This window comes from Mixophyes fleayi, chromosome 4 (assembly GCF_038048845.1).
Source record: "Mixophyes fleayi isolate aMixFle1 chromosome 4, aMixFle1.hap1, whole genome shotgun sequence".
NCBI lineage: Eukaryota > Metazoa > Chordata > Amphibia > Anura > Limnodynastidae > Mixophyes > Mixophyes fleayi.
Window position 1 is genome coordinate 81,188,383 of NC_134405.1, and position 122,279 is coordinate 81,310,661.

Here is a 122,279-nt window from a genome sequence, read left to right on the forward strand (position 1 = left end):
CTGTTCCTTTTCTTGAACCCTCTCCTTGAATCGAAGATCTATTCTGACACATAGCGAGATCAGATCATCCAAGGAAGATGGGAGGTCACGGGAAGCTAACACGTCTTTTATTTTATCAGATAGGCCTTGCCAGAACGCGGCCACCAGCGCTTCCTCATTCCAGCGCAACTCGGAGGCCATGGTCCTAAATATGATGGCATATTGCCCGACAGAATGAGAACCTTGGCGTAGACGAAGAATTCCTGAAGCTGCACTGGAAAGTCGACCAGGTTCATCAAAAATTTGTTTGAAAGTTGTCAGAAATTCTGTATAATTTTGTAGCAAGGGGTCATTCTTCTCCCATAGGGGTGAGGCCCAGGCCAGGGCTTGACCAGAAAGAAGGGACAGAATGTAGGCAATTTTAGCTCTATCCGTAGGGAAGTTCCTGGGTAATAATTCAAATTGAATTGCACATTGAGTCACGAATCCTCTACATGACTTGGGGTTCCCATCATACATTGGAGGATTAGGAATTTGTGGGTGTAAGGTAGTTGTGTTTGCAGAATCCGAAGAATACTCAGCAGAGGTCTCAGGTTTATGGGAGGATACCAGAGTGTTCTGAAAAGAATCCAGACGAGAGGATAAACCTTGTAAGAACTGCATGAAGCGATCTTGATTGGACTCTTGCTTTTCCACTCTCCCTACTACATATTGCAATAGGTCCTTGAGAGAGGGATCGCCCATGGTGTTCATTTCCTTTTTTGGTCAGTGCAAACTTACTGTAACAATCCAGTCCAGGTTTGTTACTTTTCCTGTCTGCTCTGTTCTCCTGTGGATCACATGACTCACTTCAGAGCGTGCCATTCAAACCTGCTCTATTTAAACTCAGCACTGACACCTGCTCACTGTCAGTGCAACTTGTTTGCTAGCCTGTCTCCATGGACTCCTGTGCATTCCTGAACTCTCCTGTTGGATTTCCTGTGGGTGAACCTGCTTTATCAACCAAGTTCTGGTAGCACCATCTTTGGGACTCTGTTTGCAAGTATCTCTATGCATCAATTTACAAGACTTTGTTTATTATGCCAAGTGTGCAGATGCTCATCATTGTGAGATTCTGAGCTGCCATCTCACCATCTCTACTGTGTACAGAACTTTGCTGCATTGTTTCCATGTGTTGATATATACTTATGCTAATATTCATTGAAGTCCTTATTAAGCAGACCCACCGTCTTGTGTTCTTATTTTCTAAACATTGTATGGTCCGGAATCAGCTAGTCACGTGCACAGGCCATCGTGGGAACCGCCCACTAGGCCTGATATTATTCCAGTCCATAACAAAAACAGCCTGCATAGACTGTACAATAAAATAGAAATGGCCAAAGGCAGTTTGATGTCTGTCTGTGTATGACACCCTCCACGTGTAGTTAAATAGAAAAAAAACAGCCTGCATAGATTGTACAATTAAATAAAAAATGGACAAAGGCAGTTTGGTGTCTCTGTATGACACCCTACACTTATAGTGAAAATGAGAAAACAGCAGCCTTTAAAGACTGTACGTTAAATAGAAATGCCCCAAGTCCCTTTTCTGTTTGGGGGTAGATTACACCCTACACTTATAGTGAAAGTTTTAAAAAGATGTCATCATCTTCAGCATCATCCTCACCCTCATCAGTGTGTACATCATCATCACAAACTATTAATTCATCTCCGCTGGAATCCACCATTAGAGAACTGTCAGTAATTGGATGTCTTTGGTGGTAAAGGCCTTCCTTGTGGAAGATGTAGTTCATTTTGATGAACATCATCTTTTCCACATTTTTCGGAAGTAACCTCCTACGTCGATCACTTACAAGGTTCCCGGCTGTGCTGAATACTCTTTCAGAGTACACACTGGAGGGTGGGCAGCCTAGGTATTGCAAAGCAAGTCTGTACATGGGTTTCCAAATGGCTTGTTTTTCTTCCCAGTATGGAAAGGGACTGTCTGACATTTCCATATCAACTGACTCTTGAAAATAATCCTCCACCATCCTTTGCATGTTAATAGTAGGATTGGATTGGATGGAGTTATGGGCAAGGTCACACATTTTTTGGTAAAATCTTTCAAACCAGCCCAGATGTCAAACTGTTGTGGTCTGCCCCCTGCGTCATCCCTGGTTCGCTTTGGAAAGTTTAATTTTTTCAGAGCAGCAGCTGCCTGAGAAACTGAAGGAGGAGATGTCGTTAAGCCAAGGCCTAGTTCAGCGGACAACCTGCTGACCAATAGCTCCTTGCAAAGGTTCACATCTCAGTCATTTTGAAGCAAAGAATCAATGTAGGTCTTAAACCTTGGATCAAGCACAGTCGCCAAAACGTAGTGATCCAAGTTCAAGATTTTAATTACTCTTGGATCATTGCGAAGCGAATTAAGTACTTGATCTACAAGGCCAACATACTTTGCGGAATTGCTTTCTTTCATCTCCTCCTTCAGTTTGTCAAGCTGCTTTTCCAATAGTCTAATTAAGGGAATGACTTGGCTCAAACTAGCAGAGTCTGAACTCACTTCACACGTCACAACTTCAAATGGTTTCAGCACCTTGCACAGCACAGAAAGGATTCCCCACTGTGCAAGAGTGAAATACATTCCCCCTCCTTTCCCAATGTCATGGCTTGTGCAATACGCTTGGATGGCTTTGCGCTGTTCCTTCATTCTCTGAAGCATGTACAGGGTGGAATTCCACCTTGTTAACACCTCTTGCTTAAGTTGGCGGCAGGGCAAGTTAAATTGTTCTTGGAGCTGCTGCAATTTCCTACATGCTGTGGCAGAATGCCTGAAATGTCCCGACATTTTACGTGCCACCGAAAGAATCCCCTGCACCTCAGTTATTTCTTAGGAAGCTCTGCACCGCCAAGTTTAATGTGTGAGCAAAACAGGGAATGTAATGGAATTCACCCAGCTGTAATGATCGCACAATATTGTTGGCGTTATCAGAAATGACATATACCACTTGGACTCTCCCCAGGATAAGCCATGTATCAATGACATCCCTTAGTTTTCATAACAAATTATCAGCTGTATGCCTATTAGTGAAGCCGGTGATACAAAGAGTAGCCTGTCTGTGACAAATGTTTTGTAGTGGTGTACATGCTGCTGCTGTTCCTGCTGGTGAAGGCGAATGACCAACCCAGTTGGCTGTCACAGTCATATAGTCTTTGGTTTGCCCACTTCCACTTGTCCACATATCTGTGGTTAAGTGGACAGTGGGCAGAATGGCATTTTTGAGCGCAATTACAAAATTTTTTGCAAAATGTTTGGTATAGTTGCGGAATAACTTTACGGGAAAAATGGTGTTGCGATGGAATTTTGTAACTGGGACACAAAACCTCAATTAACTGAAAAACCAACTGCGTTTATTGTGAATATTGGATCCAGATCTAACACTAGCATAGTAGCCATGGCGTCTATGATCCGCTTGGCGACTAGGTGACTGCTGTCATATTTGCCTCCTCTAGCAAAGGATTGTTTCACAGTTAATTGTTGTAAAGTAGTAGTGCTCTTTTTCTTGGCCTTATGGGAGGAAGATTCACCCCCAACAGCAGCAGCAGTAGGACTAACGCTTAAACATTCTTCAGAGGAATCTATTATAGTGCAGGAGTCATCGAGCCTTACTAAGTGGGATGCAGGGCTAACTCCGATCGCTACTGAGGATATTGATGAGGACGGTGTTGTGGGTGTAGATTGCAGCTGTCGGAATGTAGGTGACAGAAGGATGATGAAGTGCTTGTTGTTTTTTTTGCCATAACTTTCAGCTTTTCCCAAAACCTTGCCATGAACTCTCGTTAAATGGCGTAACATGGATGAGGTTCCAAGATGGTTAAGGTCCCTCCCTCGACTGACTGTGGCTTCACATACACTACAAATGGCTATACAACTGTTGTCAGGATTTGGGTAGAAATAATTCCACACATTAGAAGTGGCTTTTTTGGTTTTATGCCCAGGCATGAAAATGGCCTTCTTGTCACGTGCCAGAATTGCTGCCACTGGTGCAGGACTTACACAAACAACCTCATCCTCTTCTAATTCCAAAGTGGCATCCTCAATTGGTGTATCACCGGCTACACTCGGACTGTTCAGGCACACATCAGCAGAAATGCTGAAAGGACCCTTCTTTATGGGTACACTATCAGAATGGTCACGATTACACATACCACTGGTGGATGGACTCTCTACAGGGATTGATGTAATTTCTGATTCTGGGCATACATTTTCCTCGAATGCCTTACTGTCTTCTTGCAGCTCTGCTTTCACACGTAACAGTAGTTGTGCACCACCTTTGGAATCCAAATTACTTGGTCTTGCTTGGTCACGAGTGATCATACAAGAAGAAGGCTCAGTAACATTTTTCAATCTGACACTAATAGAGAAAGGCGAAGGCCTGATTCTTTCTTTGCCACTGCGTGTGTAGAATGCCATGTTGGCAATTTTTTTTTTCTCGGTAGTTAACTTTTCATCAGTTACAGCTCTTTTACTGTTCAACACGGTAAAAGGTTTTTTTTTGTGGTTTTTTTTTTCTGACTTAAAAAGATTATATACTTTTACATAGGCTTTACCAGATGACGTACAGGGAAGACTACCATCAGGACTGATGCCAGCAGCTGCTTGCTGATCCTGCTCATATGTGGACTGCTGTGAATCCATTTTAATGAGACCCAAAACACTTGTATTGCAAATTCAGAAATATATAGTGCTGGTATATAATAATTTCAACACCAGAAAATAGCCTTTTTAGAACAGGGGAATATGTCACACCCCAAGCACTTGTAGTGCAAATTCAGAAAGATATAGTGCTGGTATATAATAATTTCAGCACCAGAAAATAGTTTCTTTAGGAGGGAATATGACACCCCAAACAGTTTGTAATGTTTGTAAAAATGCCTCCTCTATACTCCTCTCTTCCTGCTGTAATAACTGCTCTCTTCCTGCTGTAATAAGTGCTGTAATAACTGTTCTCTCCCTGCTCTAATCCTGCGACCTAACCCTTCTCTCTCCCTCTGTCAAATGTCAATGGATTGCTGTGGAGGCGGATATTTATGCATTTGAAGCTTCGCGAGAACCGAGCTCCGAGATCCGACGACGTTACAATGACATTTTGCCTCATTTTCAATTCCGAATAGGCGGGAGAGTACTGAGCCTGCTGGACTCGGATACAGTTTGGGCGGGTTCGGTTCTCAGGAAACCGAGCCCGTCCATCTCTACATGCACCACAATGTTTTATCTTTTCTTTATCTATATAAAACAAGCTCCACTGGTTCACAGCATGTGGAGTCATGGGGGTAAATGTATCAAGCTGAGAGTTTTCCGGTGGGTTTGAAATAGCAATCAGATTCTAGCTATCATTTATTTAGAACATTCTACAAAATGACAGCTAGAATCTGATTGGTTGCTATAGGCAACATCTCCACTTTCCAAACCCGCCAGAAAACTCTCAGCTTGATACATTTACCCCATGGTGGTTCAAAATTTAGTCCCAACAGGTGAGCAATTTAATTTTTATACAATTTACACTATTATATCTTGTTTATGGTATTTAATCAGGGATTTTGACACAAGAAGAAACACCTTCTAAATATAATATCTCACCATCATCAGGTGAGAGTTTATACACCTAATTAGTGAGATATTTCACCTGTAAACAATACACACTATATATTTTTCCTCTCTCCTTGGGGTTCTGACTGTGCTGAAGGATTGGACATTTCTGGTGGGAAGGATTCTGGGTCCCCCCATTATTTCCCTTCTGCGTGCAAAAATATAAACCGTGGAACTTATTTTTCTGAAGATATATATATATATATATATATATATATATATATATATATATATATATTAGAGATGAGCGCACTCGGATTTTGTGAATCCGAGCCCACCCGAACCTTTCCGATCCGAGTCGGATCCGAGACAGATCCGGGTATTGGAGCCAAATGAAAACTTGAAACCGAGGCTGTGAGTCATAATCCCGCTGTCGGATCTCGCCATACTCGGATCCTATAAATTCCCCGCTAGTCGCCGCCATCTTCACTCGGGCATTGATCAGGGTAAAGGGAGGGTGTAAATAAAAGAAAAATGTTGTCCGGCGCTCAGAAACAAACAGAATTTAAAAATCACTGTGTTAGCATAAACATAAAGGAGAATTTTGTGCACAATATAGCTATATTGGGGTTAAGCTCACCTGCCGGACGTCAAGGCATCTCCTGTAGGTGAGTCCCTAAGCTAGTGATACAAATTTACATTCAGGGTGTTCCATTTAAAACCTTCCCCTGAACCTCCATCTTATAAAGCCTGCAGAGGGAGGGTGTGTTAGGTGGTCCTCTGTCCTGGTAGATCTCGTGCTGTGCTGTGCTGTGCTGTGCTGTGCTGTGCTGTGCTGTGCTGTGTTGTGCTGTATGCTGTGCTCTGTCAATTTTGAGTTCAGTGGTGCTGCTGGGTTCGGTGCTGTGTCCTGTTCAGTCCAGTGGTGCTGTGTCCTGTGCTCTGTGCTTCTAAGGGCATAGTTATTTCCCCATTATTCCCAAGTGTTTTAAAAAATAAAAAAAGTTATTAAAAAAAATACAAAAAAAAATAAAAATAAAAAATAATTACAACAAAATTTGCAAAACCAATCCTGCAGTATAAGTCCATTGGTACTGTCTGCAATATTACCAGGTTCACACATTCTGCAGTATCTTGTGCTACATATAATGGAGACCAAAAATTTGGAGGATAAAGTAGGGAAAGATCCAGACCCACTTCCTCCTAATGCTGAAGCTGCTGCCACTAGTCATGACATAGACGATGAAATGCCATCAACGTTGTCTTCCAAGCCCGATGCCCAATCTCTAGTACAGGGCATGTAAAATCCAAAAAGCCCAAGTTCTCAAAAAAAAGCAAAAAGAGAAACTTAAAATCATCTGAGGAGAAACGTAAAGTTGGCAATATGCCATTTACGACACGTAGTGGCAAGGAACGGCTTAGGCCCTGGCCCGTGTTCATGACTAGTGGTCCATCTTCACCCAAGGATCTTAGCCCTCCTCCTCCTCCCCCCCCCCTACAAAAAATTGAAGAGAGTTATGCTGTCGGCAACAAAACAGCAAACAACTTTGCCTTCTAAAGAGAAATTATCACAAATCCCCAAGGCGAGTCCAAGGGTGTTGGTGGTTGTCAAGCCTGACCTACCCATCACTGTACGGGAAGAAGTGGCTCGGGAGGAGGCTATTGATGATGTAGCTGGCGCTGTGGAGGAACTTGATGATGAGGATGGTGATGTGGTTATTGTAAATGAGGCACCAGGGGGGGAAACAGCTGATGTCCATGGGATGAAAAAGCCCATCGTCATGCCTGGTCAGAAGACCAAAAAATGCACCTCTTCGGTCTGGAGTTATTTTTATCCAAATCCGGACAACCAATGTATGGCCATATGTAGCTTATGTAAAGCTCAAATAAGCAGGGGTAAGGATCTTGCCCACATAGGGACAGCCTCCCTTATACGTCGCCTGAATAACCTTCATAGTTCAGTGGTTAGTTCAGGAACTGGGGCTAGGACCATCATCGGTACAGGGACACCTAAATCCCGTGGTCCAGTTGGATACACACCAGCAACACCCTCCTCGTCAACTTCCTCCACGATCTCCATCAGATTGAGTCCTGCAGCCCAAGTCAGCAGCCAGACTGAGTCCTCTCCAATACGGGATTCATCCGAGGAATCCTGCAGCGGTACGCCTACTACTGCCACTGCTGCTGTTAGTCGGTCATCTTCCCAGAGGGGAAGTCGTAAGACCGCTAAGTCTTTCACAAAACAATTGACCGTCCAACAGTCGTTTGCCATGACCACAAAATACGATAGAAGTCACCCTATTGCAAAGCGTATAACTGCGGCTGTAACTGCAATGTTGGTGTTAGACGTGCGCCCGGTGTCCGCCATCAGTGGAGTGGGATTTAGAGGGTTGATGGCGGTATTTTGTCCCCGGTACCAAATCCCGTCGAGATTCCACTTCACTAGGCAGGCGATACCAAAAATGTACAGAGAAGTACGATCAAGTGTCCTCAGTGCTCTGAAAAATGCAGTACCCACTGTCCACTTAACCACGGACAAGTGGTTCTGGGCAAACGAAGGACTATATGACTGTGACAGCCCACTGGGTAGATGCATCGCCTTCCGCAGCAACAGCAACAGCTGCATCAGTAGCAGCATCTACAAAATGGATGCTCGTGCAAAGGCAGGCAACATTGTGTATTACAGGCTTTAATAAGAGGCACAACGCTGACAACATATTAGAGAAACTGAGGGAAATTATCTCCCAGTGGCTTACCCCACTTAGACTCTCATGGGGATTTGTGGTGTCAGACAATGCCAGTAACATTGTGCGGGCATTAAATATGGGCAATTTCCAGCACGTCCCATGTTTTGCACACACCATTAATTTGGTGGTGCAGCATTACCTCAAGAGTGACAGGGGTGTGCAGGAGATGCTTGCGGTGGCGCGCAAAATTGCTGGACACTTTCGGCATTCAGCCAGTGCCTACCGCAGACTAGAGGCACATCAAAAAAGCATGAACCTGCCCTGCCATCACCTCAAACAAGAGGTTGTGACGCGCTGGAACTCCACCATCTATATGCTGCAGAGGATGGAGGAGCAGCAAAAGGCCATTCAGGCCTACACAGCCACCTACGACATAGGCAAAGGAGTGGGGATGCGCCTGAGTCAAGCGCAGTGGAGACTGATTTCCGTGTTGTGCAAGGTTCTCCAGCCGTTTGAACTTGCCACACGAGAAGTCAGTTCCGACACTGCCAGCTTGAGTCAGGTCATTCCCCTGATCAGGCTGTTGCAGAAGCAGCTGGAGAAAGTGAGGGAGGAGCTGGTACAGCATTGCGATCCAACAAAGCATGTAGCTCTTGTGGATGAAGCCCTTCGTACGCTTTGCCAGGATCCGAGGGTGGTCACTCTTTTAAAGTCAGAGGAATACATTCTGGCCACCGTGCTCGATCCTCGGTTTAAAGCGTATGTTGTGTCTCTGTTTCCGGTGGACACAAGTCTACAGTGGTGCAAAGACCTTCTGGTCAGGAGATTGTCCTCTGAAGAGGACCGTGACATGCCAACAGCTCCACCCTCATTTTCTTCCACATCTATGGCTGCGAGGAAAAAGCTCTAAAAGAGGCACTGGCGGGGATGCTGATAACATCTGGTCCAGACTGAAGGACCTGCCAACCATTGCAGACATGTCTACTGTCGCCGCATTGGATGCTGTCACAATTGAAAAAATGGTGGAGGATTATTTTGCTGACACCATCCAAATAGACATGTCAGACAGTCCATATTGTTACTGGCAGGAAAAAAAGGCAGTTTGGAAGCCCCTGTACAAACTGGCTCTATTTTACCTGAGTTGTCCCCCCACCAGTGTGTACTCAGAAAGAGTTTTTTAGTGCAGCGGGGAACCTGGTCAGTGAGCGGCGAAGGAGGTTGCTTCCTCACAACGTTGAAAAAATTATGTTTATAAAAATGAATAATCAATTCCTCAATGAAGTACAGCACTGCCCTCCAGATAGTACAGAGGGACCTGTGGTTGTGGAGTCCAGCGGGGACGAATTGATAATGTGTGAGGAGGAGGAAGTACACACTGTAGGGGGAGAGGAATCAGAGGTTGAGGATGAGGACGACATCTTTCCTCAGTAGAGCCTGTTTAGTTTGTACAGGGAGAGATGAATTGTTATTTTGGTGTGGGGGCCCAAACAAACCAATCATTTCAGCCACAGTTGTTTGGTAGGCCCTGTCGCTGAAATGATTGGTTTGTTAAAGTGTGCATGTCCTATTTCAACAACATAAGGGTGGGTGGGAGGGCCCAAGGACAATTCCATCTTGCAACTATTTTTTTGGCATTATGTGACCATTTATTATGTGACCATTATGTGACCAGTCGTTTGCCATGTTCAAAAAGTAAAAGAAAATGTCAACAAATTACAAAAATTCAATCAAAAGTTAAATGCCCTGTCATTATTTAAAACAAGAGGGTTTGACGTGCTAGAATTAGTGTAGTGTTAATATGTTATAAACACTACACTTGGAACTTGGAGGAGGTATTGTGGGCCAGGTATCAAATTTAGTACTGGGGCCACCCCACTACACAGTCCAGAATTTTTTTTGGGGAAATTCAGACCCGTGGAGGGTTTTTTATTAATTATATTGTGGTGACCACTCCTCTACGCAGTCCAGGTACATTATTCAGTGCGATTCCTACCAGTTGATGGTTTTCTTATTATATATATTGTGGTGACCCACTCCTCTACGCAGTCCAGGTACATTATTGGTGCGAATCATACAAGTTCAGGGTTTTTAATTTATATTGTGGTGACCCACTCCTCTACGCAGTCCAGGTACATTATTCGGTGCGATTCATACCAGTTGATGGTTTTCTTATTATATATATTGTGGTGACCCACTCCTCTACGCAGTCCGGGTACATTATTGGTGCGAATCATACAAGTTCAGGGTTTTTAATTTATATTGTGGTGACCACTCCTCTACGCAGTCCAGGTACATTTTTTGGTGCGATTAAGACCAGTTGATGGTTTTCTTATTATATTGTGGGGACCACTCCACTACGCAGTCCAGAAAGAGACCTCGTTGCAACATTTTGGACTAATAACTATATTGTGAGGTGTTCAGAATACACGGTAAATTAGTGGAAATGCTTGTTATTGAATGTTATTGAGGTTAATAATAGCGTAGGAGTGAAAATAAGCCCAAAAACTTGATTTTTGAACTTTTTATGCTTTTTTTCAAAAAAAATCCAAAACCTTAAATCCGAACCAAAACCTTTCGGCAGGTGTTTTGCGAAACCAATCCGAACCCAAAACATCGCGGAAATCCGAATCCAAAACACGAGACACCAAAAGTCGCCGGTGCACATCCCTAATATATATACATATATATTTTGTCGAAGTCGTATAATTGGATGAACGAAAGTACATTGGTTAATATTGTTTTACCATGCGATTGCGATCAGTATGCCACGTAACACGTGGCATGGCGCGATCATGCGGTAAAATACGCACGCACACACTCGCACTCTCACATTTAGTTATTTATATATTTTGAATGGTTCTAAACCACTCCCAACTGTCACCCCTGGCAACCACCAACCACTCCCAACTGTCACTTCTCCGTCAAGAAATATATATATATTTTTTTTTAAATCTTTATAAACACTTTTAACAATTAACAAATTAAATTAACAAATTAAAAACATCTTAGTATACCAAATTTCAGCCCTTTCTGAGTTTTTTTTTCCACACACACTAAGAATTTAGTAGGTCAGTGTATAACTCCGCCCAGCAGGTGGCACTGCAGCTTGTTTTTTTTTTTTCACACACACAGTCTAACACACGCCACTAGGCTTATATATATTAGATTATATATATATATATAATATATATATATATATATATATATATATATATATATATATATATATATATATATATATATTTATTAAGGTTATACGTACACTTTAGTGATACTTAAGGTTCGTGTGAACTGGCCTATGACCTGTTTACACTGGACCCTCCTGAAGTCTGGACCTATGGAAGCAAGCCACGTCATCTGTATTGTTTTCTCTGTAACACTGAGTGTATATATACAAGCTCCCTGGGACCAGCTAGGCCAGTCATTCTCTGTCCACAGTATTCTGGAGTGAAGTACTGTTCCAGCTGGATCCAGCAGAGTGCGCAGCGCTCGCGGCGGTATGTATGTATCTTTGGTATCGGCTGTACTGTATTATAATTATGTATTGAACTGCTAACTTTTGCATCTGCTAAATAAATTATTTTGTGCTTTGGAAACACAAGAAATCGCTTAGACAATTCTTATTGGAAAATGATAAAATTACTTTAATAATAATAATTTATATATATATATATATATATATATATATATATATATATATATATATACAGATATGTTAATACATACTTGCCTACTTATTGGTCCAGGGGCAAGTGCTGCTGGAGTAATGATGTGGTTTGCATAATCATAGTCCTGCCTCCGACAGCACAATGACACATTTGCGTCATTGCCTAGCAGGACCTGGGCCCAGATGATGCAAACATCTCAACGAGGCCTGCTGGCACAAAACATATCATCAAGGCCCTGTCCTCTTTACAAAAGAAGAAGCAAAATCTGGGACGGTGGTCTTCTCTTACGGGAGTCCAGGAGGATTCAATGAAAATCGGGAGTCTCCTGGATGTTCTCAGTGAGTGAGCAAGTATGTATTAGAACAGAGTACACAAGACAGAGTGTACAGAAAGAGTCTTAAATAGTGCTAAATACAAAACAGCTCTAATTTTATTACAACAAAGCAACATAAAAAACAGCAAGCACCTAAACAAAATTTAATAGCAACAGTTCATTATGTATTTACCATGTACATATGGAGCATGGCTCTCCTATTCCATTACAGGACATTCACATCAATTGGAAATTCTATTTTTCTCTAGAGAACATCTAAAAAATATAAATTTAAACACTATGGGCCTGATTTATAAAGAAAAGTAAAGCAAAAAAATGAGTAAGTTTGAACCTTGGCAAAACCATGTTGCAATACAAGAGGTATTATTTTGCACATAAGATAAATACTGGCTGTTTTTTCATGTATCACACAAATTCCTGATAGCTTTATTTTTACACTGACATTTAAAGTTGATCTAGGACATGCTCTACCCCAACTATAAATTTGTCCCCACATTTTAAATTTACCTCCCCCTCCAATGTAACATGGTTTTGTCAAGGTGCAAAGTTACTCCTTTTTTTGCTTTACTTTTCTTAATGAATCAGGCCCTATGTTCTATGCAAGTCCGAAAAAGAAAGAAGCATTCTAATGGCAGAAGAATGAAAAGTTTTTGCATGAGAACCTTCCTGTTTAGAACGCATAGTCATGCTGACACCCATTATTTCATGTTTAAAATATTTAACATATCCTAAGTGAAGATATTGCTACTTGTGAAGTACAGGGTGAACTATGAAGGTGGCTTGGGCATAACTAAAAGACCATTATCAAAATCTAGTCCTCCTCACTAGACAAGAGTTTATTTATGTTTGTAACTTTATTTATAGCCTTTTTAATATTTTTATATTTAGCCAGGGAAGATTTTGGCGTTAAAGGTCACATCTAGTGCCAGCACTAATAGTTTTAGAGAAAATTGAAACAAATAGTAACTGAAAAAGTCCCTACTATTAGATCTGGTTCACACATACTTGTCCAGTTTCCCGGAATATCCGGGAGACTCCAGAATTCCGGTTAGGTCTCCCGGACGAGCAGGCCACTCATCTGCATTCTGCCCACTTCCTAGTGAAGTTGGTAGGATAGGAGCCCTTATGACACAATTTGCGGTGAATCGTATCATTTTGGTCCCACCCCCCCATGACAAAATAATGCTGACGTTTATGCTTGATGTGAATCGCCATACCCTGCCCCCTCCATCCTCACATTTCCCCACCAGTAAAAAGTTGGCAAGTATGTGTTTACATGATCCAGCGACATCTGTGTGTGCATAGACTGGATCACTTACACACAGAAGACTTTTTGTAGAGTTGGATGCAATTTATGCGTACAACGTAAGATATAAATAAATGATGATGATATGCTTAAAGTGTATCTTACATTAGAAGCATAATTTTTGTTTTGTTTTAAATATGTACACCCCCCCTCAAACACAATCCAAACCAGCATTAGTGTATGGGTCCCCCAGAATTGCCAATACCAGCACTAGGCTATGCCAGCCATGGCTCGGGTCATTCTAGCAGGGAAACGTGTGATCCCCATGTCCTGTTGATAACCAGCCAAGGCTGGGGGCACTCTAGCAGGGAAATGTGTGATCCCCATGTCCTGCTGATAACCAGCCAAGGCTGGGGGCACTCTAGCAGGGAAATGTGTGATCCCCATGTCTTGTTGATAACCAGCCAAGGCTGGGGGCACTCTAGCAGGGAAATGTGTGATCCCCATGTCCTGCTGATAACCAGCCACGGCTGGGGGCACTCTAGCAGGGAAACGTGTGATCCCCATGTCCTGCTGATAACCAGCCAAGGCTGGGGGCACTCTAGCAGGGAAATGTGTGATCCCCATGTCCTGCTGATAACCAGCCAAGGCTGGGGGCACTCTAGCAGGGAAATGTGTGATCCCCATGTCCTGCTGATAACCAGCCAAGGCTGGGGGCACTCTAGCAGGGAAATGTGTGATCCCCATGTCCTGCTGATAACCAGCCAAGGCTGGGGGCACTCTAGCAGGGAAATGTGTGATCCCCATGTCCTGTTGATAACCAGCCAAGGCTGGGGGCACTCTAGCAGGGAAATGTGTGATCCCCATGTCCTGCTGATAACCAGCCACGGCTGGGGGCACTCTAGCAGGGAAACGTGTGATCCCCATGTCCTGCTAATAACCAGCCAAGGCTGGGGGCACTCTAGCAGGGAAATGTGTGATCCCCATGTCCTGCTGATAACCAGCCACGGCTGGGGGCACTCTAGCAGGGAAACGTGTGATCCCCATGTCCTGCTGATAACCAGCCAAGGCTGGGGGCACTCTAGCAGGGAAACGTGTGATCCCCATGTCCTGTTGATAACCAGCCCGAGACCGGTCAGCACAGGGCTGAATCGACTAGGGCTGCAAAAGAATACAAAAAGAGGGCTCTCCTCCATACAATTAATCAGCCCCATGCTGAAAAGTAGTAAGACTGTAACCACACCCCTGAAGCGGTTGGTGTGGGTTAATAAAGTAACAAATAGAATAAAGTAAGCATTTTGTCCTTTGTACACTAAAGGCCACCATTAAGTGGTAGGACATGCTGACACGTGTAGTACTACAAACAGCAGAATATCCATGACTGCCAGGTCATTGGTGAACCACAATTGCCAGCATGTCCTGGCACCCAGGGCTCGCTTGGACCTGTATGTGATGACATAGAATACCTAGTACTAAGAGCTTCCAATGTGAATGATCTCTTAGCGTTTAGACCATTATATTTATACCATGGGATTTGCCACCCCTCCTTGACTTCAGAGCATGGGAAATTCATTGAAATCTCTGGTGATACCGGCTGGCAGTGGTTCACACATGTGCAGTAGAACTGGTAGGCCTTGATCTTCCAGTTCCATTTCCGGTAAAAAAAAATATATATATTTTTTTAAACATTTTTAAAAAATGTATTAATATATAGTAAAAAAAAAGTAACAAAAAATGCTTTATTTTAAAAATAAAGCATTGTTTTTCCAGGTGCTGACCTGAGATGGAGATAGCGATAGGAAAACGGCGGCAGTACATATAACAACACTGTCTTTGGTAAATAGACTTCCCTTTGCATTGGTAAGCTTTGTTAACTACTGATGATGGGCATTTCCCTGTTTGTTAAATGGGACCCTTAATTCTCTACCACGCATTTATACACTAGGTCCATTTTTGTCATAAGCCAATTAACCTACTAGTATATTTTTGGACTGTGGGAGGAAACAGGTGCACCAAGAGGAAACCCACCCAAACACAGGAAGAATAAAAAACAAACCCCACACAGTTAGCGGCCTGACCAGAATCATACACATGGCACCTGCGCTGTGGGGCAGCGATGCCAACTATTGTGCCACCGTGCTACACTTTTATGCTTGGAAGATACCCATGGAGACATAGGTAGGCTGTGCTTAAAGGGGTTTACACATGAATTTATTATTTTAACCTACCCTTTCTGTGCTTCTGGGCAGGTTCTAGCTGCCTCTATAGGAACAGAATGTACATTAAGAAGATGAAAACCACCTGTGTGCACACAACCTAAGAAATAAAAAAAAAATATTCCCAATGCATCTGACAGGAAACTCGACCTGGGAATAAATTCCAATCATACTTGTCTTACAAGGACTCATGTACGGCAAGAGCTATGTATGTGCCATGATGCCGGGCTGGACATGCCACAAGATTTGACAGGTAAGATTGAGGAATTCTTCAAATAAGGCAATAGTGAATATATATTAACTATATTTTAATTGTAAATGATGCAAATTAGATGGACCTCACTTTGGTTTTGAAAACCTACATATTTCTGATTTTAACGATGAAATTATTTTAACATTGGCGTGACAGGAAAAAAATTGAAGAATAATGTGGCTTCTGTGTGGACTGGTGTACCACACACTTCACAGCACTTTATTAAGAAGGAGTTTATTTTACATTCCTCCACTAGATGTCCTTCCAGATGCAACAAAACGAGCTAGTAAAGGTTGCAGCGCCTGTGATACCGTGTAACCAACACATATCTGTCTTCTGGAACTTTCCAAAAATAAAATCAAACACGCAAAAAAATAAATCTATAGAAAAAAACAAATAAATACAAATAATATCAACCCTAAAAAAAAAATAATACACAAAATTACATAGAATCAATGCTATAATACATATTTAATACATTGCTGGAAATCGAATATATGCACAGTTCTCCATAAAACATACTTGCCTACTTTTGGCTGGCCCCCTCCGGGAGATCACTGAAGAGGGGCGTACGGGGAGGGCAGAAGGGGCGGGGCTTCACAAATAGCATCATTTCGGCCCCATCCCCAGTGACGTAATGCCTGTTTTGGGTCTTTTTACACTGGTAAAAAGGCCCAAAGCAGGCATTACATTAATGGGCGCAGGGCCAAAATGACGCTATTCATGAAGCCCCGCTCCCTCCGCCCATACACAACTTCATGCCTGCTCTGATGGGGGAGACCTGCCAGCTCTCCCAGAATTTGTGAGTCTCCCAGACATTCCAGAAGAGTTGGCATGTATGCCATAAAATAAATAAAAACATGTAGTTCACGTGAGGTGGACCTCATATATAAGTATATTTTCCCTCTAGAAAAAAGGAGACCGCATATATAGATGTTATTGTGCCACCTGACCGCTGATCCATTCAGTCTCATCAGATATGGAGGTTTAAATTGCACAGATTTGTTCAGATGTCGGACAAAATGCCACTCGTCTTTCTTCTTCTTGGTTAGTAGATGACCTCACACACATGCCTATCGGGATAATTGGTCCACCAGATATTCCAATGACAATCATATTTAATCAGACTGATGGGTCTATTTAACAAACATCAGTGATAGATTTTCTATCGTTGCATCTCACAGTGATAGAAACTCCTCTATTACGGCTATTTATCTTTAAAAGGTTAAAAGGCGTTCCTCAGCTCCCCCGCAACACTGGCTGGCAGCGTTAAGCCGCGTCTTACCTCTTCGCTTGTCGGTCGCGGTCCCTTCTGAGCATGTGTGGCCTGGCATTGCCAAGTCAAACATTGGAGATTTGGGCTTCCAGCTGCAGAATCACAGAAAGCAAAAATAAAAATGCTTTATTAAATAAAATATTTTTTCCTTAGACAGCGATTGCAATCAGTAAATTACAGCAATACAGATACCACTGTGGTGATTCTTAAATAGGCTTTCCCATGCTTTGCGGTAGGCGGCAGCAAAGGCAATCGCAGGTGGTACCCGGCGATAGCTTTTGCCAGCTTTGCGGCTTGGTAAATAGGGAGAAGCCCTATCTTGGGTGAAAACACCCATATTTAGGGCTCCCTAAGATAAAAAAGCCCCATAGTTTTGATTGTTCAGAATGTTAAGAAAGAAAACACTGGCTGTACATGAAGAGCCTGCTTAAAGACACAGTGGTGCTTTTCTTAGAGGAGTGAAGTAAAGGTCTTACCTTATAAATTATATTTATTGCACTTTTTACATGAGTATTTTTAATGCTCTCTGTTAAAGCAGGTACACTTTTCTGGTTGCCATGGAAACTAGTTTCCAGGGTATTTTTTGGAATTGAAAATGTATTGTCTCCCCATTTTGAGACCAGAGACTGAAAAACACACAGAAAAGAGTCTTTGACAGACGTCAGTGGTGAATGTAGAGGCAACAGAACCTGGGTTGACTTTACCCTGCTCCTGTTACACAGTTTTATATTTTGCTGTGGAAGGATTATAAACATAGTGATGTCATGCTACAAACTGGAAAGCCATCATTTCTTGATGTGTACAAATAGTTGGGTCAGACAAGACAATGAGGTCTCTGGTTACTAATGTACAGATTGTTTAAACTAATGTGTGAACGTGTTTTATTTGTAATGTATTTGTTGAAATTCATTTGATGGCATGCAGCCATTTGTAGCGATTTTCCCCAGCAGCTTTGTAATTTCTAAATGAATAGCTGTTGTTTGTAGGCTAACTACCCTATTACTGCTAGTATAATATTCCCAATAGTTGAACTAGCAATTCTTCTAATAGAACAACCATAACTGCCTTCTTTACACCTGAATAGGGATGGCCTGAGCCGTTCAGGTGGAGTAAGTTTAAAACTTTGTGCCATTAAGCATACCTCCCACCATTTCAGTCCCTGGCATTGGGACAGTGGGTGTGACCACGCCCCATGAGGGCTGTCTAGCACTGTAAAGCGCTAGGCTGCCCATTAGATATCTCCACTCTACCCAATGTTTCCACATGTCAGAGCCCAAAAATGGTGACTGTCCCGCTAAAATTGTGATTGTTGGTAGGTATACATTAAGTCACATGTGTGACTAACGGAGCACTGTCTCAGTGCCATGCAGAGTTATCTGACCTGCATGCCTGTAGGACAGAGCGAGCGCATCATCGGCTGCAGAAGACATTCGGTGGAGACTACAGCTGCCCAGGCTCCCTGGGCTCTTTCAAGCTTAGGCTGGATTGGCCCAGCACTGCCTCTTAAGGTACAAGTTACAAGCAGACTGATCAGCTTTTCTTATATTGTGATTACTGTGAAGAAATTAGAGCTGAAAACTGCACATTCCGTGACACTTATTCCATTTAAATACCACGTGCCATGTTTGCCTGGGCTTTCACAAGGTGCTTCGGTTTCCCCCCACATTCCAAAATCAAACATACAGGTTATGTGCTGTCTGACACAATGGATCCTAGTCTGTGTGTGTGCAATTCTGTATTTACTGAAATATCTGAAAGTGAGCGCAGGTGCACAACATCACACAAGGCTTGGATGACACAATTCCCATGGTAGGTTGAGAGGTATGTTGACATGCATGGAATGGCGAATAAGATGTAATTATGACAGCATAAATCTTAATATATTGCATGCATAGCTATACAAAGGACAATCTTTTGAATGGCCTGTCTACTGGCTGCACAGTTAAGAGTACCAATAACTTCCTGAGTGCAGCACCTGTGTTTTGATTTTACCAGTGACTGGAGTCCATCATGAGCTTCTTAGTCTCAAACCGTGTGGCACATGGTTCTAACATGTGATTTGCCAGGTCTGCCACAGGTACCCGTAATAGCCTCCGTTATCCATACGCTTCTTGCTGGTTGTCATGGGCTTCCATCAGGATGCTCTACAAGCCTGTAACTCCCCACCCCCCCCCCCCCCCACCAGTTTAAGTTACCAGATATAATCATCATCATCATTTATTTATATAGCGCCACTGATTCCGCAGCGCATATCAGTTATGATACAGCTGTAGATGGCGGGAGTGGGGGTATTAAGATATTAAGATCATATAACTCGTCAGCAATCAGCAAGAAATTGTAACCTGAAGACATACGTTTAGTAAAAGTATTAGATATATTATAGGGAATACTATATTGAAGGTTACATTCAAGTAGAATAAGTAATTAACTCATATTAACTATTTTCAGACATATAAGTGTCCTCATGCATCAGGATTTACATAATTAGTAAGGATAGAATCCCAACACTGTTTTACTGCATTTGGAAAAAGCGGCAACAGGATGTGACTTTTATAGACCAATCAAACTTCATGTTATACAGGTGTCTGTTTAAAAATATGCTTATTAAATATTAACTATATAATCCTCAATATCAATGTAAATCATCAGAAAATGTGCATTTTCCTAGTTGCCATAGAAATGGGTATATCTTTTTATAGTTTTGGAATCTCTCTCATCAATTTCTCTCTCTCTGCATTTCAGTTTTAAGAAGTTCCAGCGTTGTGGTTTTTTTTTTTATGAATATTACCATGTTACACATACTGTTATAATGTTACAAATAGTGAGCTGCCTTAGATACAGGACTTTCGATTTTTAATTTTTCAAAAAAAATTCACCCTTTTCCAATGTTATGTACCCATTGACCTCCACGGGACTGCCTGAGATTCTGTTTGGGAAACCGCAGGGGAGCCACTGTGAAATAACAGCTCATCTCCACTCCCCCTTCAACCCCCTAGCCCAGGACTCACCAATGTTTAAGAAGGAGAGAACCAGGGGTTTGCCCAGGAAGGGGAAAACTCTATGGAAATTTGACCATAAATATAAGGAGCTACTCCAGGGGGAGGTGTCTGATCAGCCACTGTCCACATATCCGATCCTATCAAAACACTGGCAGGAGGTTCTTCCGAATGCACAGGTGTCCGGCAGTAGTATCTGACATCACACTACTGCCGGACACCTGTGCATTCGGAAGAACCTCCTGCCAGTGTTTTGGTAGGATCGGATATGTGGACAGTCGCTGATCACGTAAGTCTGTGTATATTCTTATCGTTTTCTTCTGAAATCTGTTTACTTTTGTAGGTGTCCTCAGCGTCGGATTTATCAGCATCGGAAACGCGTACCCCACCCCCACCAGTTGGTGTAATTGAACATGCATCATCTGAATGATAGGCGCATGTGCTCTGCAGGTACAACAGTAAGGAGCCTTGGAGGGCTCCCTTTGGCTGACCCCCTACGATGCTGTCATCATGGGGTGGTGTGTTAAAAAAAAGTGGGATCCCTCCCTCACAATCTCCCTGAAACACGACATTAAAAGTTAAAATTTTACTTACTACCACAATACAAAGTGCGTGAGAGCTTGTGTGATGTGTGTGTATGAACAGGTGGTAATAAGGTAAATATCATTGTGTGGAATTAATTATGGGAATGCAATTCTTACAGACCAAAGTAACAGGTTAAGACAAGAGAAACAAGAGATAGACAGGGTTCTTTGCTGCATCGCCATGCGGAGATAAAAAAAAATAACCTTTTGACTTTTAATGTCTGACACCAGTAAAAATCTCTACACAATGAGGCAAAACCCTTCCTAGTATCCTAAATTATCCCTCAACACTTGAATTTTAAGTCTTGGGGGTGAATGAAATATCCTCCGTATTCTGCAAGTGGGCGGAAATTGTCGATTTCCGGTGACTTGCAGAATATGGAGAATGATACATTTACCCCTTAGAGTTATTTAGCCAGTCTCTGTTTAGTGTCTTCTTTGCTTTGGCCTGATAATGTCATCCTTTTGCAAAGTATGATAGGGGTCTTGTGAGGTACAATCATCTTAGGCATTTGGTTCAGCTCTCCCATCATTTGTGATCCATTCCTCCCATTCTGTGTTGCTTCTGTTCATCTTAGGATTCATTCTGTCTTCCACCAGATATCATCTTCTACACATGGACATCTTTCTGCTATCAGCACCTAGTAGGGTGATTTTTTTTATTCTTTACATTCTCCTACCCATCTGTTGTCCTCTTGTAGAGTTCTGATATTCTGAAGTTGTCCATCTGATTTGGTTCTTAATATGGGAGGAGAAACAAGAAACTCTTCTGGAAAAATGTCTTTTCCAGGCGTGATTAATTGTTGCCTCTAAAGTTCACTGATAGTTTATGATTTTAAAAAAGCATATTTTATTAATATTTGCAAGTGTTATGGGCTGAACTTCACAGTATATCTTAATTCTAATGAAACATTGAGTTAACCATCTTTCCTATATTGACATGTGAAATAATATTTTGTCCCACCCACATCCAGATACCTTTGAATCTAATCAAGGAGCTGCAATACATACATATTGACACTATGCATTTTTTTTTATAATACTGTTACTAAACCTTCCCTCCAATTTACTATAAATTACCTGTATATAACTGTTTCATCATTAGTGTATATTCAACTAATTCCAATTACACACACCTGATTTCCTTATTTTGCTAACATCTGCGGTATTTTAAATGATGTAAATATTCATACTTACCTGCCCCTGCTACAGGCAGGGCCGGATTAAGGGAATGGAGGCCCCTGGACTAAGGGGGCCTCCATTCCCCTGTGAGGCCCCCAATGTGAGCCGCCCGCCTCCCCTGTGAGGCCCCCCAAGCGCTTATAGTCTCACTCTCGCGAGATCGCCCCAGTAAACAGATTACTAAGCACCGGGGATGGATGACTGCAGTGAAAGTGCTCAGCAGCATTGATCGAGCCAGGGGCGCCCCCGCCCGCGGACCGATCAATAATGCTGTTGAGGACTTTGAAGGGCCCCCTGGATGCATGAGGCCCCTGGACTGTAGCCCAGTTAGACCTCGGGTTAATCCGGCCCTGGCTACAGGACTCATCACTAACCTGTGATCTGGTAGTCTTTAATCACATCCTGCTTATCAATACAAACATGATTACAAGTCAACAATAAATATTTTATTATTTTAGCAGAATTACATATGTGGATTAAACATATCACTATTTGTGAGTTTCTTAAAATTCATATCTTCCTGTTGCGTTATGATTTTCCCTGATTGTGTTAATAACCTATATTTTATATAAACTATAATAATATTAATAATCCCTACTGCCTGTAGCATGGAAATTAAGTCTTTAATCCTATAAAGGAATAGTGAATTTGTCTTGCAGACCTGGTTTCACCCAGCCAATACCGCTAATAATTGCTTTCACCAGGCAGCCATTGCCCGTGATCTGCTTGTAATTCAAAAAAGTCAGCAAGCATTACTTTCCCGCTAGACTGGTGGTTCCCAAAATGTGCGTCACTGCGCCCAGGGGTGCCGCCGAGACCAGGAAATTTTGGGGGGGCCAGTATATTGGGTGTGTGTCTGTGAGAGGGGTCCAGTATATTAATATAATGTGTGAGGGAAGGGGGATCTTAATGTAATGGTGGAGTGCAGGTTGGGGCTAATTATGTGTGCTATTTTATTTGTGGGTGGCATGCTGATAAAGCCTAGATTTGCCTGTTGGCCCAGTCAAATCTAGTCCTGATTGGTTTACTCAGTACAGGCTGCTCACTCACCCTTATTGATCTTCCTGCTCAAACATCCACCATTATTGGTGTGGTATTTCATGCGCTTATTTGAATTTACAACAGGGGTAGAGAATGGCTTTTTGGTCTATATAAAGAGGACATGGGTGCTCTATTGCTCTCTTCTTTGTCTGGACAGTTCTGATTAGGGGTTATACTTCCTGGTAGGCTGTTCAGAGGATAGTGCATGCTGCTCTACTTGTTGGCGTTTCCATGGACCACGTTATCTTGTGTACCTGACAAAAGCAGGACGACATTGGGCTAGGCCCTTGTCCAGCTGTCAGCATGAAAGTGATTGGGACAGCGTTCCTATGGAAACTATGATTATAGCCCTTTACGGTAGGATTGGAGAGTAGGTTGGCTTAGCATAAACAGCGAAAAACCCTAATGTAATGGATAGGCTGGATCTTAGTGCTAATCTCGATTGACACTGGCTTACCAGAGGTGCGGAGTCTAATGAACTCCCCGGTGTTCACCAAGAACCGCTGGAAGCCCATGCTAAAGCTTGACCAAACAGAAGTGAAATCACATAGGCTACCTTAGCCTTTTCAGAAGGAAAATTTTACGGCAGAAGTTCAAACTGAATGGAACATTGATTCAAAAGCCCTCTAAAAAGTTTGGGATCCCCATCAAACTTAGGAAGATTAGGTATAGGCAACTGGGAGGTGGTTGCAGCAGCAATAGAAGGAGGGTCAGAAGTAGAGGCCACAGGTGCTGATGATCCGGAAGCTGCTAAAGAATTCTGGATAGCATCCATATGCATGGATAGACTTTGGAGCAATTTTAGAAGCTGCTCTTGATTTGCTTCTCCACTCTTATTACCAGATGCTCTAAGAAATCCCTAGGAGAGGGATTGTCAGCTGGATCCATGGTCAGAGCAAACTGGAACGGATAGCTTGGATCAGTGCTAATCTCGATTGACCCTGGCTTACCAGAGGTGCGGAGTCTAATGAACTCCCCGGTGTTCACTAAGAACCGACGCAAGCCTGGATGCGCTTAGCTGCCTGGAGTTCATAGGTCGCAGTCCTCTGGTCTGCCTCTGGATGTAGCACTAGTGGATGAGGTGAACAATTAGGCACACGTAGTCAGATAACTGGATCTGGTACACACACGGTCGGCACAGTACAGAATCAATAGGCAGACTCAGAGTGAGGAGATTACTTGGTTCTGTATACAATCGGGCAGCAGAGGTACAAAACAGCAGGCAGAGGCAACGTCAGACAAGCCGGGTCAGGAGCACAAGGTAACAGCAGTGAGTAGTCAGCAAGCCGGGTCAGTACATAAACGCAGAGGAAACAGAGAAGTGAAACAGGCAGAACTGGTACACAGGAATCAGATCAGGAACAGAATGGCACAAGGATCCACGAGGAATAGGAGCCAGGAAACATACAAGTTGCTCTGACACTCACCGAGTGTCAGAGTGAGATTTAAATAACCAGCAGTTCAAAATCCCCGCCCTGAGCTAGCGATCATGTGACCGCCAACACCCGGAAGCGCGGCTTCCGATCGCAGAGAGCGGACAGCGCTGGAGTGAGGACAGGTAAGTTTATGACAGCTAAACACAAATATTTGCCTAAAAAATCCATTAACTTTTTATTAGTTTGAAGAAAACATTTGTCTAAATAAGTAACTTATTTTCCTTTGAAAAAAAAATAATATTTTTTTTGCACTTTATAATTAAAAGTTACAATGGAAAAAGGACCCTTCTCTACTAAGACTATGCAATTCCAGATATCTTGCTTATCAGGACATGTAACGTGTAACAATATCATTGCATTTTATAAAGTCTTTCCTTATTTACTATTTTTATGGGAAATATATATTAAACACAGTAATAAAACATAAAATATGTTAAAAAATAAAAGAGAAAAAAAAGGGGAGGGAACCTTTCAATTTTGGTGTTGCCTTCAGCTGTTTCCATAATTTGCCTGTATGTTAGGTCTATGTATATGTATGTTAGGTATATGTATGTGAAATCCATACACTCTATACATATTGAAGGTCTAGCAGTTTATCTGTCAAGATACAGTACATAGAAATGTTTTAATTTGTCATTATATCACCTATTTTTGATATCCTAATTGGCAAAAGGATGTTCACCTTTTCCACATGAGGCAATGGCTCGTTGGGAGGGAATAATGGGGCTGATGCAGAATGGTTGCAAAATGAGAGTAAAGTACTCTTAAAATATGAGCACAGAAGACAAGAATATTTCCACCCACATGTAGAGCCATACGCATCTTGCAATGTGTCTGCCTTTGCATCATAGCATACATGTCTGGTTTACAATAAGTTAGAATCATTGTGTGCTTGTGCAAAACGCACATCTCCTAACAGTTCTAGAGTTTATGAAGGTCTGAATGAGCAGCATTTCTGCGAACACGCCTTCAGTGTACTTGGCCTGTGTTTGTATGCACCTTCCCTTCCCTATTCTGTCACTCCAAGCACAGGCAGACGGAAAAGCCACAATAGTCTGCCCAGGAGCATATGTATGTTCCCACTTTCTGGGCATGAGCAGATAGATTTCACGCAACATACGCTACACAAACGGGCATACATCACACTTTGCATTAGCCCTAATATGTGTGTCATAATCAAGCACTCATCTGAACCTGCGTGATGTGAATGTGACATAGAGGTATATTTACTAAACTGCGGGTGGAGATGTTGCCTATAGCAACCAATAGGATTCTAGCTGTCATTTTGTAGAATGTACTAAAATAAATGATAACTAGAATCTGATTGGTTGTTATATGCAACATCTCCACCTTTTCAAATTGACAGTTTATCAAAAACAACCACCTGGTTATTTTAAAAGGATTAAATCTTTCCCAGTATATCTCACACAAACTTTTGCCTTACCAATTATGTCACCACTAAGGTTTGGTTTAAAGAACTCACACACTTACTCAGGAAACTTTTGATTTTCCCTTAAGGTAAACTACTCTATCACAAGTTACTTTAATCACAGTTATAAAAAAACAAATGATCTCCCCTGACCCAGAGTTATCATAAACTAAATTAAAAGTTTTAGGGGCATATTCAATTGACGGCGGGATCGCCGAAAATCCCGCGCTCCAAAAATATTACCGTTAATACGGTAATCCTGCGCGTAAAAACCGTTAATACGGTAATTTACTTGCTGGATTTCAGCTCGCAGCCCAGGGAGCTGCGAGCTGAAATCCAGCGAGATATTACCGTATTAACTGTAATATTTTTGGAGCGCGGGATTTTCGGCGATCCCGCCGTCAATTGAATATGCCCCTTGGTGTTCTTTTACCAAAATAAGTCTGACCCGTGGATTTGTAAGAACACAGAGACATGAACTTATTAAGTGTGATTTAATATGTAAAATAAAACCACAATATTTAAGGTACAAAAAAAAAATAACAAAAATTGCATACAAAGATATTATACCAGCGGTCCCCAAACTGTGCGCCGCGGCACAGTGAGCAGGGTGGGCAAGGTGGGGGGCGCAAAGCGCTTCCCTCTGCCTGCCACCCTCCACCCGCTTGGACGTCATCAAAGCATTTTCAGTGAAGAGCAGTGCAGCGAGGAGCAACGCCGGAAGAAAACAGAACAGAAGACAGGAGAAAACAGAACAGAGAAGACAGAACAGAAGAAAGAAGGGCAAGTAAAAGGTAAGAAAATAAACGGAGGTTGAATGGGGCAGAGCAAACCAAGGAGAACTGATTCTCCTTGAGGCACAGAGGGCACATAAGTCCATATATAAAGGGGCACAGGTTACAGAGGACACAGAAGTCAATATATATAAAAGGGGCACAGAGGTCCATATATAAAGGGGCACAGAGGTCCATATATAAAGGAGCACAGAGGTCCATATATAAAGGGGCACATGGTGAAAGTTTAAAGGGGCACAGAGTGTGAGGATGAAGGGGCACAGAGTGTGAGGATGAAGGGGCAAGAATGTGTGGATGAAGAGGCCCATAATATGTGGATGAAGGGGCACAGAGTGTGAAAATGAAGGGGCACAGAGTATGTGGATGAAGGGGCACAGAGTGTGAGGGTGAAGGGGAACAGAGTAAGGATGAATGAAGGAGGCCACAGAGTGTGAGGATGAAGGGGCACAGAGTGTGATGGTGACGAGGCACAGAGTGTGAGGGTGAAGGGGCATAGAGTGTGAGGGTGAAGGGTCAGAGTGTGAGGATGAAGGGGCACAGAGTGTGAGGATGAAGGGGCACACAGTGTGAGGATGAAGGGGCACAGAGTGAGGGTGAAGGAGCACAGAGTGTGATGGTGAAGGGACACAGAGTGTGAGGATGAAGGGGCACAGAGTGTGAGGGTAAAGGGGCACAGAGTGTGAGGGTAAAGGGGCACAGAGTGTGAGGGTAAAGGGGCACAGTGTGAGGGTGAAGAGGCACAGAGTGTGATGGTGAAGAGGCACAGAGTGTGATGGTGAAGGGGCACAGATTGTGAGGGTGAAGGGGCACACAGTGTGAGGGTGAAGGGGCATACAGTATGAGGATGAAGGGGCACAGTGTGAGGATGAAGGGACATTGTGAACGTGAAGGGGCACAGTGTGATGATTTTTGTACATGCTGTTGTTTTATTTTGTTTGATCTTATTGCTTTTAATATTAACTGTAAATTATTCTTAGACAGAAATATAATTGAAAAAAAATACATAAAAATATTCTTTTCCCTTGGATTTATGTGTATTATTTTTGCAAACAACTTACTAAGTATTTCTGTTCTGACCTAAATAATTATTACGTTATTTTGAGCCAACTACTATAAAACAGGACTGCTCGGTAATTATTTTGGAGGGGTGCCTTGAAAAAATTATGGAGACTCTAAGGGTGCCGCGAACTGAAAAAGTTTGGGAACCACTGCATTGAGGAAAGGAAAGCAAAAAAAAAAGGAGTAACTTTGCATCTTGGCAAAATCATGTTGCATTGGAGGAGGAGGTAAATTTAAAATGTGACAGATTTATAGTTGGGGTAAGGCATGTCCTAGATCAACTTTCAATTTCAGTGTAAAAATAAAGCTATCAAGTATTTGTGTGCTACATAAAAAACAGATAGTATTTAACTTAAGAGCAACATAATAAACTAACTTGCATTGTAACATGGTTTGTCCATGAGGAAAAAGTACTCCTTTTTCCTTAATTAATCAGGTTATGTACATTGCTTGAGAAAATTCAAAATGGTTTGTTGTTATGTTATGATGACACAGTGTAGAGTCTATCTGGTAACCACTGTGTTAATTTTATTTTTGTTACAACACTTGCTCATAGTATCCATGGTAATGTTCAGAGTCGAACCTGTGACGTTTTGGGAAGTGGGCAGGAAGTGACTTATATCCGATGTAAGTCAAGTGCTATGTCGCAGTGTTCCTGGCTGTGTCCCCTCCTTATCATTACGACAGCAGACATGTGGTGACAGACAGATCTATAATGAACTGACATTTTGGCTGAACATTTACTGCAGTTTATATATTTTGGTCCCAGTGGTGCTTTGTTCAATTGATTGTACACCACTGGAAGTAATAATTAAATATAGCATGCCCAGTATCATTAGTGTATTTGACTATTGATTATTGCTATAGATACATCCACTATAGCTAAACTAAAATATCACCACAGTCATTATTAGAATAGTGACACAGTGGTTAAAAATGGTAACCAAGTGATAGTTGTCGGAAACAGGTCTGAAATATGGCCATGTATACTTGTCAAATTCAGAAAATGACAGGTATGCTGTTTTCATTATAAGAATATCTTGTTAGAAATACTTAATATCACCTGAATTAAGTAAATAAGATATTTATGTTGCCCACTGAACAGTGTTGCACGGCTTGTATGCTATATCAATAATATTTAGGATAGTTGATCTGACAAAGACAACACAAAACTATCTATTTATATAAAACTATCATTGTTTGAGGTAACTTTTTTTAAGTGTAGTTCTAATTTAGGCCTGATTTAGAGATGACCGCAAGACCATTTGCCATGTAAGCATGAGATTTATCACACAATATATGTCATACTTGCCATCTCTCCCGGTATGTCCAGGGGACTACCGAAATCCGAGTCAGTCTCCCGGGAGAGCAGGCAATTCTCCCTAGTCCCGGCCGGCTCTACAAATTAAACGAAGGGGCCCTTATATTTATTGGCCAAAAAAGTGATGACGGCTTTGAGGGCAGGGCTAACAACGCGACTCTTTGAACCTGCCTCCCGGAACACAAGTTGCCAACTATGATGTATGTGCACAACTTATGCCCATATTTTGAACTGAGCTTGGTGAGGTGAGTCAAGGTATTTCCCATGTAAGTTCATCACTGTAGGGACTTGGAGTCGCAAGTCAACCACACCCGTTGTAGATGCCTCTGGTTTTGACTTGCATGTACCTTTAAGATACTCCATTTAGGAGGTGTATATCTGTGAGTCACAAATTTCCAAGATGATGATGGTAGTCACATCAGATGTATTTATATGCTAGATTTAATGTTGCACATGTCTATTGGTCCGTGCAACTCAAAATATAGCTGAACAGACACATTTTTCTGTACACACAAAATTTGCATTTTTCCTTTTAAAAATTGGTGGTAATGCAATATTTCCAGTTAACAGACAGAACTATGATGCACACATTGGGATGATTTATTGAGAAATGGCAGGTTACATAATTTTCCTATGATTCTGTAGGAAGCTGGCAGATTACTACATACAGACAGCAAAAATGGAACCCATGCTCCAGGAGTGTGACATATAATGTGGACTGTGCAAAGTGAAATATAGTGTGGAAGTTATCAGAGGTGTCTGTGGTAAAAAATTGGGATCAATGCGCAGAATGACAGGATAAAACATACACTCAATCCTGTGCAATATGACCAAACACAATTGGAGTAAAATACAGAAGTAAGCTTCAATAACAATATACTGGGTGATAAGTTAGGCCCATCTCCAGCCACTTACAGTCTTTGGGCAACCAATAATAACTCTGTCGCTATGGCAATACTCCTCACTGGAGTCCCAAGTCAAAAAATAAATGATTTATTAGGGTAGGACAGCGGGTATTGCAAAAAAATTGCACAACACATTTACAGGTCTATTATGAAGTGGTGATATGCTTTTATTCTGTTGAAAATTACTGTTTTCAACAGAGATAGGCATATTTGTCGTTTCACACTGCTTTCTCAGGTACTATCCCTGATTTAACATATATTGCCATCCCCATAGAGCTCTATGTGAACGGCGAACATGGTGCGTTTATCAAGTGGTGAAAAAGTGAAGATTCTTTCTTTAGATTTAATTGTCAATCACTTCTGTCCATTATACTGGTGTTTGTGGTTCATCAATACTTCTAGTCATTAATCCATTTCTAGAAATGTATAACTAAGATAAGTGGTTACAGCTGCTCTATACACTTTGGTTTGTGGTAGTACCTCTACCACTTATAAGCTGTGATTGACAGATGACAAGTTCTACCTATTGGGATTCATAAAAAAAACTGCTTACCTATGATTCAGAATAGATCGGCCTGAACAAGACTGATTTCTAATGAGCATTGCTGCACAACCATAAATAGAATCATTAAATATTTATAATGTACCAGACATTTTTTGTAGTGCCATACAGAAAATTTACAGATAGTAAATGCATATATATATATATATATATATATATATATATATATATACTGATGGTACTAAAGTCCTGCTTGAGAGTTTATAACCTAGTGATTGATGTAAAATGTCTCTGCATTCCAGTAACTCAAAATAGGTTCTTAGATTTTATTAGGGGCCGTAATATCAAACAGTCTGCCTGCCTTTTCCTACTACTTTGCTAGACTGCTTAACCAGGTTATATTCTCTATGGTAATAGTGATTCCCTCAACATGAAATTCTTCAGCTGTTTGAACCTCTGTATCTTTCCTCTCAGCAGCCGGCTAAGAGTTTTAGCAGCTGTTGCCTTTTGTCTTCCAAGAAGAACATTCCTGAGACCTGGACAGGAAACAGCCCAGCGTGGACCAAGACCACTTGGCAAGAACAAGATCAGAAAGTGGCAGGTCTGTGTGCATAGGGAGACTTCCTCCACCTCCCAACTGTAATCTCAGCATGTTACAAAGACTTGATGCGTGTTCTGCAAGCCGCAGGGTTTCCCCATCACATTACTAGTCTGTCGGAGAACAGTGACACAGACATCTCATTCAGAGCTGGGTCACCAAGCGAGGCTGATCAGTGTAAGCAGGGCAACAGAGGACCCTCAAGGAATAACAGCTCCCATGGATAGGTGAAGTAATGCTAATCTATTACTATTACTCTATTTTTGTATAAAAATGCCTGTTTTCCATGCTAGTGCATTTGGTTTTTTTTTACAAACTATATTTGTCCTTCCTTTTTTTCTTGTTAAATCATCATATGAACTGCTTTCGTCATAAAATACATACCAATGCGCTGCCAAAAAAATCCTTCCTAAAAGCAAAAAAGTTAACAATTCTATTATGCATAGTTTAGTAATGCAAACCTTGTTGTAATGTGGTGGTTTGCTTGGGAAAAACTTTCTAAACTTCAAACTGGCTGATTGCATACTAAGTCATACATCACAAGTGTGCTTCTTTGGGATGGACACTCTCTCTGTGGATCCAAATCTCTTGACCCTCTTTCTTTCCAATTTGTACCTCTTTTTCGCCTGATACAAAGGATTTTTTAATTATTCTTGTTAATAAAAAACAAAAAACTGCACGTGTAGGCTCATAGAATGTAATGACATGACATATTTAGCTTATTAGTTAAAAGTCATATAACAGCATTGGTAGACTGGTACATAGGTTATTGAAAGACATAGTTTCATATATCATTATGTATTTGTGTTGCGTATTTAAGAACATAACTACTTCTGTGTATATGAATACAGTAATCGATTAACCTAATTAATAGAACAGAAACTAGAACAAGACATACGAGCTGACAGACATTTAAATGATAATTGAAAGATTCAAAAGCTTGTCCTCAAATTATAAAATGTTCATCTCCAGCTACATGTCTCTGATTATCCTGTTGCATTGCTATGTATAAATACACTTCCCTATTGGCTCCCAAAAGGTATGTGTGACTCCTAGGAGTAAATGTATGAATCGCAGTTAATTAAATCAGGTTTGCCGTCTTTTTTTTAAACTACACATTTATTCAAGACAAAACCCAATGACCTTTACCTTTAATAAAATTGCTGTCTAAAATAAAGACGGCAAACTGGTTTTAAATAACTACTGATTGATACATTGACCCTCTAATCTTATAAACTTAGTAGCCAACTGTTCCAGAATGTCCAAGAGACAATGGGTAAGACTTTCTTGATTCACGGGAGAGTGTAAAATCGTCACAAAAAGGTGCTTACTTGCTTGCGAGTTGTACTGGGTCAAGCCATGCCCCTGCTAGTCAATGCCGTGAATTTCGGCATTTTATAGTGGGGGTGGAGCTATAGTGACATCACAATGCCCCCATCTACTACAATCCGGGAGATTGCCCTCTGCAAAATTTGGGAGCCTCCCAGAGAATCCGGGTGAGTAGGCAATTACGGTTATAATTGTGTAATCAAGCACCTCAGCAAACACTAAATGGTCAAGTTTGTAATGACCAAAGTTGTGTCATCAAACACTGTGCTCCTCCCACTAAAAATGGCATCAAGTCAAGTGTAACTTTTCTCTTCGTACCTCTACTCCAGGTACATTGCCAGTCCTGGCCACGATACTTACCTTTTTTTCTGGCGCCTCCACATCACATGCTGTCAGGAAGTTCCAGGTCAAAACACTACAAGAGCTTCTCTAAACTGCTCCTCATGCTGAATGACCGAACCCCCAGACAGCACACACATGCAAGTGGAGGCTTTAGGAAGACAGGTTTGTTCTGCATAGACAGCTTACTTAAAATGTGCTGGAACACACAGGAAGAATGTTCCGGCATTTCTTTTGGCTCCATAGTCATTAATAATTAAAGATAATTTTCATTTCCACTCAGTATATGTCACAAGGTCACGAGTTCCACTTCTTTATATCACAGTTCCACTAGTTTTTTTTTATTATTTAACTGGTAGAACTTGTAGCACTGAATGAGCCCACTGTGACCAATCAGTGATCGTGAGGAAATGGTGAGTCTGTCATCTAGGTATATGCAGCGCTTGAAGTGAGCTGGTAATGTGCCAGGTAGGTGAGGGGCACAGGTTTACATCATTTAATATGTTTTATAGTATACTGAAATATAAAAACAGAAAATAAAATGTGCTTCTTACTATCATAATACCTAAAGTTTATGGGTACATGGGAGACCTCCGACCATTCACTTTCCATACCAGCACTTCTAAATTCTGTTATAAACATGTCTGCATGTATATAGCTCAATTAAAAACAGCTTTGTCCAAAGTGGCACTAGAACTCATAAGACGGAATGTTGACATACATGCATGCATAGGACATACATACATCATTCATACATGCATACATCATTCACACATGCATACATCCAGGGCCGCCATCAGGGGGGTACGGGGGTTACTGTTGTACCGGGCCCGAGCTGACCAGGGGGCCCGGTACAACAGCTCAGCACAGACTTACCTGGGGCCCACCGCTGGTCTCCGCTATTCTGTCTTCAGCATGGCTGTCACCGTGACAGCCAGCAACCAGGATCCGATCGCAGGGGTGGAGGAATCATTCCCCCTGCGATCATGTGATCTGTCACAGGCAAGGTGACAGCCAGGCTGAAGACAGAATAGCGGAGACCAGCGGCGGGCCCCAGGTAAGTATGTGTTGCTCATGGGGGGGTGGGGCCCCGCTCAAGGGCCCGATTTTTTCTGAAGGCGGCCCTGCATACATCATTCATACATACATACATCATTCATACATACATCATTCATACATGCATCATTCACACATACATCATTCATACATGCATACATACATACATCATCCACACATACATCATTCATACATACATACTTCACACATACATCATTCACACATGCATACATACATCATTCATACATACATCATTCATACATGCATACAAACACTTCCAATGTTGACATACTTCACACATACATAATTCATACATGCATACATCATTCATACATACATACATACATCATTCATACATATATACATGCATACACTTCCAATGTTGACATACATGCATGCATAGGACATACATACTGACATACATACATACATACATGCATAGGACATACATACATACATACATGCATATATACATACATACATACAGTTCCAGCAGCGGTGAGTGAGACGTCGTGCGGGAACTCGGGGCCACGTGTCTCACACACATCGTCACGTGACTCGGCGCGCTCTCCCCCCTCCCCGATACAAACACAAGATGGCGCGAGGCGGCGGGAGTGACTGAGAGAGCCGCGATCACCGGCAGAAGCCCGGGAGAGGTGAGACCCCCAGTGCATGCTGGTAGCAGAGAGAGGGGCGTGCCGGCTGTCCGGGGCAAGGGGGCGGGAGGGTAGGAAGCTGCATGAGAGGTGATAAAGATGGAGGATGAGAGATAACGGGATGTGTAGCAACCTGTCACTGCGTGCACACCCGCCGGGCTTCATCCTGCTGACTGCTCCCCCTCCTCACCCGCTCTGGGTGACACCCTCTCCGGGTACCCTCCTCCCTGGCGGGCGCAAACTGTCCGTTATGTCACTGTGTCATGTGTCGGGATATTATCATTGTCGCCTGTCAGACTGGAGGTGACAGCTGGTGTCTTCACTGATCGCGGGGGCAGGGTTATATATTAATATACAGTGTAACTTGTAGATGATGTATGTGGAGACCTGACTGCTACTGAGAGTGTCGGTGACAGAATAGATAACTGTCAGGGAGTAAAACACCCCTACATCATGGTCCGGGGATCCCCTCACACAAGCAGGTTGTCTTGTTGTCAGATTGAACCTGGTGTATTATAAGGAATACTGTACCACTTGTAACATAATAAGGATCTATGAAGCCACCTCGAACATTTCAATGACCGGTTTTATGTCATATATAGGAAACAGTGCGCAAGGTACCTTGTGATACGTTTTGATTCATTGATTATATGCATGGCTCTGACAAGTAAAAGTTGATTTAATGAATGTGTGATGTGCTTGCCCCCCCTAGTTTTAGGCACAGAGTTGTCAGCTTTGTGCACCAGCACGGATTTTGACATGATGGGAGTGGATCAAGCAGCCCATGGGTTTGTTTTTTTTGTTGTCTACTGAAATGGGAAACGTGTTGGTGGTCCTATGAGGTTGATTTAGAAATGAGTGCTCCTTGTCACAGCATGTCAGGTAGGATCAGTGTGTAGTAATGGTGCCTGTGTATGCCAACCATAGCACCTTGTCCTTGCAATTTATGCCCTTTATAGTTATGCACATATGTACGACAGAAGGTACAAATAGATGCACTTTTTTTGTGGTGTTAATGTGCTACAACAGAGATGGGTAAATATATCACTAACCTGGACTAATCTCTTGAGTGTCTTATAATTTTAGTTATTTGATTTGACTGTACTTTAGAGGTCTTTTTAACCACTTAAGGTCTTAAGATTACATTGCCAACCTTGCAATATTTTGTTAGCAAATAGTTTTTGGATTTTAAATATACACTGCTTTTAATTGTTGATGGCCTAAGGCACTGTTTTACCATAAACAACCGTGTCATGTGATAAGTATGTTTGTTTTGTTTTTTTATGTCCTTGCAGTAGTGAGACTTGCGGTTTTCTAAAAATTGGAACATTATTTTTAGATACCTTTTCATGGAGCTAACAAACATGCATTAACTCTTGTAATGCCAGAGGTCACTGCAGGTCTACTCAATTCAATCTGGCAAGGAAGCAATTTAATGTTTTCTCAGTAAATATTCCCTAGTCACTACAAGCTGCCAGTAAATATTATGTACTCCGAGCATGAATGATGAAAAATTATGAAATCTAACAGAAAAGTTAACTGGAAACCTTGTTGCCAGTCCATTCCTGTCAGTATCTTTCAGCAAAATGTTGCTAAGGTTGAATTTTAGTAGTTTCTTGCAGCAAGTATTGATAGTCTTTATTGTTATATTAATCATTTTTTTATCCTGTGTTCATATGTATCTACTTTACCTAAAATAAACATTGTAGTGCCAGTAAGCTCGCTCCCTCTTGCACCACACAATTCTGCTAAAGTCCAGAGAGGGTCTTTGCAGCCCTTGTAGTTTTAACATGCTGCTGCTGTTTGGGAGCCAGCATAGCTAGATCCAGTCTAAGGCTAGGTACACACTGGAGTGTTTTCGTCCAATAATCGGACAAATCAGCTGACATGACAGTTTGGTTGGAAGTCGGGTTAGTGTGTATAGTGACGCGATGGTTGAAAGTCGTTCCAAAGTGTCCATTGTTCGCTCATTTGGTTGTTCGTACTGTTTAATATTTTCCGACCACTCGCCTAATGATCATGTAGTGTGTATGCACTCATGCTCACGATCTCCATAGAGTTTACAGTCGTGCTCTTTTCAGCCGATGCTAGCAATGAATGTCCTGGTGAATAAATGTAGAAGGAATAATTAATTTGTTTGTTCTGAGACAGCTTCTGTGACTCTGAAACAAAACATTCTAAAGAAATTAGTTAGGATATGTAGATGGCTATAACAAAGCGGTTTTAATCAGTGTGAAAAGAATGAATGAATATTGTGCTGTCATTCTCTGAAGACCAGTGGACTAGATAAAGGACCAGACGAAGAGCACAGATCTGAAGGTAAATCGTGTCCGTGTGTAGGCATGAATCGCCAGACTGATCGGACCATTAGTCATTGGTACAATCGTTTGAAGAATTTTCCGACAGACATGTTATCTCAGTGTCTACCTAGTCTTCGTATGACTTGACCAAGCTGTATAACAGGCAGGGAGATAACACCGATCGAGTCGTGTACAGCCAGACAGGGCATCAAATTTTAGTTAACTTCCCGCTAGCTTTGTTGGCTTTTGCAGAGTGAGAAAGCTGCAGGGGATAGCAATGACCATATTGCACACTAGTTTCTAATTGGATCACTTTATGCTTGTATGTAATTTTATTTTCTTTCACTGAACTACAGTCCAAAAGGGTGACTATTTCTGTTTCGGAAAAGGTTTATCAGTAAGTGAATCATTTATTTTTGAAGTAGACTTAGGCTTGGTGCCACTAATGTTCAAAATCTAAAAATGGGTAAATAAAACTATATGCGCAAAAACATAATTTTGAGGTAAAATGATATTCTTAATCTGGTCTTGTATCTGTCAGTTTGCTTAAAGTGATCATTGTAGTTTGGTCAGATCCCATGACCACATGTCAAACAACGTGTGTTGAATGTTTTAGTTAAAGTAAAAACAGTGAAGGATTTCTTCAGGTTGCAGGCTTTAGTTTCATTACAGAACTCATCTAAACACGTTATAACAGGCTAGTTTGGCTGGCTTTATAAACTGGGAACGATATTTAAATCTAATGTTGCAGTTTAAGCACACTGTTTTATTGAGGTACAGAGAATGTTTCCTGGGCTTTAATAAGCAGCACTGTTTTAAAGCTGCACGAACACCCAGGAAACTATTTGCAGCAGTTTACCCAGGGCTCTGTCTGTTTTGTAATCCAGAAATCGCAAGCTAGGTTTGTTGATAATAAAAATGGTGGAGGACCAACCACAACCTCTTCATTGTGGCTTGTGGTCGGTCATCCCTCCACTTGTTTTTTTTTTTTTTTTTTGGTCTAGGGCTATGGGAGAATTGGAGGAACCCATCAAAAAATGGCTACATGACAACTGGCTAGAGACAGGAGGTGGGGGACACTTTAGAGAAACATTTTCCCAAGAGGTAGTGCAGCTTTACTAAAGTGGCATGTGCCCTAGACCTCCAATGGTCACCACTAGGCTTCCTGGAAATGAAACCAGAATTAGAGAGGCTCTATAGGAGCTTCCATCTCAGTTTCCAGTTGTCTAAGTAATACAAGAGACCCTTGTTTCAAGAAGGAGTCTCCTCTCTCTTGACCAAATCATTTTAAGGGGCATATTCAATTGTTTGAATATACCGCCGCATAAAATCTATTACCGTTATTACGGTAATAGTAAGCTGAATTTCAGCTCGCGGCTCAGGGAGCTGCGAGCTGAAATCCAGCGCGAAAACTACCGTAATAATGGTTTTTACACGCACTATTAAGTAAATAATTAAAAATAAATACAAGTTTAGATTTCCAGTAATCTGTTGGTACGTGTTACTTTATAAGAGAAGGGACGTAACTGAGTTCTTTTAGGAAAAAAACATTGATAAGATTTGGGGAAATCGTATATTTGTGTGTGAATCTATCTTGCAGAACTAATAAAAGAAAAATATTGAAGCCAGCAAATAACATTGTGTCAGTTCAAGTCTATTATTGTGATGTTAAACTATATTATTTGCATGAGGTTTTTATTTATTACCAACATTATTTCATTATTTTGTGAAAACGAAGAGGTTGTCCATCTTTGGACACCCACCATGTATGTGTCATAATACCATGACCCTTACTGGCACTTTTACCCCTACCAGCCTGGAAACAGTGCAATCAGACTTAACTGTTATCCTGCTTTCTGTGGGCAGACACCCATGTTTAGATCAGCTGTAGGCAGCTAGCAGAAGTCATCTCAAACTTTGAGGTTGATCCTGCCATTGATGTTCCTGGATAGTCCAGTTGGGAACCATAATCCCCAGCCAGTACTGTCAACCCAAGTGTCTGAATGCCTCTTGGGCACTGCTTTTTATATCCCCCTCTGATTCCATAGCTGAAGGTTTCAGGTTAGTAGAGGGGAGTCGGCCTCCTTGGCTGCCCTGATTTGAGGCTCTTAATTTCCTATAGTTTATTTAGGGTCAACTGGGTCTCTGGTGCTAAGGGACACATAGTGGGCACAAACCTTATCCAATAAAGAAATGAACTCCCTTCCCCTAGAGTTAAACCATTAATGTCTTTAAGAGTGTTTTGGAGCTCCTGGCCAAATGGCACTTCCTGTTTGGACTGACTGCTAATGTGCTAAGTCCTTCTGTCTGTGGTAGTAGCAATTGGTATCTGCTGTACTTGGTGTGAATGGCGTTGTGATATAAAGTCCCCAGGGTTCGTACAGCTCCTTCATAGAATATGTATACATTGCAATTCAATTTTCAATTGTACAGTAGTGCTACCTGGCAACAGTTAACACTGCAAGTGCCTCCTGCCATTCTTATCAGTGAGAGGGGGCCCAGACGAGCTTACACATTAACGGTGCTTGGTGCCCTACGTTCCTCACCGCATGTTCTACCCTCTGTAGAGTAAATATTAACCATTTAGACCACCCCTTGTTACATGCTGCTGGGGCTAACTTCAACTGTTTGCCTGTGTTTGGAACCTCCTGCCTCCTTTCCTCTGTACTGCAATGCAGCAAATGGATGTTGTTTGGAAGATGTTTTCCTGCTGGCAGGCATTAGACTTCACTGTACATGGAAATATAACTGTTGTATAGGAGGCTTCAGTTTGTCCAGTCTCATGAATAGATCTGAATTGAGCGCTTCGATTCATCTGTTGCATAAGCTTATGCAACAGATGTATTGAAGCGCTCAACTCTGCATTGAATCCTCCTGTGCATTGTCTGCCTTGGCATACACATTATCTGTCTCCCGTTGGGTGGAAAACTCTCCATTTGCTGCCTTTGATGCTGGAATATATTTTGGCCCTGACTTGATTCCAAGCCGTTAATAGTGTTTTCATTCAAAGAGTAATTGTGGAATTTATAATGTAGACCTCTAAATTTTAATTAAATCTGTGTACAAGCCCAGAATATAGGCTTCCAATACTCTTGTAGGTTTTGTTGAAGAGGACTTAAGCCACAGTCTACTGTATAGTATGTTTACAGTGGTAATAGGGGTAAAAGTTGGACAGGCCAGTCAAAAGAGCTGCAGAGTGTTCAGGCTAAATCTAGGAGAACTAGATATACATAGAAAGGACATCTTGTCTATACTGATAAAAAATGTTTTCTACCCAGACTGCGATCTTGGGGTACAGGTAATTTAATGTAAGACTTTCGTTTGTAAATTATTTTGCCCATAACGCTAAGTGACGACATATCTATCGGACGTAATACATAACTATCACCAGTAAGAGTACCATACCTAGATAACAGAGGGTCATCACACATTGAAGAAGACAATTACCAGTGCTGTAGCTTTAACATGTTGGACTATAATTGGAATAAACTCATCCTTTTTCTTAATGTGCCCCAGAGGATTTACTTTTCTAATGTATAACTTTTAAGGTGGCCTCTAGCATGGGTTTAGCATTTTTTAAATACATGTGATCAGTGTATAAATGTACCCTCTCTACCAGCCCCGCCAACAGACAGACCCCAGAACTAGTTTAAAAAAAAAAAATATCTAAGCATTTTTGCTTGAGTACAAAAGTGAACATGGATAATAAGCTCCTTTGGATTTCAGTATCATCTCTATGTGGATGATACACAAATGTATCAATCCTTTCCTGATCTCTCACCATCTGTGGTGTCTTGCATTACTAACTGTCTTTCTGCCATTTGATCTTGGATGTCCTCTTGCCACATCAAACTTTCAAAAACAGAATGAATGTTCCCACCCAGCAATAGAAGCTTACTGCCTGATATTTCTGTTGACATGACCATAACTCCCACCCCGCAAGCTCGCTGCCTAAGTATAATCCTTGACTTGCAACTATCCTTTGTTCCCCACATCAATTTTATATTTACTTCATGTTGCATACATTCATATCTCACACAAGGCACTGCAAAATCTTTAATTCATGCACTCCTCTCCCGCATTGAAAATTGCAGTTCCCTCATTACTGCTCTTCCCAAAATCAGACTCAAGCCCCTACAATCTATTTTGCACGCAGTGGCTAGATTCATTTTCCTTGCGAATCGTTTTTCGTCTGCTAAGTCACTCTCAGTCTCTACATTGGTTGCCTGTTTTTCAACGAATCCAATATAAAATTCTTCTACTTCCAAACAAGGCCATCAACAAAATTGCACCGACATACATCTCCTCACTTGTCTCAAAATATTTCCCAACTCGACACCTCCGTTCTGCGCCTCTCTTCCACTCTCATCACTTCCTCCCGTTCTCGGTTACAGGAATGTTTTCTGGCTGCACCCACTCTATGGAATTCACTTCCATGCACCACAAGACTTGCCTCTAGTCTTCAAGCATTCTCTGAAAACTTACCTCTTCAGACAAGCTTATAATATTCCTCTGTGGAAGTAAAATAATTGGATGAAGTAAACTAAATTGATATTGTTTTACTTTGCGATTAGTACGTCACGTGTAATGATGCAATTGCATGTATTAACACTCACTTACATTCGCACTTACACTTGTAAATAGTACACATTTATTAAGGTTCCAATCCACTATATTAAAGGTATTTGTGGTGCAGGTCCTCTGAAAGGTAAAGAGTTTGATCTCATATTAAAGCTTAGTTCACCAGCATTATCCCGGTTTCAACAGGGAAGACACGTTGGCAACATTTGGAGTAAGTTGCACCCCTCCCTTGGAAAAGAGCAAATAAACTGACCTATGACCAGCAGACAACTAGAACATGGTTAACCCTGGACCAATGAAGACCTCTCTTGGTGTTGTGTGTATTCATGACATCATCACTGTTTTTGTTAACTGAAACTGCATATAAGCTCCCTGGGCCAGTGTTTTTTGTTTTTTTTCTCTCTCTTCTCTTCCTGACAACAGGCATAACTGTATCTGCACCTGGGCCCAGGATGCGCTTTGTGAAAATGTAATGTATTTGGGTTTATACTTTCCTGTATATTATCTTTTATGCTTCAGCATGGCTTCCTGTAAATCCTGCTATATTTTTTTTGCTATTAAATCTCTTTGTACGTTGGAACTACAATAATTGCATTGGACAATGTTTATTGTAGCGATAAAACGAACATTACGCCTCTACCACCCTCTTAATCTCCCTAAATTACCCTATTACCAATTTCTACACAGCTAATATAAGATGACAACCCTCTGACCAACATAGTTGTGTGACAGAGCATACAGCCCACTAAATATTTTGTAACCTTTGCATTATAGCTGGGCAAATATTCAATATGATGTAGCTCCTACTCTTGTGTATCAAACCATTGTCCCATAGATTGTATGTATTACCCTTTATTATTTTAGTACAGTTTGTTTCCAATTGTAAAGCACTATGGAATCTGCTGGCGCTATATAAATGATGTCCAAATAACGAGAGCTCCCCCTGCTACTTGGCCCTCTGAAGACTTAAGCACGAGAAGCACTTGAGTTCATATGACTTTAAGCAGTTGGCAGTATGTTTAAAAGTTGTATCCATCTAATAACACTGTAAAGGAACCTGGCCCACACAATTTTCTGCATTGAATGGTGCAATTAACTGGCAGCCAACATTGACATGATTAATTGATAAGTTGGTAATATTCGTTTCGGTAGATTTATGTGGAACAATTGTGGTATGAATTCGAAACACAAATAATTGACGCTGACTTTCACACATTGTGCATTCATAAATTCCACATATCACATAAGGCTGCAACAATTGTAAGTCATAGATATGACATCATATCTAGATTGGAATTATTGCGGTCTTATGTGAGACGTGGATTTGGATTTTATGACCGTTTCGTGTGAGGATCCGTGCCAGTTGTTTGTGTTTTTAATTCATATCACAATTTTATATCTGTGGGCTCTATTGGTGAAACCCCAAAAACAAATATAGGCTGCAGACTATAAAGGGGCACGGTAGACCTCTAAAACTTCTTATATACTGTATGTGGAGCAATGCTTGGCTTATTTTGATAAGAAGCACACATCTGAGGACCCTTGTCAGCCCCATTGGATAGAACAGTAAGTGCCCCACAGATAAATAGCTGGGTAGGGTACTAGTTTGTCATATTGAACATAGAGAAGAGCTTATATACCAACAGTGTAGCATACAATTTGTAAAATTCATTCTGCTTTCCATCCAACCTTGCAGTAAAGTATGTCAAAGATTTATTTTCCTGAAATATCAGTCAAGCACTGAGAAATCAACTAATTGCACATGTTACATGATATGGATTGTGAGCATGGTCATCTAGACCTATAGAATGACTTGAAATGTTCAGTAAATTGAATGTTCATGGTTTGCACCATTGCTGAAAACCCAATCTCTGTTATAGACATATACAATACTTATACTAGAAGTGTCTTCCCTGGTAAACCAGACAAGAAGCTTACTATTGTCGTCGTCGAGCCCCCCCCCCCCCCCCCCCCGTCCCCCCCCTATTTTAAAAATAATACCCTGTGTCATCTCGGAGGGAGTACTTTAACAGACTAGACTTATGTATGGATGGATGACCTCATATTTTCTGCTGGAAACTGCTATTCAGAATTCATACTTTTTGGTTTCAGTGGCTTGAATATAAAAAAAATTCAAATGACTGATTTATATGTAACATTATATTTAACTCAAAAGTTCAATTATTTACATTATAATGTGTTGGGAATATTATATTTATGTTTTGGGTTTTTTTTTGGGAAGTTTGAAATGTCTCCTAATAAAGAGATAACAAAAAATTACTAGATTTTTGCATAAGCTCACGTCTCATTAATGACAGGTCTCAGGGGATGTGTTGCTAAGCCTCATAATTACTCTGTTGGTCTTGCCACAAAGTCGTCTTCCTTTTTTTTGCATCTGAGTCTGTCTTCTTTAGATAAGATATCAATTGCTTTCTAAATGATTTAGCAGACTATGTATAAAGAATATGGTAAACCTTACTAGCACAAAATGGGGTGCAGCTCAATTAAACCTCAAGTGCCCAACCTCACTCACACAAATTATTAAATAAAATACAGAAGTTTAAAAATAGAGCGCTTCCTCTGGAAAAACACAGCAACACTAGAAACACAAAGCGACATAAAAGGTGGCTTAAAATGAACTGATTCATTGCCTTCAAAATGAAATGGGGAGTCCACTTGTATTGTCTACAAATGAGATAAATGTCTCTTATTTCTAATCCATGCTAGCACCTGTTCATAAACCAGTAGGATGAATGTGTTCTTTTACATCATAAGTAATAAAAGTATTATTCCAATTCTAATCCACTGCAATTATTAATTCCAAAGGAGCAAAATCTGAGATTTTCCTCCCTAAATATTGTGTTTAATAGGCTGCTGTTCTGTCATTGGTCCTATTGATCTCTACTTAAAGGGGCCATCATCTATAACTGTGGAGATTAGATTGATTAAAATGTCACTATTGCAATGAACTGAGCAGGGGTTAACTACCATATTCATTATATCTGAACCAAGGCTAGCAGTATAAAGAAAGTAAAGGCCAACAATAGAATACAGTACATTTTTAATGCTGGTGTGAAAAATATCCTTGTGGATCAGAGTTTATATGGTGTTAGAAGAAAGTTTTCCTTTCCTCACCAGGATGCTAGCTCCCCTAGAGTAGCTCTATTGTGTCATGTGATAAATGAACCCACCCAATTCTATTTGAAGCCCACCAGATGCATCTTTTGTAAAATGAGCATGCAGAGATTGTGCTCTTTCAGTAAATTAAACATTAGCGACAAGGGTTAAAATGAAATATTCCAAGAGCTCAATTGAATGGAACCCATAACCTCAGAACATCAAGGGACATAACACCTAATCATAGGTGAAAGATTAAATGTAAAAATGCTTACATTCAGTGAGGGCATGAGCTGCCTGCATATACAGATTGTCATCTCATGCAAAGCCAAGTGGAAAAATGGGAGCAGCAAGTAAACCCTGAAATGCAGGAGCCAGTGGGGATTGCAAAAGAGCGAGACGCATTAGACAATCAGGAAAAGTCATACTAGCCAGCTAAAGATGTCTTCAGGCAATGAAAAGAAATGAATTTGTGCACCATGTTGGACTCGTGAGCAAGCAGGAAACACCACGGCATATTATAAAATGCTCATTGATACTCACTAAGCATACATGTCCAGAAAATGGCTCATTTAAAAACACTATATGTAACACATTTTAAATGCTGTCTGTACAAATATCCATTTAATGTGAAGTTGTGTGTGGGTTATTTAAACAATCTCCACTCAATACTATATTTTAAGGTTTTGGTGGCGTATACCAAGTTGAGCTAAATTCTAGGACATAAATTATGTGGGATGGCAGAATCCATAAAGGGTACTGCACTACTCTTCTGTATATTATGGCTGCTCGCCTATTTAAAACACCATGTTTGAACACTGTACTGTGGAGGGCTTCAGATACCCAGCTTTTCGGGTGAACGACACATAAGGTTAGGGTGTAGTTTCCCTTTAAAGTTCTAGTATTTATTTAATGAAAAGTCACTTCCATTCCTATCAGTTTTAATTTTTTTTTCTGGTGACTTAAAAGTGGCAATGGTAAAGCCATTTTTTTTATCATCAAATTGTAAAGTGACCTATGACTATTGTAAGCATATGAAACTGTTTTCATGCTATAGATGGCAATATACTTTGGCTGCAGCAACTATGCAGTCATATCTCACCTTCACTACACACCTGATTGAATGATATAGTTGGGGCAGATGGCAATATTACGGTAAAAATGGAGGTTAGAGAAGGGACTCAGACTGGTACTCAGAGGTGGGTGTCTGAAAATGGGTATTAACTTTTCATTCAACTTTTCATGTGACCTTTTTTGTAGTTCCATAACTGCTCTAGATCCACAGGTTTCCTACTTCTGCCCTAGGTCATACTGGTCTACTCTCCCAGAATTTCCGTGAGGCTCCCGAACTTCGGGGTGTCCTCCTGGAAGAGTAGGCTCCATGCCGGTTGGAGGCGGGGCTTAATAACGTGATTTGCGTCATCAGGCCCTCTCCCCCCGGTATGCGATGTTCTGAATCTTGGAATTACACAGCAGAGGGCAGGCCCAAAGTGATGCAATGGCATCATTGCACAGCCTACTGCACTTGCTACCTGACCTCCCCGGCTGGATCTCTTTAAACTATTATCTAGTATGCCATAGATTATAGTTTAAAGTTATGATTTCTCTTTAATTTTAAATCTGATAGCTGCGGAGTGATGTGCCTGGAAGCTTTGCAAAAATAATTGTTAACAAAGCTGCACTTTTAGATGGATTTACAAAGTGACAACATACATGTCATCTTGTGTAGTCTTTGTTAATCATAGTAACTTCAATATTGCACTTTGTGCCTATGCCTCGTCTTGTTTTTATTGCAGTTAATGTTTCATGTGTGAAAGTGGGTTGTATAATTCAGTGCATTGTGATGCTTGGGATCCTTACTATGCTTTACTGGTCATAAACAGAAAGTTTAGGGGACAGTGAGTTGTGCTCTTGTTCATGTTTTGGAACCATGTTTATTCAGGGTGTCTGTTTTTGTTAAATGGTGCGTGAGATAGCGGATAAACTCAGTCGGCCCTCATTTCACCACTGTGAAGGGGCAACATACAGCAAGTTCTGTTTCAGAACATTGGGGATTTGACTGAAAGATTGCTTATAGTGAGTGACTGTGCATTACCAGTAAGGAATGTATAACATGTCTAATCCTTTCACATTGTTAATGCTGGCTATAGCCCATGAACCTGTTCAGTGTCAGGTGACTGTTTCCACCAATCACTTCATCTATTTTAATATACTGCTTTCCACTACAATGGATTTCTTTCAAGCCCCATTTAAATCCTGAATACGAATCACAATACTGATAAATATTGGTCTAATAATAATCTGCAGCTTGATATTTATGGCCAAAAAAACAGATACCCATATTTCAAGGGTTAATTTATCTCCTGTTTGCCTGTTAAGGAATAATCTGAAATAAATTAAAATTGTAACTTGCCACTTTTGTGCCAATGTGATATCACATCGGTATAAATAGGTTATAGATAGTGTTGCATTTTGTCAAAGTGATGTAAAATACATTGATTGCTTTTCTTTTTAGCAAATTTAGATTACTTTTTCAATAACCGAAGGTGGTACTAATTCTTGTTTTGTCCTATATACTTGTCTCCATGCTTTGCTGAGAAGGAAGGCCTTTAGTACATGCCAATAGTAAGAGTTTGTATTTATCATGAGTCTAAAGGTACACATGGGCATATTTTTCCTCTATTCATACTGCTGAGAGCACACTTAAAGCCAGTATATGATCAATTCCTCCTTTACAGTTGTCCATTGTTTGAAGCATGTTCATTTTTTCCCCCCATTGAAGTCGTGGGGGCATGGGTGGCATTCTGTGGGATGTAAACTTGTTGCATATTAAAGTGCTCTCATACACTCAAATATGGTACTCAGAGATCATATTTTGTTGTTTTATACTCTTTGCTCTAACACATATTTTGATACTCCGATAAATACAACATTTGTTGTCTACTTTGTTGTAGTCCTGTTTGTACTTTTTTTTACTTGTACTTAGAATGTGCTCATTCACAATCTAATAGTAGATAGTAATGTTTGTATAAATGCTTTACTGTGTATGGCGTCCAAGCTTGTTTTGGAAAGTTCATATCCCTCTCACTTACTGAACTTCACCCTTTTTTCTGTGTACTTGATTTCACATTTGTTCCTTTTTGAGAGGTGGATTTTCAGTCATTCTGTTTTCATTGTTCAGGTATGTTGTATTATAGGGTCACGATCATCTATCATCAACATTTTTTGTATTCTGTTTAAAAAGGTGTCCTGTTTTTGCATTAAATTAATTTTAGAAAGTTTTTACATTTTTACTGTTTATTGGTTTGGATATCTATACAGAGTATAGCTTATTTGTTGTCACTTTAAATGTTTCCATTGCTTTGTCACTATTCATTGCGCTGCATTATTATCTAGCAAATAGTGTTGCATACTACAAAGGTAGCCTAGGAAAGACTGAGCAACTGGAGCAAGAGATATTACCAAGTGAGCCTTGATACCTGTTAAAGACTCTTATATCAACCCATAGGGGCATATTCAATTGTTGGCGTTACTGCCTAAAGTAACGCGGTGCGTGCACTATTACCGTCATTGCGGTAATAGTGCGCGTAAATACCGTTATTACGGTGCTTTTCACACTGGATTTCAACTCGCAGCTCAGGGAGCTGCAAGCTGAAAACCGGCCTAGTATTACCGTAATAACGGTAATACTTTTAATGCCGCGGAGAAACTAAACAATTGAATATGCCCCATTGGGTCTGCACATTAACTGATACAAAATCAGTAAAACAGAAACAAAGTATAGGAAGCTGTTTTGGCTTGTTTTTCCCAACATATTGTTGCCCAAGGGTGCATGACAACCACTGTTCTACATAAATCAGAGTCTGAAACCACTGCATATTCTAACTCTAACAATGGGATGATACTTCAGCAGATGAAGTTTTTGGTTTGTTAAAATATGGTCTTATACTGAAGTGAGTGAAAGCACGTCTGAAAGTGTGTGTGTGTGTGTGTGTATGTGTGGTTTGAGATAACCAACATTGTCCAATAACATGATGGCTCATTCACACCTATCCACGTCTTCTTTTCACACGACAAATACGTCAGAAGCACAATACACATCATTCTGTTCTAACATTTTAACACCAGACACACAATAGCTTCTCTGTAGTTCTGATAAAGGTCCTGGTTGGACACTCTCATAGAGTGACCACTTTCATGCCACTTTAAAAAGGTATTGCAAATTCAGGACAAGATGGCCTGATACAGGACTCCTTTCCCTTCCATTTTTACAGAAACTTCTTCGGGAAGGTGCGCTGCTAACAATCCTAAGGGGGTTTTATATTATGGTGTGTAAAATGTATGCAGAGAAAGAACACTGATGAGAACATTGTGGTCACCATAGAGCTGTATTTGAAAGAGCAGCGTTCATTACAATTATACTCCTCCAGCATTAGAATAAAGAGCAAATTTGGGATACTTTTCTAATGTGCTGGTTTTTGGGCAAGAATGCAGTCATTCTATAAGTTGGTAGGAAGTGAAGAATCGTGGTCTACAGTACAACCCAGGGGCATCATAGAAGGAGTTCAGTTATGATGATGATACATCTCCAACCCAGGATTCAAGGAAGATCCCTTTACATCAGGATATTTGCTCAGTTATTATCAAGTACCCTCTCATGGTTTGATTGTTTTTTGCCTTAAATTCACCAGAGGGTGTCTCCTGTTTGTTTCTGCTTATCACACTGAATGTAACCCAAATAGCAACGGGATTTTTGAATGGCTTTCCCCCTTTATCTTAACTGGGAGTGACACTTATGGACTTCTTAGATGATTGTCTTGTTTCCCCGACCATGTCAAGTGGCATATAAATAATTGTTTACTCTCAAGACGTAAGCTGGGTACACACTGATGCAATTATCATGCAAATCACGCGATAAATGACTCTTTGGCAGATATTGTAATAGTGTGTACTTTCCCACGATTATGTTTTATGGCATCAAAACACATCTTATCGTTTTGTTTTTATAAACTTCCTAAAATTCACGATCAGCGATGGAGGCAAATCTTTACTGAGTGTGCAGTCATGATTTTTTCAGCAGATGATTGTGAGAGATGAAGATCACAGATCTGACGGTAAATCGGATGTGTGTGTATACACAAATCTACATGATCATGATGACTGAAAAATCGTTAAAGAAATCATGTCTACAGTAATTTTCTGTAGTGTGTACCCAGCTATATTTCTTTGCCTCTATTATCTCTCTCGCTCCCTCTTTTTCAAAGATTATCTTATTGTTGAACTGTAAATACATAAAACTTGATCCTTTTTTATTATGTGCCTTGTTCTAATTCCTATCTGTTCAATGGCAGGCTGCTTCCTCTCTGCTTGTTTTCAACGTCTTGAGTCGGATAAAAGAACTTTTAGAATGTAAGGAATTGTAGACATTTAAAACCTCAAACTGCATGTTTTCTAAAATAATGATACAAACAAAACATGAATGTGATCTTTGTTACATGCTTGAACACTAGACTAACTATAGTGTATTCATAGCCTTGAAAGCAAGGGATTTCTACAAATTCAATGTACATTACCAGGTCTGCAGTTTATTATGACTTATTTTTTATCCCAGTGCTGGCCAAGTATTTACATGAAGAGTAAGATGTGTATAGGTTATAATTATGTGCCTGCGGGCCGAATAGTATTAAAAAAAATAACAGTAATAAAGTTACACAGTTGAGACTATAGAGGTTGTCAGGTATGGTTGGTGCAGCTCTATTTTATACCATATAGGAAATAAATATTAGCCGTCTGGCACTTGATATGAGTGTGGTTATAGATCACCTATTGCTAGAGGTCTACAAGCCTCTTAGTTGAACATGAAACAAGAATTTATGCAATAATGTATATATCACTACAAAAAGAACAAAGGTGTGCTAGGGATCAATATTATTTATTCACTTTTATAAAGCTACACACATAATCCGTATAAAATGGTTAAGAATATAAACAATATAGATATCTTTAAAACCTCATAGGTATTGAAATATATCAAAATGCATAAAAAAAACACCCAATAGTGGAGATCAAGATAATCAAGTAGAACACAAAAATATTGTCCATATATAATTTTTAGCTGATCCAGTTGATTTGATTATTAATGTGAGGATATAGTGTCAAATCCACATGCTCAGTCACATAAAACCCTAGAGGGGTAAGTAAATCCAATATGGTCTAATTGTAGATCGTGGCACCAATATAACGTTCACCAATTTCAACGTGTAGTGGTATTGAAGGTACCAAATTAAACATCAATCAATGGCAATAAAGATATATCAATTGTTGGTGTCTTACCCAATACCTAGTGTAGAGTGATATGAAAGTCCTGTGTGGAACTATAGAGCCGTGCTGACCGCCTTTCTAATAAAAGATGATGCTGCGCTCGATATGCTTCTCCCCGCATAAGATCTAATGCGCTGGTCTGATATACTTGGTCCGTTTTTTGGTTTATGCGGCTGCTACTATCACCTAGGTGTATAACTGAGATTAGAAACCTTTCTCACTGGTATTCGCACGGAGGGAGTCTTTTGAGAGCTGCACCACCTGTTACAAGCAAAGCGGAGAATGGTGCGGCTTCTTGTCCTCACGAAGGACTCCAATATGGCGTATTACCCAGGCATTAGATCTTATGCGAGAAGCATATCAAGCGCAGCATCATCTGTTCTTGGAAAGGCGGTATTCGCGTCTCTATAGTTCCACTGAGGACTTTCATATGGCTCAACACTAGGGGCTAGATTTACTAAGCTGCGGGTTTAAAAAAGTGGGGATGTTGCCTATAGCAACCAATCAGATTCTAGCTGTCATTTTGTAGAAGGTACTAAATAAATGAAAGCTAGAATCTGATTGGTTGCTATAGGTAACATCCCCACTTTTTTAAACCCGCAGCTTAGTAAATCTAGCCCTAGGTATCTTTATAGCCATTGATAGGTGTTTAATTTGGTACCTTCAATACCACTACACATTTGGAATTGGTGAACGTTGGTGCCACGATCTACAATTATACCATATTGGATTTACTCACTTCTCGGGGGGGTTTATGTGACTGAAAGTGTGGATTTGACACTATATCCTCATATTAATAATCCAATCAACTGGATCAGCTGCAAATTATATATGGACAATATTTTTGTGTTCCACTAGCATGCATAACAAATATCCGGCACATTGATTATCTTGATCTCCACTATTGGGTGTTTTTTTAGATGTATTTTGATATATTTCAATAGCTATGAGATTTTAAAGATATCTATATTGTTTATATTCTTAACCATTCTATACTAATTATGTGTGTAGCTTTTTAAAAGTGAATTAATATTTTTAGTATTGTTCCGTAGCACACCTTTGTTCTTTTTTGTGGTGATAGATTCATTATTGCATATAGCCTTGTTTAATTTTTATACCATACAGCGGCTGTAAAGATACAAAGCAAACATTACTGGAACATGCATTGACAGTAGAGCTTACAATCTATCGTAGGTGTAGCAATTTATAAAACAAGTAAATGAAGATTTTGTATAAAGTGGTATAGCCATGCATTTACCCAAAGGTGTGAAAAGTTCACACGATCTGAAACTCAGTTGGTTTCTGCCTAAACAGGGAACTGTACATGATTTTTCATGTAGTTTTCTTATAAAAAAACAAAAAAAAACTGTTTAATTAAAATCAAAACATTTATGAGATACCTTTATTGCACCCTATTGGTAAGCTGGAAAAGCTTGATCGCTTTGTTATTGCTTATGAGAGGTAAATGCTGACAATTAGGGTGCCCATACATAATTGTTTGGATAGGTTTGTGTGATGGCACTGTAACATTATTCATGTATAATTTTTCTTTTGTAACTCAGCATTACGTAGTTGTGATCTATTTTTCTGTCTACAATAAGTATTTGAGATCTTTCCTAACATAACTATAACATTAAACAGAACAATATAACCTAGAACCAAGTGGCGGATTACAGTTTGGGAGCGGTAGCTTTGTCCCTGGACTGTCCCTTACCTTCTCTCATTTACATTCGGTGAAACAAGTATGACCTAGACTTGAAATATAGTGAGCTTGGGCTCAGTGGTTTTCTGTATATTTAAAATATATTTTGTAGATTTTCTTGTTGTATAATATTGACTTGAGTTCCGTGCCCTGAATATTCTATGGCCACAGAACTCCTGTGCAAACAAAGAAAGTAAAAGCTTTATGTTGTAATGACACTGTTATAAATTATATACTTATTTTGGTATTTTTCTTTTCTTTTTTTGTTTCATTTTGTTAGTTTTTCATTTCTCAAATTAAAATAAAAAAAATCCGTTCTGTTATTAACAGTTATTGAATACAATCCTGGGACAGATACTTAACAGAGACATCTGTTTTCCTGTCTACGTCTTGCAATTAAGGACCGTAAGCTTATCATTTCCAGCGTTATTCAGTATGCAATATTTATTTGTAGCCTCCGCATGGGTTGAGTCCTGTTTTTCCTATAGGCCTTTAAAACCAGTTGGAGAATTGCATGGTATTCTCTTGTAATGTCAGTTTGTCCATCTTATTCTACAATACCATCTTACTTAAGATCTCTAATTAGAGGTTAGTGATATGATGTTTGAATTTCAGAATTCATTGGATTGGGAAGGCTTTTGGGAAGTTTGCCACTAACTGAGACTGCTCACAGTTACTACTACCACTACTCTGGTGTATTCTTACTATTAGCCTACCCACTTCAGTGAGTGATCCCAATAGTGAAAACAAATGGTCAAGGGAGAGGCAGAAGACCACCAAAGTTTTGAGGTTTGGGTAGGAATGTGGCTGGTTGATCGGTTGTCATTTTGTCCACTACAATAGTTGCAAACTAGCAGTAAACTTATTGGCATTCGGTGAACTTTAAGTAATATTCGCAGTGGTTAAATACAGACAGCTGTTGCACTTTAAAAACAAGGCAGTAAGATAAGGGGTTTACAGTATTTACAGAACACTTTTAGTGTATTGCCTCCTAATAAATGGAAATCAACTTTAAAGATTCAAGGGATTTAATTAACTATTGGTCCGATACTAATTGGGAGACTAAAATGGGAAAGTCCATTCCTCTGTAATGTCCACTTGCTTTACATCTCATATTTTATCACTAGTATTAAAAAAATATGCAAAGTGTTTTCTAGCATTTGGGAGCACAGTGCAACATACCCTAGATCATTTACCTGTGGTAAAAAAACAAAAATAGAACACAATGTGTCCTGGAATTAGAAGCCACATATTGGACACAACAGCAATACTAGTAATTGCGGCAGTGGATATGACGCTAAAAATCCTAGTAAAATGTATGTAATAAACAGCAGTTGTTATGAGCCCAAATGCTTAGTATTTATCTATGCTAAACATATATCCTTTCACAATGCTTTTCCTATTTTCTTACCAGTGAAACATTCATTGCCAAAATGTTGTTCTTGTCGTGCTAGAAAATCGTCTAAATAAGCATTCTATAAATGTATTTGTATGACCATGTATTGAATATTCTTTTTTGACCTAGATCATGGTTTTCCAAGTATTTTCTTATTACACCTTTTATGTAAAGGTAACTAGCATGCTAGAATAAATGTTTAAAGCAGTGGTTCCCAAACTTTTGCAGTTCGCGGCACCCTTAGAGTCTCCATAATTTTTTCAAGGCACCCCCCAAAATAATTACTGAGCAGTCCTATTTTAGAAGTAGTTGTGTCAAAAAATTGTAATAAGTATTTAGGTCAGGACAGAAATACTTATTTAGTTGTATGCAAAAATGCCCCCTCTGCATCCAGACTCTCTGCCCCCTCTGCATCCAGACACTCTGCCCCCTCTGCATCCAGACACTCTGCCCCCTCTGCATCCAGACACTCTGCCCCCTCTGCATCCAGACACTCTTTCCCCTCTGCATCCAGACACTCTTTCCCCTCTGCATCCAGACACTCTTTCCCCTCTGCATCCAGACACTCTTTCCCCTCTGCATCCAGACACTCTTTCCCCTCTGCATCCAGACACTCTTTCCCCTCTGCATCCAGACACTCTGCCCCCTCTTCCCCCAGACACTCTGCCCCCTCTTCCCCCAGACACTCTGCCCCCTCTTCCCCCAGACACTCTGCCCCCTCTTCCCCCAGACACTCTGCCCCCTCTGCATCCAGTCCCTCTGCCCCCTCTCACACTGCCCCCTCTCACGCTGGTCCCCCCTCCTCTGCCCTCTGTCACGCGGGTCCCCCCTCCTCTGTCATCTGTCACGCGGGTCCCCCCTCCTCTGTCATCTGTCACGCGGGTCCCCCCTCCTCTGTCACGCTGGTCCCCCCTCCTCTGTCTCCTCTGTCACGCTGGTCCCCCCTCCTCTGTCTCCTCTGTCACGCTGGTCCCGTCTCCCCTGTCTCCTCTGTCACGCTGGTCCCCCCTCCTCTGTCTCCTCTGTCACGCTGGTCCCCCCTCCTCTGTCTCCTCTGTCACGCTGGTCCCCCCTCCTCTGTCTCCTCTGTCACGCTGGTCCCCCCTCCTCTGTCTCCTCTGTCTCCTCTGTCACGCTGGTCCCCCCTCCTCTGTCTCCTCTGTCACGCTGGTCCCCCCTCCTCTGTCTCCTCTGTCACGCTGGTCCCCCCTCCTCTGTCTCCTCTGTCACGCTGGTCCCCCCTCCTCTGTCTCCTCTGTCACGCTGGTCCCCCCTCCTCTGTCTCCTCTGTCACGCTGGTCCCCCCCTCCTCTGTCTCCTCTGTCACGCTGGTCCCCCCCTCCTCTGTCTCCTCTGTCACGCTGGTCCCCCCCTCCTCTGTCTCCTCTGTCACGCTGGTCCCCCCTCATCTGTCTCCTCTGTCACGCTGGTCCCCCCTCATCTGTCTCCTCTGCCACGCTGGTCCCCCCTCCTCTGTCCCCTCTGCCGCGCGCCAGCCATATAAATAACAAACAACACTAAAACTTACCAGTCCGCGCGGCGCCGAGACCCAGCATCCACCTCTCTGACACGCTGCGTGAGAGAGGTGGATATTGGGTCCCGGGGCCGCGCGGATTGGTAAGTTTTAGTGTTGTTTGTTATTTATATGGCTGGCCCGCGGCACCCCTGTGACAGGCGCACACTTTGGGAACCTCCGGTTTAAAGGGTTTCTGCACCTAAAATTTACTTACCCTATCATGACCTTATTAGAGAGTATCTTATTTTAGGTAGGGGTGTCAGGGGAAGTTGGCTGGTCTTGTACATTAAAAAAGTACTCTCTTATGGACTATATTGTAAAACATTTAGGTGGACAACCCCTGTATTAAGTACCCTTAGTGAATATATTTTTTTATTCAGCAAGGACCTGGGGATCTGTGATTCCTTTTGCCAGGTATTCCTGTTTCTCACTGTTGTAAAGATGCAGACTAAAATGCTAGTAGCATATTTTATTGTGGGCCAATGCAGAAAACTGTTATGTGAAATAAATAAATCGAGCTGCGCTCCCCTGTATCTACCAGGGGTTGATGTGTCACAGGTTAAGAAACAGAGGCAGGAATGCTCCACCTATAGCTAACTTGAGCCTCCCATGCTGCCCAGCCGTCCTATGATATTGATTTGGTCTGTGAAATATCATTAGTGTATCAATGTATGCATGCATATAGCTTCCACACAGAGAAAATAAACTAAAATAATATTATAGTTCTATAGGGAAATTTGGTAAACTGCGATTCCTCCACACCAACGCATTCCAGAGGAAGTCCATGATTTTTCCAAGGGCGAAATGCCTTGGGTTTTTAACCACTAACAACACACTTAGCTATAAACTTGTGGCTGCCATTCATACACCAGATCTGCTACAAGCAAAAGAGTAATCTTAAAACAGCCACCATATACAATTAAATATACTAACATATACTAAACACAATGAAACAGCACGCCAATTTACATGCACCCATAGAAAAACATATGTATCTAGGTCTACATGTTTTGCATGCAGCCACTTTTAATATAGCAAGGCTGTAAAATATAGCAAACAATACATACATTCTGCCCTATATCACTATATAAGTTCTTCCAAAACCCAATATTATTATTTTCTTTTCTTTTTTGTTCCTTTTGAATTGATTTCAGACTCTGAGCATTGCTACCCAGAATATGCATTCTTTTTTTTCTTATCAGACTTTGAATTCCTACAGTCTGCCAGAGCAGTTTTGCAGATGCTCTTAATCCAGTCATCTAGATACTGCTGGGATGCGTGGACCAGATGCTTAGAAATCCAGTTCACATTCTGAGTAACCTCAGTAGCACCTACTTAATTAAAAGCTTACTCAGTCATTTAAATGAGCTAATCCAGAATCCTCTTATATTCATTGATGGGTGGTGTGTTACGTAGCCCAGACAATTTTTGTATTTGTTGTGAAATTTGCTGATAATACATCTTGTGGTCGTTGTTGTCATAACAAACAGTCAAAGCCTCCATTCATTACTGGCTATTATTTATTGTTCCATATTTATTTGGTTGTTTGTATCCTGTTTAAACTTTGTAAAGTCCATATCAGTGGTGGTCAACCTGTGACTCTAGAACCACATGTGACTCTTTGAGCTTTGAAATGTGGCTTTAAGGGGCAAGTAAGTGGCATGTGAGATGTGAAGGTATTTGGGGAGATCTGATGGAATGTGTGTAGGTCTGTAGGCATGTGGGGAAGTTTGATTGGTATGTATTTAGTATGTGGGGAGGTCTGATGGCATACGGGTAGGTTGATGGGTATGTTAGGGACATGTGTGGGGGACTGATGGCATTTAAGGGGCATGTAGTGAGATCTGGTGGCATGTGGGGAGACTGATGGTCAAATAAGGGGCATGTAGGGAGGTCTGAAGGCATGTATGAGACATGTGGGGAGCTGATGGGCATGTATGGGACATGTGGGGAAGTCTGATGGGCATGTGGGAATATTTACGGCCATTTCTGGGACATGTGGGTAGATTTCATGACATGTGCAGAGGTCTGATGACATGGGGGGAGGCTGATGTGCATGTAAGGGGCATGTGTGGAGATCCAATGGGCATGTAAAGAGGTCAGCGGTGCACGATAAGAGGTCTGACGTATTGCAGTAGCAGTGTGGATGCAGTAGCTGTGTGAGCTACTGTGTTGAGACCAGGGGCGGGCTGGGCAGGGGGCATCAGTCCCCCGGGCCGCTCATTCTCGCCGCTATTAGGGCCAGGAGGGCGGCCGGCCGGCCGCCCTCCGGAGGCAATTTCGTCAGTTTTTCTCCCGGCAGCCGCATACCATGACATCGCGTGTCATGTGATGCGGCCGCCTGGGCGCCCCCCGGGCTGCAATTCGCCAGCCCGCGGTTGGTCGAGACTATAAGTAGTCCTTTTTCCGCTGGACACAGCAGTGACGTAAATGCTGTGCAGTGCAGAGCCGTGCTGATTTTATGATTATTCTGAACATTATAGCAATGTTAGGTGTTTTCTTTTTTTGCTTGGCAAGATATTGTAAGTGATACATTTTCAATGTATGTGTGTACGGTATGTATGCACATGTTTATACTGGTTATATGTATATGCACACATAAAAAAGGTAAAGTTGACTCTTTGCAGTACCTATTGATATTATTTGGATTTTGGACCCTGACTGGTTGGCCACCCCTAATCTATATAATCTCTCAATGTAATGATACTTTTTAGCCTATAAATAGAAGTTCATGTACTGCAAATATTTCTGTGAAATGTTTGATTTAACCACCTCTGTACCTATAACCACAGTATAGGATTTAGCCACGTGGGATCTGTAGAACAAAATTAGGTACTGAGCAGGGAACAGCTTTTGCCTTTCCTGAACTCTGCTCTTTAGTTACAGAAGGTACATTGGAAGCAGATGAAGGCAAGACACATAAAAGTCCCATTTAAGTCACTATTGACGTGGCTTGTCTGAAATGCTCCAGCTGTAATGACAGTGTGCTGTTACGTTACACTCTGACCAGTGTGTGACCAGCAGCTAGTTTCTAAGACGGAGGTTGTCACTGTACTTGCCTATCTCCATGCTTTTCATTTATAGACTGTAAACCTCAGATCAGTCTTACATGAAAAGCAAGAGGCAGACAATGTTCAGTGCTCATTAGAAACCGGAGTCTTGGCAGGATGGTAGGATTCTTGAAAGCAGTGTCACCTTGTTGTTTTATTTATTTGTCACTGCCTTTTAATGCTGGCAGTACTTTGATGTTCCAATGAAGGGAATTTTAAAGCACTTCATGCTCCATTCTGAGGATATATTTCCTTCTTTCTAGATGGGTGGATACAGTTTTCTTTTGAAACACGGAAACAAATCTTGTGCATTATTCTATTACAATCTTTTTGCAGGCAGTTCCCATACAAGTTTTTTGTTACAGCAGACACATTTTTTATTAATTTAACTACATTTGCATGGAATGGATTATAGGGAAAATGTGTTTTAGTACCTTTGCATACCATGAGGAGTCATATACTGTGCTCTTTTGCAAGTGGAACTAAATAGTGTACTCTCGCCCAAGGTGTTTTCCATTTATTTACATTAGCCCAATTTTACAGTGGCCGTGCACCTCCCAAAATGTATTGCTGTGCTATAGAGTAGTCTGGTTTATCAGATAAATGAATCCAAAGTTGCTGGCATATGTCTGTGAAAGTCCATCCCATATACTTAGTTACTAACATTTTAGGCAATGAGCAGACATCCCGGTTAGCAGAAATGTATTTTGCAATTTGTTTTTTTTTTTTAGCTCAAATTGCTCCCACTTACAAAAGATTTGGCCACTTCCCCCTTTTTACCGTTGTATGACAATTATAGTACAATGTAACATTTTTATAGGAGTGCCACTATACGGCTGTGCAGATATACAGAAAGAAAGGTACTGAGAATTACACCTTTATTGTGCAACACCGCATACCTCTCTACTCTCTCGGAATGTCCTGTCATGTCTTCCCAGACTCCTGGGAGAGTAGGCCACCATCCCGCATCCTACTTCTCCTTGTAAGGAGTACGGAGCCTGATGGCATGATTTGTACTATCATGGCCCCACTCTGCTCAACGACATAATTGCATCATTGCGGGTTAGGGTTGTGTAATGCGAATTGCGTGGTCACGCTCCCCACCCCTCTTGCATTACCAGTATTTCATTTTCTTTGCTCTTAGTCTATATGTAACCACACCATCCAGAGGCGGGGCAAGCCGTTTTGGCCCTGAAGATGAAATTGGCAAAATGCCTCTAGTGAGGAAGCCCCGTTTACCATAAGCATCTCTACTATTTACATGTTACCGAATGGTGTTCACATACTAAACCAAGCAGTGACCATCATAATTATACCAGATCAGTAATCAATCTCACACAATATGCTGACAGTAGTAGATCCCCAGATCCCAGCTTGTAATAAATGTACAGTACAGACCGTTTTCCCTGATGAGCCATAGTCTGATGCCGGGTGTACGGGCATAGAGACCATGGCATTGTGACTGGTGTGCTATACAGAGTCCAATACTTGTTGGCTAGTGTACATTACAGAGTCCATATACTGGTGCTCCAGTGAACAATACAGAGCCTATTGCCCATCAGGAACACTCCAGTGGCAGACGGCAGCTCTGTTTCTCTTCCTCTACTGAACCCCAGCAGTCTGTTGGAAATTAGTGCAGGACAGTAAACTCAATGCTTCCGGCAATAATAGAACAGGATAATGGCTTTCAGATTTCTGTTCTGAACTGAGCTCTGCTGCTGAGGTTCAATGTAGGTGAGAAAACTGAGCTACTATCCATCCATATCCTTTTATATCAGACACTCATTCATCCCGTTCACACATATAACTAGATACCTCATATAGTGAGTTTTAAAATAAATGTTTGCTGTTTTTCAATTACGCTACACATTAGTCTTGTTTTATTGACTGTGATTCTTGCACCTAGATATAGCTGTATTGTGAGCGCTTGTGAAACAGGGAAACATTGACAGCTCCTGGGAGTGAGAATAGTAGAGAATTGAGGTCTGCAGCGCCATACATAGGGAAAACAACAAGACAGTACATGGTATAACAGTACAATAAGTAAACAAATTATACTACAACTCTCAACACAGCTACTGGGGTGCAAGGGGTATATTCAGCTTAAACCTGTGTCCATTAGTGTGGGCGCAACGAATAGGGTGAGAGCCACTGAAAGAGGTGCAAAGGGAATGCAGGACAACTTGAGCTGAGCCCCTGCATTTGCACAAAGGAAATGCTATATATAATAATATATTATGCTCTCTTCCATGTGGAACTTGGACTGTGCAAATATCTAAAATTTAACATTTTCCCTTTAAAATAACTACATTAAAATTAAATCAAAGAATACTGTCTTGGCATTCTGGGATAGATGTTACAGGCCTTTTGTGTGCTAATGTTGCTGTTAGCTAGACCTCCTTTCAAAAGTAAATGATCAGCATTTTCATGGTAATATCCAGTCTGGCTCTGTTATTCTGCTACTCCAACTGTACCGAAGTACTTTTAGAAATGGTTAAATGGCACTATGGTAGTTTCTATGTAAAATCTGCAATTAAATGTGCAATTCTGTGTTTCTAGTTTTGCCCCCACACGGAAGATGATGGAAGACAAAGGACCCCGTGTTGCTGACTACTTTGTGGTTGCTGGACTGACTGATTCATCAAAGCCACTTGAGGAGGAGATTCACTTTAATGATGCTTGCCATAAGATAGCTAAACCAAAGGAACCAATCACAGATATTGCAGTGATCATTAAATCCTTGGGAGAAGAGGTACCTCAGGGATATGTATGTATGGACACTACCCCGACTGGACTATTGGCCGACCTCAATAATGGGAGTATCCGAGGACCTCAGATATATTTGTGCTACAGGAGAGGAAGAGACAAGCCACCTCTAACAGATCTGGGGTGAGTCCATCTACCTGGAAAATAAGTATTTCTCTCGCATCTTGAAGTTTTGTTTATGTTGCATGAGGGTTCAATTAACAGTGTATTGTAAAAAAATCAAACTGGGTGGGCGAAATCTATATGGAATGGAAACCTAAAAAGCCCGTGTGTATCCTGATCCAGCTCCTCTGTTTAAACTTGTACTCTTTGGGATCATAAGCTTATCTAAATTGCTGGGCCTTCCAGTCTTGAAGTGTTAATGCTAAGCCTCTGTTTTTGAATGAAGACATACCATGGCTGATACCTGAGCCAAATCACTGACTGATTCTTTGTGAAAGCTCTGGGAGAATTGTGCATTGGGTTGAACATCTGTTCTTTCTTAATGGCTCCACTTCGTCGTCTTTGGCACACAGTCTGTGTCGGTCTTCAGGAATGCAGCCAATCTCTTGATATGCAATAGTATAATTTCTGTTTACAGTGGTTGTGCTATTTCTGCCATATCGGTAATCAACACTTTGCTTCCAACCAGCTCATAAAGTAAATATGTAAAGCGCTACGGAATTTGCTGGTGCTGTATAAATAATTGATGATGATGATGAATATAAATTACCAGCTTGCATGTGAATCGTACCATAAACTCTTCAATTTATTTTTAAGATTACCATTAAGGCCACATATACACAAGTACTTAAATTTGAAGAATTTTAGTGCATGTTTTTAAAACCTATTTGAAGCTGATAGTTCAAATATTGGTCTAAGTGAATAGACCTGTACACACAATTTCTGGGGAGAGTTTGCTTTGCAACAGTTTCTATGCGGCCTGTAGTGTACAGTGGAGTTCTGTGGGAATGCTCATAAATTAATGTTTCTAATGCTTTATTAAGGTGATGACAAAGTAAAAGATTGTATCTACTCTTTTAACTACTGTTTTTCAACGCCTATATTTACAAGCCCTCACTATGCTTCATCACTAGCCACTATCTATATTATAATTGGGACAAAGTTTTTGTAATAGAACAGGTGGACAGGAAATATAACATGGGTAGGAACCTAGATATTGTTGCATTTTCTGTCCATCTTTTGTAAATGAAATAGTATATTCGTATACTGTTCAATACTAGTAAAATAGTGTATGAGGTTGATTATACACAATGCTTTGGACTTGGTGTTTTCAGGATAAAGGGGGTCGCTATCATTTAGATAAATCTGCTTACCCTCTGCTCTCAGGAGACTCCTCAAAGCTAAAGTGCTTCTGTAGGGTGTGTAGAAGCTGAAATAATCCGAAGAGGCGCACCGTGCAAAATTGTATACGTCATGTTAAAGTCCATCCGCATTGCTTCTTTTAGTGTCATGTATGGCTTAAATTAATCATGAGTGAGCGCATTGGAACTGTTTTTTTTTGTTTTTTTTATTGTTTGTTTATTTTTTAATTACTTGTCACTTTTGATGAGGGAATGTTTTTATTACATTGCTCAGAGTGCTCTTAGAAATGCCATATTTGCCGAAGTGCAACTTGGAGGCACAAATTTAGGTCCTATCAAAAGTTTAGGAGGACACAGGAAGACTGACAGCTCTGACCTTGTGTGAAATTCAAGTCCTCTTGCAGATTGGAAAAGACAAAGTGCCCCAATGCAAGGAATGGCGTTAAAAATGTGACTCTCCCTTTATCTCATATCAATAATTCTGCTCTGCAAAAGTAAATTTTGTTTTTTGCACTGCTCTGCACCTGCTTTATACTTTGCAAGGAACACCCTCTCTCTAGTCAACTCTTCAACTTATCCTGTGCAAGGTTCTGCTCCTACCACACACATTTGCTCTTTGGTAGAAATGTAGGTGCAGTTTGGGGCACATGGTAGGACAAATCTGCTTTTTACAGTCATATTTGGACTTCATTGGCTTTATTTACATTTCACATCTTGCCTAAAAGTAATGCCAATGGGCAGCATTTCTAGACATATGGCAATCTAAATTCACATTTCATTTCATTTTTTTCTTCAGGGTACTGTATGAATGGAAAGAGAGGCTAAAACAAGGTTGCCAAATTATCCAAGCTACACCTTATGGACGTCCTGCTATTATAAGCAGTAGCACCTCCTCGCAAAAAGCATACATCACCTACCGAAGAGCCTCCGAGAACATGACCCAGAATACCTTGGCTGTAACTGATATTTGCATAATCATACCAAGTAAAGGAGAGAGCCCACCACATACTTTCTGCAAAGTGGAAAAGAATCTTAATAGTAGCATGGTAAGACCCTCATACAAGTCCTCACCACGGCTGCAGTTATTGTAAAAGATGTAAATCACTTTTTTTAATTTGGGGGGAAAAAAGGTACAGAAACATTGAAATGCTAAATAAGTAGAATTCAACAATAAAATTGTCTGCAAAATAGACCAGGGGGTAAATGTATCAAGCTGAGAGTTTTCCAGAAGGTTTGAAAAACCAACCAGATTCTAGCTATCATTTATTTAGTACAATCTACAAAATGACAGCTAGAATCTGATTGGTTGCTAAAGGCAACTTCTCCACTTTTCAAACCCGCCGAAAAACTCTCACCTTGATACATTTACCCCCCAGGTCTATTTTATATCTTTTAACTGGATGAACATTTATAATTAATAGTGTGAAAGTTTCTGTATACACAAATCCTCCATTCTAAGAATGTAATTTCTATTAATTTCTATTGAAAGTAAGAAATTAAACGTTAGGGTGTTTTTTAGTTCAACAATGGGGATGTAGAAGCTGCTTCATTGGTAAACCTACTAATCATGCCAGCTGTATGTAATAACTACCAGGGTAAGGGCTTCCTGCCGTCATTGATAGTAGAAGAGACTACATTGGATGTGGGTATTGTTTCTTTACAAAGTTAAGTATCTCTCTTTCGTTTCAGTGGGGATCAGCAGTGTACCTCTGTTACAAAAAGTCAGTTGTTAAAACCAATGCAGTATCCTACAAAGCTGGTGAGTGAAATATTTTAGTTGGTATTGTGTATACAATTTCATGTCTACAGACAAACATGAAATTGAAAACAATGCATATACTATGGATGAGCTGTATACATTGTTTGTCAAACCAGGAAAAAGCTGTAGAACAAGAGTCCATGTAGTACACACAGTAAAAGAGAAAGCACAATGAATTAAAGATGAAACTACAGTTAATCTTAAAACCACCTGCACCATAAATCGACAGTAAAAGACAGTGATGTAATATGGTTAAATATTAAATACATTTCAGTAGATAAGCACAGGTTCAAAGCTTTAAGCCAACTCATGTACGAATGTATCCTTTCAAACCTATCCATTCAAACCAGTCCATAGGCACCTAATATTACACTCAGTAACTTATAATGAGCAGGTAAATGTTTCCTGCTGATCAAATGTGTGTTTGCACAGACAATATCTCCAGCTACAGGTATGCATAGATAATCATGGTTTCTCAAAACTGACATCTGCTTGCAGAGGCGCAATCTCCACCATGTAGGGAAGCAAAACAGATAAATGTTCCGTCAGTAGATGTAACAATACAGCAGTAGTGTATACTGTAGCCTCACTTTCTCATGTGTATCAGCAGCGGGTCAGAGAACACTTTACTACTGGTGTTATCTGTTATGTGTGTAATAAGCTGGGAGATTCAAATCCCCAGTGTGCTTAAAGAGCTAAGTTACCTGTAACCCAACGCATTTTGTCAAATTATGACTTTTTCAAGGCTATGATGGACATGTCATATGTTGTGTATTTATACATAATGGATGAAGTTTGCACTCACCAAGGGTCAAACATACAGCAAAACAAATATGTTTTAAAAAAAAACTCCATAATTTACAATTGTAGTATATACATGCAGATCAGTACTGTATTAAAGCATTTCTAATAAAAACTAATAATAAATCTGACATACAGTATATTATAATGGCACATGCTTTTTTTTAAAAAAAATATTTTTACATTAGGGACTCATTCTACAGATTTCTGTCTGTGCCCCGTTATTTTGACTTCATTGAGCCATATTACAATGGCTCTTGTCAGTTCTCATATGCCTACCTATAGCTAGTTGCTGAGGGCACATGATTATGATTGAAAAAAACTGTAAAAAGTAGTTGCTTATTTAATCTGGAAAGGAACAAGTTAAAACTGATCTAGACAACATCTGTGCTTCAATATCCTAGTTATTGTGTGATATAATTCTGTCTTAAAACCCCTTAATTTCATTCTGTGCTTTTGCCAATAGTTTATTTGGTTGATAATCATAAAAGAATTTTGGAAGCTCAAAGTACCAATTATACTGTTAGCTAAGTAGATGTCAAAGCCTTTGCTATCCTTAGATAATTCTGTATTGTTACTGTAAATGGAGTAATCAGCTATAGGATGCTTTGAATGTTCATCTTATTAGCTATGATTGCTTCTGAAACACTTGTCAGATGTTAGATTGTAATTTCAGACATAATCATTTTGTAACTCTGCATAAATTATAGAAGTCTAAGTAGGTTTGTTTTTTTCTGAAAAATGAGAAATGCTATGTTTCAGCCGTTCCCTTGAAGAATGCATTTTTATCTTCATTTTTTGTGATATTCTTTTCCACATATCAACAATGTTTCTACTTTTCTGTATTTTCCCTCTATCCGCCCTATTTTACAGTGCAAACCACATATAGCTTTCCATGGTATCCCTTAAGGTTTAGTATGCTGAATAGGTACTTGGAGGACACAGTAGTTACTGCAGGTGTTGGATTACTTTAGATTTAGCTAGCTTTCTTGGTAAGTGTGTTGTAGCTCTGCTTTTCTCAAGTCTCTGTCTACTCCCTTCTAATTCTTCAGTTTTACCTGTCGTACACCCAGTAATTAGTCTCAGTTGACCTGCAGAGTTTACAGGTCTTATTTTTGTATTCCTAATTCCTGAAATGCTCCTATATGTCATCAGCATCTAGAAAATCAATAGACAACCCATCAGGGGCTAGTTATCTTGCACTGCTTAAATACAACCACCTGCACCGATAATTACCCATTAGTCTTGTTGTTCTACCACAAATAGTAGCTGGGCAACCTACCATACTCTTTGTAGTTCAGACGCATTGGTCTCCTTGATTTCTTTGGATGTTTGTAAGTCTCATTGGAGCGGATTATGAGTTTGGCTACAATGGGTACTGCCAAGTACCAATAAATGTCCATGACTGTAACTGCAGGTCCCCTTCATCATCTGAGCACTTCATGACACAGCCTATGTTTGCTTCAAACACTAATTTAAACAATAGGCCCTCCTCTGCTTCCTAGCTTCCTTATTTCAAGAGTTTACCGATTCTCCCTTTAAGTATTATCTTGTTTCATGATATGTTGAAATGAGAGAAATTGCGCTGAAATTTTGTGGGAATAAGGTGTTATAGCAGAACAGGCAGTTTTACAGAGGTGTAAAGATCTGTGATACAACCAACAGGTTCTGTTTTTACTTTACCATTCTACACAGTATTTGAAAATTTGCATATTGCTGAATGGGGTTTGGAAGATGACTGACAATTCTGCTGTGTGATCTGGTTGGGGCCAGCTTCCAGTGGCTAAAAGTGCAAATGTGGAACAAGGAGAATATTTTTCAGAGCAGTTTTGAAAGTTTCTCTCCGCTGGAGTTGTCTATTTATTTATATTTTGTATCACCAGTGGTTTTTAATGTTTCCACTGAACTGATTTTAACGTTTCTGTGTTATGCCTTATGAAGAGGTGCAGCTAAAATGTCCTTTTGTGCGCTTGTCTGTTCTTCTCCATCACGTATTATACTGAAATTGGATTCCCTGATTGACAGCCAATCAGAAAACAGTAGGTGGGGATGCAGTGCTGACAGATGCACTCTCCAGGGATTTTCAAAGCATGATTTAACTTAAGTTGGAAATATCCTTGGCTGGAGGGACAGTTGCTTTAATAATTACTCCTTTGGGGAAAATGTGGCCACTTCTTTAAAGTCTCTTCCCCACAAAATGTTAATGATTATAACTTGGCTCGCTAGAGGCATCATTATAGGAGCCTGTTTCAAATAATGTTTTTTTTAAAAGGGGGCATACTTATGAATATTATTAGTAACTGGGGTTTTATTTGCTGAAGATAACTTTGGTTTACAAAATATTGATCTTGTTATTGTAATGATCAGCTATCTTTTGCTTGTGTAGGTTTAATATGCAGGTATCCTGAGGAAGACTACGAGTCCTTTCCATTGCCAGAATCTGTGCCTCTCTTCTGCCTGCCCATGGGGGCAACAATTGAATGCTGGCCATCAAACAATAATTATCCGCTGCCCGTGTTTTCTACCTTTGTGCTAACTGGAGCATCTGCTGAAAAGGTACAAGACATTAGTACTGGTTAAATACATCTGCTCAGCATCTAAAATATAGAAGAAAGTGAGAAGCCGTCTTTAAAATGGGTTTACCTTAATGTGATGTTATTGGCTTATTGATTTATTTGTTTGCAATGCTTACTAAATACATTGCTTTCAGGCTATTTTCTGTGCTTTTCAGCCATGTCCTTTTATATGAATACTTCCTGGGAGTGGTATACAGCTTTGCTGGGCTCTGTGCATTGGATGCAGCTGTGTCCAGGCAGCAGGTGTCATATTCCATTGCGTGAAATTTACCAGCTCGTCCTGCCCATATAAAGACATGGCTGAGAGGTACGGGAGGACGCCAGAAAGGAAAATCATTGTACTCTAATCATCACTTGTTCATTATTAAATGCAGCAATTGTTCAGAGCACTTTAAGACTAGGGTTAACTATATGCACTTATCTTAAACCATCTGCCAGAATATTTCCTAAATTGATTGTACACTAAAATTTTGTTTCCGTTAATTGCTGGTTATGCTTTTTTTTATTTATTTCATAATCTGCAAAGCAGCATTCTCTGTATTTTACATACTCTCATTTCTCCTAGGTGTATGGAGCAGCGATCCAGTTCTATGAGCCATATGCTCAGGAGCAGTTGACTGAAAAACAGAAATCACAGTTAGGATTAGTAACTAACACAGAGCGAAAGATGGATCCCTCTAAATCTATTCATGTTAGCAAATGTATCTGTCTCCTGTCTCACTGGCCTTTCTTTGACGCTTTCAAGAAATTTCTCACTTTCCTGTACCGTTATTCCATCTCTGGACCTCATGTGCTCCCAATAGAGAAGTAAGTTGCCTGGGTGAGAGGCTTTAAATAATTCATTGACATTGTCTTGTTGTGGCTGCTCGCATGAATACACACTGTTCACTAATACAACTGAGCCACTCGAGTCCGGGTCAAACTATTATTTACAGCATGCGCATTGCATGATATCGTGCAGACCAGAAGAATTTCCCCAGTGATTTTAGAGTGACCCATTATGTATTTGCTTTACTGATTCTGGAAGCCAAATTGTTGTCATAATTTATTTCTAATAGGCAAAAAATATATATATATATATATATATATATATATATATATATATATATATATATATATATATAATATATATATATAATTTATTTTTATATATGTATGTTTGTTTATTCTATATATTTATATTTGCTTTTTTGCTGATATTAGATATTTTCTGTATAAAGTTGATATCTGTGGATAACTTTATTTCACTCTTTTCTTCCTTCGTCCAGACATGTCTCCCACTTCATGCACAAAGTCCCATTCCCTTCTCCACAGAGACCACGTATATTAGTACAGGTAAATCTTCCCCTCTATTGTCACATGATCTGAGAAACCCCTCCACTTCTTGCCTTTTGTGCTATTTAGTTGAAAACTCTTTTCTCCTTGGCATTAGTAGATGTATTATGGGCCTATTAAATCAAGTATAAATCCTAAAGTCCTGAGCATTGGATAATACATCTGTATAGCTAAAAACTTTTTCTTTCTGAAGTCACAGGTTTTATCTCCTTGTGGAATGTCTATAAATGTTTTTGTTTTTTTTATGTGTTTTGTTCACCTGTTTCACTGACTTGATATTGCAAAGAATGTAGCCTCATACACAGGTGCCCTTGGCCATATCGGCGCTACACTGTGTTCACTGCGTAGAAAACACTGAACTCAGCTAGGCAGAGGGATCATTTGTCTTCATATTAAAAGTGACTGTCTAGGCACACGGATGTCAGACCATGGATGAACAATAGTAGTAGTGCCCATTCTGTGTCTATGGTCCATAATGCAATGTCCGTGTTTTCTCATTCTGTAATATAGTTTTTCTTCCTCCCTTTATTCAATGTCAGGAGCTTAATAATAATAATAATAGCTTAGACTAAACATAGCAATGCTATTTTCTTGTGTGCTGGTTTTCAGAGAAGCCTGTAGCCATCAAGATCACTGTAGTTAAAGCTGTTCTTCTATTACCATAATGAATAAAGAAAACATAGGTGCTTCACTGGGTGTGTAAGAGCACCAAGCCCTGGATGAGTTTAACAGTGATATGTTTAAAATCTAGCTTGAGAACTTCAAAATGATTTGTGTCCGCTGTACTGCTTGATGATGTAATGACCATATTAATAATAAACAATCTTTATTGTGCTGCTTGGCCTGTATGTTTCCTTTCTCATGTAAATCCAGCCCTTTTGCTCTGCTGAGTAAACACAATTTGCTGTCTCTCTGAATAGCTGTCCCCGCACGATACCCTGATCCTCAGCCAGCCTGTGTCCTCACCGCTTCCACTGAGGCAAGTACACATTATTCTACATGAAGCTAGGGGCCTTACTCTGTGCAGGGAGTCTCGCTGAGCTCTGAGGCTTACAGGTGCACTAATGTATTTCCAGCCTCCTCAGGATTAGCATTGTACAACCACCCTGCACCATTGACTATTGTAACCTGGTGGGTACTGTCATGTGACAGGCATGTTTTGTAAGTCTCCTGGCACAGTTGGGGTTTGGTTACTTTAGCAACAACCCCCCTTCCTACCCTCTCACAGTGCTACATCTTTTCATCACTTATGTTTCAAGGGACGAATCTGCCAGCCCTGTGACTAGCCTGGGATTTTAGCTAAAGTTCATTAGTGCACCAAGGGAAAATTGAAAGAATGATTTGTGATTTGTACAGGCTGCATTCTCCGCTGTTGCATAATAACTGCAACATTTACATGTAATTACTGGAAAAATTAATTAGTGATTGAATAATTATCTTTTTTTTTTCCTGTTCCTGGCAAGGTCCCACGACCTTCACAAGCAAACTACAAAGAGCAGTGTATCTCTTATTTAATTAATCAGTAAGCAGCTTTGACCTGTACTGAATTGGTTGCTAGTCCCAATACATCTATAATTTATAGCTAAATCATATATTTATCACAGTTATGCCACATAATTCTTTATGAAATAAATGTTCTGGATTGTTTAGCAATTATTAATTGATCTGAATATGTATGTAGCTCTTTCACATTAGAAGTAATGTGCCATGCAAACATCGGCCATATTTAATATAGTGCTAGATTTACTGTTATTGAATTATGCATTGGAGATACATCAGGGTGCTTTTTTTTGTTTGTTTGTTTTCAAGCATTTCTAAACATACTATAGCTTATTCAGAGTTTTTACCCTGAGTTGAACAGTGTGCAGACAGTTTCCGAAATGCCCATTGATGGTTAAAAGACGAGTCTACTCTAATGTTAGAAAAAAACCAAAGATGTGCATGGGTAGAGACAACATCACATTCAGCATGTAAAACGTTATGTAATACGACAGAGCGTTTTCAGCTTGTCATAAGGTGGGGACCACGAATATTCATGGAGCCCCAGAGCCATAAGTTGGTCAATGATGTTCTAGTTAGTGAATGTTATAAAATAGACATTGCCATCACAGATCATGTGGTGCTTGGTACATGGACGGAATTTAGTTGACAAGACTTGTCTTTGAGAGCTGTAAGCATGGGATTTGCTGCACTCATGGGTACCGATACACTTACAAATGTTTGTATTGTGTGTGTGTACTGTTTTTTAATATTATTCTATTTTTTTGTAAACAAATAATGAATCTAAAAGCATTGGGGCATATGTAAGGTTGTAGGCCCTTGTTTTTAGACTTCCTCTAAACTGTACATTCTAGTATGTTGATGTTTTATTGAATGGTGATTATTTTAAATAAAACTTTTGTCTCAAACAGTGGAGGGAAATTTTCGACGCTGCTGCAGAATTTGGGCCCTGAGAATGCTGTGACTCTGTTGGTCTTTGCTGTCACTGAACACAAGATTCTCATCCATTCCTTACGCCCCTCTGTTCTCACCAGCGTAACTGAAGCTTTGGTCTCTGTAAGTGGCTTTTACTACTTAATATTTGGGTGGAATTGTGTCCCTACTTTTGCTTTTTATAAAAGCTTTGTCTCTATGGTAACCCTTTACTCGCCATGACGCAGAACTGCAATCAGAGTGGAACTCTGGGAGGAAGTCCCCTGCGTTATAACTGCAGCTGGAACTGTCAGAGGCGTCCTCACTGTCTGAGTCCTGCGGGTGCTGAGAAGTGGAGCCATCGCATAAGTCAACTGGGACTGTGGCTCTCCATGGCACCTGTTCAGATATGTGAAGCTTACAGTGGGGACCCCTTGACAAGCATTTGAATCTTAGTCAATGGCTCAACGTCTTCAGTATGTGTAAGCCTGGGATGTTGATGCCTGGGATGACTCCAGTGACAATTGTGAAATAAGGGATGGGACTTCTGCTCTGCCAGGGGGTAGCACTGCACTGTACTATGTTTATATTGTTTTATTTGAGTATACAGCACACTGCATAGTACACCTGCATAGTGGTAAGATATTACATATTCTGGACATTATTTAGAGTTGGACATGAGCTCTGCCGAATGCTGCAAAAAGGGCTATTTGTTTTACTGCTTATGTGCAGGAAACAATAGAGACTTTTGAGTTGCACGTATCTTGCACTTGCAGCTTTCTATGGCCGGAGAGGCGGTTTGGGAGCATGCAAGAGCAAGCTGTGTAACGTAAGGGCATACACACATAAGAGGAGTGCATCCCCTGGAGATGAGGCTTATATAGAGTAGGTATCTCCAGCTATGCCTCTGAGGAGACATATTATTTGTGTCTGCTAAAGCCATGGTCTAAATATAACCCTGTGCCCCCCCCTTAGATATAAATAGCCAGCACACGTGCTATAGCTGCTTTTACAGGGGGTCTCCCTACGCTCATTGTACTTTTGCTTTAGCGGTAACCAGACCATGCTATACCACTGGTACTGGTCACTTATTTTAAAGTGGGGAGGTGGTAGTTTTATTCTATTTTGTCATCTTTATGTGGCTGCATATTTCTGTGCAACACAAAATACGCACATAAGGCCAAAATTTGCTACTGTAATATTACTCTTACTTTTTGGCTTTCAAAATTGTGGCTTACTCTAACTGAGACTCTCTATTTATTTTACTGTCTGAGTGCTGCAATCAGTTGCATTGTTCTCCGTAGAAAATTTTGTGGCCTGGTGGCATTAAGAAGTAGCACGGTGGGGGCAATGTAATACTTTGCAATAATATTGAAAAATGTTGGAGGTTATTGCTCAAACCTGCCAGGACTGGTCAGACTGGTGGTCAGTGGTCTAACACCACTGCTGACTGTAGTGCTCACATAGTGCCTGTTCTAATAGGAGAAACAATGGTTTATTCTATTATTGTAAAATTCTGTTGGGCTCCAAGAGCCGAGGGGCAGATAAAAAGAGCCGGGTGGAGCACTCGGGAAATAGATGCTGGGGAGAACACTGTATTAAAGAGTGGGTTTATACGCAGTCTGTATTATCTTTTAACACTGGGTTTCTCCGTCTCTTGTCTGTCTTCCATAACAAGCCAATGTTTGGTTATCAACATCCTTGTTCTATCACCTTATCCTTTGGACAGCTCCTGATCCCCAAGTATTTCTTGCATTGCCTGCGTGGTTATGTGCGAAGCAGATTGAGATGCTTTATAGCCTCGTCTGCATCACATTAACAGGCTGCTCTCTGGCTCTCATTACTGGACCTAATCCAAGTGCACTGTTTTGGCGCCAGACTGTGAAGTATGAGTGAATAAGGCATATGGTATAGCAGCTTATCACTACTTAACAATTCTACTTCTCATGCAGGGACATATTGCAAAGAACCCATGTAAATCACAGTTCCAGTAAACCAGCGTAAAATCCATTGCTTAAGACCTATAGCTGTGTGACATTCTGATGTGGCTGGAAGCACTAAAATTTCATTTAAAATGTGTGGCTCATCAGGGTACTTGTATATGATAGTAGTTTTTCTTAGTAGGTCTGCCTTTTAGAAAAAGTTTTTACCCACTTATCTTTTTCTCTCCCTCTGCTATTTTCCCAAAGATGATTTTCCCTTTCCATTGGCCGTGCCCATATATCCCTCTTTGCCCTTTGGCCTTGGCGGACGTGCTCAGTGCCCCATGTCCTTTCATTGTGGGAATTGATTCTCGCTATTTTGATCTGTATGAGCCCCCTCCGGATGTGAGCTGCGTTGACCTAGATACCAACACCATCTCTCAGTAAGTGTCCCTTGATAAGAACTCGTTCTGTTACAACAAAAGGAGGTTGTCGTGTTATTCACAATACATTAACCCTCTGGCTGAACGGACTAAAGTGATATTTTATAGAGTAATGCTTGAAATTCTAGCTCAATATGGAATTTCTTTATGCTACAACGACTGAGGCTGTATTTAGTTCATGCAGATTATTGCTGAAGTTTAAATGATTGGATTTTTGACTACTCTATGTCCTATTACAATACATAAGTAAGGACTATATGTATATAACTTCCTGTAAACATATCTTTCTAAACAGTGAGTTCTGAGATCATCACTTCAGTGTCTCGTAGGAACAATTGTGCATTATAAGTAATACGGCAACCTTTGTGTAGAGATTAGAAGTCCCATCTTCTACTTACATCCGTGTAGTCTTATAGTCACAGAACTCCTCTAATATCCTTATAATTTACAGTAGAATGCCTTATCCTAAATATGATTATCTAATAAATGATGCACAATTTAATATATCTTTTTCCTTTATAATGTTGTAGATGTATACAAATTATATTCGGAATCAGTATTTTACTGTAGTTCATTTTTTGTTTCCTCTCTGATTATGAAATAATTTCCTATGTAATTGATGTTACAGATGGGAGTGCAAGAGGAATGTCAGCTGGAAGATCCTGCCTAAAAAAGCCTGCAAGAATCTCCTCAATACACTCAGCAATTTGTATCAGCAACTGGCAGAGTGTAAGTGCATTATATAAGATCACTGGTCTTGGAATGATCCATGCTCATTGTTTTCATTTATTGTTAAACTAATTGACAGAGTATACAACTTGCTCATGCGTGATTGTGTACAGATGTATATTCAGTTTTATTGCTTCCAACCAATCATGCCACTTTTATAGTCTGAGTTTTGAAATTATTGTGATTACAGTTATTTCTAAGTGGATTTCCATTAAATAAACTTTAAATCCAGTATTTTATGCCTGGTGTGTACCCTGTTGTGTATGCCACAATCAGGCAATGCTCTCCTCGCCCTGTCAAGTTGCGTTTTTCTATTCAGACTGCGTGTTGTCTATCGACACACTACCGTCAAGAAGAGCATCACCAGTCTGTGGCAGATGTCATTGGAGATTTGGTGGTACTCTGGAATCCTGGTAAGTACTATACTGGATTAGTAGGTATAGAACTCCACTTGAAACTGAAAATTTAAGTTATCTTCTTAGAGTTGCCTACTCTACCCGTGCACCTGTTGTGTATATTTTTTTTTGTACTATACAGTGTATCTGAACTGGTACACAAGTAAGCATTACATCGCTAGTTTTGCCATTTGGCTATATTACATGACTTGGTTCAAGTCTTCGACTTGAGTATTCTTGTGGACTGAGCACTGGCAATAAGTCTACATTTTTCCTCTTAGTACAGCAAAGACCCAGAGATGATGCTCTGCTAGAACTGGCTATGAACGATTATGACTTCAATTCAGGAAAGAAAATGCATCAGCTGGACATGGAGATACAAGAAGCGTTTTTATGCTTTATGGCATCTATTTTGAAAGGATACAGAACCTATCTTCGACCAATCACACAGGCCCCTTCCGAGACTGCCACAGATGCCAGTTCTCTGTTTGAGCTACAGGGTAAAAATAACATTCTGTTAATGTCGTCATTTCCGTCTTGTAAGTGCACATATAAAAGTAAATGTTATGAACTTGGTGTGGAAAATATGCGCTTTGGTGTCTTTATGAATGTTTTAAAATTGTAATCCACTTGGATAACATAAGGAATATAATGGTTATCTGTTGTTTAAGGTTTTTTAAAAAGCCGCGATCGTTCCCACCACAAATTCTACAATATGATGACCAAAACCCAGATGTTTATCCGCTTCATTGAGGAATGCTCATTTGTTAGTGATAAGGATGCCAGTTTAGCCTTCTTTGATGACTGTGTTGAGAAGGTATGTACTGCCACACTCTTTACACCATTTGCTAAAGTCCTATAATTCTGGTCTCATTGATGGAAGCTGTAGTAGATGTCATTTATGTGTTTCTACGTAGGCTATGTAAAAGTTCACCCTTCTCCTCAGATAAGCTGTAATGTCCCCGCCACCCCTTGTATACAGTGTGTAGCATGATGCATGTGGGGCATGTCCAAAGCTCTTCTTTGTTTCCCTCCATAAGCCTTATAAACCACAAATTGTATTGTCCTAGGAGCAGGGTAGTTACCTGCAAAGTTGCCAGGGTGTGCATAGTACTTGTTCCAAGGGAGTCTGTTCTTATTTATATGCTGATTAACTGCAGCACAGGGCCATTTCTGACACTTTGTTGCTCTGCTCTCTCATTAACAAGCTGTTCTCAGAAAGGAATTGTGCAGAAAAAGGTATCAAGGTAAGAGGCGCAAAGTCTATTCATTTGGGTTAATATTAGTTCCAACTACTGCGACTGAATTTACTACCATGTAAGCACAGTATTGGCCTTTAAACTGTTGATGTATAGCAGGTTGTTTATTATTAGAACTTAGGTTAAATAGCAAATCACTTTTTAACAAAGAGAATATGATTAAGCAAGTAACACGCCAAAATTAACCTTTTTGCTGTTTTTAATTATTTTTCAATAAAAATATAGTCGAGAAACTGTCATATTTAATATGTAGTGAGATGTTACATCGGGGATGCAAACATGAATGAAATCATACATATAATTGAGAGGTAAAGGATACTGGAATGGAGACAGAATAGGATGGAAGGGAGGGAAGCACATGTAGTGCATTACTTTGAGACAAGGTTGGGATCCGTAGCTATAGGGCATTACACATCATAAATGGCCCCTGGCCTTGCTGAGACCTGGGCTTTTAGTAAAGATATGCAAGCCTCCCTTGTGTTCTCTTATGTTAGTTTACATTAGTTCACAAACGGGAAACTAGTGAACAAGAGGGGTGCTCACAGAAAGGAAATGTCCCCATGTCTCCAAAATCACCATTTCACGTTTGGCAAAATCCAGGTGAATGACTGAGAAGGCTGATGGAAGAAAGGGAGATGACACAAAAACTGAATAAACAAGAACGTTTGGGAAAGGTTAAAACTAAATGCAGCATTCTAAAAAAAACTCTTCCCCCTCCAAGAACCATGGTGGTGGGAGTATGATGACTTTGGGCTGCTTTATATCTGCACCCAGGTGATTGGTACACTTAGAGAGGACAATGAATTCTGCACTCTACCAGCAACTTCTGCAGGAGAATGTCAAGGTATCCATCTGTGAGCTGAAGCTTAACAGAGTGAGGGATTATCCCGTACAACAGTCATTTTAAACATTCATGTAATCCTACAAGTGATTGAAGCTGAAGATATTTCACATTGTGGAAAATTCCTTTACAAACCCTGACCGTTACATAATTGCATAATGTAGGACATGCCACAACATTAAAGCTCTTACAAGACAGCCCACAAATATCAGAGTTAAAGCAGCTATGTAAAGAGGAATAGGTCAAAATACCTCCAAGCTGATGAATTGATCAGTTGAAGGATAGATCAAGAGTTGATAGAGGAACTGTTTGGTTGAAGTTGTTGAGCCTCCTTGTTTGTGTGTGTTTATAAATCAATTTTACATATTACTAGGACTTTAAGTTCAGATTACAATGAGGTCAAATTCATGCATTGCTACTGATCATTTTTCATACTTTGTCACAACTACAAATTTTTAGAATTCTAGCTCATCCTGTTCCTGCTGTTTGAACTCTGATGTTTGTAGCGATCACAGCGATTTCATGAAATAAATGGGAGTTGGCTCTTAATAGTGAATGAATGTGTTGCAGTGGTGACTGAGCAAGGTGCACCCAAGTTATCATTTCTAGACAGTGGTTTGGTAACACGGTATGAGAAGGGAGTTGTCATCAGCGTCAAATGCAGCAGAGAGATCCAGGAGCATTAGAAGGGAGTAGTTGCCTCACGATTAAACTGTGGTCACATCATTGACAACTTTAATCAATGCTGTCTCTGTTGTGTGTTGGAGGGCCATGGAGGTTGAGAGAGAGGCCTAGGTAATATGAGAGAGAAATAACTTTTCAGGATATGGATAATAACTGAGTGATTGAATAATGATGGTATGCTACCAGTGGAGAGGCAGAGATTACAGATATTCATTAGGACTGAGATGAGTACAGGAGACAGCGGACAACTGAGTTGTGAAGGGATAGGGTCAAGTGAACAGGTTATAGATTGGGATTATGGTAGAGACGTAATCTATATTTGTGGGATCAAATGAAGATAAGGTGCCAGAGTGGGCAGGAAAGGAATTGCCCCATTTGTTTTATGTTGAAATAAGATACTATTTCAAATCTTGGGTAGTGTTGTTTGTCGGAGGAGTTGGTTTGGGAGTTTTGAGAAGACATTTAAATGTACATAGGAGACATTTGGAGTTAGATGTCTGAGCCAAAATGAGAGATTAGAAGTATATTTTATGCAATATCGGGAACCTTTCAGTATGAGGTAGATGGCTGTATATTTATATGAAGTTATGAGAAATATGAGACTTTCACCAATGACACTGGATCGTTTTTGAAGGTTATTTCAGTTCTGAAATTGTGATTTGCTGACTAGTTTACAAGGACTATATCTGGTGACCAGAGCAGATTCTGTGACCGTTTGTATACAGTTGACTCATTTCTTGTGGCTAGTATACCATTTGAAGCAGATGACATTCTAGTGATAAGTGTACAAAGTAGACCACATTATGTTGGCTAGTAGACAATATAGACCCTATCCTAGCTGTAGTTGTAGCACCATATATTATGATATACCCAACATACTGAAGAGGAAACTGTACCTATCAAATTTTCTTCAGAATTCAATACATTGTTATGCAAATCTTGTATAACATGTGAAATACAACATTGTAAAATAAGATGGTATTTATACACTGTTTCTCATTTCCGAATGTAACAAAACTCATTTCACTGCATCTCCATGACCAGAGAGGCAGTGTACTGTACTACAATTTGTAGATCTTAGACAGCAGTGTCTGGGAACAGTATACCTCACTAAGTAAGTGTAATCCATTGCGATGGATTCCCAGAAAACTGGGTCACCTTCTGCCCATTCAATAGGAATTAATGCAGATTATATAATGCACAGCATTAAAATGCTGTATTACAGTAAGAAGTACAGAAGCATATAACTGCATGAAAATGTTGTTCTATTCTATGATTTAACTAGCTGCTTTTACCTTTAATAATTGTATAGGAAACAGCTTATCAATATATATCTTATATGTTCCCTTTTTATGACACAACTTCAGCCCCTAAAGGTCCTCAGTTGATTGCAATATTGGTATCCTATGCAGCATCACAGTTTCTTTTCTCTGCAGCTAACAGTGTTTAATCAATAACATTTTTGCAGCAAGAGAAATATATGCTAGAAATGCAGCTTTGTGTCCTTAAATGACCTTCTTGGAATTGAGTACATTAAAAGAATATATTTTAGTTAACAAAATGTTTCCTGCCCCACCTCTTCTGCTACAGAGGCAAGCAATGCACCTGCAAGCGATCTGATAATGCTTGTTGTGGCTAGGGGTAAATGGAGCTTGTTACATAACAGCAGTAATAATTTACATTTTTCTCCTTTTCATCCTTCTGGGGGACACTGCTACCATGAGGTTGTAGTGGGGAGTGAGGGAGTTGGCACTTAACTAGTTAACTTGTTACTTGTGACCTGCTGACAGACCCCTCCCCTCTGCAACCCCCCTGTAGCACCTCTGTGTAGATTAAGTGCCCAAGGAGTTGGACTTACTTCATTATTGCTGGCATAGTGTAGTAAGGTTTATTTTATTTTATCTTTTTCTTGTTTTTACATAGGTAAATCACAGTCTGCTTAGTGTGCGATTAGAATCGGCACACTGTGTAAAAAAAAAAAAAAAAAAAAAGCCGACAGGCTCTCACTCTCAATGTGAATATCGAGAGTGTGACAGGCGGCTCATTAGCCTCATATACCTGCGAGTATAGAGCGCTGCGATTTGGAGCGATGGCGGCCGCCATCTTATGGCCACTACCAAGAGGAATTTAGGTAAATAACTACATCAACTATCAATGTACGGCAGCAGACCCAATGGTGCATTTAAATGGTATCTCCTAAGATCTGCCCGGGAAAAGTACACAGTACACTCCCAGCTTCTGCTTCACTGCTGACCGAGACTCCTCTCCTGCTGCAGTCTTGTACTAGTCTAGGAAGGCTAAGTACAACTAATATATATATAATTTTACTAATACAGTATTGATATTTGATATTCATTTTTGGATAGCAGCATATTCTAGAGAAAATCGCTGCATCTCACAGTTGGCTGGGACACAATACAATATCATAAAACATATTCCAAGATGCATCTTTTGACTGATAGTCAGAGATTAGATAGTATCTTTCATAACCTTGTTTCTTGTGTTGTATAATTGTTAACTGTCTCTGTATATTCTATTCTGTGACTGTTATTCCTTTTATAATGTCTGATAAAGGGAAAGCACCAAAAGCAAAATACTTTGCTTGCTCAAAATGCGAGGCAAAGCTGCCATATGTACAGCAGGACCCGGGGGGCACTCTGCGTAGATTGTGAGGCAGGGTCCCAGGGGGCACAGGCCCAGGGCTGTATTTCGTTGTTAACGGAAGAACCAGGGAGGACAGTATCGCTGGCATAGTCGATGGGCACCCTGATGCAGCTTCTCACCCTTAAGGCGGAGACCACAGTGCTGGCTGCGAGCTCTCCTTCTACCTCGATGGGGGGCTACAGGTTCAGCGGTACTCCAACAACAGGTTAATGACGGGACAGACCTAGCAGCCACTGGCCCTTCATCCTCTATTGTCTCCCAGAGGACCCCCATAGGGGAGCCCACTTGGTCCTCCACTTTGGTTAGGGGAATTGATAGACTGAACAGGTTTCTAGATTCTCCAAGATCTTTTCAGTCTAGAACCAAACATAAGTGAAGCAATCATTCTCTTCTTTCAGTATCAGATTCAGAAATATCATCTGAAGAGGATGGAGAAATTCCTTACGAGAAAGACGGTCACCAGGTGACGGATGTTGAGGATTTTCACAGAAATCAAGACATTGAGGATCTGGTCTTAGCAGTTAGAAGGACCTTAGACATAGATGAGCCTATCGCTGCGGATCAGGATCTTTTTTAAAAAAAATAAACAGACGCACAGTCTGTTTCCCCCCTCTTTTTAAGGGAAATTGCGGAGGCAGGTTGGTCTCAACCGGACTGCAATGTACCCTCTACAGTTGGAGGATGTTAACCGTTGGGAACAAGTACCAAGGATGGACACTCCGGTAGCACACCTGGCGCGTCACACCGCTTTGGAGCACGTTCTTTACAGAAAATGAACCAAAGTCTTGGGTACCCAGGTTCAGTTCCCTTCGCCAGTCATTTAGAGGGAACTTGTCCAATAGAGCTCAGGCGAGCAGGGGTAGATCCTTTGGGACCAGTGGGCATTCGCAAAAAGAAAGGTGGACTTCTTCTTCCTCAGCAAGGCGTGCTGTTCCCAAGCTGCAGGATAAACCTACAGCCTGACTCGCATCCTCCTCTATTCATGGCTGCGGGATTGGGAGGGCGTCTGCAGTTATTCAGGGAAGAGTGGATTGCATCCTCCCCAGATCAATGGATTCAGGGGATTATGACAAGGGGCTACATGATCAGGCTAGTAGGTCAGGACCCGCGCCGGTTCTTTCCCACCTCCTTACCGTTAGATCCCATAAGGAGACAAGCCATGTTAGATTCCGTCACTTCTCTTCTTTCCGCAGGGGTCATTTGTGCAGTTCCGGAAGTGCAGAGACGCCAGGGATTCTACTCAAACCTATTCTTGGTCTCAAAACCAGATGGTTCCTTCCGCCCAATTCTCAAGCTAAAGTCTAACGTGGTGAACACTCTTTTCCGGGCTTGGAAACCTGTATCTACCACAGGATTTTGCGAACCTACATTTATTGGTGTGAGAGTAGAGATCGCCATATTCCGACTTTTAATCTTCCTCGTCTTATGGTTTTTCTACAGCATGATCTTGAAATGGGCCTCCGGTTGGGTTCCTTGAAGGTTCAGGTGTCGGCCTTATCAGTGTATTTTCAGTTGCGATTGGCGGACATGCCAGACATAAGGACGTTTCTTCAGGGGGTGTTACACATTCAGCCTCACTACGTACCACCCACTGCTGCATGGGATCTTAATTTGGTACTTTCAATGCTTAAGTCTCCTCCTTTTGAGCCTTTACAGTCAACGGATCTGAAATTCTTAACATGGAAGGTGGTTTTTCTGCTGGCAAACGCCTCAGCTCATAGAGTATCAACACTTGGGGCTCTTTCATGCAGGGAACCATCTCTCGTTTTTCATGATGATAGGGCGGTCCTCCGTACTGCTCCGTCTTTTCAACCTAAGGTGGTATCGGGGTTTCACTTAAACCAGGAAATTGTACAGTTTTTCAAGAACCTTCTACTCCTTCCGGAGATAACCAGACAGAGCTTTTGGATGCCGTCAGGGCATTACGCATATATGTTCATCGCACTGCACTCATTAGAAGTTCAGATTCTCTGTTTGTACTATATGATCCCCATAAACGGGGATGACCTGCTTATAAGCAGAGCATTTCCAGATTACTTATTTCAACTATTAAGTATGCTTACATCAGTGTGAACCGATCTGTGCCCAGTCGCATTACTGCCCATTCCACCCGGTCAGTGGGAGCTTCTTTTGTACATGGAAAATGGGGTCTCGGCGGAGCAGCTATGCCAAGCGGCTACCTGGTCCCCGGTACACACATTTACTAAATTTTACCAGTTCAATGTGTTTGTGTCTTCTGATGCTAGCTTTGGCCGTAGAGTTTTACAGGCCGGGGCAATTAGAGCGGCCCCTACCTTAGGGGGGCTGCTTTTATAAGTCCCCATGGTACCAGTGTCCCCAGTAAGAGAAAATGGGATTTTTATACTCGCGATAAATCCTTTTCTCTGATTCCATCTGGGGGACATTGCGTTCCCTCCCTTCTGCTCTTCTGCTGTTTGGTCTTTGGTTGTGTTTCTCCCCTTCCTTGGGGCTTAAGAATTACACTGAGGAGCTACAAGCTGGTTGCAGTGGGGAGGGGTCTGTCAGCAGGTCACAAGTTAACTAGTTAATTGCCAACTCCCTCACTCCCCACTACAACCCATGATAGCAGTGTCCCCCAGGTGGAATCAGATAAAAGGATTTATCATGAGTATAAAAATCCCATTTTTTACATTTTTAGTTTTAGGAACTCTCTGGAAATCTGGTTTACGGATATGTGATCCCATATATGAATAACAAAATATATACTAACCAGTGTTGTACAAGTGCCCATTTCCTATTCATTATTTAGTATTTTTTTTTTTTTTTTTTTTTTTTATAAAGTACCTAAAAGAAATAAGTCTAATTAATCGCAGATGTACTTGACTACCATAGAGCCATAAGTACTTCACTGGTTTGCTGACATAACACATTACTCATCAGCATGCGACTGTAAGGGTGATACAATCAAGCATCATTATAGTATCATCTTGCTATTGACACACCAGTCATCATAATTATTACAAACGACAGTAAAATAAACACACAAACATACATTGTAAAAAGTCCTTTATTAAAAAGGAAAAAGAACATAGACAGAAGGTATGCCTATTTGCTGACGATGTCCTTCTGTTTGTAACCAGCCCGGAGACCTCGTTGATAACTTTGAAGCATATCCTAGACCGGTTTAGCGAAGCTTCATTCTATAAATTGAACATTACAAAATCTGAAGCCCTTCCCATTAATATACCACAATCTTCCCTTTCAAGCTTACAAAAGAAATTTCCTTTTGTGTGGGTTAAAGATTCCTTATCATATTTAGGTATTCATATTCCGGCAAATTTATCTGCGATGTTTGAAGTTAATTTTTCCCCGATTTATCTTCACCTCTCCTTACTGGCTAAGAACTGGATTGACTTTGAGGTCTCCTGGCTGGGGCGCATAGCGGCTTTTAAGATGATGTTGCTACCAAAACTTATGTATATTTTCCGTACCATACCCTATATTATACCAAAACGAATGATTGTTTGGTTCCACACTCTGATGATGTCATACGTCTGGAGGCAGAAACGCCCCCTCCTTACATACAAACATATGTCTTTACCAAAGTCAAGAGGCGCCTTATTGCTTCCCAGCTTAACACTTTACCAGGATGCCTGTGTTTTGAGTTGCCTCCGTGACTGGTCGCTACCTCATGCAGCTAAGCCGTGGGTTGATATCAAGAGGGCTTTATATGTAGGATTCCCCTTGCTGGATCTTCTTTGGATTCCTAGGCCGGACCGCCCACCGGGTGCCCGTAAATTACTCTCGATCTCGGATGCCTTACGGGTATGGGATAAATTTATTGGGTCGCACAAAGATGTTGTACTCCCTTCTCGCAATCTTTCCCTCCAAGCATTGTCAAAACTCATACCGGATATCAATACTACTGTATGGAAAAATAGAGGGATAGTTTCACTGGCGGATGTTTGCGCAGACCCTTTTCCTCCCCTTTGACGTGCTTAGGGACAAATACAATCTGCCTCAGAGAATTAGACACTGGGTGGGGGCGGCCTCCAGGACCCCCCATGCCTTGTCCACACTTCCAGCTCAGGTCCTAGATAGATTAACAAAGGCGGGTAGTAGGGGAGGAATAACATTCTGGTACCGCTATTCTCAGTCCCTGGTCCCAGCCTCCAAGACTCCGACTCAGGCACGTTGGGAAGCAGATATTGGTATGACTCTCTCCCTCCAGCAGTGGGAAAAGATCTACATTTCCTCACACCGCATGTCTAGATGCATTAATCACACCGAAATGTATGTTAAGCTCCTCAATCGGCTCTACCTCACCCCGGATCGCCTTCATAAGATATGGCCAAGTCAGTCTAAATTCTGCTGGCGTCAAAGTGGTCAGATAGCAGATGTTTATCATGTCTTTTGGACATGCCCGGTGATCCAGACGTTCTGGGGCGAGATATCCGCTTTGATTTCGGAGGTCCTGTGAGTTTCTGTCACTCTTGACCCGAAGGTAGCCCTCCTACATATATATCAGCCTGTGGTTCCTAGCTATAAGCGCTATGTATTAGGACACATACTAATAGCCGCTAGAGCAGCAATAGCTCAGAACTGGAAGTCCCCTGCTCCCCCCAGCATCACTAAGGTCGTGTCTAAGATCCAGTATAGTTTTGAAATGGAAACAACGGATGTGCCCTATACGTCATCCGCCTCCAATCCAATTTTCAAATGGTTTAGCTGGCACGAATTATGTTACAGAGGGCTCCGGTAGAGCACGAGTAGCTTCAAATACTTCACCCTCTCTCTCCCCAGCAGCACTCATAGAGGAACCCCAGCCTAACAAATAGGCTCTGCCTGTGGGTTATCTGAGCTACCTAGGTATTAATATCTCCCCATCTGGCGTACTATGAGAAAGACCAATGTGTATATTTTATTTTTGCTTCTTAAAGTAACGTGCATGCTATAAGATCGCTGTTTCAATTGAGTGACCCCCTCCCCCCTGCGTGGGGGTCCCCCCCCTGCGTGGGGGTCCCCCCCCCTTTTTTTTTTTTTTTTTATTACCTTTTTGTTTGTTCCCTCAACTGTGCTTGTTACCCTTTCTTTTTTCTGTACCCCATTTAACTTTGAAAAACTCAATAAAAATTTATTGCAGTAAATAAAAAAGGAAAAAGAACCCACACACCTTAGTTCCCCATCTTATTTCTCACCTAAATCCATGAGGGACCCACTTTTTCTTACTTGGTAGCCCTTTTTTGAAAAAACCATACAGAATGCCGATGACATGCTCTGTGAAATGCCACAACATCACGGTGCATGTCTTTCTTTCAAATCTCCTCTGTTCTGCTTTGTAACGGGAGAATGGAAGAGACACAGATACTCACATAGACAGCATTGATCTCTGTGGTAACAGACTGACAGAGCACACGGACGCTTCCCTGAAGCGGATGTTGGAGCAGGTAAAGTAGAACACTCTGTTCCCGCTCTGTTATCTAATCTCTGAAGTGCCTATGTGTACTTAGTACGTTACTCTATAGAGGTCAATGATTTAGTTGCCAGTGTCTATCTTTCCCCGTGTAAGAGACACTTTAATAAAATGGCTGTTTGTGCATAGCCTAAAGAAAAAGGGCATAGAAACAACATGTAAGGTGACAGTGTGTACATAGGAAGTGGGAAAAGTTCTGACCGATAAACGTGAAGAGTATTGTGGGGACGGGTTGTACGCTTTCCTGAAAAGAGTGTTTAAAAGCTGGAGGATAGGAAATAGTGTGCTTCTTAGTATAAGCATTGGCAGGAAAATGGGATTCCATTGTATTCCTATTGTATACATAAAAAAAAAAAGGTTTGCGTTGTTCCTTAATTTTTGCATATTATAATGTGCTCGGTTGTTGCAAATGAATGCAGAGATGTACATCATTTACCTATAAATAGTCATTTGTTCTTGAAAGTTCTAATTACTTTGTTTGTGCCTTTTCTTACCACATGATTTTCTTTTTGTTCTGCCAAGTGAGACTCCTTCATTAACATCCATTACTAAGCTAATTTCCTGTTATATTGTTCTACAAGTATTTTGGGTTCATAAAGTGAGATCGCATGTACTATAATCTTATGCTGGGCTTCTTCCTGTTTTGTGCAAGCTATACACATGCAGTGATTTGGATGAACAGTTTTAGACTGACACCGAAATGCTCTGCATGTAGGCCTAAAAGGACTAGCAATCGGGGTCACATTGCCTATGAACACTGTCTGAAAGTGTGTGAACATCAGACAACCACACAAACTGGTCTGTGTGACCCATGAACTAGTTGTTTGGCTTAACCATAATATTGGTAGCCAGATTGGATCTGCCAATATATGTACCACATAAAGCTGATGGTATTATTTTGGTTGATGGAAAATGTGGCCATAAGATGACCGCTGTTGGCTTATGTGTGCCGTCACTTAACCTCATGTATCAAACTTCTATTGTCCTATAGATTGTAAACTTGTTGCAGAGCCCTCTTACTCCTGTCTGTATTACCCAGTATTGTTTTATTAATGTGTTTGTTCACAATTGTAAAGCGCTACAGAATCTGTTGGTGCTATATAAGTAAATGTTGCTGATAATGATCAGTCCTTGCCGTTTTGGAGCTTATAATCTACACTCCATTTTTATCAGAAGCCAGTTAGCCTACCAATGTTTTTGGGCTGCGGGAAGAAACTGGAGCACTAAGAGGGAAACATGCAATCTCCACACAGAATCTGGTCGGAATCTAACACATCCCCAGTGCTGACCACCTTGCTGCCCTGTAGGATCTTGACCAGTCTGGTCACCGATCCTTTTGCTCAGTGCTCAGCCCCAGCAACTAGATATATGTCCAGCATAAGGGTGGGTTACATCAGCTAGCAAAGTTGTAAGTTATCAGACAGTGACAATGAACATGGCTTGTGCTATAAGTTCATAGTTGTTTTAAGCATAGTTACAATCTGTATACATGTTATTTTAGTTCAGTGCTTTATTATGGTTTCTTTACCTGTTTTGCCTTCAGGTAGATGTAGATAAGTCAGGAGAGATGCGTCTCATTGAGCTGGATGAGTCCCACAGGAGTGAGCACACAGTGTTCATTACACCACCTGAGATTCCTCACTTACCCAATGGGGAGGAGCACCCAAAGCAGTACAGGTAAGTAACAGATACACAGAGATCTGCCAACTGGTGGCCTCTTTAATACTTTGTGATGATAAGATTTCAGTGACGTATAGCTATAGAAACTAATGTATGAACACCAAAAAATGCAAGGAGCAGCACAAATATCATTACCCCAACCCTACTTTTGTCTTGTTATGCGCCTACATGTGCGCATTTCACACGTCTACATGGGTGCTCACATGGGTTGAGAAATTCTTTTTTGCATGGAGACCTGCATATCCTAAAGAGCTCAAATACTCAGACAGTTTGATTTTTTTTCACAATTTCTGAGTAGGCAGACACTGCTTTCCTGGGCCTGTAGTAGCCTGCTATGCCTGAAGAAGGAAGCATGCAGGTGCTTTGTTCTGATCCTCAACGAGATGGCTCTATCTTCTTTATACCCATGTTGGCTTTTGAACCATATGTATGTGTAATCTCCATTCAGGACCAGACTCTTGATATATTCAACAGAGTGGTCTTCTATCTGCCCATAAGTAAGCAGCTGAGTTTTAGACAGGTGGAGCCTCTCTTCCCACAGGAGGTCTGGACTCTCTCCCCCCTTCATTCTCAGAATGTTTCACCTCGGGTGATTATATGTCTTCACAGACTGCTTATGTCTGACTGAATCTGGCCTAACTTTTTCTTTTTATTGCCTATGCGACAACTATTTGTAAGGAGAATGCTTTTCGGGCAGCTATAATTTAATAAACGTTTTAATTATGGTGTATGAATTAATAGAACACATTTTGACTAAGTGGTATTGTTGTTTTCAAATAAAAGTGAATTTATATTGCAGTGTAATTTTTAAGTTGTCTATTTAAGTGACTGAAAAGTATTCTATTTTATTTCTTCTATCGCCATATGGTTTGGACAAGGTACACATATGCCTTTAGCAGTTATTTTGCATTTCATGTGCAATAGAAATGAAATAATTCCAATCCTGTTGTCCTCTTATTGTTATGACAATTGATGAGGCTGAAAAGAACGATATTTCAGGAGAAAAAAAATAAAAGGTTGTAATCTATTATGGAGATGGTCCAAAAGTGGTGTTAGGTAGTTAAGTGGTGGTTTTTCCTTTTGCTGGCATGCTATTAATGAGCCACAATCCCCCCAAAATATCCTGACTCGGATAAAAAAGTGAAATCGATGCAGGCAACTGTGTATTGCCCATGACACTATTAGTGCAAAGAAAAAGTACTTCTGTATCTTTTCCCGTTTGTAAATGACCCCCACTGTATGAATAAGTAATTCCTTTTGTTAATGTTGCAGTTACGCTGGTGCTGAAAATCTCAATATAGCCTTTTATATTTTGAAAACTAGGCATCTATTGTAATCTGACCGTCTTTTGTCTGGGAGGGAAAAGATGCACACCCTGTGTGGCTTGAGGAAATATTTTGACATATTAGCACAAGATGTGGGTGCCAAGAGCACACTATTTTAGACAGGCTCTTTTCAAAGGCAATAAAATACACAGTTTATGCCACTTTAACCATTTTCTATATTCAAGCTATAGTACAGTGTCTATAGCAGTTACCTGTCCTTAAGCTCCTGCCATCTTGTGGCGGGAAGAGGTGCTGGTGTGCGGGGGAAAAGTGGCCATTGTCAATCCTTAGACCGTTTGGGGTTTTTGGAGATGTTGGATGATTTCTCCCAGCTCTGGTCTCCAGGGTGGATATTGGCTGCTCCTCAGTGAAGAGGGTGCAGCTTTGGTACGGGAGCTACAAACGCAATGAATGTTAGAATGGCAAATGTCCGCTCGAGAAGTACTGAAGGCTATACATTGGGGAAGTGTACTTAATAAGAGCCACAAGTACATAATGTAAAGTTTGGTTAAACAATTAATTGTTGGAAGCAATAAGAAAACGGGTATTGAAAAGTATACAAGAGTACAAAAGGAGCTGCTCTAGAGTAGGTTAACAATGCTGCACAGAGTGATAAGGGGTGTCCCACCCCTACATACAGAGATAAAATTACAAATACACTAGCGCAAAGTACAACCTATATATAAAGAAAACAGATATGAAATGTAGAGGTGATAATTTTGGTTTATATCAAGGTATTATATATAACAAAAAATATAAAAATATATAAAATCTAAAACACACGAAAACCAGTGCACTGGTGTACAATATGGCAGTATAACAAAACAGAGGTAAAAATTATTATATTCAAATAGGTTGACTTACTTAACAGCTGCAACCGTAGTGTAACATACAGTCCGGAATTGCCAGAGTGAATGTCAATAGACAGTATGAAAATATGTATGGCCTGAATATACAAATGCTGATTTAAAATGCACAACTTGTTATTCTTATTTGCGAGAGTCACTAGTTAAATCGTAGTGAGAAGTTCCAGAGAAGTGTCTGTATAACTCTGATGATAACGCATATAGTCCTTTAAAGAGGATCATACGTCGGCACATAATATTCTCAATTACTTATGCTCCACAGATGGGAAGGAGAGAACATAATCTCACTTACCCGCACAGTTTGCCAGTACTATATATGCATCCGGTAATAATCTCCGTCTGGCTAGAAATTGTCCGATATATGCAGTTCTTTAACTGGACTTCTCAGAGAGATGTTTGCAAACTTTGTTAGTGATACATTAAAAGGTAATCTTCCCAATACCTTGCTGATGTCCAATAACGAATATCGTTTAGCTGGTAATTGTCATAGGAGTTTTTCTCACTGGTCTTTTCAGCCGGCAGGTGGATATCACGCTCATTAGAGTGTTTGCGCGTGCATAGATGCTGTCTTGTTGTTATAGATGTTATAGATGTTCCAAACGAGCTCGTTGGTATTGATACAATGTAAGTCAAATAAAATAGAATGAAGGTTAATATCCAACGTGTTTCACCCGTCATGCGGGCTTTCTCAAGGCAATGTGATGGGTATTGAAAAGTCCTTGAAATGCATAGAATGTAGTCAAATATGTAAAAATCGGGTTAGCAAAGACTAGAGCTGAAAAACAGATTGTAGAAGGTATGAGTATACTTCCACACATTTTTTGAGGTACATAAACAGCAAGAAAAATATTCTGATCTTTTAAGTGTTATTTAGACTCAGAAAAGAGGACAAAATAGCAGGAAATTGATTGTGTAACAATAGCCTATACACGCTTATATAACATAAGAGGGGGTGCAGCTCTGCCTAAACAAGAGTGACAGATGGTGACATGGTACAGATGACCTGAACCTATGTGCTCCAAAGGAACTAGGTTCAGCAATAGATAGACCACTATTTCTTACATTTATGGCTTCACTCATAACCGGGTCAGTGCCACAACATTGACTGAAACAGATGTGTTACTAATCTTTAAGGCATCACAGTCCTTATCAGGGCACTATAGACCTTTGACCTCAATAGAGCCCTCAAATATTGTACCTTTTGTAAATAATTTGAGGGATGTGATTGTGAAAGATATTGTAGTAAATGATTTGATGGCACAGCATGACTCAGCACAGTCAGCATGATTTCATGGCATTCATACCAAAAATCACACAGAATAAGAGGTCATTAATTTGCAAATGGGAGAAAGTCTGTTTCATCATGAGCATATGTAGGGGTTCTTAGTTCTGCCATTGATCCCTGCCAAAAGCAGATAAAAACATTTATAGAAGAGTGGATGTACAACCCTTTTTAAATCAAAATTCTTACTGTTACATATCTAATACTATGCATGCTAAAAAATATACATTAAGCTCATCAAAGTTACTGCACTCAAACTCTCCTGTCATCTATATTGGGTCAAGCCAACATCAGCTGAAATCTAATAAGTCTAAATAAGGTGGCTAGGGAAGCAAGTGTGGTATAGCTGATTTTCATAGGGTAATGTTTTTAATTCATTATGTTTATTCTTGAATCTTAGTTACAATGGGTTCCCTGTTCTCACTTTGGATCTTTTTGATGCTCCAGACGGGCTCTTGAAAGTCCACAAGCTTTCTTCTAAAGTCACAGCTTCAAGTAGTCCTTCTCCAATGTTTAGGAGAACAAAACAGGTAAGTTAGTTCACTATACTCTTATAAAGATTCTTGCTTGTTATCTTGCTTTGGTAGAAACATTGCAGCAATATGTACAAGACACTTTAAAATCTGCATAGATATATACAGAGCAAAGGGTAAATAATACTGTATCTATAGAATCTTTTTCTTTTAAAAATAAATAAATAGATAGATAGATATAGAGAGAAAATGAATATGGATGAATATGTAGGTAACAAGAAGAACCTGTGACCGGGATCATCAGGTAAAGTGGTATAAATGGTACATACCTTGACCTTCATGTTGAGGATGCATTCCTGACATGTGTTGCTCTCAGATGACTAAATATATGTGACACAGGAGACTCTTCACCTCAGTTCAGGGTCTCTCCTATCAAATTGTTATTGTTAACTGCAGTTTTTTTTTTAAAATCGATATATATCCTGTACTCTTATATACCCTGTACCTCTGATCTCCGCGTTGAAATTACTCCAGAGGAATTACTGAATCTTAAAGGTGAATAGAAAAGTAACCTAGGACTCCTGTCCGACGTGTAATGAGGTTACATTCTTAACAGTATAGAGGATGTCACATCTTGTCTCAGTTAATACTTTTGTGTATAATCCATAAGGTTTTTCACTCAGAATGTCTATTTTATTTCTCCTTGGATGACAAAATTAATAAAATTAATATATATTTAAATTGGTGACTTTGGCAAAGGTGATCATAGCGCAAAATTGGCTTGCTTCAGAATCTCCTGTCTTCTTAATGCCATGATGATTCATGAAAGATATATGCACACTAGTAGGAATACGGTACATAAGTGTCACACAGTTTGGTCCACATGGTATAAATCAAGGTAGAGAGTGTACTCTAGAGATTTGAAAACCAATTGTTAAATAAGCAAATAGTATGAGTGTTGGCCCCTGGGATGCCTAGACCTGTGTGTAGCTTGTAATACTATGAAATGTATAAATAAGCAGATCGCTTAGGTGGTTTTATTATGCAGAAGCTTTGTGAGTACTGTCTCAATACTCTAGGTACAAATCAACTTTTACATCACTTTGTATACTTACTGTTACAATGATTTATACTGTGCTCGTTGATGTCAGCAACAGCTGTTAATTACACATTCAAACAAAACAAAAGGTATCAATTGTTTGGAACATTTCAAAGAAAATGATTTTATTTTTTTTTATTTTTTTTACAAAAATGTGCTACTTTAGACTCATGACACTCATTACATCCATTCCCACAAATCTATAAGCACAGTGCACTTCGACTGGTAGCAAGGAGATCCCATTTTTATCCAATAAAGTCAAACAAAGATTTTGTGCGGTCCTGTTAAATACTTGTTTGCAAATATGATGGATATACAGAGTGTGTGTGTGTGTGTGTGTGTGTGTGTGTGTGTGTGTGTGTGTGTGTGTGTGTGTATAAAATATCTGCTGTCTTAACCTTTTGCAGGAGATCAGGTCAGCTCATAAAATAGCCAAGCAGTACTCGTCCATCCCCCAAATGTGGTCCAGATGTCTGCTGAGGCATTGCTACGGTCTGTGGTTTATCTGCCTGCCCGCATATGTGAAAGTCTGCCATTCCAAAGTCAGAGCTCTGCGTGCTGCCTATGATGTGTTGCGGAAGATGCATGTCAAAAAAATCGACTCTCCCGATGAGGTAAAACTGATAAATTTGGTGGTACACAGTGACATGTAAAAAATCCTGCCACAATTATCAGTCATATGCAAGAAATCTGTCTCTTGTTTAAATGAACAGTTTGTGTATTTGACATTGATATTTTATTTGTATGTTTTACATGCACACAAAGTGATACTTAAGTAACGGAGTTGAGTATGTGACCCCCAACTATGTATATTATTTTTCTACCAATGGCACAATTATTTTAATGTATGTAGTTAATGTTCTTATTAGTAAATTACTTACACAATATTGCCTGTGCCTTTCTTGAAGCTCTTACTTTGTACATATGTGTTTCTCTTCTCTGAAAGCTGTTTCATGTATCCTAGGTCTGCTATCGTGTGCTAATGCAGCTGTGTGGCCAGTATGGGCAGCCTGTTCTTGCAGTTAAAGTCTTATTTGAAATGAAGAAAGCTGGAGTACAACCGAATGCAATCACCTATGGATACTATAACAAGGTAATTAGACCTCCAGGAATCTTATGTATGTCACAAACCTTAAAATGTCATTTATTTTCCTGTCTTCATACCAAGTAGCTACATTTTGCTGTCAGATTCATCATAATTTATTTATATAGCCCCACTAATTCCGCAGTGCTGTCCAGAAAATATTTGTAACTCACATCAGTCCCTGCCCCATTGGTGCTTACAGTGTAATTCCCTAACCCACACACACACACTGATAGATAGAAACGCAGACTAGGGTCAATTTTGATAGCATCCAATTAACCCATCAGTATGTTTTTGGAGTGTGGGAGGAAATTGGAGCACCCGGAGGATACCCACGCAAACACAGGGAGAACATACAAACGCCACACAAATAAGGCCATGGTCAGAAATTGAACTCATGACCCCAGCGCTGAGAGACTGAAGTGCTAACCACTAAGCCACCACGCTGCCCAGATTTTAACGTATTGATTATAACCTATCCACTATAATTTAAAAGCCACTAAAAATTGTTTTATTTTTTTTTTAGTTTTGGGAGAAATCATGTAAGATAAACAAAAAAATAATTTCTGTGCCCATGCAATCTTCTGATTTGTCTTTGTATCCCCTCTCCCGTGCAGATGGGCTTTTTTCAAAAGTATTCTAAGGTTATCAGAGCCCCTCCCCTGGAACTTCCCATTTGACAGAGGGGCTTCAACAACCTCCCTCACTTTGCCTACACAGGAGACAGGACCTCTTGCTTGGATTTTCTGTTTAGCTTATTTTTACCTAAATTCCTCCCAAAATGAATTCTTTCGTTTTAGGTGAATGTATTTGTAAACGTGCATGTTATCTATTCTTGCATATTACTCCCTGTACAGGCTGTCCTGGAAAGTGTGTGGCCCTCAGGAAATCGAGGGGGCTATTTCCTGTGGATAAAGGTCAGGAATGTGCTTCATGGAGTAGCCCAGTTTAAAAGAGCCTTGAAAAAGCAGCATTCATTAGCCCCACATGCTATGCCTTCAGGTAAGTCATTTAGAAGTGGCTTATAAGCAAGGATGTGACCGTATCCTAGTGTACAAATACAGCTGTTAGGTTTCATTTTCATCATGTGTAATAATACAATAATTGTAAAGTGTTATCTTTTTTCCCTTTTTTTTTTTTTTTAATTATTGTATAAACTGTATAATCCACAGATAGTTTAATGTTCTGGGTCTGTAATTCTCATCTCTGCCATCCTTTTTCCAATAAGATGGCAGTGACCTGGATGCAGTCAGCCATGGTAGTTTGGACAGTTCTATCGACATGAATCCCACTGAGCAGCCTCCATTTAGCACAGATGTGACCAGCGCTGACCCAGCTGATGACCGATCTAGCACTGGTGTGTAGTATGTTGATGAAAACTGAGAGGTGGGATAGGGGAGCATCTCCCCATATTTCTTATCCGGAATGTTGAGAGATTTGTTCACAAAAACGTCATGGTTCTTTCAGGTGGTCAGTCTGATCTGGGCTACAGCTCTTTATCCAAAGAAGAGGTGCGTAGAGGAGCTGTACATGATATACAGGAGGAACAAGAAGGCTCCAGAGGGAGTGACTCCAGCTCATGTATGTACTCCCAAAAATGTAAACAATTAAGTTGAAAAAGCCCAATAGGCAGATATGTGTTACAATTTCAATTAATCCTGAATTTCTCACCCTTCTAAGAGATGTTATATCATACTGAATTAATGATTCTACCACAAATGTTTTCATTCACAGTCCGTGTTGGGTACTAACTCTTGTGTGAGGTTCATTGTTTTTTTTTGTACCAAATCTGTTTGTTTTCAACCATATTATGCATTGTTTTTCTTTCTGGTGCTTATATGCTATGATTTAGTATTCAACTTCATATGTCTAACCACTGGTGCTCTTGTCTGACGTTAAAAGAACAACTTTCAGTGTATCTATAAACTAACAAAATAAACACACAGGGGCATATTCAATTGACGGCGGGATCGCCGAAAATCCTGGGCTCCAAAAATATTACCGTTATTACGGTAATCCTGCGCAGGAAAACCTTTAATACGGTAATTTACTCGCTGGATTTCAGCTCGCAGCTCAGGAAGCTGGGAGCTGAAATCCAGCGAGATATTACCGTATTAACAGTAATATTTTTGGAGCGCAGGATTTTCGGCGATCCCGCTGTCAATTGAATATGCCCCTGTCAATGTCATATATCTTGTTTGTAAATATTGTTTGTTTTCTAAATATTTTACATTCAGTGTCTGAGTCAGAGAGTTCAAAGGGCAGCCGAGATGCCCTCACTCAGCTGCACAGTCCCATTTCTCAAACAGGAAAGTCCACATCCACTATAGTTCGGAATGAGATCAAAGGAAGCAGCCTGGCTGCAACAGTTGGTGACAGTAAGTAAACATTGCAGTATATATATTGTGTATATTAAAAAAGGTGCCTAGTCATTTTGCAGCAGAAGAATCAATCTTAACGAGAGGCCTGAACACTGCAAGTGATCTGTAATATTTTGTAATATATTCACAGTGTGACCATAATTATGATCTTGGCTGTTATTGCATTTATTGGGGACAATATAATTAGCATAGATGCTAGTAGTATCAATGTATAGTGAAGATAAAACCATATATAAAAGATAACAAGTACCTTATCTGCATGTGGTTCTACCTGTACATAATACAGAATGTAGTCTGGTCTCCCCATTGTTCTTCCAGGGAGCCATACTTTGTATTTACGGGCTGTGTTGTACTCACACCCAAATTATTCAGTGACTTGTGAAGATGTCACAGTCATGTATTGCTATATTAACTGTAGCAATATTTTAACACAGGTGCTGCTCTTGTCAGAACTATTATGTAAAAGGTCCAGATTACTCCTGGTGCGGTTTGACATTTATTCTCTGTAGACCTGGTGAACATGACCCTGTCTCCCCACCTTGGTTTTTGATCTTACAGCAGGTTCTCAAGGCAGAGCCTGTGCTACAGAGCAATTTTCCAAAACTCTTTTCTTTAATGTGTACAACTTTAGACCAAGCCCTGTACATCTCGATTATGATATGGGCTTATCACTGCCTGCGCTATCATTTATTTTTTCCTGGTGGTGCTCAAGCATTATTGAATAGTTCTTTTCCCTGCTCGTTTCTGGTATACTCAAGTTGCCTCACCGCAGTTTTTTGTTCTATTTAAAGTCCGCTTTCAACCACTGCTCTCTGCGTTGTTCGTGTGTGTGTGTGTGTGTGTGTGTGTATATATATATGTATATATATGTATATATATATATATGTGTATATATGTGTATATATATATATATATATATATATATATATATATATATATATATATATATATATAAAGCAGCATATATCTTGTGATCCTGAATAGATAAATAGATATTTTTGCAAAACTACCTTTTTTGTCTTATTTTCAGGTAGCGCTGCAGGCCTGCTGTTTGCACCTTCCTTTGAAGATACCAGAAAAATTGAGATTTACCAAAGCTGGAGTTTGCGGAAGAGGCACCGAAGTGCCATGGAGCCAGGGTTACAAAATCAGTTAGATTGGGAAACCAGGAGTAGACACTACAGCCAAGAAAATCTTACAGATTTACTGATCAGTCGGACTGACCAGGCATCAAAAGCTGGACAAATCCTCAATAAACTGGGTGCAGATGCAAAAATACTCAGTGGAGCTTTCCAAAAAAGTATTGCTCGTCCAAAGACATTGGACCTCAAAAGAAACTCTCCAAGGAAAGATACTGTGAGAATGATGAAGGAGTGGAGTGATGACGAGTCTCCAGTCGGGGAAGAGGGATACACTGACAAAGCAGACTCGCCAGTGATTTTTGATCTTGAAGATCTGGACAATGACACTATTGAAAGTAAGCCAGTAAAAACTAGTGGCCGAAAGGAAAAACTAAGAGAGAGGACCATGAGCACGAGCTCTTCAACGTCAGTGTTTTTGACCAAGCCCGTTGAAAAGACAGATGTAAAAGTTGGATTAGATCCTCTTTCAATGCTAGCAGCGGAGACGGGACCAGAAGAAGAAGAAGAAGCAGCTGAGGAAGTGGTAGAGAAAAGCTTATTGACACCATCAGCTAAAAGGGATCTTGCAGAGGAGATAGAAATGTACATGAATAACATTAGCAGCCCATTGTCCAGTAGAGCTCCGAGCATGGACTTGCAGAGAAACACTTCTGATCAGTACAAAACCTCTAAAGCTCTACCACTCTGCAGGCGTTCAAGTCTTCCCTCAACTCCCCCACATTTACCTAGAATACCAAAGTCAAAAACGTACCACTCAAAGCGTAGCGAGAGACATCGGGGCCGGCTCTGGTCTTCACCAGTAGCTTCTGTGGGAAGTGCACACACTGAAAAACCCCAAGACTCTGCCCTTGCCTTGATGTCCCCAACATCCTTTAACTTTGATACACTCCTCACGCCCAAGCTGGATGTATTAAAGAGCAGCATGTTCTCTGCTGGGAAAGGGGTTGCTGAGAAGGCCACAAAGTGGTACTCAAAGATTACAAACTATGCTGGCCCAATAAAGGTAAGGCCTTTTCAATACACTCTCTTAAACCAACACGTTTGTTTTGCCTCTCCAAAATCAAAAGAACAAGACATGTTCCTGAGGAGCTATAAAGATCCAATATCAGAATATAGTTCCAAGCTTTGTTGAAGAGTATCAGTGTCCTACACATAGTGGAGGCTACCAATTTATGGACTGAACCTATGTTCATGAAACACCTCAGTGATTTCATAGGGCACTAGTGAATTGTCTGGCTCCATATTCATGAATATTGTTTCAGCCCACAATATGGCTGCCTCCACTATTTGTAGGCAATGGGAGCACTAAAAAAAATAGTGTAATATGTTGAATCTCCTGTAGGACCAGAATTCTGACCGAGTGAGCCTGTCTTCAGGTGGTGCTGGGGATGCAGAATCTTTCTCTATAAATGAAGATGACTTTGAAGGCATTAACTCTCCACATGACAATGATCTCTCCACCAACAAGTCAGTGGGAATGAGCAGAACCAGCCTGGAGAGCAACACTTCCCAAGAGTGCACCACAAAGCAACTTTACCACAGTGGTGAGGCTAAAAGGCCGATTGTCAAGAATGGAAAAATACTGGGTGAGATTATGTTAAAATAGCCTCATTGACAGATGTCTTCTTTTCATATACAGACTCTCCTTCCAGGATCTCTCTAAACTACAAATCAGAGCTTCTTTCCTCCTGCAATTCCAGCAGCAGCAGTGTCTTCCAGAACTATGCTATGGAGGTGAGCTGTTTTTTTTATCACGTCTTTACATATTGCTTTAGAGAAAAGTATGTCAGGGCTTGTACACATGAGCGCTTTCCATATGCATATGGTATGTATTGTGAGAACTGTATTGATCATTTCTCTGTCGCCCTATTGGGGGACACTGCAAGAAATTGGGGTATAGTAGGTAGTCCTGGAGTAAGAGGCACTTTAAACTAAAAGTGCTGGGTTGATAGCTCCACACCTAGTGTGCCCCTCCTATAGGAACTGTTCCTCAGTTTATTTTAAGTGCCCTTTGGAGTCGGGCATGTGTTTTTAGGGCTCCTGCCCTGGATTTTTTATTTCTATTTTTTATTGTTCCTCTTATTTTTAACTGTTTAGTGTGTTGGGCTTAGGGTTGCCTCCCCAGGAATGGACAGCCTGCGGCCTTCCTCCTGCTGTGGATCCACTTACTGTCAGGCTGACCAGATCCACTGGTGGCAAGAGCTTTCAAGAAAAATGCCTGGAATCATCCCCTGATGCCTGGGTTCAAGGGATTGTCGCCTGGGGTAATCTCCTCCAATTCCTATGTCACAGATTCTTCACTACAGGTCTGCCATCCTGCAGTCTTCAGTGCAGTGTGCTCCGGGGGGCAATCCAATAAATCTTGTATTCAGATGTGATCATTCCAGTCCCTGCACTGGAACAGAGATTGGGGTTTTACTGCAAACTTTTTCTGGTTCAAAAGCCGGACGTATCCTTTTGGCCTATCTTGAACCTAAAATCATTTAACGGATTTGTGTCCTATGCTTCAAAATGGAGTCGCTACGATCCATCATCGTTGGCATGGAACGGAGAGTTCCTTGCTTTTCCTGAACATAAAGGAACACCTACCATGTTCCCATCTGGGAGAGGTAATCAGCGTCTCCTTCGCTTTGTGGTTTGCGACACCCATTGTCAGTTCAGGGCTTTACCCTTTGGCCTGACTACCACCCTGAAGGTTTTCACGAAGGTGAGGACTGTCATGGCGGGTTTCTTCTGCTCTCAGGGCGTCACGGTTGTTCCTTACTTGGTTGATCTGTTATTAAAGGCCCCATCTTAGTCAGGTCTACTCCACCATCTGTACCTAACAATGTCCTTCTTCAAAGCACACGGTTGGATCATTAACTGGCCCAGGTCTTCCTTAATTCCCGCACAAAGGATGTGCTTTCTGAGCTTCGATTTCTGCACCAGGTGTCAGCAGGTGTTTTTTGCGGAGGTGGGAGGTGTCCCTTCTCCACTGCATGAAGTTGCTAGTCACCATGGTATCTGTGTTCAAAGTGGTTCTTCTTGCCCAATTTTATTCTCGGACATTCCAGAGGAGCTTCTTTGAAAGCGGTTGAAATCCCTTCTTCATCTGGAAAGACCATTCATCACGTTGTCCACGACAGTTTGCCAGTTCCTTCTCTTGTGGTTGGACAGGTTGCATCTCACTATGGGTCGCTCCTTCCCATCATGGGAGTGGATACTTGTGACCTTGGACGCCAGTCTGTCAGGATGGGGCACGTCATTGGTGTTCTCGAGTTCATGGGATTCTCAGGAGGCACTTCTGTCCATCTATGTGCTGGAGGTCAAGGCGGTTTAGAAAGAGCTGGTACAGACTCAGAGGCTGTTGGCGGGCAAGCCTCTAAAGGTCCAGTTGGAAATGCGACAGAGATGGCTTTCCCAAATCTTCCAGGGGTAACCACAGTGCACTGGCCATGATGGAAACATCGTGGATCATGTACTGGGCATGTGGAAAACTGGGAGGCCGGTTACCTCAGTCGCAACCAAATTCATCCAGGAGAATGGTTTCTTCACTTGGACATGTTTGCCCTTCTAGTTAAGCATTGGGGTCAGTCAAGCTTATGGCGTCACGTCTGAACTTTAAGGTTCCTCTCTTCTGCACAAAATGCTGAGATCCCGTCGCGGGGTACAACGGCTCAAGAGGGAGAGGGTACCAGCCATCTTGGTAGTCCCAGACTGGCCCCGCCGGGCATGGTACTCGGACATCCTCGGGATGGCCGAAGGTCCACCTATCAGGTTACCTTTTTATCCTGACCTTCTCATGCAAGGCCATCTTCGTTAAGTCGTCTGGCTTTGACGGCTTGGCTACTGAGACTCTGATTCTAAGGGTTTGTTGTTTCTCTTTGTCGGTGACTCGGACTACGATCAAGGCCGGGAAACATTTGTCTGCTGCCAATTATTATCAGGTATGGAATCCGTATGTTCTGTGGCGTGAAGTTCAGAGTGTTCACACCTCTCGCTTTAACCTTTCTCATTTCCTCTCCTTGCTTCAGGTGGATCTCGACTATGGTCTCCGGTTATCTTCCTTTAAAGATGCAGGTTTTAGCGAGTCCATCTTTTTCCAGTGCACATTGGCAAGTATAACGGATTTCCAGACCTTCCTGCAGGATGTTCTTCATGCTCAACCCCTTCTTGTGCATCCGGTTGAAGCACGAGACCTTAATCTGGTGCTCTGGGCCCTTCCTAGAAAGCCCTTTAAACTAATGAAGTCTGCAGATCTCCGTTATGTTACATGCAAGGTAGCGTTTTTTTCTCATTGGCGTCGTCGGGTATCCAAGTTGGGGGCTTTATGCTGTAATCCCCCTCCGTTTCTAGTGTTTCATCCGGACCGAGCAGTGCTTTGCATTAAACCTTCCTTTATTCTTAAAGTGGTCTCCCGTTTTCATTAAATCCAGGAGATTGTGGTCTTGACCTTTTCTCCGGGTTCGCAGTCTTTGGATCCGTCCTTGTTGCTTTTAGACGTGGTCATGGCACTTAGGTGTTATGTGGATCGTACCACTGCGGTTTAAAAGACTAATGATCTGTTTGTACTGTATGATGCGCACAAATGTGGTTGGCCGGCCTCTAGACTATTGCTTGCATGATGGATCACTTCCACCATACAGTATGCTTACATTCAGTGGGCTCAGCCTGTGCCAGTGGGCTTAACAGCTCATTTGACCAGGGCTGTCGGTGCTTCATAGACGGCGCATCATTTTGTTTCGGCCGAACAGTTGTGCTGTGCTGCTAATTGGTCGTCTGTCCACACCTTTGTCAAATTCCACAAGTTGCAGGGCTTTGCATCTCCGTATGCTAGCTTTGGATGCAAGGTTTTGCACGCAGCCGTTTCAGAGCAATCTCTCCCTTAGGGGCAGCTTTGGAATGTTTCCAATGTCTCACTGTGTCCCCTAATAGGGCGACAGGGAAAATAGGATTTTTTTTACTTACCATAAAATCCGTTTCTCTTAGTCCATTGTGGGACACTGTGCTCCCACCCTTTGTCTGATTGTTTGCAGGTTGTCTGTTTTGTTTTTTTCCTCATGACCTTGTTAGGCCCTCTCTTTTCTATAGTAGGGGTGGAACTTTCCTCCCAACACTTTTAGTTAAAGTGCCCGTGACTCCAGAACCACCTGCTATACCCTAATGTCTTGCAGTGTCCTCCAGTGGACTAAGAGAAACTTATTTTATGGTGAGTAATAAAAACTTAAACAATACTGCAAATAATAGCAATCATTGAGCCCGATGATGAATACGCTGAGAGTATACATGTGCTGACGGTACACAGTGAGCTATAGAAGAGATCTTGATGTATCATGTTCTAGGTCATGATTTGCTAGAAGCATTTCACACCGAACTTGCATTACATTTCTGTTATGAAATATGATGGCATTCCACTGCAGCTGTGTTAGAACATTCACTGCTCTAATTCGGAAGAATATTTTTATCAACTATTTTGTGAATGCAGGTTTTTTGTTGGTTTGATTCTAGAAAACACATTTCTTTTAAATTAGTTGAAGTGCCATTGACTCCAGAGCCACCTACTATACATGACACATGACACATGACACTTCTGTAGCTCCTCCCACTACTTTTGCTTAGTTTTCGAATACAAGTTACAAAACTTAGAATGCAGTCATATGAGTTACTGTGACATTGAGCAAGGTGGACATATATAGTGAGGTACATACACTCCTATTGTTTCATGGATATTCTTTAGCTCAGTAATACAAACTATTTGAAATATGTTGTCGAATCTGTAATAAAGTATGTGTGTACATTGATTCTCCTCTCACTGAGTCATATTGATTTGGTGCAATGGAATTTGAAAGGGATATCAATTACCAACTTGAAATGAAACCGCTTATCCTAGAAAGTTGCCAATAATCATGTTTTTTTGCTCCTTCTCTACCACTTAATGCCATACATATAGATATGTATTTTCTTTGGCAGGTCCTAATCTCCAGTTGCTCGCGGTGTCTGACGTGTGATTGTCTTGTACATGATGAGGAGATTATGGCAGGCTGGACAGCAGACGACTCAAATCTCAACACCACATGTCCCTTCTGCGGCAACCCCTTCCTACCATTCCTAAACATTGAAATCCGAGATTTACGCCGCCCTGGTCGGTGAGGAACATTAGCTTTTTTTGTTCTTTAGATCATTTAACCTGTTTTTGAATGCCACAACAAAGTGTCTATTGCCAACACAAATCTCTAAAGTGCACCAAAAATTTGAGCAGGATTTATTTCCCCTCTTAGGACATTTATAAGCTGTTGCTGTTATTTGTATCTTCTACTTACACTTGGAGGCATACACCGTGTGTTAGGCTGGCCAAACACTTGGTAATTTTGTCAGCCCGGTTGTCTGATATTCAACATATTGACCACAGATCTCCACGTAACTGACTGACTGACTGTCAGCAACTTCACTGTCAGCTGAGAACCGTTGAACTCTATCTAGATTTTAATTGTTCCTGGCTAAAAATGCTGTGTGGTCAAACTTGGCATGGGGCTTGTATAGTGTATAAGGCAGAACATCCAGATTTTACCGAGCATGACCAGCTTTAGACATACTTTAAAAAGATGTCACTATCATTATCTCTCTACCAGGTACTTCCTGAAGGATAGTCCATCTGCAGAAAGTATGCCACAACCTACTGTTCCCTCTCAGAGGCCCAAGTCTGCAATTATTACGCCTGCCTTTTCTCTCACTCCATCTAGGTAAGTATATATGTGGGTCCTTTTATGCAGTGATTTTAAATCATATATATTGGTTGGCATCAGCGCTGACATTTACAATATTGTCTTTTGTAGGCAAGGACTGCCTCATATTTATTATGCAAAATACAGTATAGGCTTTATAAATACATGCCAACTATTTTTGTTGGAAGAAATCCATATAGTTGTATCTATAATAAGCAATATATTCCTAATAAAATAAGCCACATATTTTTGCATATTAAGTTTTATCTCCTTAATAAGTTTTGAATTTGCCTTATTTTATGATATCTGCTCGACCACATGCTGTAGTGTGATAATTTAGCAGTGGCTGCTTAAACCTGCACCGTCTGTTTAAAACAGCAGGTAAAAAAATGTGTCCTCACTGGTCTTCTGAGCACTTGTCCTGGCAGTCATTGACAGTCGTAGGATCCAGAGAAGGGATATCAAGAATCATCTATTTCAGTTCTTTACACCGCACTTGCAGCATACAGAGTTCAATGTTCCCCTTTATGGTTTGGAGAGCTAATTCTTTGACATGGCAAGGACTTCCTCCACCACAGATGTTCCCTGGGCAGTGCAGGAGAAACGTGTATTAGGTTTCTCCTGTCTGTTAGCACATTTATGGGAGAATTCAATTCTAAATGCCACTAGACCTACCTCTATATGTGGCTGCACACGCTCCTGGTGACTACGTTAGAGGAATCGCAAGCAAAAATGAGCTGCGTTTTTTAGGCCGGACATCACCGCGAGGTCTTTTCACGGGACGTTCCGGCAGCATTTCACGCAATTGAATTCTTAGATCCATGTAAACTGAGTCAAGTAAAATCTGTCTTACATTATATAGAATCCTTTAGTGTTGGCAAAAGAGGGAGACTCATTAAATAAACCAGGGTTTCCTCAAATTAAAAATAATTTTAAAAAAATAAATCCTAAAAATATGCGCACAATCCATTTACAACCCTGTCACATCTTAAGAGAAAAAATAGACTACACATATTAAGTATTATTACTATACTCTGGAGAGGTTGGTGTGTACATTGCGGGGTAAATATTTGGGCTTGCACTAACTGCGTAAAGTCACCACAATCTTGAAAGAGAATCTTGAAAAATATAAAATTCACTTTGAATACCTAAAACAAAATTTCCAGATGAAATGAATGCATCCCAAACCTGAATATGATTTTGGTCCTGTAGAAGGGGAATCTCTGGTTATCAATTGTTAATCATGTAATGTATTTCTTTATTACTTTGTCTATTATTATTATTATAGTAAAACAGAACCTGAGGACTCTCATGTCAGGATTATAGAGATACCAGCGGGAAAGAGGAAGAAAGATCTCAGTGAATCAGCCTCTCCGAGTCTGCCTGTAGTGAGAAGCATCAGTACGTTCAGCCCTTTGGATGAGAAGCCATCTTGCACGCTGAGCCATGTTTCCACTGGCAGCCTACCTACTAACTTTCAGACATCCGCTGTATGTGACCCAGTAATTTCTCATTAACATTCACATGTCACATTAATGTCTGGTGCAAATATTAAAATAGCACCTGCTAAGTAAGAGGACATTAAGTTTAATTTATGAAAGTGCATTACTACTGGCCTGCACCACAAATACCCTTTTCTCTTTCATCCTATCTGGGGGACACTGCTACCATGGGTTGTGAGAGTGGGGGTGGAGTTCACACTTAACAGGTTAACTTTGTTAATGTATCAAAGCTGATAAAACCCCGCCCCTCTGCAACCCTCTATAGCCTCTCCAGTCTTAGTTAAGTGCCCAAGGGAGTTGGGCTTACTTTTAATGACCAGAATCATTTATTGCTTTTTCTAATAAATTTTAACTTAAATTTTGCAGCAGTGTACTCTGTTTAGTATACAGAGCACACTTATTCAGGTGTCCTAAGGCAAGCTCAGGGAGGACAGAAACCTCCCATGGAGCAGAAGGGTTAAACACGTGACCGTGATCGGAGGAGGACTGATGGGAGCCGGGATAGCTCAGCTGGCTGCAACTACAGGTCACACTGTAGTATTAGTGGATCAGAATGAGAACATCCTGAAAAAATCTGGCAAAGCCAAGTTTATGCCCTTCTGCTCCACGGAAAGGTTTTCCTCACTGAGCTCGCCTTAGGACACCTGCATTATGGTTTGACAGCTGTACCGCGCCAGTCAAACAGCCTAGTAGTATTGGAAGTTTTATTTTATTTTTTAAAAGCTACTCAACGCTGAACAGCGGCTTATAGCAGCTGCCACACTGATTCAAGACCGATATACCAGCTCTGCCAGAAACGGCGAAGAGCACCGGTAAACGGGACACCAGGGGACGCCATATTGAAATATACTAACTCCCCTCCTTAGCAAAGGAAGGGGGGCACTTGTTCCACCAGGAAAACGGCCACCAAGAATCTGCTATTAGCGACTGCTGCATAATATAGATGTAGCAGATCGCTTTGTGAACAGCAGAAAACTCGAGTGGAGCAGGAAAAATGTGCAGTCGGAGGGTACTAAGGACAGAACCCCCCCGCCCCCCCCCCTACAGTCTGAAACAAATGACCTATTCCAAGGGCGCCAAAACTGCCCGGGTAAAAGAGCAGCAGACATTCTCTAGGACACTGAGTTGCCGACAGACCTCTCCTGCCCCACAAGACATCTTAGCCTGATTGGAAGGCCAAGTACCACTTTTCTTATATCTCTATATCATAGATAGGGGTATATTGAAATTAAGTTGTTGCAATTTTTTAATAAAATATAAAATACTAATTGCATAACACATAACCTTAGCAGGGGGTACTATTTTTTGACTCTGTAAAAAATGTCTGATAAGGGAAAGGCACCTCGGGCAAAGTATTATACCTGGAGGTTTTGGAGTAGGTGGCAGAAACTCTTTTTAGGGAGCTTACCTTGGACGTCTGCACTTGATTTGTGTGTCTTGAGGGCTGTTGCTGCCATTACGGATGATCCGGGTGTTTTAGTTCCCGTGCTTGCTGGTTGTTTCTGCCGTGGCGCAACCTGGAATGGAAATAAAGAGGGGTGTAGAAGAGAGGGGGGAGTGGGAAAGAACAGTATACACGGTACAGCCAATATACTTTGATGCTGTTGATATGGCAGTTGATTATAGCTTATTTTGCAGTTTTTCGGTCTATAGCTCTTTTGCTTTGTTTATAGATCTAATGCAGTGTATACTGTTGTGGTGAACCTGCTATAAGCATATAGCACTGGGGGTTATTACGGGCAGGGTGGTTAATAGCCCTATGTATAGCTCAGTGTTTATAGCTCGCAGTTGTGGCTGCTTTGCTCTGAGGCTAGTAGTTTATAGCTCAAATGTTAAGCTCTTACCTGTCAGTAGTAGGTGGTGGAAGTTATAGGTATATGCAGTTAGGATAGTGTGTTATATGTCTAGAGCAGAGCCTGCCCAGGTGGGAAATGTGCAGGTAATGAGCTGAGTAGTCTATGTGGTTATGGTGTATATAAATGTGCCGTGGACTAAGTAGGATTGGGTGCTGTGTGTATATTATATGTAGTGTGGTAAATGAGCGCAGATGTTTATGCTCAAATGATCTTAAAAGAGCAGTTGTAAGATATACTGTCCTTATGGTAGAGGGTCTGGACAAGTTTTAGATTGGTTGGTGGGTAACATCGGCATGGGTTGCCAGGTCTATGGAAACATGGGCTGACCAATTAGCAGCGAGTATGAAAAATTCGAATTGCAGCTTCCATTTATTTCTGCAACCATAGTAGCGGCCAGGAGAGCCTTATGGCTCAGGTCCTGGGATACAGACATGGAATCAAAAAAGTCGTTAGAATCACTCCCTTATTCAGGGGGTAGGACAAATCTCAATCCCTGAGGAACCTGACGGCTTGGGTTATGACCTGCCGTAGACCGCCAGTCCACTTGTGCATGCGTTTATTGCCTATGGTCAGCTGCACTCGCGCTGCTTCCAATGGGACCGCTTGAGGAAGTGGTCAGGATCCCATCTGAGATTAGGGGAACAACTGATACAATTGTCACCAGAGGCGAAGGCTTCCCTCAGATGGTGGATGGTCCGGGACAATCTGACAGTGGGAAGGTCCTTTGCCCCATGGTCCTGGATCTTAGTAACCGCCTGGGATGCTTCCTTCCCCATCCACATTCTGGAGCTAAAAGCTATGCTTTGGCATTAGAGAGTGCCCAGACGATACTTCACGGACAGCCAGTCCGTCTGCAGTCCGACAATGCGATGTCAGTGTCTCATGTCAACAGACGGGGCCATCAGGAGCGCGGGAGCAATGAGGGTGGCTGCTCAAATCTTGACCTTGGCAGAGATCCATGTTCCCGCTATTTTTATCCCAGGAATCCAAAACTGGGAAGCGGATTTTCTTAGCCCGCATGCGATATTGCCAGGTGACTGGTCGCTCCATCTTACAGTCTATTGTTCAAGGATGGGGTATCCCAGATCTGGACTTAAAGGCATCACGTCACAACAGGAAGGTACCTGAGTTTTTCTCTCGCGCAAGAGACCCCTTGAAGGTGGCCATCGACATAATGACAATGCCATGGGACTTCATGTTGGGATACCTGTTTCCTCCCATCCCTATGATTCCCAGTCCTTTAACGAGTGAAGCAAGGGGGATTCCCAGTTATACTACTGGGTCCGCTTTGCCAAGGTGAGTTTGGTACGGAGAAATTCTTAATGCTAGCGGTAGGTTCGGGTCTAAAATTACCTCTTTGAGAAGACCTTCTTCAGCAAGGACCATTCACACATCAGTAATTGCCTCGGCTCAATTTAATGGCATGGCTGTTGAGGCCAACCTGTGGAGGTCCAGAGGGTTCTCTCCATGAGTAGTGAACACCCTCTTTCGGGCTAGAAAACCTATTTACTACCGCATCTGGCGAACCTACATCAGATGGTGTGAGAGTCGACCATGCCACACAACTGCTTTTTGCCTTTCACGATTTTTGGCTTTTCTCCAAGATGGCTTGGATGTGGGCCTTCGTCTAGGTTCAATGAAAGTACAGATATCGGCCCTTTCAGTTTATTTTCACCTGTTCTTGGCAGACATTCCGGATGTCAGAGCCTTCTTGCAAGGAGTCCTACATATCCAGCGTCCATATGTTCCTCCAATGGCCCCCTGGGATCTTAACCTGGTGCTTAATATGCTTCAAGGGCCTCCTTTTGAACCATTACGAACTGCAGAATTAAGGTTCTTGACTTTGAAAGTGGTATTTCTACTAGCTATTGCATCGGCTCGTAGAGTTTCAGGTGCTCTCTCATGACGTGAACCATACCTTATCTTTCACGATGATAGGACGGTTCTCAGAACAGTTCCTGCTCCTACCGAAGGTAGGAAAGCAATCCCTCGATTGCTAGGTGGCTTACTTCTTTTAAGCAGGCTTATGTCAGTGCTAATAGACCTGTGCCAGATCGTATTGTAGCCCACTCTCACCCGTTCAGTGGGGGCGTCCTGGGCTGCACAAAATGGGGCCTCCGCTGACCAGTTGTACAGAGCAGCCACGTGGTCCTTGGTTCATACTATTTCCAAATTTTATCAATTGAATGTATTTGCGTCAGCAGACGCTGCTTTTGGCAGTAGTGCCAGAGTGGTCCCTCTCTTAAGGGGCCTGCTTTAGCACGTCCCCATGGTAGCAGTGTCACCGGATAGGATGAAAGAGAAAAGAGGATTTTTATACTTACAATAAATCCAGTTTTCTGATTCCATCTGGGGGACACTGCATTCCTCCCTTCTGCTTTTCTGCTGTGTGGTCTCTGGTTGGTTGACTCCCCTTACTTGGGGCTTTATACTTGGACTGGAGAGGCTACAGGGAGTTGCAGAGGGGAGGGGTTTGTCAGCTTTGATACATTAACAAAGTTAACCTGTTATGTGCTAACTCCACCTCCACTCTCACAACCCATGGGAGCAGTGTCCCCCAGATGGAATCAGAGAAACGGATTTATCGTAACTATAAAAGTCCTCTTATTATTCTGTGTGCCTGTTTTTGCTCATTTTCATGGGAAATGAGATTACTGGGGTCAAAGTTTCCTTTTTCTAATGGGAAGTGGTGGGTGGATCTTGGTGTACAGTAATGTTTTGCACTCATGCAAAATTAGGGACCATAATGCTTTATTTTCCCTTAAGGGCTTGCTTATTAATGATGCTCTGGAGGTAATTGGGAGCGTTTATATGACTTCAATAGCAACCTGGTGATCTTTTATACATCAAAGCGCCAATGTAATAAAAACACAACACATTTATTAATGTATTTAACACATAATTGTAAAGCGCTTCGGAGTTTGCTGGCGCTATAAAAATAATTGTTGATGATAAGAGAGAGATGGAAAAGTGGAATATGATCATCATGGTTTATTTGTTAGGCAAGGCGTCTCAAAGCTCAGTGCTGGGTAATGAGTGTTACAAATCATACAAAACAGACCAAGTACAGACAAAGTTGATAAAGGAGGTGCAGACATGGAACAAAGGATAGAGGGGTCCTGTTTGTGAGTCCTTACAGTCTTTACTGTTCTTGTGACCTTTGCGTTATTAACTGAAAGTAAAGGGGCTACAGGGCTGCCTTTATTTCAAATGTAATATTTATAGTGTTTGATATTGCGTTGTTTTATTTGCATCGTACTGTCACAAGGACACATTTATGTGTCTGGTTTGTAATTATTGCTCTCCAGTAAACAATGTAGGGAGCTCTTTTAATTAAATGTTCTCAATCTACCTATTGTATCTAATCTTTGTACACAAACTAAATTTAGTTTTTGTGAGTTTGAACTGCACCTGCTTTGCTTTTGCAACTAGATCATTAGGCAAATAAGAAGCCCCTACATCTGCCCATCCACCAGAACAATCCTTTGCATTGTGCCACTGTTGTAAATGACCCCCAACATACAGATTAATAGTTCCTTATATTACTGTGTGTAGTATGCTTGAAAATAGGTGCATTATTAACTTATTGACCTTATAAATCTCTAATGAAGACTTATTGCTAGAATTATTAAATGTGCTTTATCTTCACTTAACATAAAATTATATAAAGTTTGTATAACCAGTTTTATGCTATCTACAATTGCCTGTATATTTTCTGCTGTTTACCTGTGAAAAGCATATGGCTTTTTCCTGCCTAACATTTCTACTCTCTGGATAATTTGTTATCGAAATCAGGAATCACTTGACTGGAGGATGTCGCACCCTGAGCCTATCACTGTCCCCTACCTTAGCCCCCTTGTTGTGTGGAAAGAACTGGAGAGCTTACTAGAGAATGAGGGTGACCCGTCCATTACGGTTCCTGGTTTTGTGGACCATCACCCCATAGTTTTCTGGAATTTGGTGTGGTACTTTAGGAGATTGGATCTTCCAAGCAATCTGCCTGGATTAATCTTATCCTCAGAACATTGCAATAAGAATTCCAAGGTAGATGCAAACCTGAATCTTTACATTTCTGGTGTGTATGTGTGTGATAAATTCACGTAAGTGATTTAGAAGGCAGTGTGACAGCTGTGGGAATGGATGCTGTGTTTGTAGAGAACGTTGCAGAGACATGGGTACTTTAGGTCGGTATGTCCAGATGACTAGTGTTTATGTTGACTCTTGCATGTTACTTACTTCCTTATTCACTTTCCAAATAACATAGTTTTCATTCTTATTTTCTGATGGCATTATTAGCAGGCACCAGAATTGTAGCATGCAATAATATTTGGTTGTATGCCTTTTTCACAAATCCGGGTTATGAAGATGCTGATTGTGCCCTACTCTTTAATGTTTCACTGTAAAATGACTACTACCTAATACTCTGCAGATCCCTCGGAGCTCGATGTCTGAAGATAGCAAACACGTCCTTATACAAGTCTTGTGGGACAACCTGAAGCTTCACCAGGATCCACGGCAGCCTCTGTACATCCTGTGGAACATTTTAAGTAAGTTTTCTGCTCATTTTATTACGTTAGGCGGTGTGTTGTGGATTCATGTTTTGATGACTTTTAATCTTGTTTTATCCACAGGTCAAAACTGCACTGTAGTTTATGAGAGTGAGTTCTAGTTGTTAGATAAGCTTTTTGGTGAAGTGTTTGGTTTTGGTTTTGCATGGCTACTCTGTTTCCTGGGAAGTAATGTGCGGTTAATTGTCCTGCTGAGATGAGCAGATCCTCCATGCATACAGCTTCTCATATTCTGTTATAACACCGCCAAAGTGTCCTATGTATGCCATGTGTCTGGCAGATACATGTAACAATCAAATGCATCAATATTCCCTTTTACTGCTATTGCACAAGAGTGTTACAAACCACAAACCACAAACCTCACAGGTATCTGAGTGTGGATAATGTCCTTGAATAAAACTGTGTAAATAAGATATATATATAATTTTTCTTTTTGAATTCTTGTTTTCCAAATGAAATTTCAGTATAACAGCTGTATGCAGGTGTGTAATGCTCTGCTAGCTATAAACCATTGTATGTCGGCCTCCTATCCCCACTGTGCAGGTTTTCTGGATTTTATTACATGACCACTGTTGGATCCTGAAAGCCTGCATCTTGTCCTACCTGAGAGCTGGATGTGGGATCTGCGTATTTTCCTGTTTATGCATTTATTTGTGGTTGTTTTGATGTGATGTCAGTTCTATATAATCAAACCTGAAATCTTTATTATTTTCCATCTACATCATATAACCTACATTATTGTGACCAATAAATTGATCTGCAGACATTTCATATGAATTATGATCCTGTTGCAGACATTGTGCTCCTCCAGAACAACTTTGCATGGTTAAAGATGCCCCCAAATGCAGAGTTCCAGCTTTCTAGCACCACCACTGAACAACCAGATCAGTAAGCAGTTTGTGAACACGCATGGGTGCCAAAATGCACTAATCTGGTAGTTCAGACATTATACTCTGTATACAAATCACAGTACAGAGTATATCCACTCTTTTTTCCCCCCACTCTTTTTTCCAGACCAATCTGTGGCCTCAAACATGGCAGTGGGGAGCATTCATACTATACAACCTGTTCTTCTTCTTCTTCTCATTTAGGAGGGCCTAGATGATTAGTTATGTTCCATTCATAGGAAGCAGAGGGTGGAACATACCAACCTTTCTCTCCCCTATAACACTCATGCTGCTCCTTATTTGTTTACAGTATCCTAGGGCATCCTAGTATCCTAGTTTCATATTTCCTTTTATTTTGGATGTTGTGTCTAGCACTTGCTGTCATCTTTAGTGAGGGACAGCCTCTACTGTGGTGGTTTACTTGCACCACCTTGGAGGGACACACTCACCTCTGTCCCTTTCATGGCTGCCTGGGGTGTTGAAGGGGACACTGTTGACAGCTTTATCACACTTTCAGGATCTGCTGTTTAATGAGGGTAAACGGCAGCCACATTTACGCTGATGCCTTTAGTCTTGAAATCCCTCTAGAGGCCTAGACTAATTGTAGGGCAAGATGCACAAACATGGAATGCACTGTAATGCAGTTTGCCTCACCTAGAGATCCAGGATGGCGGCTACTGGGGGAAGCCAAACTAACTGAGGCAGGTTGTCTCAATTATATCTCCTGGAGACTCCTGTCTGGGGGGTTTTGGAAAAATTCAGGTCCTGCACTTGTTACCTGGAACACTGTGTACCAGACATGCTGCTCATGCAGATAGGAAGAGGGAACTTCCATAGAGGACTTGGCAGCAGAGCAACCAGAAAAGCTTTGACTACTTTATAGCTACTCCAACCAGCTACAGTACAACAGCCTCAGTGGTCGAGCAGGGGACTCCCTTCTGAGGTACACCAGGAAAAGGCACATGTGAGCACCAAATACCTAGTGGACCCAGTCCCTAGCGCAGTCTTTGGTTGTATTACTCTCTTCCAAATCCTGGTGGGGACAGGCCAGAGTACATCTTCTGTTTCCATTCCAGAGCCTGCCTGATCCAGTCCTTATTGGACCATGCTAGGAGTGTTACTGGAGACAATGGACAACCATGTCTGGTGCTGTTGTGGATAGAGACCAGACCCATGGGAGTATCATTGTTCATCATACTAGCTGCCGGAGATGGGTATAAGGCTTGTATACCTGTCAGTAAATCTCCCGTTACCCCAAACTTTTTCAAGGTTTGAACCATATTACCAGACGATCCTATCAAACACTTTCTTAGTGTCCAGAGAGAGGATTAAAGTCAGAGTCTTCCTGGTATTAGAAATTTAAATCAATGATCCTCCTCATATTATCCTGACTTGGCACCTTGGGATGAACCCTACCTGATCGTTTTGCACCAGTGTGGGGAGCACCATTCAGGTGATTAGCCAGAATCATGGTGTAGAGCTTGATGTTATTATTCAGAATGGAGATGGATTTGAATGATTAATATCTTTCCCTTCCTTATGAATTACTACTTAATACATGAAAATTAAGAAGGGTTCTCTACAAAGCACTGTAGTAAAGGTGGAGGCTGCGGTAAACCCATTGGGGTCTATGTATTTTCCATATTTTTGGTCTTTATACAATTGGGCTCGTTCTTGTATGGTAATTTCAGAACTAAGATGCTATTTGGTAGGAAACCTTTGGAATGTTAGCTCTGGAGTGGAAGTTTCTAATGAGTTCTTCCATTGAAAATGAGGGGTCACCCAAATGTTGGGGTTGCACATACAGTTTTAATATTTATAATATCTAATATTGGTGTTAAAATGCCTTTTAGATCTATTAAGCTGTCCACACCCCTATTCTCGGACTTGCACTAGAATAGTTCAATTGAACTCTGATTATTTTTTTTACGCATGTACAAAGAGTACTGTTGAGCCTTGGGGGCAATAATCTGCTGAATGCCTTAATAGGTCGTTTACCTTTCAGCCCAATCACACATATGGACCAATATGTCTGCAATTAACATGGGCATAATTTTATTTTATAACGTAAGAACAACATACTTAGTATTGTGTTTAGCATAAGGAAAGAGAAGTGATCCTGTGCAGTTGGTCAGTTTTTGAGAGATGTGACATTGTCAGGGGAAAAACTTCCAGGGAGAAACATTTTAAACCTGTCCCTGGAAATTAGGTATCTACGATATGGTAACCATGTATTTAACAACATGATGTTTAGTTATGTAGATGTACTCAAATGATTTGAAGTTCCGGTAAGCGCCACACAGTATGCACTCTGCAGGCACTATAATGTCATACTGCAGCGTGATTCACAATGACTGAATGCTGCTTTTCTCTCTTTGCTTCTGTGTAAAACCCATCTAAACATTTTGGAAAAAACTGCTGTTTGAATAAATTCTTGATCCCTATGACAATCGCTCCTGCCAGTTCACATCTAGATGCAGCTAACTAGTAAATTCATTTTTTTTATTCATTTGACTGTTAGCCCTGAATAGGCAGTGGCTGATTTTAATTCCACAAATCATCTTCCTTATTGTAAATCTATCCAGCACAGTAATTGCTAATGTAGCTGTCAGTTCTTTAAACTTCATTAAATGTATTTAACATGTTCTGACCATGAGCTCATGGTGTGTTTCGTATTGCAGCCCAGGAGCATCCCCTGGCCCTTGCACAGAATAAGGAGGAGGAAACTTTTGATCAGGAATTCCTCCAAGGTCTAGTCAGGAACATCAAGAACAACAATGTATATGGTCCTATGAGCCAGATTCTTGAGTCTCTACAGCACAATCCAAAGAACACACGACAGAGGTATAGTAATTACCATTACACCATTTCTGGTGAGGGTGACATAAATCTGTGTATGAGCACATTTGTGAGTTCTCTTGCCCAGCCTCAAAGCATTTGCTTTATATTTGAGATGATCTCAATGGAAAGAGATTCTAATGCTGTCTAACTATGCAACGCAACCAGTAGAGCCCCTGATTACTGTATGTACGCCACCTAATACTTGCTATAAGTTTAAAATATAATTGACCAATTCTGCTCTACATTGATAAATTGCTGCTGTCTTGCGAATTTGTTTACCTTTTTCCAGAAATAATAAACATGTATTATTTTTATGAATAGGGAAATGATTCCAACTTTCTTTTATAGGAGTTTGTACAGAGAAATCCTGTTCCTGTCTCTTGTTGCCCTGGGGAGAGAGAACATTGATATAGGTGTGTATCTACCCACGCACTGCGTGCTTGATAACTTCCCTTCTTTGTGTAACAACCACAGAGTAGACAACACAGAACATGTGAAGTTCTTCTCATCTTTAAATCTGCCTACAATGGTTTAAATGGCCACTTTAGTAGTTTTACCAGACTGGTATCAAGTCACAAAATGATCAGCAGTTGGGAGTGAGGGAAAGTGTGTTTCACCAATGGACATGATCTGGTAGTGTGAGCGGTCTCCTGCTGACCACATTAATTGGGCTCCATAGGAACAGGCTCTTCAGAATTAGAGTTAAACTGTCTGTTCTGTTAATTTAGTGACCTGGTGAAATTGGACATGCGTCCTCTTCTTTAGCGCTTGGGCCAAAGGGCCTGATCTGCCCCTGTATTAAATTTAATGCAGATTTCTTTCATTATCCGATTCATGTCTATGTAAGTGAATTGGGGCTCTCTCATATACTTGCTCTCTTGCAACGTAATGATAAAGTACATTTTCTCTCTTTCAGATGTGTTTGACCGTGAATACAAAACTGCTTATGACCGCCTCACCCCTGAGCAGGTGAAGTGCACCCAGATCTGTGACCGTCCTCCAAGCACTGGCGTCATAGAATGCAGGAAGACATTCAAGCAGCCATTCCTCTGAGTGTGTTCTGGTCCATCATCATTTCATTGAAACAAGAGCCAGATCTCAGGACATGCGTGTATGAGATCCAGCATTGTGAACAAGCAATACGGGAGATTTTCACACAAGCAAAAGGACTGTGTGGGAAGCAGATTAGGACAGAAACAGGCGGGCCTACTGTATACGTAAACCTCATATTTTCAGTGCTGAAAATTCAGGACTTTTATAAAACAAAAGAGAAAGACAAGAGATCTACATCATTCCGAGTGTTGTAGTTTACACAGAATATTTATATTTAATGTTATAAAAGAAAAATGTGTAAAATAGTTTTAAAAATGCATAGTAAGTCCTGGTTTAATTTTATTTTTTATGAAAAGAGTAGTGAGCGATGAACATGTTTTACGGGCAATATGTTACCGTGCCTCATAATGTAGGCACTGCGTTATTTTTATCTATAATCTCTTAATTTATTATACGTTCTGGGTGCCGTATTATTTTATAGTGGAGCAAAACTTTTCAAATAAGTTTATTGATTCAGGAGTCCCCAAGCAGCAGCTGCTGGCTGTGGATTATTGGATTTGTAGCTCAGCTGTAGTGCTAAAGGTTGCCTACGTGTGATTCACTGCAAGCTTGGTTGTCCTTATAGGTCAATGAAACCTTTTCTGCAATGAAGCAGCAATAAATACACTAATCCCACGCCCTGAGCAGGAGGACCGGTTACAATGATGCAGTAAGTTTAGCTATGATGGGTGGGGAACCTTCCACCGGAGCTAATTAGGGTAGTGCTGCACACTACTGTGTTTTACAGGAACACTTATTATCTTTGGGTTATTTCCAAAGTTGGTACATCTAACACAAGTTCTTTTGAGTCGGTTGTTTCACTTCATCAACAGAATTTGTATCAAGTCAGACCTGGTGTGACTGGAGAACCGTGAAATGTGGTTACTATACCTGTCTTGCAACATTAAAGCGTGTTTCAGTGTACCCTTCAAGTATAGCTCTATGCAGAGCCAGTATTGAAGTCACGTGACTGCAAAGTGTATACAGAGACACACTCATTGGCTGGGATAGAAGTACATGTCCTTGGTACCAGTACTTTCACAGAAGGATTGTCATTTCAGTCCTGTCAGAAACAGTGGCAGAAACTGTTAAGACTCCACTGTTCCATTTTCATTTCCTACCCTCAGGTGGCTTGTTGTTTACATACTCTGATTTATTTCTTATTGCTGATATTATATCCTTAATCCTAGTGCACTTAATGCTGTTACATTCCCAATAGCAGTGCTATAGATTATAAGGTGTTGGCTTTGCACTATAAATACTCTCCTGTAATAATGGTACATAATGCTTGGTTATAAAATACATGTGGTCCATGCAATAAAGTCCCCTTGTGCTGTGTAAGGGATTAATACGCAGCTAGTTGTACTGCACATTTCACTTCTATGCTGAAACCATTGTTCTCTTTATTCCCTTACACTGGAGGAAGTCCAAGGAAAGACTTGTCTCTGCAAAGGGTTCATTCCTCCTGTATCCTCATCTCATAGAGACAAACCTCTGGTAGCAGTCTAATGGTACTATTCAGAGCTGTATATGCTGTAGATTTTGTAATACTTCCAAAAAAATGAATATGAATTTTAAGATAGAATTCTCTTTTATTTGTATGGTAATATGCCAGTTTACATTGGTTATACATTTCTTTTGTAGAAATTGAAGGGCAGGCTTGCAGCATTCGAGCAAGGCGATGTATAGACCAGAAGTGGGCAACATTTCTGGTCTATGCTTTACATATACATATCTGTTGCTGAACTGCATGATATGACTGTAGTGCTGTTGTTGCCAATTTCTGATGTGCTGCATAAGTGAAAACGTTCCAACAGCCTAGGTGAGCAATGTGTCGCTACTGTCAAGGAATCTGCAAACCCCTCCTGGTTTACAATGCATAGGCACTGCCAGAAATGGCTTGTGTGCTGAAATATAAAATAAAAATATGGATTAGGTTTACTGGTGATATGCAAGATATGTACGTTGCTGTTATCATGTGTTCCTTTATTCTGTTGCTTTTATTTAATTAAATGTCTTTTGAAATCCGAACGTAGAGTTTGTTTGACTTATTTAATTATGTAACAGTGTTACCTAAATAACTGTAGCAACAATTGTCTTTGATTATTTTCACCTTCATATTCATCATCATTATAATCAACAATTATTTATATAGCGCCAGCAAATTCTGTAGCGCTTTACAATTGGGAATAAACATTAATGAAACAATACTAAGTAATACATAAAGACAGAGAGGTAAGAGACCCTGCTCGCAAGCTCTCAATCTATAGCTTTACATACAATAATATTGTATGTAAAGCTATACTGTATAGTTATGGAAAGTAAAGCACAGGTCAAGTCTGAGAATAGCATTTGTTTCTTACGATTATTAGATTTTGACAGATTTCAAAGTACCTCAGTTGCCTTCAAACAGGCTGAACTCATTTTCATGAGAATATTGCCTATCAACTCACTAGGAAACAACAACACCATACTCCAACACACACTCTAAGTGGTTGTGGTTTTAATTCTGACGTGTGATTCATATTTATATTTTACACGTACATTATTTTAGGCTAGTCGTAACGGGTGAAATAAAGATGTTAAGTACCTGTTTGGCATTTCTACATTGTTTTTACAATGATGCTAATGTGAGTCTTCTTGTTTATTATTCTAAGAGCAACACTTTTCAGCATCTATGAAATATTACTTATGAGGTGAGTTCAGCCACCTGCTGGCCGGAAGTGAAATAGGACTAATTGTCCTCTATGAAGAAGTAAATAGGAATCTTGTAACTGGTATTGACTAACAAAATGATCTTTTCTCGTGTCATCATCACCAGTTACGTTTTGTGTGGAAATTTTTTCAGAGCACTGTTAGTCCAATTTTACTTTCAGTATGAGTGGCGTTGTGCGTGTGGCTCAGTTCATGTGCCATGGACACTGAGAAATGCCTACATTTGTCCACCTCAATATAACAAACCACTGTTACTAAGTGCAGGAATCAGAACAAAAGGGTCATCCCTACACAACTCATTATATTTTTTTACATTGTTAAAACACACTGTTTTTATGATTCATGTAAAAATAGTCCAAGAAGATGGAAATGTAATTTCATTCTAATCCGGCGGTTCCCAAAGTGTGCGCCGCGGCTCCCAGGGGTGCCGCGAGCCAGCCATAGGAAAAAACAAAGAGCACATAAATTTACCAATCCGCATGGCGCCGGAACCCAGCAGACTCCTCTCTCCCGCAGCTGTCACTGACGTCGATATTCAGTGACCGCTGCGGGAGAGAGGAGTCTGCTGGGTCCCGGCGCCGTGCGGATTGGTAAGTTTATATGCTCTTTGTTTTTTCCTATGGCTGGCTCGCGGCAGAGGAGTGAGAGGGAGCGTGACAGAGGGGCACAGCGGGCAGGCAGAGAGGCACAGCGGGGCAGACAGAGGGGCACAGTGGGGCAGAGAAGTGTGACAGAGGGGCAGAGGAGGGTGACAGCGGGGCGGGACACAGCGTGAGAGGGGCAGCGGAGGGGGACACAGCGTGAGAGTGGCAGTGGAGGGGGACACAGCGTGAGAGGGGCAGTGGAGGGGAACACAGCGTGAGAGGGGCAGAGGGGGGAGACAGAGGGCAGAGGAGGGGACAGCGTGACAGTGCAGAGGAGGGGGGGGACATCGTGAGAGAGGGCAGTGGAGGGGGGACATCCGTGAGAGGGCAGAGGAGGGGGGACAGCGTGACAGAGGGCAGAGGGGGCAGTGTTTCTGGATGCAGAGGGGGCAGTGTGTCTGGATGCAGAGGGGGCAGAGTGCCTGAGGGCAGAGTGTCTGGATGCAGAGGGGGCACTTTTGCATACAACTAAATAAGTATTTCTGTCCTGACCTAAATACTTATTACAATTTTTAGACCCAACTAAAACAGGACCGCTCAATAATTATATTGGAGGGGTGCCTTGAAAAAATTTGGAGACTCTAAGGATGCCGCGAACTGCAAAAGTTTGGGAACCACTGTTCTAATCTATTTTTCCATGTTACAAGGGCAAAGAAAATATGTACTTTCTCCAACATTATCTGGGGGACATTGTTAACATTGGTGTTGTGGTGAGGGTGCAGGAGTCGGGCACTCTTCCAGCCCCTGTGTACCTCAGTTTTAACTTGAGTGTCCACGGAGTTGGGCAAATGTTTATAGGGCTGCCTATGGCGCTTCGACAGCGTCACTGGACATACACAGCAGAGGTCCTGTTACATTTACTATAATGGTCAACTATTACACTTCAAACTATTAGATAATATTAATAACATGCCGGCACTTGCCTAGGCCGAGTCATAATGAGACTGTTGGCTGTTTAAATGACAACGTGCTAATACAAACTCATAGGTGCAGCACTACTCATTTATTTAGAGTGTCTCTAGAACCAAAACGCAAACAGTATTGAGGCTCATTAATTCTTGAATGGATAACTCATTGTTGCTGCTTCACAAATATTATTTGATAATATCTCCCAACAAACAATTTACTTTGATATAAGATACCGGGGCAGTACTGGGTTAATGTCTTAGAAAATCAATAGGGATCTGTACAGTTCACAGACCATTAACAATATATTCTCTGTTGAAATATATAACAGTGACTATAGCCCCTTTACTATAAATTGTAATCCTATCAATATATTTAGCCCACTCGAGATGATAAATCATGTTTCTCTTATGTCCTATTGGGGGACACTGCTAGACATAGGGGTATAGTAGGCGTTCCAAGGAGTCAAGGCACTTTAACGAAATCTTGTGTAGCTCCTCCCATACTATACCATAAGAAGGAGTATGCAGTTTAGTTTAAGTGCACTCAGGAGTCTGGTATAGTTTTCAGGGCTCCTGTCCTGGACTCGGATTTTACATTTTTTTTTTTATTCAGAAAGAGGGGGACCAACAGGTTGGACTCAGGGCACCTCCCAGGAGTTGGACAGCCTGCGACTTCCTCCATCCCGGGTCGCTGAGCCAGGATGAGTAGCCTGACAGCTATCTCACCCCAACAAGGCTGTCCAGGGTATTTTTCATCTATTTGTTGCAGGTGGCAGGAGACATTGTGTCACTTCCCTCACTGCTGTTTTTCACTACAGGGCTTCCAGCCTGCCGTCTTCGGCGCAGAGCCCTACAAGTGACAATCCAGAATTTTTGGGATTCTGGGTTATAATTCCAGTCCCTCCAATGGAAAGAGGGACTTTACTCCGACTTCATTTTAAATCCAAAACCAGATGGCTCCTTTTAGACCAATTCTCAATTTATAGAACCTCAATCTATAGGTACAGGTCCTTGGGTTCAGGAGTCGATCCAGTCGGTTACTGCGGCCATGGAACCGGGAGAATTCATGGTCTCCCTGGACATAAAGGACGCATATCATTAGTGCCTTCTCCACTTTGCCTTCTCCACATGGCTGGGTTATCAACCTACCAGAATCCTCTCTGATATCAGCTCAGCGAGTGCTTTTTAGGTCTCAATTTCAAAATCAGGTGTCAGAAGGTGTTCCATCCGGTGGACAAAGTCCATGTGGTACAGTCCAAGACCAGAGACCTCTTGAAGAAGCCAGAAGTCTATTGCGGTTCATGAAGTTGTTGGGCACCATGGTCTCAGTCTTCAAGGCAGTGCCTTATGCAAAGTTTCATTCGGGGTCATTCCAGTGGGAACTTCTACACAAATGGTCATAATCCCATCTTCATCTGGACAAACAGATGACTATACTGTTCACACCTGTGCATCAGTCTCTCACTTGGTGGCT

At 40.9% G+C, this 122,279-nt stretch overlaps 1 protein-coding gene across 6 annotated transcripts; it reads left to right on the top strand.

The window, feature by feature from the left end:
* The first annotated feature begins 31,104 nt into the window (after window positions 1–31,104).
* DENND4A (DENN domain containing 4A) lies at window positions 31,105–118,569 on the top strand. Of its 6 annotated transcripts, none has more exons than XM_075207605.1 (34): window positions 31,105–31,304; window positions 60,995–61,324; window positions 63,302–63,551; window positions 64,195–64,264; window positions 67,452–67,621; window positions 68,207–68,448; window positions 68,910–68,976; window positions 69,897–69,955; window positions 71,388–71,532; window positions 73,578–73,753; window positions 74,382–74,482; window positions 75,159–75,377; window positions 75,549–75,694; window positions 76,086–76,124; window positions 87,303–87,436; window positions 91,313–91,442; window positions 92,892–93,098; window positions 93,449–93,577; window positions 94,426–94,570; window positions 94,797–94,925; window positions 95,036–95,149; window positions 95,806–95,946; window positions 96,980–98,094; window positions 98,434–98,635; window positions 98,731–98,825; window positions 103,041–103,216; window positions 103,700–103,810; window positions 105,081–105,282; window positions 110,946–111,194; window positions 111,580–111,697; window positions 111,782–111,808; window positions 115,287–115,449; window positions 115,795–115,859; window positions 116,363–118,569. In XM_075207605.1, exons 2-34 carry the CDS (start codon window positions 61,014–61,016, stop codon window positions 116,497–116,499), a joined length of 5,784 nt encoding a protein of 1,927 aa, XP_075063706.1. In that variant the 5' UTR covers window positions 31,105–31,304; window positions 60,995–61,013; the 3' UTR covers window positions 116,500–118,569. The 6 variants fall into 6 exon arrangements, with proteins under 6 accessions (XP_075063706.1, XP_075063703.1, XP_075063704.1 ...); XM_075207602.1 differs by having other exon boundaries at window positions 31,105–31,299; XM_075207604.1 differs by lacking the exon at window positions 31,105–31,304 and adding an exon at window positions 34,372–34,452.
* Window positions 118,570–122,279: the final 3,710 nt, after the last annotated feature.

Coding starts and splice junctions, on each gene's coding strand:
- DENND4A (XM_075207602.1), top strand. Junction 61,325..63,301: donor CCACCTCTAACAGATCTGGG/GTGAGTCCATCT, acceptor TTTTTTCTTCAG/GGTACTGTATGAATGGAAAG. Junction 103,811..105,080: donor TTTTCTCTCACTCCATCTAG/GTAAGTATATAT, acceptor TTATTATTATAG/TAAAACAGAACCTGAGGACT.